At 45.9% G+C, this 144,179-nt stretch overlaps 3 protein-coding genes and 1 long non-coding RNA gene across 7 annotated transcripts in view; 1 reads left to right on the top strand and 3 right to left on the bottom strand.

The window, feature by feature from the left end:
* The window catches only part of ephb2a (eph receptor B2a), a 91,403-nt gene extending 22,952 nt beyond the window's left edge, over positions 1 to 68,451 (bottom strand). For 2 of the 4 annotated variants that reach the window (XM_049017775.1, XM_049017776.1), the window contains exons 1-5: positions 68,312 to 68,451; positions 32,732 to 32,796; positions 27,426 to 28,110; positions 6,433 to 6,588; positions 4,022 to 4,357 (exon numbers count right to left, since the gene is read on the bottom strand). In XM_049017775.1, coding sequence (XP_048873732.1) covers positions 4,022 to 4,357; positions 6,433 to 6,588; positions 27,426 to 28,110; positions 32,732 to 32,796; positions 68,312 to 68,405 — 1,336 coding nt within the window. In that variant the 5' untranslated portion in view covers positions 68,406 to 68,451. Of the gene's footprint in view, positions 1 to 4,021; positions 4,358 to 6,432; positions 6,589 to 27,425; positions 28,111 to 32,731; positions 32,797 to 47,130; positions 47,280 to 48,141; positions 48,225 to 68,311 lie in introns of those variants that run through there. The other 2 variants (XM_049017777.1, XM_049017778.1) reach the window with 2 other exon arrangements.
* LOC125745192 (uncharacterized) lies at positions 48,583 to 49,131 on the bottom strand. The gene is made up of 3 exons (XR_007398592.1): positions 49,058 to 49,131; positions 48,882 to 48,961; positions 48,583 to 48,680 (listed from the first exon to the last, which is right to left on the bottom strand). It is a non-coding gene; the product is annotated as an uncharacterized LOC125745192 (long non-coding RNA).
* A 17,369-nt stretch (positions 68,452 to 85,820) lies between the features above and the next one.
* Positions 85,821 to 101,816, bottom strand: LOC125745512 (alkaline phosphatase-like). Its single transcript, XM_049018457.1, has 12 exons — positions 101,597 to 101,816; positions 98,915 to 99,051; positions 95,799 to 95,918; positions 94,868 to 94,983; positions 94,260 to 94,434; positions 93,247 to 93,422; positions 92,922 to 93,062; positions 91,305 to 91,374; positions 90,922 to 91,056; positions 87,676 to 87,867; positions 87,376 to 87,495; positions 85,821 to 86,692 (listed from the first exon to the last, which is right to left on the bottom strand). The coding sequence occupies exons 2-12, from the start codon at positions 98,976 to 98,978 to the stop codon at positions 86,424 to 86,426; spliced, it is 1,578 nt and encodes a 525-aa protein (XP_048874414.1). The 5' UTR covers positions 98,979 to 99,051; positions 101,597 to 101,816; the 3' UTR covers positions 85,821 to 86,423.
* A 4,286-nt stretch (positions 101,817 to 106,102) lies between these two features.
* Positions 106,103 to 142,361, top strand: eif4g3b (eukaryotic translation initiation factor 4 gamma, 3b). The gene is given in 38 exon segments (XM_049018455.1): positions 106,103 to 106,825; positions 117,254 to 117,327; positions 118,214 to 118,322; positions 118,927 to 119,019; positions 119,292 to 119,324; positions 120,345 to 120,365; positions 121,880 to 122,059; positions 122,160 to 122,271; positions 122,588 to 122,691; positions 123,293 to 123,418; positions 128,932 to 129,019; positions 129,200 to 129,859; positions 130,120 to 130,214; positions 130,311 to 130,569; positions 130,950 to 131,074; positions 131,168 to 131,287; positions 131,835 to 131,951; positions 131,953 to 131,991; positions 132,332 to 132,496; positions 132,498 to 132,530; positions 132,919 to 133,065; positions 133,329 to 133,541; positions 133,543 to 133,566; positions 134,525 to 134,629; positions 134,850 to 134,988; positions 135,085 to 135,173; positions 135,782 to 135,878; positions 136,037 to 136,154; positions 137,002 to 137,222; positions 138,046 to 138,149; positions 138,277 to 138,449; positions 138,565 to 138,690; positions 139,000 to 139,081; positions 139,194 to 139,292; positions 139,386 to 139,532; positions 140,404 to 140,485; positions 141,092 to 141,238; positions 141,379 to 142,361. Coding segments are annotated over 35 exon segments (4,599 nt in total). The 5' UTR covers positions 106,103 to 106,825; positions 117,254 to 117,327; positions 118,214 to 118,322; positions 118,927 to 118,992; the 3' UTR covers positions 141,561 to 142,361.
* Positions 142,362 to 144,179: the final 1,818 nt, after the last annotated feature.

Genomic DNA, 144,179 nt, shown 5'->3' with positions numbered 1-144,179 from the left:
GTGCAAAGTATTTGCCAGTTAACAGAAAGTCGGTTTAAGGGCCTGTGTTAGCACAAGGATGTTTGGATTTTGACGTTACCATAAGGGTGAATCCTGCCAAGGTCAACAGGCCTGTCAGGGGATCTAAGAGGAAAAAATAAACTATCGATGCCCATATGTCTGGGATACCAAACCATTTCAAAGGATTTGCAAGTCCACCATTCGACTGTGCAAAAGACACTTTAGAAATGGAGAAAAATGTCTGGCTGCAGTCAAAATCAACGTGCAAGAACAAACAGACAGAGGCTGAAAAAGCCGAAGGAGATCAGGGAGGCTCGACTCGCAAAGGAAAACATGGAAGCACGTTTTCCAGCAACGAAGGACTTAATGCATGACTCCTGCGCTCAGAAATGTTGAGTCAAAGGTAGAATTATTTGGTTGCAAAGCCAGGCACCTTGTCTGCTGCTGATCAACAACTGACTTTGAAGAGAAGAACCTCAAGTCGGCTACAGATAAGCCGGAATGGAAGCGTGTCGGCTTGTGGCTTGGAGTCTGGGCGACGCCAAGCACAGTCTCTTTGTCCTTTTGACAATTATTGAGAAGAGCTTTCAGATGATTGCTGAGATTCTTATTCGGGCAACTGACTTTCTGGCACATCTGTTTTGCTGTATTTGCTGTATCTGAAAATGACAGTTCATTTACGTTCATATTTGCTTGTGTAGACTATTTATCAAACTGTACATTACAGTAGCAGGCGTACTAAACAACAGTGAAACGCTCAACACAAACACCCAATTAGTATTTGCAGTAAATGTTGCATATGGGACGCACAATACAAATTAAGCGATTTAATTGCGCGAATTCAAACGCAAGCAGAGCAGCTGCAACGGTGACTAAGCCAGATTAACAGGTTGTCACACTGCGGCCTTCAGACACGCTCCATTCAATCTGCCTTTTCTCTTACACAGTTCCTGTCTTTTGCTGGCTGCACTCATAGAGAAGCCCATCTATAGGGTCATTCACGGAGGACAGCTTCACCGACAGGCATCCGGAGTAGCAGGTGGTGTCAAGGTGCCCAGCTGACAGCCTCTAACAGCCCTGCCCTGTCCTCACAACAGGAACAAAGGAAACGCTCATGTGTTTCGAAATTCTACAATGCCCATGTGTTTTAGATCAAGATATGTGGGGCCGTGAAATATAACAGAGTTTAAACATCTATATCTGCATGCACACAATTAACTTGCATTACATCATATCCATATATTACTTAGTAATGGGGTTTATTATTCAGCTGGATATACAGGACAGCAAGCCTGCTTTTTGGGGTCTTATCAACTGGTCGCCGAACTGCTGATCACTGCAGACCACTGCAGACTCACTGCAGACTCACTGCTTCACATCACGACATGATAGAGAAGTGAGTTGTCGGGCTGCTCTGCATCTGTCCTGATGCCCTGAAGCCTAGTTCAGTGAGACTAAAACCACGAAATTCCTGTATGATAAAATCTCGTTCCACTGTGGACCATCCAGACACCCCCATGAATGAATAACGAAGCGGGGGGGGGGGGGGGGGAGAGAGAAACACATAAAAATGACCAGAGTCATTTTACCAACAGAAACTTCAAATTCAACATTTCCAACTAAAAGGCTGTTTAAAACTATTTATGTTTGTTTGATCTGACGAGGTGGGGGAGGGCTGGGGGGGACAAAGTAAAATGAGACAAAATGTCTCGTAGCATAAAGCAGAGCCAGCCAGGGGGAGGACAGCTGTTTAAGGAAATCACTTTCTGGCCAATAATTCATTTATTTATTTTCCACTGAATTCTATACCCAGTCGACCGCACAGCTTCTGCATATATACATTCACACGCAGAGGGTACTTAAGAGGGCCTGTGTTAATTCAGAGCGACAACATGTTTATACAACCTATGGGCCTTCAGAGCCAGACTTAATTGTGGGCCACTCTGCCGACCCTTCAGCCTGCTTTTTACACCCCCCCTGCAAAGTCAGTTGGGGAGTAAGGCCACAGTCCCGGGGGATGACAACGTGACCCAAAGCTTGGCCTTTCACAGCTCCCCGTGATGCTAGGCCTCGGCCCGTAATACAAGTTGACAGGCCTGGCGGTAGAGACCGACCCGCCCCCCCCATGGCAGCAAAAGGGAGGGGGGTTCAGCCGGCGAGCCATGCCAAAGTAGGGGGACCAGGGTCCAAGAATCTCATTAGAAAACTTTATTAGGCTGCATGGCCTTTGTTACCATGGCGAATGGGGGGCGGGAGGGGGAGTCCCACAACTAATACAGTGCAGAGAAAAGAGCTGGATTGTGTGGACACCCCCACTTTCACACTGGACAATGTCGCTCCAAGGCAATCTAGTGTTAGTAATGATGTAATAAAATTAAAGCTACATATTAAGCTGCTGGAATCCCGGCCCTTTAAGGCAGCTTCAGACTCATGTTGTCTTAAAGGTTTCTAATGGGATTTTTATATTACTGCTTTTAAAAAAGATTACTTCAGTGCTTTGGGGGGGAAAATCCGTTTAAAACTGGCTCAGTACAATTGTGTTACTCTGAGGGGACTCTGTTGCTTTTTCTCTCCTTGAATCCACCAAAAAGCTGTAATTTTTTTTTACTGTGAAAACAATGTAGCACGTAGCTCAATTCAAATTATACTGTCCAATGAATCTGTGCCGGGAATTCTGGGTAAATACGGGGCGGCCCTGGGACTGAAGGACAAAGCGGCAGCTTTTCACCCGCGTGCCTGTCAGCGGCCGTCTGCTCGCCGCGCACCGCGCGTCTCAGAGATACCGCCAGCAAAATGGGGTTTTCGTCACAGCCACCCTGACAAATAACGACCAGAGGGGGCCTGTGTGAAATGAGAGCGATGGGGATGGGAGATAAGATGGAGGGCGGGGGGGGGGATCAGGGACAGACATGGTAAATGGAGCCGGTATGCTGACAGGCGTAGTGGGAGTGGCTGCGGCTTGCATGCTGTCCTGAGGGAACAGAGGCAGCCGACGACGGCCGAGGACGTGACAGCTGTGTTCATTTCATTTGGCCCGAAAGACTTTAATAGATAGACTCGGACTCTTATCTCGCGTCCTCTGTCAAAACCTCGGCGGTCAATCACACACAAGACCCCCCTCCTACGAACAACGCTCCGTTTGGAAAGCAAAAAAATGTAAAAAAAAAAAAAAGTAACAAAGGGTTTTACTGGGACGACCGTCCTGTCAGTTCCTTGTGTTTCCGAAGGCCAGCTTCTTCACAGAAGGGCCCGCGGGGGCTACAAAGGTGTGCGTTTGCGTCGCTGTGTGTCAGTGAATGCGGCGCATTGAATGCGCGCGATAGAGGACTTCATCAAGGCCGGTGAGCCGGGACTGACGCGGGATAGCGAAATCACTGCGGGCGCATAAAGGACAGCTGATGCTAATGAGCGAGAAACAGACTCTGCCGTTAAAAAGCGTCGTCAGTACTGAGGTGAAGGGATACAACATCTATACAGAATAAATAGGCTTATAAAAGATTTACTTTTAAACGTAATTGATAGAATAGACATTCATTAGACATACAAAAGAAAATAACACACACACACACACTTTGTTAATTCCAAGGACAGAATTTGCCCTGAAGTGCTCAATGTAGCGTTAACAAACCTGGTTTTAACGCATAACCCGCATCCTTATAATTACTACTTCAAGTCAAGCCTCGGCATTTCAAGGTCAAACTCCAGAATAACAGGCCTGGAAGAAAGAGCAGGGAAGGTTCTGCTGCCTTTTGGGTGCTCAGCTCATTATTCTGGAAAAAAAACGTCATTATCACCAACCGTAAGTCTGCTTTGCTCTGCTGGTCAAATACTTTGATGTGGGAGCGGAAGCTGATGCTGCTGTTTAACGCAGCAGGTGTGACATTTACAGCGGGGGAGCTGGTGCTTGAAAAGGAGGTCTGTCACACACTGACCGCCGGGTCGTTAGCACAGGCCTCACAGGTCTCAGTCGCCACAGAGCTAGACTGAGGTGCTCGGTCGCCACGGTAACCATGGGACTCACCGGCCTGGTTGGTGGTGATGTTGACGGCGGCGTACTGCGGTGAGAAGGGGCTCTGGTCGGAGACGCCGTTGACGGCCTGCACCTCGAAGGTGTAGCGGGTGTGGGCCAGCAGCTCGCGGATGTGCACGCGCGGCTCCGTCAGGCCCAGCTGCCGCGGGGAGAAGCGCACGTTGTCCCCACACCGAGCGCAGCCCCCCCGCCCCGCGCTGCAGCTCTTGCAGATGATGTTGTAGACCAGGTCCTCGCGGCCCCCCAAGTCACGCGGCGGCATCCACTCCAGCGTCAGTGACGTCTTGTTGACGCTGGAGATGACGTTCCGCGGGGCGGATGGGACAGCTGTAAGAGGGGATGATACCGTCACTAGGGGGTGTTACGCGGCTCAGCGGGTTATGACTCATGGCCATGATCAGAATGTTGCTGGTTTAAACCCCAGGGCCAGCAGAATGTTGCTGCCATTGGGCCCCTGGACAACGCCCTTAACCCCCAGCCCCACGGGCGCTGCACGCTGTCTGACTCTGCACTATGACCTTCCTCTCACCCATAAATAGGTCTGTGGGTCTCATGGAGTCCAAGATGGGGTATCAAGCACCATCCATGACAGTTTAAAATGTTACAGGGTGACTGGGGGCTACGAAACGCAGGGTGGGAGGCAGGGGGCGCCCTGGAGGGGATGGCAGTCACCTTAGCACAAACTGCTTCGTTAAAACACTAACCTGTGCAAATGGACAAAAAATGTAAATCAATTCAGGTAAAAATTCCAGATACGCAACAGCATGTAGATTCAGCCGGGGGGGTATAGCTCCGCCCTCCCAGGCAGGGGTCTCCCACGCAGAAAGAGCAGGCCGCTGCCTCAACGGGAACGAGAGGCAGAATTAATGCGCTCGACGCACTTGGAGCAGAGCTAATTTAATAATTTAATCAGGCGAGGCAGCCATGCACCGAATCGAGGTTGCGGGTTCACACTTTGAAGGGTGGATCTCCCAGGGTCCCAGGACGGCCCTGTCTCCCCACGGCGAGAAGTCAACGGGGTCCATGTCACCCCAGCAGGTCCCTGCACGTTTACCCTCACCTCCCCCTTCAGAGAGTCCCACACTCTCCAGACAGAAAGACGTCCCAACAGGAGGAGAGCAGACCGCTGCCTTAGAAATGACTCAAAGTGCTTCTCAACAGTAGATCACGACCCAAAAGTGGGTCGCGCATAGCATACCTACCGTTGAGGACACCGAGGTCAAGTCCTCAGTATTTTTTTCTGCAACTCCAATAACCCAGATCCATTATGGGGCAAACCAAGGAAGGGCTAACACTTTAGACCTTGGTATTTTTAAAACTGCTGTCTACAGCCCTGGTGTTGCGGGACAATTTTCATAGGTTTATGGTGTAGTTAATTAATTGTAATGTGTGTTACCATTTTTAATAGTACGCAAAGGCATTGTACTTCTGCTACGGCACTATTCACTATTACTGCACTATTTTTTGTGGATTAAAAATGGTTCAAATTTTGGGCCGTGTCTCGACGCCCAAAGGGGTGCTGAGGTTTACCCAGCTGAGAACCACTGGATTAAAACAAACTGCCCCATCATCCGACATTTGTAGCCCAGAAAAATCCCACATCCAAAACCCGGAGCCTATGTCCAAGGGGAGCACAAGCATGCAAATGTGCAAGACGGGAACCAGCATGCGTTCGAAATACCTCACATGGAGGAGAAGTTAACAAGCCCAGAGAGTCATCCGGAAAGGGGACAGACGCTGGACCGGGCGAACGGCCAATGAGGCTCTCCTACCAGACCCCCCCCCCCTCACTGTTCACGTCTGCTACGGACACGCCGCATACGCGTCGTTAACGGTGAACCTGGCCCCCACCCTACCCGCACCCTCAGCATCAGCCCGACATGAGTAACAACCATTCTGGAGGGGGGTGGGGTGGAGTCATTTAGGTTATCCAACATTCTGCTGTTTATAAACAGCTCCTTTTTCTGGGGGGGGGGCATGTTGTGGCCCAGCACTGGGGAGGGGAGGCAGGAAGAGAGGCGAAATGTGTCCATTCTCCCACTTTAATCACAGCGAGCCGCGGAGACCCGCACTGCCACAGTAACCCAGCTTTCTTATTCAAAGCGGCTGCTCTTCTCAGGAGGCCGGGCTTATGCTAATTCCTTTGTGGGGGGGCCGTCGAAATGAGGCCTGCCCAGGCCTCCCTTTCAGCGGCCCACAATGCCGCGGGCCACTCTCTTCCCTAAGTGTGGCCTGCTAATTCGGAGACTCGCTGAGACGGGTCCGTGGGCGTGGTGCCGGAATGGACGAGCCATCGGCTGTACTTCCCTCCCAACCTCTTTGAGCTCGACTGAAAGTCTCAATATGGTGAGGCGCGCCCTGGTGGTGGTGTGTGGGAGTGCAGGTGAGGTGCAGTTACGTACTGGTGCAGGGCATCTGGAAGGGGTCGGCGTCGGTGCGGTAGTAGCTGCTGCGACACACGCAGCTGGCGGCGCCCTCGCTGGTGGTGCGGCTGTTCATGGGGCATGGCTGACACGGGCCATCACCCTGCACGGGCTTGAAGAAACCCAAGGGGCATGCTGGAACCACAAGGGGCGGGGTTAGTTAATTAAACAAACAGCCAACCAGGGCTTAGCATGAAATTAAAATAAACAAATAAATAACAACTTCAATTACTGACAAATTACATTCTAGCCCAGGGATCTGCAGTCCTGCTCGCAGTGGGGGGTATGAGCATTTCACTCTATTTTTGTCTTCTAATTATTCAGCTCATTTAAACCAGTAATAACCCCAATACTGGGAGAGAGAGAGGGCTAAATTAGCAATGAAGTTAGGGATGAAACTGCGTAACTCGTAAAATGAAATCCTGCATATATACCGACCCACATGAATTAATATAATACTCCAGTGTAACAAGCGTACAGCAAACATGAGCGCTCAGTTCAAAAATGTAGAAATCCTGCTACATCCTTTATTGTGCTTATATTGCTGCATATTAAAATTAAAACAAACGAGATTTTACACAGAGCTCTGCCTTAAACTGGCTTAGCCCCGGAAACCATAAGAAATTAAAAATCGTCCACAATGCTGCTCTATAAAAGAAAGAAAATGGAATTTCATATGAATCTAATTATCACTAACAGGCCAGCATTGGCATAGTGTCTGGCGAAGACGTCTGTTTAGCCGAGAGGAAACGGTCGGCTGATGATATCATTCGGTTGGTTCTCCGTCACCTGATTTTGGAAAGCGGGCTTGACACAGGAAGGCGTCCACCTGCACATTTCCCTGCTTGCTGACCCCGAGAAACACAGCAAATTGACTCGTTGAGACGCCTTTAAGCCACGCCAGAGCCTGTCATGTAAGCGAAAGCTTGCGGCTTAGGGGTGGGGCCAGTGCAGCCACCTTCAGACCCAGAAAGCGGAGCTGGAGATCAGGGCACGTCTGGGGAAGGGCGGCTTCCGGCCGGCCGGGACTCTGGCACATGTTGTCGCTCAGATTCGTTGTACAGTGAACCCAGGGGGTCCGGCAGCCGTTCTGGGTGGCTGCCCCGTCTGTGTGGCATTCAGCTGTCAGGCAGGACGTTTCCCTCCTCTGGTCTAATCGGAGCTGATGTCGGGGGGGGGGGGGGGTCTGTGCTTTGCCTGTAAATCAGCGCCGGACTTCCTCACACAAATAGCTCCATAATGCACAACTGCCTCTCTATTGAGGGACCTTCAGGTTCTGGAATTAATTCAATTGAAAAATTAATTTCCCCAGACAGACACAGTGAGACTTACGAAGGCCTTTCACTCTGGCTGGGGTCAGGAGAGTGTAACGGAGCTGTGATTTGATTACTGCCCCCCCCCCCCCCCCTCATCCTCGTCCCCCTGCCACCCCTCACCCCTCACGCCAGTCCCCTTGTCCTCCACAAACACCCCTATTGTCCACATGCTCTCACACGCGACCTCTTCACCTCTGGGGCCAAAGACATAAAGGCGAGGGTCACACCGGAAAACGCAGCAGCCAGTGTAGCGACCGCTGCAGCAAATTGGACACATTCAGCGGTGAAGACCATGAATGAGTACAAGGAAGTACATCTGAGGGTAACAAAACGGAATCAGCAAAGAAAAAAATACATTTCAGATGAATACTTTTTTTTTTGGCAGGGCCAGTGTTTGGAAGGCAATTCTTAACAGCGGTAACGGTGTTGTGTGTTAGGTTAGCTTTACACAATCTCCTCTCAGAGTAAAACAAACAGGTCATCAGCTGACATATCGGTCTACATTTGCTGAAACAGACAGCAGTCTCTGGGGAAAACAAGAGGAAGGACATTCTGATTGGATGTTTTCTCAGTGCTGGGACATAACACTCAGGCCTATTGATTATTGTAACTGCTCAAGCCACAGTTTACAATGAAACGCTCCATGTCATTAACTTTCTCATATGACTATGTATCTGTCATCGTATGTTTACATCGTGAAGAGCTTCGACCATGATTGGTGATGTTTCTGCTTATGTATGCTCTGGGTGTCTCATGTAATGATCCATAAATTTCAAATTTTCATCTGTTCATCCCTTGCATGCGCAAGCAGTACAGGAGATAAAATAGAAGCCGAAATGGGCGACTCTAGCGGGAGGAGAGAAACAGCCACAAAGGAAGCGTATCTGTTACACAATTATTAATGAATGTTTCAGATTGAATTTATGCATGGAGGTTATAAATAATGGGCTGAAGAATATGAGGAATATAAGGAATATGAGGAATATAAGGAATATGAGGAATATAAGGAATATGAGGAATATAAGGAATATAAGGAATATGAGGAATATGAGGAATATAAGGAATATGAGGAATATAAGGAATATGAGTAATATAAGGAATATGATGAATATAAGGAATATGAGTAATATGAGGAATATGAGAAATATCTTCCCACATGTGAAGATTCAAAGGTCATGGAAACGTGACGCTGGCTCAATTTAACGCTGGACCACACAGGACCGACCCCGTCACTGAGGGGTATTCGTAAGCTTTACATGTGTGCAGCCTCCAGGTAACATTCCCAGATGCGGGCTGTAGGGGGCGCTGGAGAGTTTCAGGCATTACCCCGAAAGACTGTTGAAAACATCGACAGCCAGGTGCCCATGAACGATACGCGCCTTTATTTGCATTGGGTCGCGGGAGATGTTCCTACAGCGTGAGCCGGCTGCCGTCGGTGGAGGAAGGATTAGCAGCTGCTTACCAGAGCCTGTGACTTAAAGTAATTCACCATGATCGACGTGACCATTTTGCAAGATCATAATCACGATTCCCTGGTTCCACAGGGCATCTGAAGGCCGAGCTGCCCCTGCGGTTATGGGAACGCACCTTGTGGGAACAGGAGGCACTGTGCAGGTGTTTAAACTCCCCTCTTCTGAAGAATTTTACCCACAAGTTATAAAATATAATGGAAAGTCATTATCAAGCACATCCCATCCAGGGAGACCACTGTGATAAGTATGGATAAAGCTGCAGGCTCAGTGTGACCCCGTACCGGAGAAGCAGTTACCGGTGGTGGATGGATGATATTACGTGAGACTAGAAGATAAATTAACTGTAACACGAAATAATGCTAACCAAGTATTGTTAGTATTTAGCGCGCTCATTGCTGTTTAAAACATCCAGTAAGAATGAAGCGGATCAGCTGCAAATGCAGTGCCGTGTGGTTCTTCTGCCGTTTCCTCATTTATCCCTGCTTATTGTTCTTTTTTTCCCGGACGGAGGATAGCTGAACAGGCCTCTATTTCCAAATGACTCATCAGTATTTAAAAAACAGAAGAACTGCACTCTCCAGTGAGGATGAGAAAGAAAGCAGAATCCAGTGTGTAGAATCCAGTGATCAGATTCCCGAATTCACCTACTCGGCACTGCCCGGTGTCCCGCCCCCCACCACAGAAGTTACTTTCAAATGTGGGTCACAGATGCAGTGCAATAGCAATACCAGGGTTGCCAGGTCTCACGCATCTGCCGTGACACTCACACTTTGGGACCCTCAGGCTCACGCAAGAAATATTACGCCAAATCGATATTATTCCATTATAAACATAATATTAGCTACATTAAAAGCGTTGGGGTACTTCGCAAACCCTACAGACTGTTCACAAGGTAATAAAACTGCTACATACATGGGAATGCATGCGCAGACTTTCTGAAATTGAAAATCTCACTGCAGTCATATGACCGAAGTTGGCAACCCTGTGAAACCCCCTCTCTCTCCCCACCGAAGACATAGGTCACATCTTTCAGTGTTTACAGTGGAGGTGTGTGTCTTTATGTGGGTGAATGATCCAGGCATGTTGGGGGGGGCGTTAAAAAAACCCCCCAGAAAGGACGAATAGACATGCTGGCAGTTTTGTTACCCCAACAGAAGCAGGATAATGTGAGGGCTCATTCCTGATCTCCGGACGCACACGACAGGTCCGATTGTGCCGGGAGGGAAGGCAACAGTTAACCGTAACCTGTTGCTCTTCAGCGCCCCCCCTCTGTGAACTCCCACAATGTAGAGCACTGGCTGAATAGGGCACTGTGTGGCCAATAGATGCATGTAGCTAATTAAGCGGGCAATTCAACTGTTAGCGCTCTTTGGGTGGGGGGGGGGGGGGGCTGTTGAGTGTGAACAAAGCAAAGGGGGGGGGCAGCTGGGAGGAGAGGGAGGCATCTGCAACTCTATACTTCTCTGAGGCTCCTGTTGAGATTGGCCATTAAAGCAGAGGGCTCCTGTTATTGCCGCCACCCCCATACACACAGTGCGCATGGTACATCCCCCCCCCCCCCAGACATGCAATAGTACATCCCAGTAGCACAGATAATGCATTGCCCCAGAGACCCTTTGGTCCTACTGTGCGCCTGTCCGAAGGCCACCTCCCACTCACACAGAGGTATTCTGACAGCCCATAATGTCCAGAGTGCTTCATAAATAACCAGATACATCAGTAATACAGCGATGCTAAAACCCCACTGGAACGCTATGAGTGGCTTGAAAACTTCACTGTTCCATCTTCTTCTGAAGAATTCTAGGGAACTCATAAATTGTGGTCATTCTTAGATTGTCTGCTTAAGACAGCCGGAGGGCAGGGGAAAGCATTTGTGACTGGTCCTGTCGGCCGAAAAGGGAATTTCCGAAACCCACACAGTCAATATTTTGTTGTTTTGAAGACGAGATCGCCGGTGACCTAATGTCAGGCTTCCTCATCATATGTCACAGTACAGGGAACCAAAACTCAGTCAGTGCTCATGTAATCCAACAACAAACGTCTGTTAAATTTCCAAAAATCCCTCAGTCCATAAAAATTGTCTCGAAAATGTTTCCCATGGACTGAGCAAATTTTGGAAATGTTCTCTTCCATTTGAAAATGATTACATGAGATTATTTTATACTCAAGAGGGCGTCTCTACGTCACACAGCCAAGCATGAGGAACACAAGCGTGCACATACACATACGTGAAATATAGCGAGATCCTAAAGTCCCAAGCACTGCACACGCGCCGGAGCACTGCACACGCACCGGAGCACTGCACACACGCTGGAGCACTGCACACACGCCGGAGCACTGCACTGTGACACGCCAGCAGTCAGACTGCAGACCTGCGTGTTAAAAATGTGACACTGAGCCTCTTAAGGCTGCATGCCAGAGGAATGAGCACAGAGAATGTTGAGAAAAGTGGAGCCGCACATTCAGGAGTTAAATTGACAGATATAATAAAATGTACAATGTTTGACTTTTTTTTGAAAGTGTATTATTACAGGCTTTTAATTTTTTTTTCCCAAATCTAGTACGAAGTGAGCAGCTACATCAAAACAGGATGATGAGGTCCTGCAGATGCAGAGGATGGTGTCCTTCAGGACGCCCGCTGAGGTGGGATGCTTCCCAGGGGCCTTTGAGTCTCCGCACAGCAGGCCACGCCTCTTGTAGTCACGGAGACGGCGTTGACCTCCACATTCAGCCCTTCGCCATTCCACCGGTCCTGACGAAGCCCCCAGATGCCAAAGAGCCCCCCCCCCATGCGGACAGGTGGCACTGACGGGAGGAAGGTTGGATCGCACCATCACATTCTTTATATTTCTACCTTATCTCATACACCTTCAACTTTTATCGTCTGTGTTTAATATATAAACACTTTCCTTTTCACAAAAAAGTGCACCTTATAAATAAACCTACCTTGTTATCCTCCTACAACGCTTTAAATGTATTGGCATACTTCACTGGCATGACGCACAAGGTGCATTACTGTACAGTGGTTTCCTGGCATGGGGTGGGGAATCACCCAGAAACAAAAAAGCAGTCAGACAAGCACCACCCCATATTTACCCAAAAACAGACAGACCTGCCCCCTGACATGTGCCTGGAGACCAATCACATACCCCATGACTTCCGATCTGATTCTCCAGCTCAAGCCAATCAATCTCCCGCTGTGATTCCAGGGGGGGGGTCCTGTTGCTATCACGGCGGATGCTTGCTTTCCGGGGGCTCGATGTGAGGACTGTGCCCCCACCACTGCCTCCATTTCCGCCCTTAATAAACTGCAACAAAGTTTACCGCATTTACCCAAGCTAGGGAAAGGCCTGCATGTACCAGACGTGTGAAGCAAATCAGGTCAGAGCGGCCATGGAGATCTTTGTCCATCACACACTGAAACAGAGAGATGGGACCTGTGTGTGTGTGTGTGTGTGTGTGTATGGGGTGGGGGGGCTCATACGACTAAAGCCAGGAGCCCAGACCTTCTTTAACCCTGTCCCACATTCCACCTCTCCCTTCCTGGTGTGAATTTATTACAGATTAAATCGAGTGTAATCTGTGGAATCCGGCCCTGCCACTGGGATTGCAGGTATAAAATCTTTCCTCTTTCTTTTCAAAACAGGCAAAAAAAACACCATATTCGACGCGTGGTACCAAGCACGATCCAGCACACACAATGAACATGCAGAAAACACAGACTAGCAAGCAGGTAAAGACATGTTTTCATGTGCAAAAAAAAAATCTTTTCATATTAGCAGCGTAAGGATACATTTCTACCGTTTGTTTTAGCTGATCTGTATTTTACCCAAAGGGGACCATTCAAAATGTGATATTCACACATAATAGATCATCTTCCAGTTAAAATCCTAGTAAAAGAATTGATGTTGGTCCCATGGGCACAGTATCTGGCCCAAATTGCTTTGGCAGAAATCCTTCTTTGATTTTAATTACTGATGAATATTGTTTTTGCTGCTTTGTAGTCAGATTAATGCATCAAAGACTAAAACACTGTTTCATTTGCTAATGAAGGCAATAGTTTGCTTTATTTTCATTTCCATCCCGTAACGATATATAATGATCCGGCAACATGACTAACCCTTCATCACTTCCCGAGCGAAGGGGAACGCATGTATGGATGACCTTTCCACGTCGGGCGGTCTCCTTGTGAAATATGCAAATGAGCAGAAGGTCGACTCCCATTGCCAGTTAGGAGTGGGGGGGGGGGGGGGGGACGGAACCTCCTTTGATTCCCTGTAATCAATGCAAATTGAATAGCATAGGCTGTTAGCACCAAGCCCTGGGGACCAGTGAAATGTAGTACTCTGTCAGGTTGTGGGGGGGGTGGCAAGAGGGATGAGCAGATCTCCATGGCAACAGTCCTCAAAGTTTGAACAGCTAGCTGTTAACTCCCCTCCGGCCCAGCATTCTCCACGGAGGCCCAGTACAGCCTTTCCCACGAATGTTGGCCAAGGATGGAACGTCGGGCCGGCCGCCGGCGTCCTCCGCGAGCAGTACGCTACGCGTGCAAACGGACAAAGCGTGGGCTCCGGGCACAAATCACGAGCAGGCCGGTTCGCGTGCCGGCCTGTGATGCTAATCCGCAGCGCTGCACACCGGAACGCTGGAGGACTGACAGGCTCTGAATAGACCCTGACAGGCCCCAGGCTTGCCACCTCCCCACTGGCCTGTCCAAAATGTTCCTGATACACACAGCAGTAGCTGTCTAAGCACTGCCTGAATCCTCAACAGATCAGAGCCCCGGGTTCCTCAGCTTTGTGTGGAGCCAGCGGCCCGCGAGCTCGCGCCGGACAGATGGGGCTCACTGGCACTACTTTCATGGGCACTGGTCCTGAGGTGGGGACTGGGATGGGGGCAGCAGGGAGGGGCTTGCAGGGGAGGATATTTGCAACCAACAAGTGATAGTCGACTGGGTGCAGAGGGCAGAGGTGGAACTTTCAAGTCCAGAAAGTAAAAATCCAGACCAAGATTTTGTTTCAACCGGTCATTTGAGTTCTCTGTGACTCCGACCCTTTATACCCAACTGGTTGGTTGAAACAGAACCAGGGTCTGGATTTTTACTTCTTGGACCTGAAATTTCTGGCAGTGGGTCCCTGCTGTCAATCCCAGGGAGATGAGGACGAGCCAGGTGTGGTGCATCTGAGCGAGGTTGGCCTTCACAGGAAATGTGCGATACTAGCGGATAACCAACCAGAAAGGCTGGGATGGTTTAACCCTCCGGGGTCGATGGCATCGTCGGCGATGCCGCGTATCTTTCTCGTGTATTTCAGTTCATAACTCGCTCACTGAATCCATAATCTGTCTTCTTTTCAAAACGCCATGATCGGAAGTATTAATGTTTTTGAAATTAGGTTATATCGGAAAAAATGAGTTAGGATTTTCTTATTTATTTGTCCAAGTGAATGTTGTAACTACACCATTTAGTCGTCTTCATTTAGCCAAGACTTTGGTGATCAGCTATCAGGGATCAAATAAAACTTCCACCATTGCTTACTATGTACTTTTATGTTTCTGCAAGTGTTCCAAACTGCATTTTGCAATGTATATACTTTGGTGTCAAATAACAAACATAAATTTGACATATTTACAAAGTACATTAAAATAAAGATGAATGTAATGCCAAAACACATATATAAGAAATAATTAATTTGCCATGAATTAAATTTATGATATTGAATGAAATGTGTGACCATGCCCCAGTCAGTGAAAGTGTGTTCCCTACCCTTAGACCCCAGAGGGTTAAAGACAGGGGATGGTCAAGCCTGGTGGTCTGTTTGCATGTGGGAGGAGTATGTCTCTTATGCAGGCTGGGGAGGGAGAGAGCAAGAGTGAGAGAGAGAGAGAGAGAGAGAGAGAGAGAGAGAGAGAGAGAGAGAGAGAGAGAGAGAGAGAGGGCCATTCATGGAAAGACAATGGAGCAGGTCTCCTCGTCATGGATTGACACGTTATATACGTTCTGCATTTAAATACATGAACCTTTGGCAGGCGGTTTGTTAACACAAGGGTAATGGGCCATTCTGTGTGCGGCAGTCAAACGCTTGCTTAGTTTTCGACAAGCGGCAGTTTTTCAACAGAAAGTCTTTAATACAATACTTAATTTATCACAATGCTCTCCGGTGAATGCCTTCGCTCGCAAAACGATTTCCATAACAATGCCATTCGCGGTCTTACGGCGTCGACTGTTTCATACTCAAGAAGAACTTCAGAGCCCTGCTTTTTTTTGGCCTTAATTTGTCACAAACGGCCGTGTAGAAGCGGGCCGTACAGAAGGCCTAATTACGAGGAGGACCTGCCGGCCGTGTAATGCGGGGGCTAATTAGCCAGCAGGTTCTGAGGCGTGTGGGCCGGGCCTTTCAACACAGGACTGACCCGCACGCGAGCATCCGGGGTCCCAACAGCTGGGGGGGGACACAATGGACCACATTGCGTCCCAGCCAGAAAAAGTACGGAACACTGCACGCTCCTCTCCCCTCCCTCTTTCATGCTCGTCGCAGTGGAGGTGACCGGGGGCTCATTCACAAGCAGTGCAGGACATTACACTGCAAATGTCACAGCGTAGTACGAGTCCCTGACTTCCTGGGTACTGGAACCACACCGACCACATGCCAGATAGGCCTGCTCCGCGACTGTCATTGACAAATGCCAACAAACATAACAGAAGGAGCAACACGCAGGAACACCAGCTCTCTGGCGTGACAAAGGCGCTTTCAGGCTCCCACACTCACACAAGAAATCTTACGGAAAACCTGTATTATTCCATTATAAACCTAAAATTAGATACATCAAATGCGGTGGGACGGTTTGCGAACCCTACATACTATTTACGAGGTAATAAAACCGATAAATACTTGGAAATGTGCGTGCATGTGTATACAGACTTGTCTCAATTGAAAGCCAGCTGAAGTTGGCAACCCTGAATATGACGATGATAATAATTATTAAAGTGTTATAGACTCTAGACCATCAAGGACCGCATTACAAGGTACGCCAACAGCTTTTAGCCCAGAGCTGTGGCCCTCATTAACAGTAATGGACACTCTGCACTTTAAATAACCACATTGAACTCTTTCACATGATGTTTTGTTGCTCTGTTGTGTAACTCTACATGAGCGTTTAACTGGGATGTACATTGTACCTGGCGGCATGGTGACTCAGTGATACTGGAACCTCAAACCTCCAGGGTTTCCTACTGACTGGGACCCCTGGTTCTGTGTGTGTGGAGTCCGCATGTCTGGTCGACTCTAGTTCCCGCACATGGAAATAAGGTTTGATGTTTCTAAACTGTAGATTGGATGTGTGTGTCTGTGATCCTCCGGCGTGGGGTGTTTCCTGCCCTGTTCCCAGTGCATCCTGGGATAGGCGCCAAACTCCCCATGACCCTTACTGTATAAGTGCTATGGAAGATGGATAAGCCCTGAATGCCTCCCTAAGGCCTACGAAGAGTCATACTTACATTTTGTGTAGGCAGTTCTTCTGCTGGATCCTTTGTAAAAGATACATTTTTGTTTTGCTATAAAGAAAAACCTGTAAGCTGGTGTGTCTATTAAAGAGTATGAATGGAATCCAGGGAAACGTTTTGGTGCACACACACACACACACACACGTTCACTGGGTGCATGTGCTCTGACGGTCGATATGAGAGTAAACGGGGAACTGGCTCATTATCCACGGTGGAGTTGAAAGGCTGCCAGAATCAATACACACTGGACGCTAGTGAGTAGCATCGTCACAATGAGGGAGCCGTCAGAGCGATTCCGGGCCGGAACGCCGCTGTGTGCCCCTCCCCCCCTGCACGGCAGCCGCACTCTTCAGCCTTTTATAATCTCCCCCTGTGGTAACTAAGCACTGCTCCCCAGTGCCAAAATTAGCTGCATCACGTTCAGTTCAGAACCCAGTAAGACATGGCCACCTTTGAGAACTCGGATCCACCTGACTGCCAACTGTCTGAAATTTAAGGATGAAACCCTGTTCTGTCATTTGCATGATTACAGTGGTATACTTCTGTTTTACATATCCCACCATGCTCTGTTCTGAAACACACCGTTTAGAATAAAGCTTTGGGTGTGGACACAAGGTCAGGCCGTTTTTCCAGCAGCCTTGGAGGATTAAGGTTAAGGGCCTAATGAAAATGTGATAGTTCTGTAGAGGATGGGATTCAAACCAGCAACCTTCTGATCACAGTCTAATCTGCTGAGCCTCACACTGCCCTCAACTCAAGCTCTCCCGCCGAGGGGTAGAAACCCGGCCAAAGTGGACTGTGTTACCTCACAGCCATGGCCAGTAATGCTAATGCCCCCTCCTGGGGCGGCAAGGCACATTAATCGGGGAGAGTCACTGACCCAGGGCAGCAGGACGGAGATAGAACCAGTTCAAGCTGCAGAGTCACAGCTGTCTTACTCACCGCTCAGTGGTAGATCGGCGCTAAGCAGCACTAAGCTGCATTCCGTAGGGAGGAAAAACCAAAACAAAAAATTAATAATAAATAGCAAGGACTTTGGGAAACATGGGAAGGATGATGGAAAACAAATGCGCTCTGACCACAAGCGAATGTGGTGCAGCGTCTGGGGTATTACCCTAAGAACACAGATAAATCTGCTGCCAAGAGAATGAATCATCTTCAGCTGAAGGGGCTTTGAAACTTATCTGGGAAAATGCACACAGCTATGGGCTAAGAGGGGCCGCACAGGTCTGCCGTCCACTCCGTCTCAGTCGCTCTCCGAGAGGCACACTGCAGGTCAGCAGGGCTGCCAGAAACCTAAACCAGAGACCCAAGAAATTGCCAATGCCCCGCCCTTTCCTACAAAATGTACAATGCCATTTTCGTACATTGCTGAGGACCTAACAGCAACATCAGGGTCAGTCTGTGGCCCTGTCCCTATTTGGCCAGGAGGTGTCGCTGGTCATCCTGTTCCCTCCTCTGTCGCGTAGCCCGTAGTCCCTAGTATGTGCGCTTGCTCCCTGGGCTACCATGCCGCTTAACAGACTAAGTGGTTGGCCACCATTCCCCACACCTCACTGGCGGTTGTGGGTTTGAGACTGGCCTCTGACCAGCCTCACCGGTTGATTACTGATAATTGTTTTATCTCTAGAGTTTGATATTGTTTATCACTGTTTAATTTGTCTTGCTTATGGCTCTCCGCCCCTGTCTTGGTCATGTTCTGTTTTAGTTGTGCTGATTTCTCCTAATGTTGTTTTCCCTTAGAGTTTGTTATGATTCCCTTTTTCTGTGTTCGTTAGTGTTGCTGATTCTGCTTGTTTCCTGTTAACCTGTGTCCCTTTTGATTGGTTGATTCTGTTACAGTTTGCCTGCCTTGCGTTAACCCGTCATCTGAGCGTATTTAAGTGCTTGCCTGTCTTCTATTCCTGAGTGGGTCACTGTGTTAATGTTACTGTGTGTTGTTACTTGATCTGTTTCTGAGGTTCTGTTCCCTGTGTTGCCCGGTTCCCTTTGTAGATTTATCAGTGGTTCTGCTTATAATACTTACCCCTGTTTAGTTATGACCCCTCCTGGTGTTATTTTGTGACTTTTCCAGTGTGCTTTTGTTTCAATTATAGTTCCTCCAATAAAGAAAGTTGCTCTTCGCCTGCCTTCATGATCACATACTAACTTCATTGCTCAACACCTGTGTGGAATCACTGCAATTAACTTAAAAGCAGCTGTTTACTGTGGTCCTTCAGATTGCAAGTGCAGTCATGCATAAAGACAGCAGTATGGGTTCCACAGATCCTCTAAAACAAGTCTGCGGTAAAGCTGCGGGAAGGTACATGTCAGGTGAAGGATGTAGCACAATTCCCAAGGCTTTGAAGACACTTAGAAAGTTTATCCTTAAAAAGTAGGAAGTGCAAACACGCACCACCTGCAGACTGCAGAACTAGGGTGCCCATTATACCCGAGAGATTGTAGGAGAAAAAAATTGGTCAGAGAGGCCACCGGGAATCCTACAGTGCCTTAGGACCAAAGGACGACAAGATGTGCATCATACAACAATATCAAAACATACTGCTTATATCACGCCTGTACAGGCAGATGGCGTGAGAGCCATTTCCCAGAAAGGTCCATCAGGAGTTTGCCAAGAAACACCTGCAACAAAGTTTCAGAAGGTTTTATGAACAAATAAATGCGTAACACTGCATGTGGAGACAATACAACACAGGCCATCGCCAAAACGGCTGTGAGGCAGGGTGGTGGGAGTATCAAGCTATGGGGATGTTTCGTATCCGCAGGGACAGGGAAGGATGGGCGGAGCCAAATAGAGGGAGACTCCATGGAGGACTCTGATGACATCTTCAGAAAGACTGAAAATGGGTTAGAAATTCAAACTTCAACTGGACAATAAGCATAATGCCTGGGCTACCAGACAGAAGAGTGGATCTTCAGGAGTGACTCAAAGTCAAAAAGTCAAAATCTTTCATCAGTGAAAACCAGCCCCACCCAGATACAGGGGGGGTCCCAGAATGCAGGGGTGTCAGCCTTGTACAAAGCTACCCCCGAATTTGGTACATCCCTTTCTCCCTGGCCCCCCCCTGTTTCTGCTGCTTCTGGATGCCTGTGAGTCTCCACACCCGCTCAGTCTGGGGGGGGGGGGCAAAACATATTTTTTGAATGGGACAAATGAAGTCGCATAAAATTTTGGGGGGTACATGTCCCATCTGCCCCTCCCCCCAGGTGCCCACACGCCTTGGTTCCTCTGATAAAGATCGTGAGAAGACCATCTCCGGGCTTTGAGAAGGGCTCCCAGATAAGCTTCAAAGCCCCATCTCCAGGCGTCACTTGCAGCTGTGCACTTGCTCATTGCCTCATGCTTTAACAGTAACTGCAGTTTATAACCTGAGCAGCAAGGGGGGGTGCATGATAGGCGACCTAGCAGACTCCGGTAGGAGGACACAGATCCGGCTCGGCGCCTGCCTGCCGCAGACTGACGGCCGTGGAGGAAAGTCCCACCCAGACTTTGATCAGCCCCCCCACGCCATTGATGACAACAGGACACCTGCATCCCATCAAGTGGGGGGGGGGAGATGGGGATCCAGCCGGAGATACACTGCATCCCTTTTCATTCCTCAGCAAAGGTGCAGGCCAATCCGGATACGTGGCACGGTGGCGTGGCCCACGGGACGTCCTCGCGGAATCACACCCCGCATTTTCACATCACGCTTCATGCCAGCCACAGTCTGCAAACACCAGGCAGCTTTTCACACCCTGTAGGGTCACTGGTGCCGTCAAAGCATTTGCAGGGATTTACTTCATACTGTGATCCTTACAGCTAGAATTCAATCATTAATAAAGAATGCAGTATAATTACTTTGACTGAAAACAAGCCCTGATGATAGATGTATTAAAGGCTACATGACAAATCAAGGGCGTTGGTTTGGTTTTAACACTAATAGGGACCAAATCACTGTCATTACCGTCATTCTCCAGTCAGTCCTTTAAATGTTGTCATGTGACCACCGGAGAGTACCGAACATGTCAGAATAAAAGACATCAGATTAACTTAATTAGGGTTAATATGTCAAAGAATGGACGTGTAATATCCGAAAGGCAGCCTAATTAATGCTTCAACTGTGTAACATACAGTAAGGCCATCGTTGGCTCATCTAAAGTGATGTCTGAAGAGTGGCAGCTGGAGTTCAGGGAGGACGCCACTGCCGAACATCTCCGCAAGAAACGGAAGATAAACGCAATGGATTAAATCACTTGGTGCCTTTGGTATAAGCACCAACCAAGCATTTCAATGCAGCATAATCGAGCATCCATGTTCCACTCACTCATCCAGTAGAGAGATTGGGGGGGGGGGCGTCAGGGGCCGATCCCAGGCAGCACAGAGCACAGAACTGGGGTGTGATAAGGCTCACGCGGAACTCGGCACTGTGTATGCTGTACATGCCTGTTTTTTTAGGGTGAGATTAAACAATAATTTTACTGCAGTGGCTTATCAGCTGAGTCCCCGAGGCTTGAGGGGACACAAAGCCTATTAAAGAAATCATCAGCATGCATTAGAGAGAGAGAGGGAGAGAGAGAGAGAGAGAGAGAGAGAGAGAGAGAGAGAGAAAGAGGGACTGTGTGCTTTCTCTCTGGAAAAGAAAGGAAGGGATGACAGGGACAAATGTAAAAGAAATTAGTATTTTTGTGGCATTGAGCTTAAAACCCCAAGCAGAGGTGGGTAATTTAGATCCAGAGAGTAAAAGTCAAAAAATATTTTGGTACCATTTTACAATAAGGCTCCCTTTGTGGACTAGATATCATGAAGCATGTTTCTAAGTTTGCTTTGAGACTGGGGGGGGGGGCTGGGCAGGAGTATAGCTAGTAAATGTGCCCCCCCCCCCACCACCCTGTAAAGTGCAGGGCCCCCTGAATCTGCCAGGGCACCATGCCCCTCCAACGTCCCCATTCCTGACTTTATTATCCATGAATAACATTATTATGTACAATCACCAAATTGCCCTCGTATTGAATGAACTGGACGCTGCGTAGAATGTGCATAATACCCGAGACAACAACATGGACAGGAACAGAAGCGAAGCATTTGTCATGTAGGGGCTCCATCTTAAGAAGCTGATCGCTGGGAATAATTTCCCCACCAGCCACATGTCTGTTCTGATGGATGCCAGGACTTTGCCTCAACTGGAATGAGATGAACAGCCTCACAACCCTCCCTTCCTGGGGCTGAGCACCTTAACAGGACATAAATCAGAGGACGTGCATGAATGCAGCTGGGGGGGGGGGGGGGGGGCGCTGTGGTGTGAGGGATGATGTGAAGACAGGCTGATCGCCGGGGCCCTCCCAGCTCACCCCGCAGGAAACGTCATCTGCCTGATCCCTCTGTGCCGTCACCCCCCCCACACACACACACACCCAGCCCAAACCTATGTACTTTTCAAGCAGAGGTGCTTCTGAACAAGCTTCAGATAAGGTAAAGGTCAGAGCCCCCTGGTGGCCAGGGGCACAGGAGCGGGCAGAGTGACTATTGGGAGCCCATTGGGCTTTTAGCCAAAGAGGCAAGCGCTAGGTTAACACCTCCCGACAGCCAACCTCAAAACCATGCAGAGATTACGGCCCCCCCTGTAAGTTTTATCATATGATGCAGGAACCAAACGCACAAAGGGGGGGCATGGTCAGTCATTTTAACAGTGGGCATTATAAGGTGACCATGTGACTGACTTGGTTGCCATGACAGCCGAGGCACACGCTGGATAAGACCTACAGCTACATTCACGGCTCCTGTGTCGTGCACAATGAGTCTGTTTATGGGTAGCAGTATCACTCATCTGTCATTAGCAAACATCAACAGAAGCCATTCTGACTGCATTTCATTAGGATGCATGCTGGTGTCTCGCTGCCCATTAACCTGCTTTCCCAGTTTGAGCAGCTTGCCGGCTCCGCGCACTAGAGGGCCGTCCGTCTCGCCGTCCGTCTCGCCGTCTGCAGCGTCTCTCATCTCTGGTGCCTTTTCCTATTCTTATCATCTTCCGTTTGAAGCAGAGCGGACGGGGGCATGTGGTTCGAGAGTCACGCATAATCCATCCGTTTATCAGGCGACCCCTTTTCCCAAAAATGAACGGGACCGTCGGCATCTCGACGAGGCTGACCTCGATTCTGAAACCGACTGAAGATGTGGTTCGGGTGCCGCGTTCTTATGGGCATCCAGAGACAGCAGACACGGCCGTCTCAGACAGGGCCGACGTCAACCAGGGAACAAGGGAAGAACCCAAGTCTGATGCATAAAATGCTGCGAATAATTCAGCAGACTGTCACAGCCATCGTTGATTCTTTCAGTTTTGTTACACTGCTGGCTCAGAGCGCAGCACGCTTGCTCACACCTCCAAAGTCCACATAATCCTGGAGACTGTGCATGTTTCCTCCAGCAACCCAACTACAGGCTCTTAGGTGAACTGTTGAATTTTGCCTTTCCGTGTGACTGATGGTGTCTGTTTGCGATGGACCGGCATCCCACCCCCTACGAGCCCGGCTCCTCTTGGGATAGGCTCCGCACTCACTGCCACTCTGGATGAGCAGTTCAGAATACGGATGTCACATCGAAACAATATCCAACCGCCGACCACTTGCGCTCCCATAACTCACACATCCAAGCCTGTAATTTTCACAGCTAACTGCACCCAACCATTTCTGCGCTACGCTGGAGGGTTTATTCGTTTCATTCAAATATGAAGGGCTGGATCTAGGCAAAGGCAAACTGGGCAGCTGCCTAGGGTACGGATCGGCACAAGGGGGCCCAGACAAAGTCCCTGGTTGGTGAAATGTGCTAAGGATGAACCCCACCCCACAATCAGTGAAATCTGAAGCCTATGTCAGGAAACCCACCTCTGGAAGCCCATGTCAGCAAGCCTATCTGAGGAAGCCCATTTCAGGAAGCCCATCTGAGGAAGCCCATTTCAGGAAGCCTATTTCATGAAGCCCATTTCATGAAGCCCATTTCAGGAAGCCTATTTCATGAAGCCCATTTCAGGAAGCCTATTTCATGAAGCCCATTTCAGGAAGCCTATTTCATGAAGCCCATTTCAGGAAGCCTATTTCATGAAGCCCATTTCAAGAAGCCCATTTCAGGAAGCCTATTTCATGAAACCCATATATGGAAGCTTATCTCAGCAAGCCCATCTTAGCAAGTCCATCTCTGGATATCGATCTCTGGAAGCCCATCTGAGGAAGCTCATCTCAGGACGCACAGGCCTAAAGGCAGAGGGTGCCCCGGACCTCTTTCCTGTCCATCACAGGAAGGACACTCACTCACACACACACACCCACACACACCATGGGCAATTTAGACACAAGCATTTGTCTAACCATATATTTTGGGACTTCCAGAGGAAGCTGAAATACCCTGGAGAAACCCATGAAGACACAGGAGAGGACGGGACAAATTCAGAAAGTCAAAACCAAAGGTACATTACCGCCCACTGACCTGCGATTGCACTTTCTGTACAGTGTCCGTAGTATAATTGTAACGATGTTAGATTGAATTGGTTTTGAAGTCATACCACAGACAGCTTTCCGTGTCTAGCAACGTGAACAGATATGACAATATAATGGATAAAGCACGACTGGGATGTAAAATATATAAGTGAATGAAATCATTAGGAAGGAGGTAATGCTCATTTCCGCGGAAGTACTGTCACTCTTCGCAGGCCTGTTATTTTTCAGCACATGGCTGAGAGAGACTGTCTAAATATCATCATCTCCATTTTGTTGCGTTCATGAGCAACAACAACAAATCCATTCAATACAGATTTAACCTGACATGTAAAATCTGATCCGTAAATCCATCATCATTGGGATTCTGTTACTGCTGTGATTCTCACTGCTGTCTGCACTGGAGCAGAGTAATATTCGCATGCAAGTCACATGTGGCCGATGAGTTAAACCAAAAGTACATGACCAAACGGGATAAAATAGGACCATTCTTATTGATTCCATCCATCCATCCACCCAGCTTCAAACCACTCGTGTAGGGTCATGCTCACTATTTTTCAGTCTTAAAAATGTTACATATGCAAATCAATGAATAATCATTAAGAAAACGTTAATTGGTTATATGCTGGCTGAGTTTACACTGACTGAGCTCAAACATCTGACAGTGCACTGAAATCCTGGCACCCGGAAGAGCATTTGGTCATGTTTTTATGCTTATGTTGAATAACTTTACTGCACAACTTAGTATATGTGTCCTCTGCGTTTAACCCATATGTGACATCGTGACATACTGTAGCAGGGGGGAGCAGTGCTTGCTCAGGGTACCTCAGTGGTGCCTTGCTGGTGGGGGATTGGAAACCAGCAATCTTTCAATCTACAAGTGAGCTTCCCCAACCCTTAAGACACCACTGCCCCAAATCGTGTCCTTTTGGCAGACATACTCATATATGGGTCCCACCAAACTCTTTAAAAAATCACTTCAAGGATGTTCTGCTACTTAATTTAGTTAGAAATACATTAGTGCTGACCGGGATTGATCTCCATCAATGCTTTGATTTACATGCAGGGATAATCTGATCAGACTCTTTTGCGAGACTCATTTTTTTCATTTGGCCAGAGCTGGGTTTCATAAGGCTGGAGGAACAAGCCTGGCTTTAACACTTTCAGTGCCAAGTTTACAAGACATGAAAACATATGAAAGTGTTTTGAAATCCTGTAATAATCCACCCATCCATCTCTCCAACATCCATAATCATTAGACCTGGAAAAGGATCTCAAATAAAACTCGCTCCAAGAGTCTCCCAAACTTTTGAGATTACCAAAGGTAATCAGTAACTTCTATTCATATTCACTTATTATCTCCAAACAGGAAGCCTTTACATAATACATTCTAAACTGTTTATTGACTGAATTTTACACAAAAAAAACTAAAGAAAAAAACAAAAACAAGTATAAATTAATTTATCTAAGAATTAAGCGTTTAGAGACATATATTCACCTATCTGCATGTCTTGGACTGCAGAAGTAAACTGGAATCCCATTCAAATCTTCAAATTTGGATTGTGTAAATTAGGACTTTGCCATCTCGTTCATTTGACTTCCTTTCGGCCCCTGAAGGATGGGCTCTCCCTTTGAGTCTGGTTCCTCCCAAGGTTTATTCCTTCTAGGGAGTTTTTCCTTGCCACCTCTCGCTTGCTCACTGGGGGCTTTGGTCAGGAACAGTGTAAAGCACTTTGAGACACTTTAATGTTGTGAAGATGCGCTAAGCATATAAAATTTAATTGAACTGGATTTAATGTGAAAACCCATGTGACACGATGAACATACAAATTCCCCATAGACAGAGCAGGCCAGGAATCCGAGCCCCTCCCCGGGGGGGGCGTGGGGGGGCAGCACAGTCTACACTGCATGTGAACAAAATAAGTCAAGGCTTCACTTTTCAGGGTTTACAGAATGGAAAAGAAAATGAAAGCATGTTTCTCAGGTAATTTCAAAAGTTTTAGTTAAGATTTAGTAGAATATTGAATATGGTTTCCTATTGAGCTACTTATTACCAAGGAAATCGACTGGAAAAAACAGAAAACCTTTGCATATTTTGTGGTTCCACAGTGACTATGTACCTTATAATGCTGCCTTTGGTGTTCCTATAAGCACATGGAAGTCGTTTGGGTTTGGGTTATTATTATATCATTAGATAATAATAAAATTATATTGCTTCTTGTGGTAGTATTTCCAGACCCAAGACACGAAGCAGCGCGGAGCCTGTAAGGCAAGGAAGGCAACTGGCACTGAAAATCTGCAAGCCAAAAATAAAATCTCCAGTTTAATATGAGCCTTTCTGCAGTATTAAATTGAAAACATACAAAAAAAATCTAAATATCTCAGCTGAGCCCACAGGCAATTTACCAATTAATACTCAACTTGTAGTCCCATAATCTGTTCAGTTCAAGTGAGATCAACCGAGATATTGAAAACAGGGACCTTCTGATAAGTGTGCATTCTATGTAATATTGAATAATATCTGCAACAAACCCTAATGAATTTGTGATCCTTTTAAAATTACAGTTTGATTAATTAATTGACACTTGTGCTCACATAAACACACTGAAATTGAACATGCAGCACCCCGGGGATTTAACCTCCAAAAAAGGGAGGGTCATTTTTAATAACAGTGAATTTATGTTTTAAAAGGCACACGGGTCCTGACAGACGAGGGGGGGTTTGCTGTCCTCGGAAGTGATTATAATTAGACGAGAAGCAATCTTCCTTTTGCAACTTGAAACGGAATGAAAACTCAGACGTCACCACGGAGGACAGCGACAGCGCTGTAATTATAACGTTAATTGTACAATGTACTGCATCAGTCACTGTGAAATTGGTTTTGTGGGGAGGGTGGCATTGCTGCTGAGACACCAACGCCAGTGTCTCACATGATCCCTCATAGCCTGGAGAATTACACCCGGAAAGTTCCGCTCCATCCAGCTGTGCCCGTCTTCAGCACCTGTCAAGCGGACCGGCTTCAGGAGCAACAGCGCTTACCTGGGGCGGCCGGATCATCCCACATCCCATACATACGGTTTCTCAAAGCATCGCCATGACAATCAAGCACGCAGCCAACACTGCCCTCCAAAGGCCCTTACAGAGCTTCTGACGTTTCTCAAAGCGTCGCCCTTACAGGAAGAGTGGACAAACAGGCACGCACTCGGCCGGTCTTACCTCTGCACACCGTGCCGTTTTCCACCGGTTCGTGGCCGGCTTTGCACATGCAGCGTCCAATGGGAACCATCCACTCGCCATCGGCGTTGCAGTACAGCTTGATGGGCACGTCCACCTCCTCGCTGTTGGCTATGCAGACGCCGCGGGCCACCTCCAGTGAGGTACTCTCTGCCCCGGACAGGGTCTCCTGGAACACTGCCCCGTTCTGGATGACGCGGGGACACTTGCGGTAGAAGACGCGCACGGCGATGAGCGACATGCAGCCGCCGTAGTCCTGGAAGGCCAGATAGAAGCCTTGGCGGGACATGGGCCCGAAACTGCGCACCTCTGTGTTGATCTTCATCACCCGGCCGCCCAGATCCACCTGCGAGAAGCTCTCGTCGGCCGCGATGGTGTCCACCTTAACCCAGGGGTTCTCCATCCAGGCCGGGAAGGTCTTGGTGGCCGAGTCTGTGTCCGACTCGTAGTAGTAGAGGTTGAAGGTCTCCTTGCAGGAGCCCGGCATGTTAGGGATGCTGCCGCAGTCACGCACCGAGAACTTCATCTCCACGTGGACGCGCAGTGCGCCGTGCCGACGGATGTACTTAGTGCGCACCCAGTTGTTCTGGCTGCCGTCGCGGACGTTGCACACCTGGTAGGTACGGATGGTGTTCATGTTGACATCGTAGCCGCTGACTTCCTCCCACTGTGGGCCAGACAAACGTGGGTGAGAGCTCCGCTAAGCGCACACCTGGCCTGCTTCCACAGAATGCACGGCGCTAAGATCTGACGGGGCTTTTCAAACATGCTCCTTACAAATGGACATTTACATACTGTAAAAGGAGGTATTTAAGTGTCATATATACCTGCTGAGATGAAAACACAACAGCATTTTAGTATAACAGGGAAATCATCTTGAATGACACACGAAACGACGGCACACAGCACAGTCTTCGGTATCTACATCCAAATAGCTGGAACCTGGCATAAGGGAAAAACGACGCTGTTGGCAAAGCAACACCATCCGTTTGTGACAGAGGCGCTCGCTGGCTCGTCTGGCTGTAGGAAAGCTCCAGCTTAGGCAGAATGTGATGAACATGGAGGATATGGCTTCCCAAACAACTGCTGTGACTGTATGTGAATTAAAAAGCCATTAAATGCTCTGGAAAGTAGTTACAGCACTCGTAATTAGTGGTAAGATTAAACAAAAAATTGCATGTATAAATTGTGTGTGTGTGTGTGTCTGTGTGTGCCTGTGTGTGTCTGTGTGTGTATTTTTTTTCCACCAGGCCTGGCAAATGACAAAAGCTTTTTGTAAAAAGAATATGGCTATAGGCCTAAATACAGCAACGAAAATGGGTCTTTCCAACTGGCAATATTTATACTTATCTTCTGCAGCCAATCATGAGTAAAAGCATGGTTTCTGGGCAAATCTGTCCAGTTAAATCAACTAAAGGTCAGCGATTATCTGTCGCAAAAAAAAATACAAGTAAGCCTTATAAAGGATAGACCGTATGCGATTTTATCAGTGAAACACGAATTTGTGAATGAAGACTAGATTAACAAATTAAACCTGCATCGACTGCTTATACATTCTACATTATGCTTACTAGCCAAATTATAAATAATGAATGCATCTAAATAGTCATATTAAACAAATAACAATCGTAATAAATTATTGACGATGTCATACACTGCTGCTTGATGTAATGCGAAGCTGAGGACTAGACTGTCACCAATAGATGTAGTTTACGGGGGCGGGGGGGGTGGGGGGGGGCATCGTGCTGCTTAATAGAGACTATGAATGAACAAGTTGGGGTCACTGCCAGCGTGTGTCACACATCTGCTCCTGCAGAACGGTGCTCTTTTCAGAAAGCCTGCCGCAATGGGACGCCAGGGACAAGAGGTGCAGCATCCTCTTCCTGGGGGGCAAACGCATTTGACAGATTAAATTAAAACACAGTGCAAAGGGGGGCAGGCCTGATTGAAGGGAGTAGGGGGAACACGAAGGGCAGCGAAGCCATACACGTCGATGGAAGACGCCTTTCAATGTGCTGCTGCTTTGACAGAAAGCAGCCAGGGGAACCCAGATGGAACGCGACATGAGCAAGAGGCAGGCACACAGACCGCCCCGTCATCGTCAGCGCGCGGCTCCTCGAGTGGCCATTAGAGGGCGGCCTTGGGGTTCCGGGTGCAAGGACGAGCTGATTGGTAGCGGAGCCATTAGAGGCTTCAGATGCTGTGGAGGGAACGACCTGTCTCTCAACATCACACCGAACACTTACGCTCATTCTGCTGACTGAAGAAGAGAGTAGCTTGCAATTTTTTTGGGATTATTCTATCATTACCTCTAACTCGGAATTTCTCACGGACTGCCCAGACCACTATTTTAAGCTATACTTAGAATTTATTTGCCCTCATCGAGAGCCCTTCAAAATACAAAGGCAGAAAAAGATTGACACCCTTCTGTAAGAGAGGGGCGGGGCTTAAGCCAGGTGTTAACCTATCAGGTGCCAGGAATTACAATAAGCAAGACGGGCGTTTCTCCTCCACTCCGAGCGTAGCTCTCCCACACAGAACCACAATGAAAAACAAACAGCAGGCTGCAGTGTCGCAAATGGAAGGAACACACATCGCTGCGATGAAAGCTTTTCATGAGTCAAAGGGACTAAGTAGCAGGCTTTATGCCCCCCAGCAGAAGGCCACTCTTGTGTTGTCTCCGCAAATATTTCAGCCAGAAAATCCTCATGGCACCGAACAATTAGACAAAAAAAAACTAACTTGTAATTACAAATCTCTCTCGCCGATTGTTAGTCATAATAATAATAATGACTACACCCCTGTGCTTGTTGATTTTCAGCATTATTAAAAATGTAAATATTTCCTTTTTTGTTTGAAAGCTTCGGAGCTGGGCCTGCTCCCCTCTGCTCGATACAGCGTCCGCGCTCCTTCCCTGGAAGGGGCTCCTAAACGGTTTTTGATTCTACTTTGACCAAATGAACAAGAAAAGGAAAAGGGAATAACAAAGTAAGCCTGCTGCAGCTACGCTGCCCCCGCTGCGAGTCGTGGGAACTCGTCGGGGCTCGGCGGTTCTCCTGCGGGGGTGACGGCGGGACTGGGCAACGGAGCAGCTGCTGAATTCCCAGCCTCGGGGAGCCGGGGGAGATCCGAAGCAGGCCTCCGTCCTCGGGCTACGGGGACCTGTCGTGCTCTTTGTGGTCGCCCTCAGAGAGCTTTCTCCGCTCTCATAGCGCAGCAGGGGCATATAAATAAAACACACTCTGCCCTCTCTTCAGCATCACACCATTCAAATACGATTTTATACAGCGCTCTTCCCAATATAGCTGTCCCAGACTGCATAACAAAAAAAAAAAAAAAAAAAGATGAGAAAATTAGAGATGGATCAGAAGCGAATAAATGAAGCGCGTGAGGAAGAACAGGAGACGCGAGCAGATACGAGCGTCGCAAAGCCACTCTGTCAGCAGCACCTGGTATTTCACTTTGTGCAAAATTTCGAAGGCTTCTACGACTCTTCGGAGTGTAATTACATATTTTGGCTCACGCAGAGCACGTTCAGTGCGAAAGCGATCACCAGGTGCCGGGAACCCAACTACGCAGAGCTCCTGGACAAAAGCGACCCCAAGCCCTGACCATTTTTACTGACCCTGTTTCTGTCTTCCGTTATTTTGTACCAGCCAGAAGTATTCGAACATCCATGAACATAAAAATATTTGAAATACAGTAAAAGGATCTGGGAGACCAGTAACCAACGCCAGAGCAGGAAGAGGTTTCTGGACAGCCTAATAGTCAGAATTTATTAATAGCAGAGAAGAGTAACTAGTGCATCGTTTGCAGTATGATTGGTGTTCCCGTCAATGAACATGGGCCTTACGAGGGCGAACGCTCAGCTTCCTTTTAAAAACACGCCTCTGCTTCTCTCTAATCTGTCAAAACAGCAGAGGGCCAACAATGAGGAGATCATTATACTGAAAGGACATTTCCTGTTTATGAGCAACCAACCCAGAAAGGGTGCTCTAAAGCTTTAAGGAGTGTGATAAATCTAGTCAGAGGGGGCAAAAGGTGGGTGTGTGTGTGTGTGTGGATTTGGTTTATATTACATTGTGGGGACCAAATGTCCCCCACAATGTAATAAAAACCTGATATTCTGATGTTGTGATCATTTTTCAGGTCCCCACAAAGATCTGAATGCAAAAAGCTGCCAAAATTCTCGTATTTTGTCTGGTTACTTATGGTTAAGGTTATGGCTGTTTGGGGGTTTGGGCTGTCATGTTGGGATTAGAGTTTTCCCCATAGAAATGAATGGAGAGTTCCCACAAAGATACAATTATAAACTTGTGTGTGTGTGTGTCTGTGTGTGTGTTTTTGCATGTTCATGACTCCAGTTATTGTATCCTGCATTAATTATATATAATGATCTTTCCAGTTTCCTGATGTTACACCAGCAGGTAAAGAGAATGTAAATCCGTATGATATAGAATGACTGCAAGGCCATCTGCCCAGAGAGTCTCTGCAATATCATGTTCATGTGTCTTTGCAAGCACCATTTGAAAAACAATCACCTTCTTTCGATATAACATAAACCCACATTCTCACTCTGTCTCTGCAAAGAAAAGTGACATTTCAGTAAGGAGTACAGGCTTTTTGCCAAATGCTTGGATGATTAACGTTTTTAATACTCCAAGATTCTCATGCTGTAAACTGGATCAACAGTTTTATCTTCCAATTAAATCTATGCATGCATTTTACTCCCACTGACACCAACTACAAAACTGGCCACAATTTTAATAGTTAAAAAAAAAAGAAAAACGAACACAAATATCCTAGGCAAATGGGAACTCTTACTGGGGGGATATTTTAAGTAACAAATAACATGAAACTGGTTATAATACTGGATAGTTGTACAAATAAAAAATGATAGGCAGAACACTAATAAATGAGATTGTAGATGTTTTTCACTTATTAATAACCGAAGGTTAATTTGCAGTCAATACTTTCTGGAGCTGATAAACGAAATCAGAGAATCACCGAAATTGATCTAGTCTGACAAAGGTGTTACAACATATAGTAGCTTCTTCCTGTACAGACTTTGATCTATGGATACATTTACTTAAGCATTACACCACTAAATTTAAATAAAGAATATGGATACATACATTAGTTCTAAGAGCTTAACAGATTTATTAACCCTGACACAAAGCAGGGCTCTGCTTTCCTTACACTTCTGTTGGGAATGCGTTACTACATCCAATTAAAAACTACATGTAGTGCTTTAGACTGACCGCCACCTACTCGTGAACCTTACTCACCCCTGATGTAGGGTACACCGTCCACCCGAGCTCGGCCGTAGCTGTTGTGGAGTCCATTAACGTCTCTGCAAGAGCAGGGAGGAGAAGGTTTGCTCAGTCCGAACATGAATTCACACACAAGATAAGTCATGTCACTTACGGGCGAACACAATGCGAATGATTGCACAAATACAGCCGTGTGACAACCTGTTATTTCATATAACTCACTCAATGTGCTTTGTTATAAATACATGAGCATTCATTAACTACTCTTCCTAATCCCCACTATCCCAGTCTGACCATTTACAATCTGTCAGTGCTTGGAAAAGTAGACCATTATTTTCACATCAAACTATAAAGTGTATGTACACTTATAAACAATGTGGATTTAATATCGGTGTCCTACCATAACAGCTACAGAGGCAGTATGGAAGGGGCTTAATTTTACAAATAGTTTTACGTTACTGTTTATGAACAGCTACCCCTGAAACTGTTCTCTGAAATGTGATCAATTTAGTGAGCGGTAGGAAAAAGTCCAGAAAAATCTATGAAGATTTACTGCTAGCGCTCAGGAAACCTGTCTTCATGTTTGCAAGCAGATTTTTCAGTCACGGTGTGGCCACATATTCACAATATGCGTCAGAAATGTTTTGCTTAAAACTTCCCTTTTTGATAGTAACTAACACTTCCAAAACTTCCAGTTTGCTATCAAAGTGTGATAATATGCATACAGTATCATTACAACTGGAAAAAAGCTTCAGAGGAAACGATTCGGTTAGCAGGTTTATCTCTGCAAACATTTATACATCGTTTCCTAATAAGCAGTACGCCTGCTAGCCTTCAGTCTAATTCCAGGAGGGGGGAGAGTGAGGTGGGGATTATTTTGTTATTTTATTTGATATTTTTTGCACAACCTGGCCTTGTGTCTGCAACAAACCGGTTTAATGGAAGAGTGACTGACCACCAACCTCTAAAATCTTGCAGCTATTAAGGTTAAAGATGGACCTCTTTGAGGTGGGGGGGGGGGAGTCCCTCATCGTGACCCACCGTGTCTGATCCCGACACTCAGGGACCCGCAGACAGTCCACATTTTTGCTCCCTCCCAGCTCCTAGTGTACTTGAACCGATCGAGCAATCGAGGACACTGAGTGCTGGGTACAAGTGTGTTGGGAGCTGGGAGGGAGCGAAAATGTGGGCTGTCTGCGGGTCCCGGAGGACCAGGCTAAGAAACGCTGCCCTGGACAACTCCCCAGTTTACAGAAAACTCACTAGTACTGACAGACTGATGGAGAAGATTACTTAAGATATTTGTTTTGCTGAAAGCAAATGTACTATAGTCACAAAAGGATTTGGAGAGATTTTCCCAGACACTGATATAAATCTTTGGATCTACAGTAACGGACGACCATCCACATTCTGTATAACTGGAAAAAAATCCAAAAATATTTTGGTGCCATTTTACAATAAGGCTCCCTTTTGCCACTTATAAATGGTAATAGCTCATTAATTAAAAAAAAACTGTTATAAGCAGAGGTGGATAGTTCAGGTACAGAAAGTAGAAGTCAATTAGCTGGTATAGCAATTAGCAATAACTTCATAACTTCATTCTTATTATAAAGCAGTACCAATGTTTGATCTTTAACTTTATCGAAGGCGTTGAAGTCCAGCGGTTCACTGGATGAAAAGTTGTGTTTCACAAGACAAAGCTACTTACGGCTGCTGCTGATGATGATGATGACCTAATGAGGAAGTCACAGGCATTATTTACTCATTTTCTGGAGGTCACACTGCTAGCAAAACATAAACACTAATTAGCACTACTGGGGATGCGTGTATCTCTGAGCAGCACGGCTGTAACCTTCCTACAATGACATTTTGATAATAATTCATCTTGCTGTCATTCATCGGTAGGGATAAACATGCCCCCTTATAAGTCTGTGAGCTGAAAAGGGGTACAGCAAGAGGTAAAAAGCAGGGAAAAGTGTAATAAGGCTTTCATTAATTCCACTAAATAGTTGTTGTTAATTAACGTTGCTTTCAAGGAGAGTTTTTTTCTTTTGAGGAACAACCCGAATCTGTTCAGTGTCTCTGAAAGACCATTACATTCAAACATAATAGGAAGCTTCATAACAGCCTCATTTGTATAATTAGGCAGCTAAATTTCATTTGTATATAGCTGTCGATAATATCACATAATGCAAATTGATGAGGCCCCTTTGGGTGTCACTCTGTGAAACGCAAATGAAGCCCATCAGCATAATGAGAATTAGGACGTGTAAAATAAGAGTTATAACCCACTTATAGGCAGTTTGCAGAGAACACCGTGGAGTATAGGGGGACGAGCACCCTGCTGGGATTGTAAAAACACACCAAGCCCCCCCCGCCCCGCCCCGCCCCCGCTTCCGCCCACACAGCCACCAGAAACCCCTCCCCACTGCCTGCCCCAAAACCCGAAAGCACTGGGATGAATTCTGTCGATGCACCTGGGCTGCTGCACGACTGTCAATCATTCCGGGATTTACACTCGTGTGGCGATGAATTACTAGGACAGGGATAAAATTCCAGGCCAGATTCCAGGAAGCGAGAGTTTTAATCAGAATCCGGATCACTTCACATCATCACGGGCATTAACCATGTCCGACACATTTGTTCTGAGGCGTGGTCTGACGCTTCACTCTCCACATATAAAAATAGACGTTTCATAAAAATGAAAAACATGATACTTACAAGAAAACACACATAAATAACAGGCCATTAACAGAAAAGACAATCATGTTATACTGTGCAAATTGTGCAAAACATGCATACATAATATTACCAAATTGGTAACAGCTTCTGTTCAATACGGGTCACTACACATGCGAAGGAACTGTTCAAGTGATGAGCTTTCGTCTTTTATGGCCTGTTATGTTATAGACATAGGCACAGGGTTATTATATCAGCAGGTGATGCAGTCCATCCTATGTTACGGAACAGAGCTGAACCTGAAGTAAGCGAAGGCCGACATCGCCGTAGCGTGCAGGTCAACAAGGACCCAAACCCGAGCCTCAAAGAAACACCCCCATGTTCTTTCTCAAAGGGGCAGACACCGTACTGTATTTTTAGACACGTTCCCTAACGCTCTCGATTTCAGAAGGTCAGAGCCAAAGTATGTGCCCCCCCACCAAGCAAGCCCATAAACGGCGACCACCCAGTAAACAAAGCACGTCACGATCGAAATTAGCAGACGTGCAGCTTAATGAGGGATTAATCCTTCGAAGGATCGCCTGGATGCCAGGTCTCAGTCAGATGATAACGAGGTGGCACCTGTTTAAATTGCCGCTCGTTAAAAGCCTACGAAGGTGCCTGGGAGGACAGCGAGGTGTGAAATTGGCGCTGTGCGAGTCGGCGATGTTCGTTTGGGTTGATGAGAGGCACGCTGAGGCCAGGGCCACCCGCTGTTTGCCGCTGCCAGCTGCGGGTCCTGCCCGCGTCGCAAGGTCTTCTCCAGCCAGACAGCCCTCAGTCACCCCTATGCCCCCCCAAACCAAACGCACGATTTGGCGATTTGATGATTTGCCCATCAGGCTCCCCCACCTACCCCCACCCCCCACAAACACACATGTTGGCACGATCCAGGCTCAGGGAGAGATGCTCAGAGACACAGAGCACCTGGTTACTGTATCCAGAGGGTGGGGCTCCGCTGGAAGCATTATGCTGAATGGGGGAGTATGTAGGAGGGCAGGGGGGTGTAAGCTGGCCAGGGGAGACAGATGGTAGCGCGGCCCGGAGCTGCCTGGAACCCCAAGCCCCAGCCAGGTGGACTCTGTGGGGTCAGAAGGTCCATCTCTGGATAGTCTTTCACTTTCTTCCCTTTCCTTCTCGCACGGCGGCTAAAACGCGAGTCGCACTCAGAACATCCTCCGCCGTTATTTGCTCAAATCTATCATTTCCCCCATTTTCTGTCCCTGACGCTTACAGCTAACAGCATGACCGCTTCCCACCGTATGCAATTATATTTGATGAATGTGCCGCTGCGCGTGGCCGTGTGTGTGTGTGTGTGTGTGTGTACGCTGTTTGTTTAGTTAGGTGTCATCCCCGATGCTGGCGATGATATACAAAACAAAAGTGTTTGTTTGTTTTCTTTTAGCTAAACTGGTTTGTTTCGTGTCGCTGCGTCTGTTTTGCGCGGCTGCTTCAACCTTACAAGCCGCAGCTGACAGATTAATGTCCACTTTAATAAAATGAGACGGCAGGTGGCGTAGTGGTTAAAGTACTGAACTGGAGGCCATTAGACTGTTGCTGTTCGTTTGTGGAAAATGCATAAATATTTACGCTCTGTGTTCACAGGAAGTGTGACACTGAGAACCACTTGCATTTTTTTTTATTTTGTAGATTGTATTACCCAAAACGATGTACATTATTTTGGGAAAGCTGGGTTAAGCGAATGAGGGTTAGGGGGCTTTGCTCAAAGATTCAGCGGTGATGTGATCTCACCCCGGGCTTCAAACCCACAAGCTTCCGATCACAGTCACAGTGTCCTGACCCACAGAGCTACAGAGTACCCCCGCAGTACCACCCCTCATCACAGTAATCATACTGTCTGGTACCTCCACCTGGTGAGATCATTCTAACATGACCCATTCCCATAAAGGGTACAGCAGGGAATGACAGAGTTAATCTTTAAATTTGTGCAATTTAAATTTTTTATTTTAAAATTCCTAACCGCTTACATAAGACAGCTTGAAAACTTATTAATGCACAGACAGAGCCGGGCACAAAAATGTCACCCGTCCAATTACACTGACATAAAGTCATTTCATAGATCAGTAAGTGCGTGTCTGAAAAAAGTCAGATGGTATGAAGGTATTAATATATGCGTGTTTCATACATTTTAGGGTCGATTTATAGAGGCGCTGGAACCATGAAATGAAGATATAAAATGTAAGGGGCTCCAACCTTCATGGCTCATTCTACACGGTGCCGTGGTACCAGTGAGGAGCTGCCATTTGTGGACCTTACAGCTCCTGACTGTACAACCTGCTTCCCGGCTTCAGGCATTAGGGAGGCAGTCGATGTTTTTCCAGACCTGTATTCAGTGCGTAAAATTTTACTTCTCATGAATTTATTTTTTATACAAAATTCTGTAAAGGCATTTTGTCACCCCATAGAAGTGGCATTCAGTTTTGGATTAAAGTCAAATTTCCCGTGCTACAAAAATTTTTTACAAAACTGTGTGTGTATGAGTTCATGTGTATATTTCTGGGGGAGAGGGGAGAGTTTGCAGTGGCACCTGGGATTCGAAGAAACCACTTATTTACTGAGCGCATGAGACAGGCAAAGTCAGTTATTCAAAGGTATAACGGAATGTCATTAAACAATATCTGAAATGGCGCTGCTAGTTTTTTGGTGGCACACTGTCCGACGTCGTGCAGGTGACACAAAATCTCCCTGATGAGCTGATGTTTGCTGAGATACGCATTTGACAGAACGCACGAGAACCTCAAAACGACGCGGAGGGCTCACGCATGTGACTGTGCCGATCACTGATAGGACAGCGCTCTGCACAACAGCCGCAACACCCAATGACAGATGAAGGAACTTGCACGAAGCATCACAGACATCTTCTAGGGTGACTGCAGCTGATTGGATGACAGATTACGGCTGGAATCCTCTTCAGAATGCTGCATCAGTGGACAGCGTGGCCTTGTCTCAGACCCCGAAGGCATTACGTAATGACTTTTATGGAAATCGATCTCATGCTGGACTTCTTTTCAGTATTTCGCCCCCTGAATTAGTCTTCGGGGAGCCATTATCCTTTTGAGAGGAGCTAGAGAGATGAGAATTATTTTAAACTGTGGCAGAGAAAGGAAGATGGGGAGAGCCAGGCCGCGATACGATAGTTTGGAAAGTGGAGCGGCAGAGCGCAAAGAGGTGCCAACCATCGGCAGTGGCCTGTGCAGGAAGAGTGGCCTGTTGGTTCAGGAAGGATGAGGTTCTCCTGAAGTTTCCCGATGCCCAGAATACCATGTAAAGTGGCTCCTTAATGACTTTGGGTTAAGCTAGCTCACTGGTGATACATAATAGGCAAAGAGATCACTGTGACTCTGAGGATGGATGAAATGCAAGACGTCAACTTGAATGGCACGCTGTCCCATGATTCTGAGGAGGATCGATTAAGCGTTGGCCTGGTGGGCCACCGTCGGACGCTCTCCATATTCCCAGCCCTATACGCTTTCCAACACGCCGTCATCTCTTCAACAAAAGTCCACTGAGAGTTAAACGAATCACCCATAATGCAAACTGCAGCAATATTTCAAATTGTTTTGTGTGCAACATTGTGCTTTTTTAATCAGCTGTCATCAGTCTTTAATCAAATCTATGCACTGCTATTTTTCTGGAAGTTATTTGCTAATGGGTGCAGCTCAAAGTTCCAAAGTAGACTGTTTCGTTCATAGTTTCAGCTTCCCTTTGATTTCAGTTTACGCAAGGTCGCGCTAGGTCTGCACTCTGAGATACACTGAACTGGCAGGAACAGAAAACCCTACAATGGAAAGGAAGAAATGTCAGTTGTATCTCAAAAAACCGCGTTTAACAACAAAATCACATGCTGCTCAAAATCCACAGCTTACTAAATTGTAACTTTAGAGTTACCGAACTTTCTTCCTTCTTATAATAACCAGGAACCAAAGGACAAAATTCACATGTAGCTTGTAATTAACTGAAAGATTACATTACACTATGTTTTTAGCCCAAGTTAGTCATTAATCATTTGTTTTGGAGTTTTCTGATGCATTTGACGGTACCGACGAAGCGAGACCAAGTGATTGAAGCCTCCTGATTTGTGCTCAAAGTCTCGAGGTCTGCATCATATGTTCAAATAAGTCATAACAGAGGCATGTGACGCAACTTGCTATCTAACAGCAAGATCGAGATTCGATGTCGGCACTCTGGGTTCACCCTTCATGATCTGAGCCCCCACCCTCGGCTGAGTGGGGTCAGCTTCCTGCCAGGTATATGAAGCAGGACACCCCTGTTAACCAGATCAAGCTGTGTTCTCCCAGCGGAACCGTGCCTATTTTCCTGCTTGGGGTTGTGTTGACACATTTATGTTGAACACTGTGGCAGAGTTTCAGCCAGCTGTTCCAGATGTTTTTCAAAGACCAAGGTCCCCTGAAATGCAGAGAGAAAAGCCACCAGACACCCACAGAACTTTATGCGCAACTTCCTAACACGACTGGCAGGCAGGCAGGCAGGCAGGTCGCGGTCTTTGTGAGGTACTGATTATACGCCGTTAACACTCACTTTGAAACATCTTAAAGACGTGATTCATTAAGAGACAGGGTCTAGAAATCTGAACCATCTTAGCTGTCAGTGCAAAACTGAGTCATGACAAAATGTGTGCAAAACGTTACCATTGCTACAAAGTGGCCCAGCAAATTCCAAGTGGGCAGCTCGAAGATGCACAAAAAGCTGTTAAATGATGGGACATGAGCACCGCGAAAGCTCTCAACCCCAAAAGAAGAATGCAGACCTGCACCCTGCTTCTCCCCGTCCTACCTACCACACACCTGCCTACTGTACACACATGCCTAATGCACACCTGCCTAATGCACACTTGCCTACCTCACACACCTGCCTAATGCACACCTGCCTAATGCACACATGCCTACCTCACACACCTGCCTACTACACACACGTTTACCACACATCTGCCTAATGCACATCTGCCTACCACACCTTCCTACTGCACACATGCCTACTTCACACACCTGCCTACTACACACACGTTTACCGCACATCTGCCTAATGCACACCTTCCTACTGCACACATGCCTACCTCACACACCTGCCTACTACATACACATGTTTACCGCACACCTACCTACCACACCTTCCTACTGCACACTTGCCTACCTCACACACTTGCCTACCTCACACACCTGCCTACCTCACACACTTGCCTACCTCACACACCTGCCTACCTCACACACCTGCCTACCTCACACACCTGCCTACCTCACACACACATACATACTGGTGTCACCATGTCGCATATTATGTGACTCGGATGTTAAAAATTATCACTGAAAAAAGTGCATATTTGAGTCAGCTTAGGTAACTGCGTATTGTTCTCAACTCACATTTATATCGAGACAGCACTTCCTTAGCCACCTCGACAAACATTTCTGAGCCAATGACATACTTCGTCTCTGATGGCAGCTCCAGTGGCCTTGTGGGATAGCGTATCGTCCATCAGTTGCACACTTTGGAATTTCGCAGAATGTAGTATGTCATCTGGGCACCGGGTACTGCTCACTTCGCATACTACATTTTGCCTACTACACAGCAAACAAGTATGTAATTTTAGATGCCTCCTTAGGGCTGACAAAGTTGACGGGTGACAGTTATTCCTGGGACTGGCACCTGCGGCTGGTTTTGATTGTGTTGCTGGATGAGACCATCATCACAGAGTCTGTCTTGGTACACATCAACACTCAGGCCTTCCTGTACAGCAGGGACCCCCAAAAGAAAAGCTGACCAGAAACAGGGACCCCCTACCACTCATGTAACAGAACTAGATTTCCTATTTCTTGTACACTCCTGTTGTAGGACACTCCTTAAAACACAACAAATGCCAATGAAAGCAAATAAGCTGTCGAATGGCTTGAAGCATTTCCTCACAGGCAGGTGATAGTGGCGATAAAATCGGCTTGTCGGAGACATTTAGAAATTACTCTTAGCTGGGGGAAGGGGGGGGGGGGGCAGCAAGGCTGAGTCACAGCTCTCCTACCTTTGGCAGACAAGCATTTAACTTCGTTAATATGTTCAGTCACATCCTGCTCCTGGGTCACAGGGCATAACGCACTAGGATAAATTTTGGGTTCCTGAAGATTTATAACTCGTGAGGTAGAGCCTGGCCTGGAGAACAAGGCCCCCTTTGCTGTATGTGATCTACACAAGCAAACAATGGTGTATTCATCTCGCCCTAACAAGAGCCATCATCCTGGAAAGAGCTACGGTCCCAGTTACCTACACAGTCACGCTTACTCAGAGGTACATTAATAGGTGCACTGTGTGCTGCTTTGCAGCAAAGCTACTCAAAGCACCCCTTCAAAACACACGGCAAAAAAATTATACCTTATGTTCAGTCATTGCCCTGTGATGGGCTGGCCCCCCGTCCTGGGTTGTTCCCTGCCTCGTGCCCATAGCTTCCGGGATAGGCTCCGGACCCCCAATGACCCAGAAGGATAAGGGGTTTGGAAAATGGATGGATGGATGGATGGATGTTCAGTCATATCTTAAAGGTTCACCACAACCATATAAAGACTCATGCTGTGAGCAATAAGACAGACAGGGTGTTTCAGAAAACAGAATAAATAGCTATGGATTGTGAATATTATAATTTTTTGGTTGACCAACTGCCCATCTAACCCTGGGATAAGTTCCGTTGTTAACACATCAAAGCTGAGAATCTCAGCACCAACGCGCCTGTCCCCGTCTTCCTGGCCTAACAGTGGTACGGCTTGGTCCTCCGGCACATCGCGGCGGAGCCGAGATCCACACCTCTCGGGCGAGCTACGTGTCCGCTGCCTGTGACATTTGGGCCACGTTTTCGCGGCTGAGCCGAGAATGTCACACGGCTTCCCTGAGATGTGGTGCAGCATTGTGCGACACGCAGCTCAAGAAGAGCTAAGTGCCGGACTCATCTACAAAAACATAAAGAAGAAGCAGGAAGAAAAGGCTTTATATAAGGAAGTGTCAGCTGAACGAGGTTCCAACAGGGATACTGGCAAGTAGAAATTTTAAGTAAACGTTTTAAGATCTTACTGCTATATTGTGAAGGAAACCAGGCCTAATCTTCCAGTCTCCCACTATGGAGAAAAGGATTTGTTGGGCATATTATCAAGCTTTTATTATTGCATAAGGGTGTAGTGTGAAAATACTGCAATATTAATATTAGGGCATAGTATTTCATAGACAGTTATATAATTTGTGTAATCATTACTGGCTTTGTAAATTCCATTCTATAATCAAGAACACTTGATATTCCTTATCTACTTTAATTCTCATTACTTTAATGAGACTTCTTATAGTCATTGTTTGATTCTAATTAATTCCATTTGCGTTCCGTGAAATATGAGCTTGTGGTTTAAGCTATTTCTGATAATTGAAATGGAGGCTTTATGTATCTCCAAAGTAGAGTATACATTCTCATTACACTTTGATCTAATATTGTTATTTGTTCTTTAAGGTCACAAGGTGGTCATAAATATTACATGAAGAGCTTGGAATTATGGGAGAACACTACTCGGTCTATCCACAAGTTAGTACTTGTGGCAGGCAAAGGTAATTTGCATGAGAGAACACTCCATTAGGATGAAAATGACACACTAAGCTATCTGAATTCAGCCCAAAAAGCCTGCGATTCTGGCCAGCCTCTGGATCTCGGCAGAGTTCTCCATCAGGCAGTGGCGTCAGCCGGCCGTAAGAGCCACTGCCACTGGAATTACTGGCAGGAAAGGAGAGGAGGCTCATTGGCCCCGAATCCGCGCCAAGGGACCGGAATGCTCCTGTTTCTCACACCCGTGTGGCAGAAGCCACCATGGAGGTCAGCAGCCAGGCCCACGATGTCAGCGGTGCCATCTGCCTGGGCCTGAAGCCGTAGGCAGAGAAGAAGCCCGGCGCTCAGATAACATCATCACTCCCCCACATACCCCAGGCAAGATACCACCAATGGTCCGCTTGCTAATAATGAAGGGGGGGCGACGTTTACAGAGAGCCATTTAACGAACCAATCAATTTCACCACTGAACCCCGAACTACCTAAAAAGCTTTGGTGATACGTGAACCCTGTATTTAATAACACAGTAATCCATTCCTATAAAGAATAAACCGATTGCATAGATATTATTACCTAATTGATTATTCACTAATCGAAATAAGAAGAACGGTATGTTATATATTATAGGGGTAAGTGGAAGAATTTACCTTTATACGTGTGTGTGTATATACATATATATATCAGAATTATATATATATGACTATGAAGATAGTCCCATCATTTAACTTCTGCCCACAATTACATTCTTGAAAATGCGGCAGAATTTATTTCCCTTGGGAAATGCTGCAGTGAATAACTGTTACAGGTATCACTTTAATATTGCGATAAATGCGGCACTGCAATTGTTAGATCACTGGTGTATTCAGTCCTCTGACGATTTCGGCTTCTAATTGGGAAGGATTGCACCACGTTTACATACATGTATACATTTTCCGGCTACTTACGCTGCACAGAGTTCCGGAGGAGCCTGGGGTCTATTCTGGGCAGCATGGAGCATAAGGCAGGGGCTGCAGGTCCATCACTGTCTACATACACCCACAACAGGTAGTATAAAGGCACCGGCTAGCCAGGTGGTATGTTTATGGACAGAGGAAGGAAGTCAGGGCACCCGGCAGCAACCTGGAAGCGTGAGGACACAGCGCTACCCGCAGTAATGTGATGTGATCGCTGTAACGAAGATACGTCACAAAAACAGCTACATTATTACAAAAAGGTTGCGTTATGGTTCTGTAGAATTTGTCGCACTGTGAAAAAAATATTTCCTTTTGAACGGTGAGAACAAAAACATCTGATGAAGGATGCGTACAACGAACCTGTTACTCTGTTTTGCTGTGACGACGAATGTATAGGTTACATTAACTTGCCCTGACGCCACACATATCAAGGATTCCATTCTTAAATTTGCATGTGGACCATTCAGTAGTCATAGTCGGTCGTGACAGTATTTAAGCCATCCTAGTCACCAATATGACACTAATATCAAAAACGAATGCATGTATTTAACAGTAGAGGACAGTCGTATGGATACATTTCATTCCGGTGCTGTTCTGGTGGCTGTCAACAGTTTGTCCACTATCATCCTCCGGCAAGCAGAGGTAGACAAGGCTCCAATTATCCATCAGTCAATCTTCTGGCCTGTTTTCCTCACAGCCAAAAAAATGAGAGACACAAACCAAGTGGCCCTCACATTATAAGTCAGGGAGGGGTTTGCAGAGTTGGACAGAAATGCGTAGACTTCATGGGTGCGTAAAAATCGCACTCCAGTACAAGACGTTCTTTACGATAATAACGAGTGATGCCATTTTAAAGAAGTTGGTAACAAGCTCTTCTTCTTCATAACATCCCAATAAATCTGCATTAAAGTTAAATCACATGTGTGAACGGAATTTATCGCATACAGGAGAGGTAAAATCACTTAACTCGACTCGGCGTTCATTTGTGGATATTGCTGCAAAAGTTTTAGTTGGTCATTCTGCATACATTCATATATAAATTCATTCATATTATGGAAAACTGAACGGTTCCGTAAATAGTTGCGGCTGACTGTTCTGGCAACGTCAGGAGATCTTTCCGGAAGGGCGGCCGCATCTGTTTCCTAAGACGCAGACGCTGCGTGAGTGATAATTGCTCATCAGAGGGAGGCTTGTTCTGCCAAGAGAGTCTCCTGACACTCCGGTAGGAACAGCCTGCCAGACGCTCCCAGTTTAAGGGACAGCTACAGCCGTGCTCAACATTTAATAAATGCCCTACTGCATGGGTGACACTTTTACATGCTGTGGATATGGTCAGGGCAGAAAGGGCATTTAAACGTGCTAATAACACAACAATAACAGTAATACTACACAAACACAATCTGCTTCCTTTATAGTGCGAAAGGCATGTCAAAAATTGAAGAAGCATATTAAGAACGTGTCATTAAACTGTTATGCAGGTCTAAGTCAACAACTTAGCAGGTACACAGACTGATCGACAGAGACGGAGAGAAGGAATAAAATACTTAATCCCGTGTAACAGAGCACACTGGCGGTGCACTGAGACAGTCAATCAGTCGTCTATGAGCAAACACTCAGGCCTGTGTGTTGATGCAAAGGAAATCTGCGGCTCTAAAGGCCAGTGTTTCAGGCAGTGCTCTGCCCTGATTAAAATCCAAGGCAAGTAATGAGGAGGTGGGGGTGGGGGAGGGGGGGGGCAGTGGGCCAGGTGTTTGGATGGACCTCTGAATGGAGATAAAGGGAGCGTGGCCAGTGAGCCGAGAGGAATTCCAACAGAGCAGTGTGCTGCTAAGGGAGGGGGCACATGGAGTGCTGGGGGGGGGATGCTGTTCAAACCCCAGGCTGAAAAGGCGGTTTTTGACAGGCCTCGATGTCACTGTTCTTCACTTGCGTTGGGGCCAGCAGGAGATCATAATGGCGGACTCTGCACTGGGACTCGGGTCTGGCGCGTATGAAATAAGAATCTCTCAAATAACTGCTTCATAATGGGCCCTGAGCAGACAGCCAGCATGCTGCTGCAAATCGTTAGAGATATGAAGGCGTGTAGATCAGCACACTAAACGCATGCTACTGCATTCAGGTTGGCGCAGATACTTGACCTGAAACTGTACTTTGGGATAATGGGGGCGTGTGTTTCCATAGATCCTAGGCCACTTCTCACTTCAACCTCAAATACTGCTGTACCTCCTCGCTCTGCCCTGTGTTCGCCTGTCCTGCGGAGGAGCGCTTTCCAGTCAGGGAACTAGCGGTTAAGGGACTGGAACGAAAGCCTGCTTAACCACTAAAGGTGGCCTGCACTCAAAAATAATCCTGTTTACTTAGTTCATCAGTGCATAATTTCCCACGTATCGGAAGAATTTCATGTTACTTTTCTCCTTGATATTTACATGTATATGAATAATGAGGGTCACTGCTGAGCTATTATCTGCTTGTGTCTCATTTTCCCACAAAAACTTGGTTGCTTAAACACTTATACTAGGAAAGGAATTTTTACATATATGGTGCTGGTCTGTAAAACACCAAATGGAACGATGGGCGTATCGTACTTCATCTTGTACTGTATGTGTTTCTAAATTGCGAAGTGAAACAAATCGTCGTGGAGACCAGCATATCTCGAGAAATTAAATGTTCGGTATGATTCGGGTTAATTGCTGACTTTATTATATCTGATTATGCCTCTTTTTTCTGTGTCCAGGTTCATTCTGAGCGTGTGTACCAGCCCACGCAGAATTTGCCAGGCTGACCAGAAGGATCTAGCGCGTACATCTGCCGAATACACAAGCGTGACAGCACATTCCACCTTATAGCTGGCAGTGAGCAAGGGTAAAACGTGGATTTTCTTTGCGTGACAATTAGAGACAATTAGAGAATTTTACAATGTGTTTAAGTTGGTGTTTAAGGCCGGTACTGGGCAGCTGAAGGTAAATATGCATTGCCGTTTCTCAAAGTGACTTTTAAACAGTCGATTCCTGCTTGCAAAATAGGCTGCATTTCCGGCTGTTAAAATACGCAAAATCCGGATTCCAGTTACATTAATAAAAATAAAAACCAACAATAACGAAAGCAAAAGAATGGCGGATCAAGATCAAGTGAGATTCACTCACTGGATGAAGAAACTGCTGAAATATGTCAGTGAAACGTTTGCGCTGGGAACCCGGGGCGCTTCAGGAGCGAGAAGAAAGTCCGATACTTGTGGCCGACGTGCTGCTGCCGTCTCTCTCCCTGGATGTTTGCTGGAGCCCCATCTGTTCGGGTCTCACCACACGGGAGAAAGGGGGGGGGGACGAATTGTTTTATAAAGAGGCAAATGGGCTACGTTTCTGCAGCTAGTAGGGCGGGGCTGCAAAACCCGCTAATCCGTGTAAATATTTACTCAAGGCCCGAATTCTGTTTAAAATGCCACAAACGATCTCTGAAATGAATATTTCCACAATAAAGGCAATCTGCACTGGATTATGCGGTATATTGGGAATAACCAAAATGGGGGGAAACTAGTACCGTTGTTTGTGATTAGGCCTGAAGCTTTTTCGCTTGTGTGTCATTAGTGGAGGCTGCAGATTGCCCCAGATAATCATCCTATAACTAATTATGTCAGCAGAGACTTTTGGTGCTGTGACTGTGTGTACTGACACTCCAGGGACCGACGAACGGGAAATGAGGGTTAATTATACATAAACAACTATAAACACGCGGAGAAAATGACTGACTGTATTAATTATGGCGGAAATCAAAGGAAAATGCATTGGAAATTAGACTAAATAGCTTTGTTTAACAATAAATTCTGATTAAAAATAGATGTTTTTAAAGCAACGTGACATTCATTTAAAATTTAAATTGTCTCTTTTTCTAGTTCGTTTCTTCCCATTGTTTATAATTTCTTCTAATTCTAAAAAAATAAATCCAAATTTGTAAATATTCATAAAAAGTTTTTTATCAGTTCCGATTACCAGTGATGCCAGTGTTAGCAAACGATGCAGGCAGACAGTAATCCTGACACGCCTTTCTTTCCCTTTTATCATTTGGAAGCTGAACTGCTCTCGACCCATGTGTTATGTCACCACAACTGTCCATCCCTGTAGCAGCTCGTTTCCTAACCAATCTTAACCTTAACTTACCTCGTAATACGAAAAGCGACCAAGATCGAAAAGGCTCCACCATCTCCTAAGAGCTGAATCCCAGCAAACCGCAGCTGCTCTTTCCGTCTGTGAAGCCCACCTCCCACACCCACAATCTAACCAGCACTGCAGCCTACGCTTCCTCAGGCTGCGGGAGTCACTGCGGTTCCGGCGGTGATATTTATCAGTCTTTATTCCTGCCGTTAAGTGTCACATCGCACTGAGGCTGCCTTCAATGCCGCCTTTTCACTAGGCCTGTACAGGCCTGTCAGTATAGTGACGCTGCAACACATTCATATTTATATACTTTATTTTGACTTATTTAACTTCCTGTGTGCGGAGATTTACCTCTCGCAGGCCCACGTGTGAAAATTAAATCATTCCAATGCACCAATCTTCACAAATGCAAAGCTGACAGGGCACGGTGGTGTCAAACTGGGGGGTTTTATTCAGTCGTCTGCCCAGACTTCCACGTCATTTAGCCGACAGAGGTGATGCGATTTCCCAAAGGCGGGACAGGCTGCGTCTGGGTCCGGGACCTGGACCGAATTCAGCGCGCGAACAGCTCTGGGTCGGGAGCGCGCAGCGAGCATGCCGCTAACACGCTGTCACCGTTTGGCCGCCAAAGACAACGGCGCCCCGTGAATGCAGGTGCGCATGCCAAGTACAGTTCCAGTCTAAATCAAAATTAACATTTGGCGTGTAGCATTTTTTACAGCCTAAATGAAGTCCTCCTTTACCTTTCAGTTTGCCATTGCAGACGACAGGAAGGTCAGAGAAGCACGTGGCAGAACTGGCTCGAAATCCGTAGGCTAGTTGTCTAAAACATAATGCACTAGTGCTAAAAACAATGGCATGCATAAAATATTACAGCCTGGCTACAAATCACAGACAGTAACTTTTAAATCAAACTTACTGCAGCAGTCATACGAAGCAATTGAACCACAGCGCAGTTTGTGCTGCCCCCTCGCCACAATTTCTTTACATGTGACACCGCAATCGCACAACTGCATGGAAATGCTCTCGTCTTGCATCCAATCAATTCCGCTCGCACGAATGAATAGGATGAATCTCTCCACCCGTCTCACAAGTGGTGCCGATGGGCCGAGGAACGCTGTTGCTTTCCAGAGATGGTTGGGGGGGGGGGGGGGGCATTACAGATGGAAGGAGTTAGAACGATGGAAACAAGATGATGGATGAATTCTGGCAGGTTTTTCTGGTCTGTTTCACAGCTCAGAGTTTCGAGTCTGTCAAATGTGATTGTCGGGGATTAAAACGGGACCCGTAAAAAGTCTAATCTACCGTTCCAAGGAAAATGAAACCGAGGTGAATGGGAGCCCCTGCCGTGCAAAGCAAGGTACTTTTGATAATTACTTTTAAATGGAGGACAGATCAGTTACAATATAACATCCATCCATCCATTGTCCAAACCGCTTATCCTACTGGGTCGCGGGTACAATATAACATGAATAATACAGATTAGTATGCATTTAAAACCTATTAAATTTCAGTTTCTAACACAAATTGTATTGTTTTGCTCCATATTAGGATGTGTGCACTGTATATATGCAAATATTCCCATACTTTAATATATATATATATATATATATATATATATATATATATATATATATATATATATATATATACATACACACTTTATCATCTTTTTCATTCGATAAATATAATAATGCATTAAAATGTATGGGCGTTGTCACGGAAATGGTCAAATCCAAAACAGAGACAAACTGTGATTCTGTTGGGACCCACGCTGGTACCAAGAGCAAACTTGTTTGCAGTCAAAACATTCCCCATGACAGGCAGGCCGAAAGCAGGTCAATCCACTCCAACTCGGGGGGGGGGGCTTTTCATGCCCTGCCAATTCAGGCATAAATCAATAGGCAGAGAATAACATGCACCTTGTTCACGGCTCATAAAGGTGTACCTTGTAAAATAAATAAATAACGATGCATGTAATGACGCTTTGAAACAATCAACATATGGGCACGACAGCATGTTGATGACAGTCTACAGCTAAGGACGTCCTCCGCTCTCCTACTGCATGTGAAAATGACCGCCACGGGGGGGCTCCTGGGTCACGATCGAGTCAAGAGCGGCACCAGAGAAACGTGCGCGCATCAGTGCTGTCTCGTGCATGCATGGAATCTTGCAGTGCGCTGAGAGTATGACAAAGTCAATGCGATGCATCATCGCAGTGAAATGAGGGCGACCGCCGTTCCCGTCATTGGGCAGCGGCCGCATGACCGCATCACACACAGTAATGCAAGGAAGATGCACAAAGCATGGAAATCTCCTGCTCCTCATATAATGAAATCTTCAGAAATTCAATGCTGGATCTACAAATTCCTAATGCATTTGGGTGCTGTCATGCCCGGCTCGTCCGCTCCTCGTGTGTGCCACGCCCCCTGCCTTCCCACGTGTATTTCCCTGATTGTACCCCGCTGTATCTGATTACTTTGATTAGTCTTGTCTGGTTTTAAGTCCTGGTCTTACCTGTTAGCGGTGTCCGTCATTGATGTCCGTCAGCGTGTGATGTCTCCCGAGTCCTTGTGGTCCTAATAAATCCCCGTTTGCCCTAAGTCTGCCTGCTTGCTTGCCTCTCCGCTCATCACCTTACCCGTGCGCCTCTACCGCCGACGTATCGCGTCACAGGTGCGTTAGCTGGGAACTACAAAGTTCGCTATTATGAAACGAAAGTGAAAGTTTGTGTGCAGTAAACAGGATGTAAAGATGGTTCTAAAATGTTAATTTTTAGCCTTGATATTATCAGTTGTGTTAAACCAATCAATAATCACTGAACAATTATAGTAAATAATGGGGGAAAAAAAACACTCTTTTTGAGCACCAACAGCCTTCTACGGCACCTGCAGTCTAGATGGACCGGTGGCCCTTAAGCATTTACTGATGTAGCATCACAGCAAGCCAGACTAAGCAAAGGTTGCTCAGCGCAAAGAAAAGGGGCAGCGAACAAACTGGCCTGCAGCCAGAGAGCCTCACCCCTCTGCCCAAAGCTGGCTGATTGACTGCATCTAGACGCCGGCCATTAGCTAGGATATAACAGGAAGGGCGCGAATGAGTGTCACCCCCTGCACAGAGTCACATGTGGGGCAGCTAAATGCTCCATCTCAGGATTATAGGCCAAAACAGTTTTTAATTCCTCTTCTGTGCTGTTTGCATTTCAGTGACCCAACCAGAGGGACAGGGGGCAGGCCAGCAGGTGGCTTGGGCCCCCACACATCACCCGCTTCATCTTCACCTCGACCCCCCCATTGGCACGACGCTGTCACCCTGCCGACAGGACACCCGGGCAGCCGCAGGTTTACAGGGGGGTGTAACAGTCAGTTGGCATGCAGTGGTAAATGCGAGCAACTGGAACACCTACAACTGAATAAGTCAAAAGAGTTGTGTGTCTTGAATCTGCCTAGTATGTCTGCATGTAGTACTTACCCAGTAAACTGTCTGGCAGTGTGTGTGCATATACTACTAACCCAGTAAACTGTCTGGCAGTGTGTGTGCATATACTACTAACCCAGTAAACTGTATGGCAGTGTGTGTGCATATACTACTAACCCAGTAAACTGTATGGCAGTTTGTGTGCATATACTACTGACCCAGTAAACTGTCTGGCAGTGTGTGTGCATATACTACTGACCCAGTAAACTGTCTGGCAGTGTGTGTGCATATACTACTGACCCAGTAAACTGTCTGGCAGTGTGTGTGCATATACTACTAACCCAGTAAACTGTCTGGCAGTGTGTGTGCATATACTACTTACCCAGTAAACTGTCTGGCAGTGTGTGTGCATATACTACTAACCCAGTAAACTGTCTGGCAGTGTGTGTGCATATACTACTAACCCAGTAAACTGTCTGGCAGTGTGTGTGCATATACTACTTACCCAGTAAACTGTCTGGCAGTGTGTGTGCATATGCACACACACACACACACATATATATATATAGGCACATGTGTGCATATATAGTACATAAAATGTAAATAATGTGAAAAAGTATGCCTTCAGGATAAAATTGTAGTCAGATTAAATTTTTTAAAACTATTATCCCCAGATTCATTCCGGAGTGAGCTGTCTCTCTCTGCTACTCCATCTCTCTCCGTCTCTCTCTCTCCCTCTCCGTCTCTCTTCCTCACCATCTCTTTCGCTCCCTCCCTCTCTGCATTGCAAGGATATTTGGCCCCACGTAATCCTTGCTGTCTGCAGTGCGCTCTCTGTGCCACACTGCATTAATCCCCGGGGGAAACACTGCCAGTCCCTGCTGGATTTTAGGTCACAGTGTCGAGACACCAGAATTCAGGCCGTTTCCTTCTGAGGTCATGGAGCAGGTACTGGCCTCTTCGTCTGCCAAGACGGCCGCGGGGCAGGAAGGGGAGAGGCGCCCCAGGACGAGGCCCGGCACAGCAGTACGTAGCTAAATGCTAAGTGATAAAACAGCTGCCTAAAGCTGACGGCCCCCATATAAAACCCCTACGATGGATGACAGGTCCAACAATTCCGGGAAGTGGAATCGCTTTTCTTCTCCCCATGGTGCACTAGCATCTAACATATATATCAAAGGGACATATATGGTCTCAGAGGGACATTACTGCTGACAACTGTGATAAAAAAGTCCCCTCAAACAACAGATGACAAGTGTGACAATTACCCAAAGGGCTTCACTGCTTTCTGTCCAAAATGCCTATGTGTGTGTGTGTGTGTGGGGGGGGGGGGTTATGTTTATATTACATTCTCCAAATGTCCTCACAGTGAGATAAAAACCTGTTTTTTGATGTTGTGGGCACCATTATTTCAGCCCCATAAGGAGAAACTGTAATAAAAAAACTATACATGCCAGAAGTCTTTTATTTCTTTGGTTACTCATGGTTAAATTTAGGACTGAGTGGCGGTTAAGACTATCATTGTAGGGATTAGTGTTTTTCACCATAGAAATGAATGGAGAGTCCCCACAAAGATAAGAATACAAACGGGTGTCTGTGTCTGTCTGTGTGTGTGTGTGTGTGTGTGTGTGTGTGTGTGTGTGTGTGTGTGTGTGTGTGTGTGTGTGTGGGGGGGGGGGGGTAAGCACACTGGGCGCTCGAAGGCGCGGCTGCAGTTTCCATCCACCGAATCGATGCGTAACACACACGCGTCGCGCCCCCTGTTCGCCGTTTGGCTGTTTGTGGGCTGCTTGAGCTGCGGCAAGCCGGCGAAAGCATTAATATTGGGAACATGAAAGGCCTGCTGACAGCGGGAAAACTGTTATGTTTAAGTCAGCTTTTGGTTTTTGGGGGGGAAAAAAAACATTGGATCGCTGCTCACATAATCGCTTTGTGGCTTCAGGGTCACGCCACGGGAATCGGCTCACCGGGACCGAAATGGACTCACCGCCTTTCGAAATCCAGCCCGGAAGGAGCGGTGTGGTGGTCCAGCACCAAAATGCAGGGGGCGGGTTCATTTTAGGGCAGCGGTACTGGCTCACAGGCACGGGCTTTCCTGAGCGGGCGCTCCCACAACACCCAGACGGACATCCTGGGCACCGGAACTCCCCGCGGTTTTACCTGCCGTCTTGCTTTACCCTAAATGCTCTATTAAATTGGCATGTTCTTAATGCTCCTCTCCTGTTGATTTGAATTATTATCTTATTTATTAAGTTCTTGCCTTTGCGCTGTAGCTCCTACTCCAATACTCCAATTGATACTCCAAAACAGCAAACACGGCATTCATCAGAAGCTCAGCCTAGCTGCTCTTACTGTAACCCTAGACGTGTGTCTATCACAGGCCATTTTCCTCAGTGGCATGTTGGTTTGGACAGAAGCGTCGAGCACATAAAAACAAAGGTAGAATTTAAATGTGAATTAGCAGGGTGCCGTCTTTGTAGAGGAAAAACGTCCAATCGTACAGCAGCATCAGCTAAAGCCTTTCACATTCCTGGTGGCTGGTTTCGGGGAACATATTCCGCCTTTATTCCTCAGCGAGAGTTACTGCAGGCTGGTCAATGACCCAAGATATTTTCACATTCTTTACATTCGAAAGAAAGGGCCAGTGGTTAGAATGGTTGAATAATGAATGGCACGGACCCGTGACCCAAAATTTGCCTTTTCGAGTCTCAGGAGAAGCTCCTGTGCTGTGCTCTGGAGAAAAGTATTTAAGCCGAATGTGTCCTGTAAAATGTTCAGCTGCACAAATGGGTGCAAACTGCCACCTGCAGTTGGATAGTAATCAAATTTAAAAGGGCGAGATACGAGGCCAAGCAGAGACGGCCTTCAATTCTGCTTCCCCGCAGTGGCATGCAGTTAACAGCCGATGAGACCTTCCTGCGAGCCAGTGCGGCGAGAGTTAGGGTGTCCTACAGGTGACACTGGCCCGTCGCTATGGCGACCCTCTCCACAAAGCTCATCTGGATGTAATTAGGCTGAAAACCAAACTGGCATTTACGGGAGGGGTGGGAGCGATGGCAGAGAATCGGATTTGCAGCCAAGCCCCAGTGACACCCGGCGAGGTGGGGAGGGGGGCTGGGGTCCATTTGCGGAGACCTAGCAGCAGGGGGCGCTACATCTCTGCGAGCTGGAGACCCCTAGTGCGACAGGTACGCTAGAGGGGTGACATTTCACCACAAACAAGGCCACCTTCCCGGGTTCCTGCTGACCGGGATTAACCCCAAAGGAACGCAGATGACAATACAAGCTCATAGGAATGTCCTCCAAACTCAGCCCCGTTAATTAAAGGCCATGATCTAAGCTTAGGGGTCTGACATCACTTTTATTCTCTTATGAAGGGCCATAGTTTGAAATTCCAGGACCTCTAAGGTAATGTCACCTCGGCCACACCATCACCACCTCCCTCATGTTATATAACTTCATAATTTCACACATTTCAGCCCCCACCCCCGACTCGGTCAGGGTATTCAAGCCCCTACTTCAGCTCTGCAACGGTGATTAGTCCTTTATTTGCCATTTGCAGAAATAGAAGTATATACCCCATCTTGTGCTCCACAGCTTGGAGTAGGGGGTCATAGCATAGAGTCAGCCAATGTGCAGCCCCCATGGAGCTGGGGGCTAAGGGCCTTGCTGAAAGGCTGTTCTGCCAAGAGCAGGGTTCAAACCAGCAACCTTCCGATCATGAGCACAGAGACTTAACCTACTGGGCCAGTAAGTGTGTTACATTATCTTATTTTAGCTGATTTATACCTGCATGTTACATTTACAGCCTGCCCCATTCAGATCCATGTTACGGTATATCAAAGGGGGTCAGGTGCAAGAGCCCCGTTCAGTTTGCCCTTGGGGTCAGTTTCCCAAGCAGGGGGAGGGGTAGGTTTGAGCCACTGCGATGATCGTTGGGTTCCACTGGGCCTTGGAGAAAAGCGCGGTGTGGATCGGTACATCAGCACAGCATGCAGAGCGAACCAATCAATGACTCTCATCAAAAGTGATTGTGTGAACACTCCCCACTGGGCTTTGGAAAAAATAACGAGGGGGGGGGAAACAAATTCTACAGCGGATCCTGCTTTCTGTAGTCTAAAAAAACAACAAAACAAAGCAAGAAAAAAGAGCCCCTTTTTGACATCCATGACAGAGAAACCAGAAAAGAATCTGTCACTAGCCCTCAGGATAATACCCTCTGTCAGTGGCTGCCTTCACCGAACACCCTGCACATCAGATTGGGACAAATAAACATCAGTAAAAGACCCCATCTGAACAGCTGGGAGTTGGTAGATTTCTGCAGCTATAGTAAAAATACTGTATTATAATAATTGCCCATCAATCTATACACCCATCTTACAAATGCTTAGCCAGTAGAGGACTATCGGCGAGACTGGGGGTCTATCCCAGGCAGAAAGAGCAGGAGGATCATTCTGGAGAAGATGCTCATCCATCACTAGGCACCCAAACACTGTGGGCAATTTAGAGACACCAATTCATCTACCTGTAAAACGATCAACCAGAAGATGTCCCACTTTTTTGGTACCCTGATCAAAATCAATAGATTGGATATTTATGTCTACCATTTACAATTCCTGATCTGATGTTTTAAAATACACACACACACACACACACACACACACACACACACGTTTGTAATTATATCTTTGTGGGGACTCTACATTCATTTCTATGGGGAAAACTCTAATCCCAAAACGACCTTAACCATAAGTAACCAAACTTATATATCGGTTCAGGACATCACTGAACAAAATTATTTTTTTATTTTTTGTATATACTTCTCTTTTAACAAACAGGTATATATACCATTTTTATATATACACATACATACATACAGTATGTAGATATATATGCTTCACCAGAAACTGCAAGGGCGGGACAATGAGAATATCTGCTAAATATTTACAAAAGCTTAGCATTTTTCGCAGTGTTTCAGTGCTGCGGGCGAGATGGCCATCTGCAGTTTGCAGGGACGGCAGGCCGGCAGGACGGCAGGCTGGCAGGCCGGCCCTCGGCGCTCGCCGCCTTTCCTGCACGCCCCACGGTGCACGCATAAAGCGCCCCTCATTTTCGCTCGGGTCCGCGTCTAAACCGAGGGCAGACAAAAAGAGGGGGAGAGAAAGACTGGTGTGAATGGCTTCTTTTCTGGGGGGAGGAGGCAGGGGAGCGGGGGGGGGGGCACGGCGAGGCAGGAGATGGAGACAAAGCCGGACCATGCCATCCTCGCAGCAGGCCGCACGGGGACTGGACGTGCCAAGCTCAGAGGTGGTCGGGTGCGGTGCCAGAGCTTGCAGACGCACTGCCCCGAGTGACGCGTTTGCTATGGAGGCACGCTGGATCATCTGTCATCTGCGCAGCAGGACGCCAGAAAGATCGGCAGCCAATAAAGAAAATAATAATAATAACAATAATAATAATGTCGGCATTGTCTAGCGGCTTCCACTGCCGGGACGGGAAGCGGTATGCAGGCCCGGCGGGATAGCGCCGCGCTCTGACAGGTCATCCCGCTGAATTCCCCTGGCGAGGGGACAAACGCTGGCCGGATCTGGGGCAAAGATGCACCGCCAGCCCAGATGCCACTGCTGCTTCACCTGGGGGACATCGTCTGAGACGGAGAGAGAGGCCGGCATCCTGCTGGGCACCGTTCTCCCCCGCTAAAGCAAACCAGCAGACCTCACTGACAGCTTCAAGCTCTTATACAGCTGGGTACTGACAGCAGGGACTCTCATGGGACTTGAACCTGTGACATTTGGGACATAATTTGTGGAACTGGGCGGGGGGGGGTGGCTGGGGGAGGTGCAAGTCCTTAGTCCTTGCAGGGACAACCAGTCCCTTCGTTTTCTGAATTATTATCAGCAAGAACAAGGGGAGGAATGGGATCCGAAATGGGGAGGGGATGAGATCCACGCCGTGCACCGTGGCCCAGGAACAGGAGCTTCTGTTACACCCCTGTTACTTCATAGCGGGTAGCTAGACGACATGAATGCACTCTGAAGTGTAACAAACGTGTCCTCAGATCCCTTGTGCAATCAGGGCATGTACATGTACATGAGCACATAAATACGGGAGGTCCGGGTTAGTGGCGGATGGGGGGGGGGGAACATAGAAGTTTTGGAGACCTTGGTCTGTGCCACATGGCCGCGAAACATTATATCCCTGCACGTGGAAATTCTCGCCTTTATGTTTTCCCAAGGAATAAAGCGTGAAAGAGGCCTATTCAGATTGCTCACTCGCAGGGATCGAGGGCGCTGGTGTTTTTCAAGACCAGGACTGGGCACCGTAATGATGAATGCGTCCCCCTACTCAAGCTGACTCCCCTTCCTGTCATAATGGCAAAACATACTTTCCACATTGGGTGGGAATTCACTAAAACGAAAATCCTAACTGACCTTCGGACAACATTCTGAGGATATTGCCCGCCGGAGCGACTGGCGACATTAAAGCATCCTTCAGAAGGCCGCTAGGTTCCAAAACAGAAAAGCAAGCACAGCAGGCTATTTCTGGCAAAGTGAGATTGAAAAAAAAAATCATATGAATAGTTCATTTGCAAATATAATAATTGTCTCGACTGCTGATTCGCCATGCCTCTTTAACTCATATATGCATTTAATTTGTGAATAATTCTGCTTTATTTAGGGGGTAAAATTACATATATAATACCTAAAGAGAATTATTTAACTAAACAATTAGTTATGGGCACAATGTTTTATAACTGGAATTTACATAATTCTAAATTCTCCAGGCAACAGTTTAATTATTTCAAATGGTTCTTCACTGACAGCAAGCAAATAAAATCTTTCCCATTGTATGCAGTGAAATAAATTATGTGTATATTGTTCATTAAATTAACCTACGCGAAATGTGGAATGTAACTAAAAACAACAGCTTGTGTTCACAATAATCTTGCTTATGAATAATGGGGAAATTAGCTGCTGACAGCTGGTTAAAGGTCTTTCATTTAGTCGTCCCAGAAGGAGTACAGTTTTACTCTATGAATAAATAAGGTATGTAAAAATGTGCAAGAGCAGGCGAATAAGCAAAATGTATGGAAACGAGAAATAAATACTGAACTGATCCAGCCATCATTTGCACACGAATCCATCTGTCACCAGAATGTCCTCTGGGCATCTTTTATAGAGGCCTTAATGACTCAAAGACATATATATATATACATATATGCACGCGCACACACACGTCCCCACAATGTGGAAAAAAAACCTGTTATTTTGACTTTGTGGGGACCGTTTTTGATAAAAATCTGAAAAATCTCTTAGGGCTGGGTGGGTATGAGTTAAGCTTGTCATTTTTGGAATTAGGGTTTTGCCTCTAGAAATGAATGGACTATCCCCGCAAAGATATGTGTGTGTGTGTGTGTGTGTGTGTGTGTGTGTGTGTGTGTGTGTGTGTGTGTGTGTGTGTGTGTGTGTGTGTGAAATTAAAAGCAGGCCATCCCTCACAGTATTATTCGATGAACACTGGACACAGATCTACAGAAATGTTACACTTCCCACAAAGCACTGCTGGCTTCCTGCCTCAGTCAGGAAAAAATACAGGAACTGTTAAATAAAAAATACGAACAGAATGAGAAGAGGGATTTGCCACTGGGGAGTATTCAGTATTATACCTGGAGTTTAGAGGCTGACAGAAGTTAAATTAAAAGCAACTCTGTTGATTTATTTGGATATTACAGCAGGACACAATGCTACTGACTGTATAAATAAAGTTCCATTATTTGGTGCTTATTTTAAAATATTATTATTCCCCCCTACTGTTTGCGTTATGTTTTTAATATTCTCTAACCTGCACCTGTGTTTCAAGCAGGAATGTTGGCTATCTAACAGGCATGCTGGCTAAATAGCACGATAGCTAATGGCCAAATTAGCTAAATAGCATTATAGATAATGGGCAAACTAGCTAAATAGTACGATAGCTAATGGGCAAACTGGCTAAATAGCATTACAGATAATGGGCAAACTGGCTAAATAGCACGATAGCTAATGGGCAAACTAGCTAAATAGCACGATAGCTAATGGGCAAACTGGCTAAATAGCATTATAGATAATGGGCAAACTGGCTAAATAGCACGATAGCTAATGGGCAAACTGGCTAAATAGCACGATAGCTAATGGGCAAACTGGCTAAATAGCACGATAGCTAATGGGCAAACTGGCTAAATAGCACGATAGCTAATGGGCAAACTGGCTAAATAGCACGATAGCTAATGGGCAAACTGGCTAAATAGCACGATAGCTAATGGGCAAACTGGCTAAATAGCACGATAGCTAATGGGCAAACTGGCTAAATAGCACGCTATCTAACAAGTGCATGCTACCTAAAAGGCTCACGGTTAAATAGGGAATGCTAGCTAAACAGCAAGCTAGCTAAGGAGTACCGGGCTAAACAGCGAATGATAGTTCACAGGCGCGTCGACTAAACAGCATGCTAGCTAAGATAGGGTGACCAGATAATCCATATCATCCCAGTCACCTTGGGTCAGAGCTAGGACGGAATTTGTAACCTACCATTTCAATTACAAGGACCTGAATTTCACTTAAGCACCGAGTTCTTGCTGATTGGTCAGTGTCCTATAATCATGCACGTGTCACTAATGTTAATGAGAAACAGCTGGATGAGTCATTCAGTCAAGGAAACAAAACCAGTCAAAGCACAAGAAGAACTGAACAACTTAGCCAAGCGCAGGAGCCTTTCGGTTTTAAGATAGTTTGTAAAACCTGAAGTAGCTCAAGTTGTCCGGGATGCCCTGGATTATCCGGTAGCTAAGAGGCACATGCCGGTGTGTGATTCCTACATAAGACCAACATCTCAGCCGATCTTCGCCACTGGGATCACAAGAACCTCTGTGTTTCCAAACAGGTGAAAACAATTGGCAGCCTGAGGGCTCCTTGTGAACCTTAAGCAATGGGCAGCCCCTCTCAGAGGGACACATCATTATCCGAGCTCTGGCAGGGTAACCTTCTACTCCAGCATGATGATCTCTGCTTTTTTTCCCGGCAAGATCAGCCGAGGATGACTGTAGACACAGGACAAATGGATAAGTAACTGCTTAAAATCACATAAATTCCTACAGAAAATCCCACGTGAATTCCGCCGCGGGTCACCGGCTGCGATTATCAGAAACCCTGATACAGTACTTACGGGTGTAATTAATCCCTTTTGGGTAATTAGACCACAGCCTGTAATCGACCATGAAAAAAAGTGGTCTGTCTGACCTCTGTTTTGGGATGTGAGACATCTAAGATCTGCTTTGGCATATAAATATTTACCGTACCCGCCAAATGTATGCATGTGCTCCTGACCTCTGTCCGCCGCATAATGCACTTACTGCACTACTTATCTGCATGGACTTGGGCTGGAAGTAACTGTCTCAGTATATAAATTTAAATGTTTCTCTTTCATTGCTTTCTTTTTGTCTGCTAAGTGCAATCAGTGTGGCAACTGAAGGTCTTCCTGCTTACATTTGGGTAATTCGATACTTCATACTGATTAAGTGGCAGCTCTCATGAAAATGAATCGCTCCGCTTCAGGAGAACGACGGTCAAAGACACTCAGGGGCCCTTGGACTCCCCAGCGCTTTCTAGGACTGCTGTTCCAGCAGCTACGCCATGCCGAGGTCTAATAGCTATCACCATGCTAAGCTAGAAAATGTACAACACCGAGGTCTGACACCTGCCTCACCAAGTTAAGGTGGAACCTCCACGCCACAATGCTGAAGGGTCACATCGGAGTGCCCAAGTTAAAAAGATCAGCCCTTACTGAGGTCAGAAATCTTCCTGGAGAAGGCTGAGGGTCATCGTAACGGAGACCTGCGACTGTCACAAATGTGATCACGCGACCCTCCCATCAGCTGTCCACATGGACATGAATACTAAATGCATTACCCTATACTGTCATTTCATTCATTTATTCATTCATTCATTCATTTTCTGCAACCGCTTGGGAGGATGGGTGGGCGGAGCCTATCCCGGAGGCTATAGGCATAATACAGCATAAATATATATTCCAATACAGTACAAATATAAATAGAATATATAGTCCATACACTGCATATGCCAGTGGTGCCTACATTTCTCCTTTATTCATATCAAAGGGTCTATTCTCACCGTGACAATGCCTTGGGTAATCGGTTAAAGAAGACAGAAGGAAGGATGGATGGACAGACCTTGGAGAATGCCAAAGGGACATGAAATGCCTGGGGGACCAGATCGGCCTTCCCGATGGAAGCAGTGTGGCTGTACTACAGGTGCTCGTACTGCATTTAAAATTGCCAGCTAAGTCATGTAACAGTACATCATCTGAAAACGTGGGACAGTATTCCCAGGGCCCCAGAGTCTGAGCACAACAGAAGCAGGAGGTCAGGTTGCAGTCCTCTGTATTCCAGGTAGCTCCCACCGCTGTCTCCAGCATATTTATCCTGCTGTAAGGAGACAGTAGGGTGATTTGCTCACATGGCCTCAAATGCCCCCCCCCCCTCCCCCCCACCGCTACAATCCATCCCCCCCAAGTTTAATATTACGCCACAGCACAAACACGCACTGAGCACTCAAGAAAACTAGATCAAATGGACTCGGCTCCTGACTAGAAACCAAATCCAATCGTGTCAGACCTGCCTTAAATAAACTGAATGGCGCTCTGGGGTGGGGTGGGCAAGGGGAGACGCCGCTGACGGGGAGAAGAGAGAAAGCGCGGGACAGCGGGATTCCTCAGAGGTCACGTGATGCCAGGCCTGCCAGCGAGAGAGCGCTCAGCCGAGGCTCAGGTGACAGGCTCGTCTTGTAATGCAAATTTAGGTGTAATGGGCTCCCCTCACTGTAGCCGACAGGCTTGGAGGGCGGATTCCGGACACTAAGGGTGCCCCTAGAATAGCACTTTGTGACATTTTCTCAGGACCCTGAGCTACCTCCCTGAACTGGGACTATCATTCCTTCGGCCCCGTGTGAATGGACAAGACGTACAAACCAGTCACATTACTCTGATCATCTGGTTTAACTCCAACAAAAAAATAAACATTCAACTCTTGTTTCCACACACGAGGATTACAGGTCCATCTGCAGCAGAATCTCAGAGCTCCCCGCGTGACGTGAGGTGGGCTCTACCCGGACGGCACAGTCACGTCCAGCTAACACGCGGTCGCACTGAGCTCTTACATAATCCAACTGCTGTGAAAGAGATTCTGTCCCACCGGCATCTACAATTCTGCTGGGTACGCAAAGGACAGAATGATCGATGTTATCGAACGAGCGGCACACATATTTGGTTTCGCCAAAATCTGACAGGTGGGCCTTGGGCTCCTGGTCGTTACCCACAGGGCCGAGCTTGTGAGTTCGACTCATTTTCTGAAAGAAGCTATAAAATATCCAGTCGTGTGGCCTGTTTTGCTCATTCTGAGTCATCAAAAAGATTCCCATCTTCTCCATTAACCTCTGAACGCTTGTCCTTCCAGAACCTCCATGTGACATTATACAGGAATAATTAACCACGCTGCCAATGCAGATACAAAATGCGATGCCACTTTTTCCTGTAAATTGTCATCTGTGAATTATACACAGAAAAAAAAACACTATCTGTAATAATAACTGTGAATACAGTCATTTTTATTTAATAGATAGCTATGCTGACAAAAACTCCACACAATTCATTTAGCTTAATTCCATGTTTAGTATTTTGTCGATGTAACAGCAAAATCCATTCTTGTACCAAACTTCAGCACTGAAATAGGCCAACGCTTTTATTAATTGTACACAATATGGCCTACGTACAGCATGATGTCATACTGTTGGGCCTGAAATGACAAGCAGCACAGCTTCTGAAGTCATCTTGAATAAATGCTCTCTGCATGGCATCCAGGAGCCTACCGACTGGGGCTGCATTACTGCCAATCCTCTTACATCAATATAGTGTGAAGAGCCCCTACAAATTTAGTGAAAATTCCAGGTCCATGTATCTATCAATTTTTACAACCATTAATCTAGTACTAAGTAGCCTGGATCCAAAGGCACTAGGTACCAAAGGACTGCAGGGGCCCAACACTGTATAGGGGCCCCAAAATCAAACATCAGAGGCCCAATGAAATTTACCAAGTAAGACCCCTCCCCCTACCCCACCCCAAGGTGATTTTTTGCCAGAATTCCTAGCTATGCCCCTACGCATGGGATACATTGAATGGGACCCCAGTCTATCACAAGGCACTTGCTAATACAGAGAATCACGTATTAAAAGGAAATTTAGAGCATTGACGTTCCACCTAACCTGCATTGTCTGACTTTTATGAAACCCAGGCAAATATGGGAAGAAAACATAAACTCTGCAGTCCGGGAGAAAAGAGCAAAGGGGTACATACATGCCCAAGGGATGCGGTAACATGCAGGAAAGACTCGCGTTTCTTTAGGGACTGTCTCTACTGTACGGTGTTACCACAGACACGAACCAGCAATCAAAGGCAGAGGCCTGAGATGCTGGAAAGCGAGGATCACGGCACTCTGCCTCTGAGGGCTCGGCCTCCCAGGGCTGCACTTCCACAAAGGCCTGACTCAAAGGCTCCCCCCGAAGGCCAGAGGCAGAAGTCACTGAAACCTGACACCCACCACGCTGCCACTGGCACAGACTGGCGATCCGCGTGGCACCGCCGACTGGAGCCGCTAAGGGCCCCAGGCTGAAGCAGGCGGCAGCCGGCAGCCAGAGGGCCCGGAGCTGCTCCTCCGTCCAGCAAAGAAACTTGAGAAAGAGTCTGATTTTTGAGGCCTCGTGTTCGCCACTCCTCTGGCCCATTTCTTAATCCTTTTGCCATAAACCTCTGAAAACGTGCATGGTAGGTGTGTTCACCTACGCTGCCTTTGAGGATAAATATGTCAGTAAAACACATTTCCCACCTAAGCAGTAAAACAGCAGGCGCAGACCCATACAGAGCGATTCAAAGAAGCACAGCACAGCAGACACTTTAACACGTTTATGTTATGTAATATATAGTCTCAAAAGGACATGTTTTCATTAGCGATTACTTACACTCATATTTATATTAAAATATATCATTTTAAGGAAACTACATATATATTAAAATTTATTCAAACAAATTTGGTCACATTAATGCAAAAAAACATACAAATTAACCAGAATAAGTGCTAAAACTCCATACTAATACAGGAATTACAATCTTTTAGCTGACGTTAATTACAGGTTTGCTTAATTGTCTCACTTTAAAAAAACAATGCCGCAGTCACACCCCTGTAATTTCCGTTATTCCATGACGCATCACATTAAACATCGTAGTCATTCGTCAAACTAAAAAAATGATTTATACCACAAAATATTAACAAATCTGAAAGCATTTTATACGAGCAATGAGCAAACTAGTTTTTTTCAGCTCTAGTGACAGACAGCCCAGTTCTTCTTAAACAAGAATTCAACTTATTCACTGGCATGAGGACCACCAGCACAGTCTGCCAAAACCGACAGACGACAAAAGCGAAACAGCCGCCTGTACTCAAATATACATCGGTGAAATAGCCAATACCATTAAAATGGCAGTAACCTGGCATCGTAAGAAAATCACAAAACATTACAGGCACTTCCATGATTAAATATCTTACATATGTCTGCGCTCTGAATTGATGTCTTCATGCACATATACACTGAGATTCCATTTTATTGTGGCCCAAGAATATAGAATTATTCCATTGACTGATGCTACGGTAATAAAAGCCATTGTTCTTCGCCGTACTCTTCTGAAACCACGCAGACGTCAGTTTCCAAATAATAAATGAAATGGGTTTTCGGCGTTTTTTTTATGATTCATAATTTACAGACCTCAGTCTGTTACTCATTACTTCCACCATCTTTATATTAGCTATTTATTCTTAAATTACCGTTTCAAATTCAGAGAAAAAATGTAAAAAAAAAAAAAAGAAAGAAAGAAAAAGAAAAAAGAAAAAGAAAGAAATAAAAAGCGGCATTATTATTTTTGCAAAATAAATGCTGTGGATGAAAAGTGAAAGGGTATGCCTGCTCTGCAAAGACTTTAAAACATGATGTTTTGAGGACCTGCACATTTGTGAAGACCGAGCTTACGGACACGCTTCGTTAAGTTCCGAGGCTTCGTGCCAGGGTCATCTGTGCTGCTCTCGCTTTTGCCGTCGCCTTCGCTCTGCCGCTCTCTGTTACTCGTCTCGGACCTTTATTATCGTTGTAGTGGCAGTGATCTCTTTCCAGGACACAGATATCACTCCTGTCACCACAAACTTCCTTAGGCGTCTGCCAGTAGCTACAAAAATAAGGTGGCAAAATGAAGGGAGATATGAAGGTGCTGAGAGTAAAGCTGGCGCCTGTCGTTTTTCTGCCCCCAGACGTGGCCTGTATCCCACCCCACGGTGTGACTAGGCCACCGTCACAGTGCCAAGGTAAAGCCCCTTTGGTTCAGTGCTGAGGGCCGCCCCTCACACCAGGGAGGGTTTTGGGAACAGGCCACGTGCTGCTTTATCTCTCGGTACCTGCTCTCCGTGTCTTACCTATGCCCCCATACGCACTGTTCCTCCAGAACCATCACAAACCCAACACGACGTCGCTCTGGACCAATGAAACTGAGGTTCTGATGATGACAATGTCATTTCCCCCTGATCTTTATTTTAGGACTGCAACCCTGGTTACAGCCACAGAAAAAACACACACACACACACACACTGTGAAACTGTGAAATTCAGCTGTGCCCTCTCACTTTCGAGAGCTAAAAGTGATCAGGATGGTCACTATCCATGTGGGCCAATGAATCATGTTAAATTAAACCACTAGAAATTACGATGCTCTTAAACCAAACCATTTCTGACACTCTATACAGTTTGTCTGCTATCAAATTTAAAATACGCGATATTCTCTTGTACTACACAATTTATTATGTTTACCCATAATTGTGTTTTCCTTAAGTGCATTATGACCTTTTTAATGCAACTGGTGTACAATTATTTTCAGTTCAAATGTAGATAATTAAATAGTAATACAAACGCCATTGGATCTGCTTTACCGACGTATTTGGGCAGCTTCTATTAAAGCTCTGAAAATCCTTTAAATGAATCTGACGGTTCTTGTATCTGCAGCTACAAAAGTTAAACGTTGAATAATTGATGCTGGAATCACACGCCGATGCGCAGCAGTTCGCATGTTTCCTGCGTTTATCCCCGAGCGGCGACGCTGCAAAGCGCTGATCTGAGAAGCTGCGGAAGCCCGGAGGTGCCGATGGCCGCCTAAGGAAGAGGCAGAAACCAGAACGGATTGGATGCCATTTTCACACTCAGTGTATCCAAAGCGAAATAACCCTAAATGTGATTATCCGCTGGAAGAAGCGCACTTCCAGCCAAACCCAAGCTGCGTGTCTACGGTATTCGACGAGACACACGGCTGGTTACGGATATTATTTCATAGGTGGGCGAGCCACCAAACACCTGCCTGTGATGAAGACATTTTACTAATCACGTCTCACTCATTAAGACACTTAAGACCCGGAGATTGAAGCGGACGGCGGTACATAGGCGGACACAAAACTTTGCACAAGTGCGGAAAAAAGGCATAGAGACAATCCGGTGGGGGCTCATTCGAAAAAGGTCTGGGCGCCTCGCACAAAACACAATTAGACATAAGCAGTCCTTGTTTAATTTTGGGTTTAGCCACCTCATCTGGCTCCTCTCGATGCGGAGGAGCAGCGGCTCTACTCTGAGTCCCTCCCGAATGACTGAGCTCCTCACCCTATCTCTAAGGGAGAGCCCAGCCACCCTGCGGAGGAAACTCATTTCGGCCGCTTGTACCCGCGATCTCGTTCTTTCGGTCACTACCCAAAGCTCATGACCATAGGTGAGGGTAGGACTTCAATCTAGCGGCCTGTCTTACGAGCACGGGGGGGGGGGGGTCGAGACCCGGCGTTACAGCAGCCAAGGTTACTCCGAAACAATCTGCAATTGCAATAAAAAGCGCTTGCAAAGCACACGGGGAGCATCAAACACCCCCTGCATTTTCGCTTACAAACAATGCGCCTGCAGTCCGACTGGCTTTTCAGTATAAACACGCTGTAAAAGTCCCGACTGCACATACAGCTCTGCTTCTATACATGTTGATTCGTTTTGTGATAATCAGACAAGAGAATTATTAATCATCACCCAGCCTGATAAGAAAAACGATCATAAAACATTTCTTAAGTATACATAATAGACCGACAACATCGTTAACATTATCCACAACCTCCAAACGGCGCAAATGCACATTTTAAAATCTTAAAAATGAATTAAATAGCACAACCGGTAGTCTACTGCAGCTACTTAAACTAACTTTTCGTGGAAAATTGAACCGAATCACGTTTTATCATCTAATTTAATATAATAGCCTGTTGCGATTCGCACAAGTTCAGCGATTCCCGTTACGTTATCTTTCCTATACATGTAAATTATCACAATACGTCGAGGTTTTTTTTACCAGTGTAACGAACTACCTTTATTATATATTTTATCTAGTTAGGCGCACGGCACAATTTAATTACCTATATATTGATGATACAGACAAGTGGTTTGTAAAATGATCCAGGCAACGTGGTTCAAGTGATTTGTGCCCTGGCAGCGATCTCCCTACACCTTGTCCCAAATTGTCGCTGAAACGTTTCATCTTACAAGCTACGATCGGCACTTGTTCTCCGAAAAAAAAATACTGAACACGTATGCCTTACCTTCAACAGCCCATACAGTAGGTAGTATCCATAAAAAAGACACGATATCCATAATTGCGCGTTTCTGATGCAGTAGAATGAGAAGCCCAGGCATTCAGATGAAATAGGTCCTGCGAGCCATTGACAGCGCCTGAATCCCGACTGCCAGCTAAACGGAGCCCGAGCCGGCGCAGCGAGAAAAGCCGAGCCGACTTGGGCGAGACCAAAGGCGCAGACACGGGGGGCGACGCCTCGCGGGCAGCCCCTCGCCGCGCTCGCACGCTTCTCCAAATCAACTTTTACGTGACATGCGGCCAGTAAGAAACGCGCCGCGTTCCCTTCGGTCATCATCCGCACGTTTTTCTTCTTTGTTCCGAAAAATTTCTAGGCTGTGCCCACCTGATTCAAAACCACAGTTTCCCCCATTTTAATCAAGCTGATTAAATCGTATAACTCGTTTGTGCCGAATATTTATGAAAGTAAAGCAATTTTGACCCGTCTACATTACCGCCTTTTGTATTTTACATTTTCCTTCTGAATCGTTCTTTGTAGACTGCTAAATGCACGTTGTACGATGTAAATGAATGAATGCTTGAAAGAGAAACGATGAATGAGTGAAGTTACAGAATCACTGACTGATATTTTATCGGCTGTCTTTCGTTTCACAGTTGTGATCAGTACATTTTATTCATATATCATGCATTAGGAATTATGAGGCCTACACCGTGTACCTATTTCTGATGTTTGAGCAGGGCAACTCATAATCCAGGGTTAACCACATAAAGTTTCATATTTGTCATGTATATTAAATGCATTTAAATGTATTAGTAATTACTTTCTACAAACTTCCATCAGCTCATGTAACATTAACAATTGAAATTCGCTAAATAAGTTTGTGTGTGTGTGTGTGAGAGAGAGAGAGAGTAATAACACATTATCACAATTCTCAAGTTTCATCACCAATCTTTTAAAGGAACCATCTTACGGTGCTACAAATTCCATACACTCTTGGAGTATTCATACTATTCGGATCTGCCATTTGACGTATTCCTGCCGAAACAGACAGAGGCCACTGACACTATAAACCATGCCCCCGCCAGCACTCCGTCTACAGGATATTACCAGAGCTTCAGCCTGTGTGTTACAAGCGTTTGAGATAATGAGGTATTTTCCGTACTATTGCAGAATACTAGCTTGTTCTGCAGAGCCGGATAGAGAGGCTTATTAAACTGCAAGCGATTATACTGTGGTCTGCCGCGTTGTAATATTGATCTGGAAAGCCGCCTTAGTTTTAAGTGAATATAATGAAATAATGCATTGCTTGTAATAGCGATTAATTTTATATTATGTGTTTGCAAATACACGGTCCAGTCTGTTTAATGTTAATTGCCAATAATTTGAAGCATGGTGAAAATATATGAGGTCAAAATGATATTGCGTGTTAAGCATATGTTTATAGAGCATTTTGTACACCATGAAATTACAGAATCTTTACAAGTGTAATGCTGTCATGTTGTGAAGAATTTACCCTGTCCCAAACTTTGTCCTTTATAGTTTGTATTTTACTCTGATTTATATACAGTCCGCGATGCTCAACGGGAATAAGAACAAACTCCTAAAACTATACATTGATTAACAAATAATTTGTTTGGAAAACTCTAAAAACACTTCAACGAGTAAAACATTAAATAATCCGTTAAAGTAATCTGTCTTTGATTGACTATAAAAGTCCCTGTGTGGAGGTTGTAAACGTGAAGTGTTATATGTGGAGTAATATAGCCCTATTCAGAATAAGAAATATTACTTATATTACTTACGAAAAGATAGCTTGAAGAAATGTGATCACTATTTAGATCGCACTGTTTATTTACAATGTATACAATGTATATAAACAGTATCTCTGAAGATCATTTAAAAGCCACAGCCGTATTAGGTTACTTTGACATAACACTGGCTGCTACAGTAACTGTCGCAACCGTTTTAACTCGTTTTTATCCAGATGTAACTGGATGTAAGAGTTCGGCATCGCAGTTTTAATGGCGGAACTTGGTAGAGGGGTCTGTTTTTTAATATGCTCCAACGTCGTATTAAAGATATTCGCATTAACGATTTTAATAACTGCTATGGCAACAATAGCGAGACTTGGCTTTCTTCACCTCCTTCAGTACCTGCTTTTCTGCTGTCCCGAGTGCTTTGCCTGCTACTTCCACATCCTTAAGGTGGTGCACTGCTGGCGTCTTCCAGGTCCACTGGGTAGATTAAGCGTCTCTGCACCTTTGTAGACTGCGAGTGCGAGGCTTGCTACCATGGGACAGTCATTTACAGTCTTGGTTTCCAAAAATTGCTATCACCTCGGGACCCAACATGCTGCTAGTCTCCTCTGGGACTTGTATCAGCCCTTCAGTGTCCCCTGACACTCCATTCCTGCTCTAGGGGGTTGACATTACCCTCTCTTGCCTCCTGGCATTGTCTGTGAAACATTGCCTGTTGGAATGATGATTTTCTATGTTCGGCTCCTGCCTTCCAGGCCTTCCAGTACCTCTGCTAGCTGCATTAGACTGTGCCCCCCACCCCACCCCGCCACCGCCTGTGTCAGGGCTGAGACCAGAGCCATGTGTTCTCAGGCTTTGCGATCCACCACTTTCCTGTGGCGTGCCAGGCGGCTGAGACATGCTTGCAGGACTTTCCGTATTTTAATGCGCCTTATTATTATGATGATTTATAATAGCTTCCCCCCATCTTTTGTTTCTTCTCCTTTACTTTGGACCACAGGCAGAGTGGTTGCCCCTAATCCCAAACCTGTTTGATCACCTCAATGTATTGCAACATGCTAACAGCCTTGTCTGCCAAGACATCATATGGCTTGTTCTGCAATCAGGGTCTGCTCTCTCCATATGCTCTCTCATCCGCATAGCTTTGTATAACATAGGAAAGTTCTGTTTTCTCCAGTCCCTTTGCAAATGGAAGCGTTCGTCCAACGTAGAACGCTGCTCCTGTGAATGAACAGTAGTAATGCTGCCATCTAGAGGACAACCAATGTATCCATCCGCCCAAAGCAGTAAGACCGCAGGCTGGATCCCACGACTAAATGAGGAACCTGCACACTACAGAGAGAACTTGCAAACTCCACACTAGCACAAACTGGGGCCAATCCCCAAAACGAGAAGTGTGCAGCAACAGCGCCATCCACTGTTCTTACCCAGTCAACGTATCCTAATCGTAAAATGTCCGAATGTACAAGATAAATAAATGTAATGAAGACTCTTAAATAAAGGTCAGAATGAACATAAACATACTAGAACAAAGTAAAACACAAAAAAATTATATGTGTAAAAGCATTGATCACCATAAATACGTTGCATTTATTAGCCTTTAATGTTATTGTCACTAATACATTCAGTCCATTAATATAAGTAATACTGTTATTCAGTACTACCTGTATGATTTACATAAATCTTTACTTTAGACCAAACTGGCATAGCTAGAAACTGTCCTTCATCTCTGAAATGTGCCTGATTCAAGCTAAGGTATCATAATCTGCAGAGATCCTTAATCCATAATCCCCACTGGATTCTGGGCAGTGATGCTGTTAACTTTACATTATGACCAGCCTAACAGCCTTTACAGCTTTAGGTCCTCGGATCAAAGAAGTTGCGGTAAAAGTGGATAAGAAATTTGACTGGTGACACTGGAGACCTGCTGCGTTCACACTGCGCCGGACCCCTGGGCCTCTGGTTCAACCTAACGACAGTTTAAACCTCACACAGGAACCCTGGGAACTTTGTTTCCCTTTATTGAAAAATCCGTGAACTCGCCCTTGTTTAATATGCTTTCTTCATGTACTTTGTTTGTTAAAAATCGGCTTTACGTACAAAGATTGGCGTGAAGACAGATAAAATGAAGCAATAGTGAAGGTTTAGGTCTAAATAGCGGGAAGCCGTCTATCTAAAGAGGCTCCAATAAACGTCACTGCTGTTTAATAAAACATCATGCATAAGTGTTACTATTTACAAAGCAAAAGCTACTCATTGAATTTCTTGACCTGTTAAGGTTTATATAGTACTGGGTCATGACTTTTAAAGACCCATAAGAGCTACAGTGGTCTTGGCAGCTGCCCAGCACTCAAGCAGAAATAAAGTCCCTGCAATGAGTGGTTCAGAAAGCCAGACGAAAGCCAGACGAAAGCCACAAAACAAAGATGAATGACCATGGTACTGAAATAAAAGCAACTGCTAAAGAAATACGTTCTGTAAATGGGAGAAATTTAAGAAATTAGCCCAAACTGGACCTTTAACACAACAGTGAGTGTCTGTAATGCAATTCCAAAGGTAACCAGAAAGGTTTTCTGATGAAAATGGGCCAGGAGAGACCTCTCCTTACCCAGGACACCTGTTAGCTCTTTACATACAAGGCACATTTACAGGGGCGTAGCATTTGAGGACTAATGACCCTCACTGAAGACTGAAGAAAGATGAACGCTGAACTTGTAGATTCTCAGTAGGTTTAAGATCAGGGCTTTGACTCAAATACCAGAGGTGGCAAAGCTTTTTCAGCCGCTGGTCCTAAATTATGGAACGTTCTGCCTTTTCATATCAGAGCTGCTCAGACCCGCCTCCACTCCAGTTGCAGCCAAAGAGCACTGCAGACTGCAGTGATGCGTAGAGGGACGGCCTGTTCTGGTAAGAGCCTGGATGGACCTTCCTTCTTATCATGGATCCAGCAGTGTACACGGGGACGTTGAAGCAGTTCGATATGTTTCCTGCCTTGTGTGTTTCTTTCTCATATCAGCAGAATGCTGCTTTGTCTTCATCTTTACAGTGTCTGTCCATCAAAGACAATGACCCTTCAAAAGAGTATTTTTTATATCCAGAGAAAAACATGAAGACTAAGTAGTACCTAATTATGTTGAATTATGGTCTAATAATTGTCACCTTAGTGTCATTTGTGATTAATTTGTCGTTTGTGTAAACATGGAGCTTCGAAAGCAAGGGATTTGAATACTTATGCGAACAGCAGGTATCCCGCTTTTATGGTTTATCCCCTTAATGTTAGTACACAACTGATCTATTTTGGCGTTTGAAAATATAATGGACCAAAAGAGATCTCAACATAAATGCTGTCTGAGAAAATTCTATGTATATATTTAATACTCCAGACAATCGTGATGATTTTCAAGGCGGTTGAATAGTTTTGCAAGCGCAGTATAATAATAATAATCCATCCATCTATCCATTTTCCAAACCGCTTATCCTACTGGGTTGCGGGGGGTCCGGAGCCTATCCCGGAAACAACGGGCTTGAGGCAGGGAACAACCCAGGATGGGGGGCCAGCCCATCGCAGGGCACACTCACACATCATTCACTCACGCATGCATTCCTACGGGCAATTTAGCAACTCCAATTAGCCTCAGCATGTTCTTGGACTGTGGGGGGAAACCGGAGTACCCGGAGGAAACCCCACGACGACATGGGGAGAACATGCAAACTCCACACACATGTAACCCAGGTGGAGACTCGAATCCGGGTCCCCGAGGTGTGAGGCAACAGTGCTAACCACTGCACCACCATGCCGCCCCTAATAATAATAATAATGATAATAATAAGGTTAATAATATTATTATTATTATTATTATTATTATTATTACTCCATGCTTGCTCAGAGGGTAGTTCTGTTGCCTCACACAGGATTCAATCCTACCCCTGCATATTTTGTGTGTGTATTGCCCCATCCTGGTTTGTTCCCTGCTTGGCACCTGTAGTTTCTGCAATAGGCTCCAGACCCCCTGAATAGTAAGAGCAGTTAAAAAAAATGGGGGGGGGATGTGGATAGCAGGACTCCTCATTTTTGGATGGCAAACCAATGCTTCTTCAAATAGAACTCCTAAACTTTTGAATTTTCTTTTTAAATTTAAAAACTTGTTTTTGCATGCTGTTCCCTGCCTCGTGCCCATTGCTTCCAGGATAGGCTCCGGACCCCCCGTGACCCAGTAGAATAAGCGGTTTGGAAAATGGATGGATGGATATTTTTGGATGCTTATTACGTAGCACTAAATTATACGCAAATATATTCCCTTTCTCATTCATTTTTATCGTATTTTACTTTATGCCAAAAAAAAGATTAATAAATAAATATAGCACACCAGTCATTTAATGCTCATATAGTGAATGTAAGTTTAATAAAGAAACAAATAACATGTAAGCGAGCGAAAAAAAAAATTGTTAAAAGTAGAAAAAAACGGCAAATTAGGGTGAAGAAAAATTGATAGTAAAACAGGAAAAAGTTCAGGGAAGGCGAGGGGGGGGGCTTGTGTAAGGGGGGGCTGGGAGAAGGGGAACAGAAAAAGCAGAATAATATGGAGCCGACATGAAGGAATCCATGACAATGTAGCCCCAAGATAACGGAGGTCCACAACACAGCAGTGGGTCCAGGGGTTGTTCCCATGGCAACCTTTGTGCACGAGGACTGAAGACCCCCCCTGCAAACCTATGCAAGTAGAGCACACACTGCAGGTTACATACGGCACCAGAAATTCAGTAGATTGTAATCTATCGTGATTTGTGGGTCATAGGCTGCAAGGCAAAACTATTTCTTTTGCCGGAACTTAACACACCAACAAGAATTAGTTTCAGGAAATGTGGGGCTCACTGCATAAAACCTGCAGCTATTGACTGGCATTAGAGGTAGTATGGCTGCAGCAGAATCAGGGTCCCAGTGCAGCTCATTGCTGATTCCTCATCTACTGAGTCATTTTTCATAGTAGCATGAACAACATACCATCTCACGGTTATATTATTATTTTTCTATTATTCTGTCGCAAAAAAAAAAAACATTCTGTAGGCTTCATGTGATGTATAATTTATGATATTACTAATGGCAGCAGATGTGGTAAAAGAAAATTGTGGACATTCGCAATAGGTTCCTTAGATAGTTTAAGAAAATTCTAGGAAAGTGGAGGTTTAGACGAACTCCAGGTATTTCAGATGTTACTTATTATTGTTGTTGCCGTTGTTATAATTCTTATTGAAAACAGAACATTGACAGATGGAGCAGCGCCGGCTCTGATTGTTTGCATTCTGGAGTCTGAGGCAGAGATTTATTAGCAGAACATTCTGGCAGTGGAATTCACATTTGACGGTTGCTTTTTTTTTCATTTGACAAGACTGAAAATCTAATTATGGGTGATACGAAAAGGATACAATGTCAAGGGTAGTGAACGATCAAAAAAAAAGTTCCGCCCATGAAAAGGATTCATTAGCCGACCCACGGTGGATTAAGCCATGATTAGGTACACACCCAGACAGAGGCATACTGACAGATCACATCCCACGCAGGACAGGGTGTAGCATCCAGAGCTCTTCAGAAGGGCTTGTCCAGTCTGACTTTAGACGGCTGAAGAAAATGATGTGAACACAAAAAGTGCGAAAAGAGATCTGAGCGCTCAAACCCTGGGGAACATGGCGAAGGTGTCAGCACCACCCACGGAGACACCCGTAAATGTGAGACCTGTTATTCATGCTCCAGGAACTGCAAGACCCTCCCTCGGCAGTGGCAGCCCTAACGAGAGGTTTTATAAATAAAGTCTGAGCTGAGACCAAAATACAGAAAGTGTGAACAGCAGATGTCACGTGTAATGTGACGTGAAGTGGCATTAAAAAGGCATAGAAAAATATTGCATGTAGATACATTCTGCGCTGTAAGTCAAATTAAAAATCGATATCACACAACTCAAACAATGGACCCTTCCTCTAAAAAATAAACGTAAAAATAACATCCTTGTACAAATAATGCGTTATCCCACAGTCCGTTCCTAGAGGTTCTGAGTTTTTTGGATATATCTCCAAGCTAGTTTGAGCAATCAAGCCACAGGAGACCTTCACGTCAAAATTAATCCGCAAATCGCTGTTGATGTAAGCACACATTTCTAGGGGAAAGATGCTAATGTGTACTAGCATTGTCATGTTTACCGAGATATCCACCATTAAGCACTTTTACTGTTTTTGTTGTAATCAATTTATACGCATCACACTTCATTATCAAATGATATATGCACTGCAAAGTATGTGATAATATGTTCTGATATTTAACGTTTACAGACCGCATGCTACAGCTGGAATGAGGCCTGTAATTCTGGCTGCCATATGCTTCCCCCAGACGTACGGGTCCATAGAGTAGTGAGATTCAGAAACATCACTGACTAAACCGGAGTGGGACGCTGCAGAGCGATCGCCATGGATACCCCTGCCCTTGTTCCCGTTCCATCGCAGGTGACCGATACACCCTGCCCCAGTATGCACAATAATCCAAGGGCCAAGTTCAAAATCTCACATTTGCCTTGTGCTGCAGTGTCAAGTGTAGGTTCTACAGAAAAATTCCCAGAATGCAACTACTCTGACTAAAGTTTTTTGAGGCCCCGAAGTATGAATAATGGATTAGAAACAGGCGCAGATGATTAATTAAATGGAAAATCAGCAGCTGACCCTGACTAACTTCTCTGTGAGCCCTAAGCTGGCATTCGAGGTTTTCCTGGAGCTGAAAGAGAAGCGAAGGGGAGGTGAAATCAATGTAATATCAGTAATATGGTAACCAAAGCGGAGGGTGCCAGCGGTAAAACCTGGGGGAGTGCGGATTAATCCGTGAAATTTAAGATATTTAATTATAGATTAGAATATTTAAACCAAAATGATTACATAAATGGTTTGAAGTGGACACTTGATCTATGTGTTTTGTCGTTAAAAGAAATACAGTGTAGATCAGCAGGGGGCCCCCTAGAGTGCGGGTCCCGGAGTCGTTCACCCCTCCAACCCCCCAAATTCCACCCACGAGCTTAGTCATACCTCGGTTGAAATATGTGAAGTTTAAGTACATATTCAGCGTCTTCGTGAGTTTTACATTAAGGAAATCAGACCGTAAAAATTGGGCAGAGATTCTGCCACCTCTTGAGTTTCTGTACCGGAAAAATAGCGGATAGATACGGCTACGTGAAATCGGCAAACTGCAGCAGCCGCACGGCGCGAGGCTAACGACGACGCACTGCCGGCCTTCCAGCTGCTGCCCCCAAAAGTTCCAAACCAAATATGAAGCGGTCACCTTCCGATTACAGGTCAGAGCCACAAACTGGTCCCACACCAGTGCATGACCAGAAGTGCAACTGACCAGAATAACCAGTGGTACTAAAGTGCAAGTGAGTTCTGGCACAAAGCAGTTTTCTGTTTAATGCAAAGCAACGACATTCTTCCTGGTGAACACTAGGTGGCACTAAAGAATAAAACCTAAAACATACAGCTACCCGTTGTGAAGCCAAGCAGTGATGCTGGCGATTCTCATCACGGATACATGAGACACCAGATGAGGCAGCTTGCTGTCCAGCTTGTTACAAAAACACCGGCAAGCATATCTTTCCATAGATTTATCAATCCGTCCATTTAAGCAGATTATTTTGTGTAAAATGTAGGACGCACAAAGTAGCATAATGATATATTAACCACCCCAACGGAGCTGGCATGGTGGGGCACTGGTAAGCTCCGTTCCCTGTAATCTCTGGGACAGGCGTTGAAGTCTCTCTCCAGGTTCCACGTATGTGGAATTTGCATAATCTCCCTGGATCGTCGTAGGGTTTCCTCTGGGTACTCTGGCACCCCGCAGTCCAAGAACCTACTGAGGCTGACTGGAGTTAGATGGCTAAATTACTCATAGCTCTGCATATGATGTTTAGATACTGCTGTGTAGGGGTTAAGGTTGGGGTTAGAGTTTTCCCCTATAGAAGTGAATGGAGAGGAATTATATAATTACAAATATGTGCGCGTGTGTCTGTGTTTGGTACCATCGGAGGTACCACAGGTTTTCCCAAATTGCCTTTAGCGCAATGCCCCAGACAAGAATATGCAAGTTTCCCCACAAAGAAACAGGTGATTCTTAATTTGACCGCTAGAGGGAAGCATGCGCCTTTTAACAAATCTTACGATACCATTCAGGGCAGGAACACGAAGAACGGTCAAGACAAACATCCCATTTCCTATCTTGTTACGGTGTTTAGTCAGGACTCGTGACACTCTGGGGTTCCGTGGAGCAATTTGAGAGATGATAAGAATGATTAAGAAATTGTACAGTTTTTCGCAACGCTAGAAAATTACGCAAGCCCCCCCGCCCACACACATACACACACACACAAAAGAAATACCACTCCTTAGTTATTTAAGTGATGACGCATTATTTGGTTATCGGTTTTTATCTAGAGGTTCCTGTTAAAAACTGCTGTCCATTGACTTTGATGGACTGTGACGCGTGTACTGATGCCGTCCCCGACCTATTTTAAGACGGACTCCAAGGAGCTGTTGACTGTAAAATAGTCTTATGGTCTGCAGTAGCATCGCGAAGCTGCTCATGGAGATTTTCCGTTTGCTAAATGAACGATAAACCGTGTACAGGATTATTTCAGATAAAAGGGTCTGACAATCAAGCTTATGAGAATAAATGATGAAGTGTTCAGAACGGAAGGCTTTGTTGGCCGTGTCAGTTTGCAGTTACAAGGAGCTTGTCTTGAGATGGGGCTTGCAGTGACATGAAACATCCAGAGAACACAGCAGAGATAAGGGACGGGAACATGAAAACATCTCAACAGTCAACTTACAGCCAACATAAACAAGTAAATAATTAAAATTAATGTGCAGTGCTGGACACCAATGGTAGCAATTATTATTATCACTGTTTATACAACTCAATTTGTTTTTTTAATATAGTGCATTTTCACAACATTACATTGTCGCTGCCCAAAGTCCCCAGTAAGGAATCCAGAGCCGACAGTAGAAGGAAGAAACCTTGAGAGGAACCAGACTCAAAGGGGGAGCCCGTCCTCAGCAGAGAAAATCCAAAACACAGAAGATATTTCCTTCTTATAAAATAATCTGACAGCTGGAGGCCTCCAGTCCTGCGCTTTTTAGTCAAACCTCTGTTCTCTCCATGTGGAGTTTACATGTTCTCACTGCGACACAGTTTCCTCTGCAATCCAAAGACATGCAGTTCGGCTACAGGGCGTCCCTGAATTCCACAGTGTATCACTGCATGTGTACATGATGGTCTGGCATCCCGCCCTGGATGTATCCCAGCCTAGTGCTCTGTGTTCCCTTGGACAGACTTTATGTACCCCTCCCCCCCCCCACAACAATGACCAGGGTAACTATTTAGAATATGGAAGGAAGGTTATACATTAATTATTTTCTAATAGTATATTATAATTTTATCATAGCATATTCCAAGCAAAAACTCTGAATGAGTGAACATGAAGATGTTAGAGGTGAATTTGGAAAGAAAATGTTCTGACCATTTCTTCATTCATCCATTCATTTTCAATGCCCTATGTCCTATGTAGGGTTGAGGGGGGCATGAGGGGGTCCAGAACCTATCCCAGAAACAATGGGATCAAGGCAGGGAATCTCCCAGGTGAATTGACAACCCATGACAGGACACGTCACTATCTGCCCGATGGAAGATCAGTGGTTATGAATGTGAGTTAACTGCCAATGGATGCATTTCCGTCTGTCACCACTTATGGAGCATGGAAAGCGTTGGATGGGACCCCCTCTATGACAGGGCACACGCACAGACAGTATGGGCGAGACGCAGATTTCCTTAACTGCATATTCATGGACTATGGAGGAAAAATCAAGCAAAAACAGGAAGAACCCTACACACAGAGGTCTGCACGCTTAGGTTAATAACACTGATTTACTTAATCATTCAGCACTCAGCAAGCCAATGCACTGTCCCTAAAGCCAAAACTCTGAACTATAAATCATTTAGCAATCACTTAATTATTCAATGTTGCAAGAATTTTACAACAAATAGTCATGCTGTTCTATTTTTGACCCGCAGTATAAAATCTGTCCAGCAAAGGATCTTCAGCTGTCCAGTGCATCGCTACATGGATATATGATCCCAGGATCATTTCCAGCCAACATATTTCAGAAGGTTCTCCTCATTGAAGAAATGAGAAACGTCTTAAAACGCACAATGGGTGGGACTGCCGGCGTAAAGTCACTGGAGAGCGATAAATTAGACAACGGGAAACAAGTTAAACTTGTATTTCTGTGAGCAGCTCCCATTGTGAGTCACTTCTGGTGTTCCCTTCCAAAATATCTCCTTCTGCTCCTGGGTTATGCAGAAGCAGGGCTCTGAATTGCCGGATTGCTGTACTAGATGTTATGTCATTCCATGGTGTCATATTTAGGTGATACTAACAGAGTCAGCGTTGCTGTCTGCCTGTGATCTGCCATTTTGTTGCTGTGCTACAGCATATAACTGAGTCTCATTATTCATAAGCAGTACCAATATTATTACGAACAGATGTCAGTGCTGGAGTGTGTTTGGATGGCACAGTATTTTTACCAGGCTGGAGAACTTATAACTTTACCCAGATACACGATGAGTGGAAGGCCGCGTTCGTAATCACGCCGGGCCACTACAAATACCCCATCATGCCCTGCAGACTCTTTAACGCCCCACTTTGAAGGAGTTGCGGCGGTTTCTTGGCTTCGCCAATTTTAACGAAAGGTTTACTCGAAATTCCAGCTTAGTGGCTGCCCCCTCACTGCAGTCATGCAAGCCCTGCTTCTGCTGAAACCCTCGCTTATGTTCCTGACTTGTTATCTATCTGTTTAGCTTTTTCTTTGCTTTGCATTTGGGTCCCCCACCTCTGAGTTATTGACAGGATATCAATTAATATTGCATTCTAGGCACCGCATGCAATGCATTATTGTAATTATTTAAGCATTATGGGCAGAATATGGTGAAATGTGGCAAGATATTTATGGTAACAATGAGGGGGTACGAATACTTAGGAGTAACTCAGTTACTACAGAAGTACAAGTCATGAACAAAGTAAACATTTTAGATTAAAAAAATGCATTATAATTCATTAATGATGAACAAGCATGAGATCAGTATTTCACTTGTGTAATTCATGACTTGTTCCTTCAGTCGTTCATAAAGGTTTACAAAATTAACAGATACAGTAACAAATATAGTAACTGATAGGGATAAAAGACGCATCAGGAATCATTAACGATGAACAAACATGCGATCTGTATGCAAGTAACACTTAGCTTGTGGTTAATTAACACAGAAGTGACAGTATAATATTACGTCATTTGTGCCCCCTCAAGTGAAGCGTTTCTGATATTTCAGTGTGTATGTGATGCCCATGTTCTGTGTTACACAGGGAAGTAAAGCTACTGTGTCCTTTTGTAGTCTTCAGCAGGCAGCTCGGAGGTCTGCTTATCCTACTGGGTCGTGGGGGGTCCGGAGCCTATCCCGGAAGCAATGGGCACGAGGCTGGGAACAACCCTGGATGGGGGGCCAGCCCACCGCAGGGCACATTCACACACCAGTCACTCACACATGCACACCTATGGGCAATTTAGCAACTCCAATTAGCCTCAGCATGTTTTTGGACTGTGGGGGGAAACCGGAGTACCCGGAGGAAACCCCACAACGACATGGGGAGAACATGCAAACTCCGCACACATGTGACCCAGGTGGCAACAGTGCCTAACCACTGCACCACCATGCCGCCTCCTCACTCTAACCACTGCACCACCATGCCGCCCACCTAAAGTAAATATAACTGCAAAATATTTGATCTAGTATACAAGTAAAAAGGTTAGGTCACTTTAGAACAGGAGTGGGGAACCTGATCCATGGAGAGCCGATGTGGGATGGTCTCTCAATCAGCCAATAACAGTGGGTCCCCCGGACTGGAGGTGAGAACCACTGTTTAGTTATTGGCTGATTGAGAGGTCATCCCAAAAACCTGCAATCCTTGAAACAGGTTCCCAAATCCTGCTTTAGAGTGCACTGCTAGCACAGCAATTAAAATATTCTATTTGTGCAATTTCGTTTAACAGGGACTGTAGCCTTTGGTAGACCAATTAAATGTTTTTCATGCACAATGTCCATTGCGGTCATTGCAGTTAATATAGCAGAATGCATGTAAATTAAAAGCAGTGTGGGTTCCAGAACACATTTGATGGCAGTGCCTATGATTTTCACGGGTGGGAAACTGTTGGGGGGGGGGGGTGTGATGAGTGCAAAACATGTGACTTCGTCCGTCCTCCAGACATACAAAACTGGCCAGGCAGGGGATCCAGGGGCCCAGATAAGAAAATGGAAACATGAGGGCCGGAATGCAGGGGAAAAGGATGGGGTCGAACACCAGACGAACAGGCTCTCGGGATGACGGACCTGGGGAGACGAAACAGACGTGGCAACCGGAAGGAGACCCGGCAAAAAGAGCAGCGACGTCAGATTCAACCAAGGCAGACAAGACCAACGATGAGGAGAATGAGGGTGTGATTCAGGGAGACTTAGGGTGGCACAGACACAGGCAGGGCCAGACACGACCTTGGACCTTGGGGTCTATATGTGTGTCTGTGGAAAAGCACCATAAGATGGGGAAGGGGGCCTGGCGATGATAAGAAGATAACAAGGACAGACCACCTTCACGTTCCCAGAGCTCTGCTGGGAAAAGGTTTTACGCAATGATGAAACTACAAAATGAACAAACATGCTTTATTTGCAGTTGGCAGAAGTACATTTAGATTGGAACGCTTTTTCTCCTTGACCCCATCTCGCTCTCCATAGCTGGGGGGGGGTCACAGCGCAGGGTCAGCTAACCCTCTAGCTGGGGCCTCTGTTCAAGGGCCCATGGACATGTAACTGTTCTGTTGAGGTCAGGTGCTCAAACCGGTGATCTCATGATCACAGGGACGGAGACGGAGCCACTCACTGCCCCTCTAAAGGGTGATTTGTTTGAAAAGAACACGCAGCACTACTTACTGAATTAATAGGGCAGCATATGCTAACATGAAACCATCATTACAGTGCGGGAAGCAGCGCACCTTGACGATGCTTTGCTGCCTCGGGGTCTGGCCTGCTTGTTATCATCGAGGGGAAAATGAATTCCTGGGATTAACAAGGTTTCCTGCAGGATAATGTCAGGGTGGCCGTCTGCCAGCTGAAGCTCAGGAGAAGCTGGGTGATACGGCAGGACAATGGCCCTAAACAGCGAAGTAAATCCACTACAGAATGGCTACATTTTTTTTTTTAAATTGCCTTTGGCAGGGGCTCATTCAGACCCCAGACCTCAACCTAACAGATTCTGTGGTATGACAACAAGAGAGCTATTCACACCAGACGTCCTATGCGTGCGGCTGATCCGCAGCTACCGGAAGCACTTGTTTGAGGTTATTGCTACCAACAATACCAGGCTCAGGCATGACGTGTTTTTAAATCCACAGGTTCACTTCATTTTCCAGAGCACTGTGAATGTTTAATGGGCGTGAACAATTTGCATTTGTCTTTACGTGTGATTTACATGAAGATCACATTTTATGGGACTCATTAGCATAGCAGAAAACCATATTTTTCTTGCCATATTAGTATAGTGTTGATACCGTTCTCAGAAAAAAAAAGCCTGGCTTCCTAAATCTGCCGTTAGATGAACTGGTGTCTCTAAATCGCCCACAGTGTGTTATTGTGTGAGTGTGTGTGTGTGTGTGTGTGTGTGTGTCTTCTCATGGATGGGAGGCATCCTGTCCCGTGTGTCTCCTCTCCCAGTGCTTGTTCTTCCTGGAATACACTCCAGACTTGCCTACAGTTGCTACTCCTGTGGGGGAGCTCAGCGGTTCCAGTTAAAGGGGATTGTGATTTGGGGGGGGTATCCTTTGAGTATCCTTTGTAAGAGTTGCTCTCAATTAATTTGGCCTCAGGATCCGCATTTTTCCTTGGTCGTTAAGTCACAACACAAATGTTTTCAATTTAGAACTATATACGTATAATACATAAAACTTGATGAAAGTTTTTCCCGGACAGGGGAGGGTGGGAGGTGAGTTGACAATAAACTTGCCAACCGGGGAGGTGGGGAGGGCTGGCGGTTAAAAAAAAAACAACAAAAGAAAAACTCACATACCATCAGACACACACTTCGCGAGCCACTTGCGGGTCATCAGCCAAAGGCGCTAACAATGCTGTAAAGGACAAGCAAATTTATTGGGGAACTTCATGTATTCGGCGCGCAGATAAAACAGATTTCTTTCCATAGCTCATTTATTTGCATTCTAAGCAAAATGTTTTCTTGTGCACTTACGATTCAAAAAGGATAATGACCAAGTTACACTTCACTAGGACATAACAGTAGGCATCCGGGTGCTAATGAGCTTCCTCTCACAGCTTCAACATGGGGTGCTGAAGTTAATTCCAGCACAGCGTTCAGATTTTATACTGAGCCAACGTGTTTCAAAAGGCCACATATTCTGTGAGTCCTGTACCTTTTGCTTAATTACATAATCACCAGGTATACTTTATAGCAATCTGCCAGTCGTGCTTGACGGAATGGTATGAAATAGGTAACAGTAATGTCAATGGTATGAAATAGGTAACAGTAATGTCACTGCAGCATGGTGGTTCTGACACAGCAAAGTGAAACGGCTCTTAGAAAACAGTGAGGTTTATAATCAGTTGTTAGGATTGTGGTACAGAATTCAGTGGGGTATCTATGGAGTCGAATTTGTTTACAAGTGCCTGCTGTTTAGTTGAGGTTTGCTAGTGAGGGGTGGGGACAGGCAAAGTGTCATTGTCAAGCCTATTGTTCAATGCAGCTATTCTCAGAGCTCAAGACCTGCTCTCCAAGCTCCAGTATAACTTCAGGAAGAGTCACTGCAACAAGATCACCACCACGGTGAATATCTCCGTGGTACATCATCACCAATAACATCAAGACCACTCTGGAAACAATCCTCACTGCCTCCTGTCACAGTGATAACTTGCCCTCTGTAATATCTTCCAGATCCGCCCTCACAACTCCTTCAAAAGAGCTATTTTAAATTTCTCACACTACACTATAAGTCGCTCTTGGCTGGGCCTCTAAAATGCTCCATGAAAATTGCACCAGCATGTACAGAATACTGCAGTAGCACCAGTTATTCTCTCTCTCAGGTCTCACTGCATTAAAACTGGCATACGAAGCTGCTAATGGAGTAGCACATGCTCATCACATCCCCCACAGCCCACAGGCCCTTCACCACTTACTGCTAACTGTGGTCCACATCAGGTCATCTGACAATTCCAGGGATGAAACACTGCAAGTCAAAACCTGTTCTGCTTATGTGCCTCGACAGGGAAGTGGGTTATTTTTGTGTAACATGTATAATGTCCCCCAAGTCTGGTGGTGTGATGGTAACAGTGTTACCTACTAATGCACAATGCCATCCAAGTAACACTTCCTCCATTCATCCTCCAACCACTTATCCTAGACAGGGGGCCTGGCACCTATCCCAGATAGCATAGGGCAGAAAGTAAGGCTACATCCTGGATTAGATGCCAGTCCATTGGAGGCCACACACATACAATGGGCAGTTTAGCCTAACTGTGCTTTTTGATCCGCAAGAGGAATGTGGAGGATATAAATGAAACCCAATCGACACAGAGAGAACATGGAAAAAAAAGTTTCAGAATCTAGCCAGACACTGCAGTCCTCATATGTATCTCAATGTGTTTATTTTCCTGAAATGTTACATGTGATATTATGCATAATTAATTAATCACCTAGAGGCTCACAGCACCCCCCCCTCCCCCCGGGGCCTTGGATGAGTTTCCACCAATGGAATGTCATTTCACTCTTAGCAGATGAACAGGAATATCAGGAATTTCATGGATTTTGGCCATTCTATCGTGAAAGGACAATAACTGCAAAATACTTCAAAGAATGATTTGAACAATTTGTGTGACAGCAGTATTAAAAGACACTCAAATGTTCCACAATGTCCTACCACAAGGATAGATCTCCAGCCTTCACACAGACATGTCCTTTTATCTTAGTCTAATGCAGAAATCTTATGGACACAATAGTATCTTTCAATTAACACCCAAACGCTAAGCCATGATTCTGCCCTGTACCTCAGGATGGCCGCATAGCTTGTCCTAAGAATCCCAAAGGACATATTCCTGTATGTAATGTTTTATGTCCCATAAAGCCGCCTGGATTCCTAAGGATTTCTTCTTTCCTTCTTTTAAACTGAGACCTGGTGAGGTGCTTGCTGGGAGTTCATAGATGCTCGCCCGATCCCTTAAAGTGACAGGGACGTCACCACAGTAGGCGGGCGAGTACCAGGACTGCCAGCCAGCCCAGCAGAGCCGCGGGAAGCTGGGGGGCCTGGTTCCTGGCCGAGACGCAGTGCTGCTTGTTCTGGCCGATGCAGGCGGCGTAGGCCATGACATGTGGGATGTAGTTCTGCTCCTTGACACCGTGCAGGAGGTGGGCCATGGGACCCTTGGAGAAGACCGCTACATCCTCTCCTCCGTGGGTCTCCATGCGCAGGGGCACCGCAGCCTGAGCCTGGTAGTTGTTCTGATCTGGAAGAGAGGGCGGAGGAAAGGGATTTGACAAGAGCACATGGACTTTGCCCTGTGAAGCTACACCTACAGTTCTGACACCAGTATTAGGGTATGACTAGCAGCTGTATCAAAGCTGTGGGGGGCCAGACCACCGCTGAATATGAATGGGCCCCCTCAGGGACCTGATTTTCACAAACACTCATATGTGAAATGAATATTATTTTCATGGTTCCCAAAATTGCATGAATATGCACAAATTGCAGCTGTAATTTAACAGTGTAAAATAACAGTGTAACAGTGTAGTTTAATTTAAGAAAATTTGGTGTTTTTTATTTTGTGCACTTAACAGAGAGGAGGCAGTGACAGCCTTCATTTATCCCACACAGATGTTAGATAGGGATCAGGAAGAGTAATATATAATATATATTATAAGCCGACTTTCTAATTTATTCTTTAATTTCACCGAGTCCTGCACAGGCCGAGGATTTTCCTTCTTAAAGTGCAGCTGACCAAAGTCGACCAGCTGAAGTTGGAATCAGCGGATTAGCACAGCCACATCATCAGTGGCATTCCAAGAAACGTGGACAGATGTGGAATGTTGGTTTCGTTTAACCGAACATAAGGTGGAAACCGCACAGCATCGTGACAGATGACACTCGCCCAGCAGCGAAGCCAGTTTGGACCAGGAAATGTTCACTTACTGTAGTCAATGGTGGAGAGGTTCTCTCTCCCACCGTTCACTAACTTGTATCCCGGGCCGTTTCCGTAGAGAATTGAGGTGAATGGCTTCTGGTCCACATCACTCAGCATGGGAGCCAGGCCTATGTGATGTGGACGGTTTAGTGACATACATGTTATACCTATTATAATGGTATTATAATGAAACGGTAGGCAGGGATGAAGTGGAAGATGTCATCCTAATATAGCACTCATCTGCCAGACCTTTTATAGTTTTCCCAGATATTCCATCTACATTGAAAGACTTGTCAGACTCCACACACCGAAGATGGGGTTCCCCCGTGCCGTGTAACCCCCGAAGTTGAAGACGTGCGAGTGGTCGGCCGTGACCACGGTCAGCGTGTCGTGCCGGCTGGTCAGGAGTCCGGCCCGCTGAATGGCCCGGTCCATCTCGACGGCCTCGTGAAGGGCCTGCTTGGCTTTCCCCTCATGATGCCCGTGGTCAATGCGCCCGCCTGCCGGGAGCCAAGTGTTAGGGAGACCTGAGCCTTGTACTCCATACTGCCAAGATAATAACAAGATAAGATAAGATGCACTTTATCCATCCCAGAGGGAGATTCTTGTGCACACAGTGGCATGTACATAAAGTGCACAGATACATGGGGTGCAAAGCAGAGACAGAATGCAAAGACCGCAGCACACAAGCAGAATGCAGTGCAGTGCATGGAATAAATGTGATTAAATTAACATGTGGTGAATACAGTCCGCACCGATCCCATTGTAGTTCCTCAGAAGCGGTCCCAGAACCATTTTTTCGTACCTACTCCAGACTAGGTACTTTTTGTTCAGACGTGAAGTGCTGGGGAGGCACTTACAGTGATAAACTTGGTGATTGGTTGACCAAAAGTACTGGCAACTACATCTTTGTGAAAAAAGATATAACCAGCAGAGCAAAAATGGAGCAGATATAATTATTATTTTTACCTCAATTACATTTAATGAATACATTTTTGTGTGTGTTTTTCTGCATTGGAAATTTCAATGGATAACCAATATACTTCTGTCTAATATCGCCTGTGTCAGCAATGAAACTTGCCAGCCCTTATTCGCAGGATGACGACACATCGATTTTTATTCTGTGGAAACCAAAAGATCTTTCTGCTGGCCAGATTTAATAGCGAGCTATAAACATGTCGCAGGTCTTATAAATAAAACAGAAATAAAAGATTGATCATGATTGATCCCCCTATAACTAACGAATAACAACTTGTTCATTCTCCATTGTTTTGGCGTTTCTGCGTCTCAAATGCTTATTTAGCAAAAAAGTCCCGGTTTTGTTGCTCGGTGTGAAAGTAATCAGGAGCTTCGAAGGTTCCTGGTCGAGACTCAGGAATCTGTAACCAGGTTTTGGAAGTTTGGTGTGAAAACTCCTAAGAACATGTTCCAACCTTTCTCCTCTATGCCATCCAACAAAGCCTCCAACTTAGCCTACTTTGTCATCTTCCACACCCTCCCGTTGGGGTCTGGCAGCTGTTGAAATACTGGTTAGTGGGTGGGGGGTGAAAGGCACACATGGTGGCCAGATCTGATAAGAGTGATAAAACTCACAGAACGATCACACACTGCTCAAATTATTGTGACATTAGTTGGCGCATTTTTGAAAATGTCAGTAGATGACAATCCGACTTTCTCCAGCTGCAGGTTGTAATTTCTTACTGTTGATCTACTCATAATTGTCGTCAACTTCATCGTGAACCGAACAGAAACATTAGGTGTCACACTGTTAAAACATCATAGCACTTTTCATCCAGTGACAGATGGATTTGTTTGTTTCGTAACACTCCACTGTACATCATCAAAAATAGCTCCAATTCTTCTTGGCATAGCTTGGTGCCATTATGGCAAGCAAACGGTTGTTATAAATATAACTTTATACTTCTGTGGCTCTTCAGCTGTGATTCCAACTGATCTCAGGATTCTGGATTTATTTTTCTTTCACGTGCATTGGATAGTAGGTGGCACTGTGGTTCAGTGAGTAGCACTGCTGATTCGTATCTTGTAGTTGGGGGGTTTGAATCCCAGGTCCGCTGGCTGTATTATCTCCCACTGACGTATGGGTTTCCTTGTAGCGAGGTGAATTGGTGCTTCTCTCTAAGTTGTGTGTGTGAAATCTGTGAAGTTCTGCCATTCTGTCTTGTTGCCTGGGCGGGTGGAATGTACACCAATCAGCCATAACATTAAAACTGCCTGTTTAGTATTGTGTAAGTCTCCCTGGTCTAACCTGTCATGGTATGGGTTTCCACAAGAACTCCAAGGTGTCCTAGGGTATCTGGCACCAAGACTTCAGCAGCAGATCCTTTAAGCTGCGGCCAGCTTGCTCTCACCTACAGAGGTGTAAAGAGAATTTCCCCGCTGGGATCAATAACGTATCAATTATCATTATTATTTAAATCCTGTAAGTTGCGAGGTGGGGCCTCAATGGATCAAACTTGTTTGTCTAGCACATCCCACAGATTCTCAATCGGATTGTGATCTGGGGAATTTGGAGGCCAAGTCAACACCTTGAACTCTTTTTCATGTTCCTCAAATCATTCCTGAACAATTTTTGCAGTGTGGCAGGGCACATTATCCTGCTGAAAGAGGCCACTGCCATTGGGAAGTACCACTGTCATAAAGGGGTGCATTTGGTCTGCTACAGTTTGGTAGGTGGTATGTGTCAAATGAATGCCAGGACCCAAGGTTTCCCAGCAGGTCATTGCCCAGAGCATCACACTGCCTCCGCCGGCTTTCCTTCAGCCCATAGTGCATCCTTGTGCCATTTCTTCCCTAAGTAAACGACGCACAAGCACAGAAAATGTGACTCATCAGATAAGGCAATCTTCTATGGTGTCAGACCAGACGGACTAGCCTTCATTCCCCACACACATCAATAAGCCTTGGGCACCCATAACCCCATCTCTGGTTCACTAGTCGGCCTTCCTTGGACAACTTTTGGTAGGTACTGACCACTGAATACTGGAAACACCCCAGAAGACCTTCCGCTTTGGAGATGCTCTGAACTAGTCACCTAGCATCACAATTTGGTCATTGTCAAAGTTAAATTCAAGAACTGACTGTTCATGTCATGCCTGGCTCGTCCGCTCCTCGTGTGTGCCACGCCCCCTGATTACCCACGTGTGCTTCCCTGATTGTCTCCAGCTTTGTCCGCTTCCTTTGATTAGTCTTTGTGTATTTAAGTCCTGGTCTGACCTGTTCCCCTTGTCCGTCATTGTGGTTAGGTGATGGTTTCTTGGCGTTTCATGTTCCCTAATTAAACCCGTAGTTTGCCCGATTTTGCCTGTCTCGCCTAGTCTTTGCACGCCTGCCCGCACGATCGCTGCTCTGCTCGCTAGTGATCGTGACAGTTCACCTGCCTAATATATAACAGCATTTTTGACAGGTGCCATTGAAGCGAAATAATCAATGTTATTCACTTTACCTGCCAGTGAATTTAATGTTATGGCTGATCGATGGGTATGATTCTGCAAATAAGCACCACAGCATTTTATCACTGGCCGTGCCACACCTACCTTCAACCAGAAGATAGAAACCTTGAGGATTTTTCCTCAGGACTTTAATGGCAAAATCCACCATTTCAGTTAGAGAGGGATCTTTCTCTGTGTTTCTCTCCAAGTCATAGGGCAAGTCTCCCGGTTCAAAGAGACCTATAGAGGGGAACAGAGAACTTAAAAGCATGGGGGGTACAGGACAAGGTGTATGTTTAAGTTTCTGAGTAAATACTTGCATCCAAAGTCAACTTTTTACACTTCACTGTTTTGCAGTGAATATTTATCAAAAAATTCAGTGTCTGGGATAAGAACAGTTCTGCTACTAGGGTAGGAAATGGCAGAAATCCTGTTAGCTAACCACTGCACCCAACTCCTCTCCAGAAATTTCTATAAGCGATGCTTACCCAAGATATAGTCCACATTGTTTGGATTCAGGGCCAAGAAGTCTTTTCGGTTCCATACATAATGGCCTCTCTTGAAAGTCAAGAAAATCAAGAAGTCATACACGGACCTTTTTAGCCAAGATTCCTGTCTTGTTACATTAATTGCGTCAGAAAATGAGCTAATATTACTTGGTGCTTTATTTGTAGTTTGGTAGATGAATGTGGCTGTTCTAACATCAGGTTTCCCCTTTGTGGATTTAGGGATGGGTGACATGGGCCGTTGCCATAGGTAGCATCTTGCTGGGGGGTGGCATGGGGCACCCGCACAAATTTCAAAAAAGAAATCGGAATGGGGACATATTCGTTTTTCTATCGCTCAGTGGCATGTCACATCAATGATGTCATGCCACCATGTAGGTCAGTTACCCTTGTTGGAGAGGGCACCTTGCTTCTAGTTTGCGAGCCAGGCAGGTTACCACTCAGAAGTACGAGATGGGGAGGGACGCGGGGCTGGACTGACCTCAGGTCACCCCACTGAAAGCCCAAGGTGGGGGGGACTGGGGGGGATTCTATAACTTAGCGCATGTCTGACTTTGTACAGTACTAATGCAGTTAGTAATGTCAATCACACTACGACATGCTACCAAAAATACCACAATCCATTCATAATACTGTGAATACATAGACATATACATAGTTTCATAGACATACATTTGCATTTTTTTTCTTGTTTGTGTGTAATTGTGAAGAATAATATAACGCCAGTCTGCACACCTCCAAGGTGAATTGGGTTAGTCTTGACTCCTGGATGACACTGTTCGGTGATGGATGATGTATTGATGCTCGAGGGCCAATTAAACACAAATAAGTAAGAAAAAGTCTCAGACAGCAGGTGCCCAGATTAGAAAAAAAAGAGGAAAGAGGAGGAGAAAAGCATAAAAGATAAAGGTATGCTGCTATTTCATCTCTTCACGAGTATAATATTATGCATGCTATGAAATTGTAGTATGTTTGTTAGCCTAGTGGGTAATAGTGTAATAATTTGAGTCTGTATTTTAATGAATCTTTACTATACGAATGAATCTTATTTTGCGTATATTTTAATATTTTATATAGTTGAAAATTTTATCATCATTTATTTGCATTGTTCCAAATGTCTTAATAAAAATTACAGTTAGTGTTGTGTCATGACCCGGCTCGTCGGCTCCTCGTGTGTGCCACACCCCCTGATTACCCACGTGTGCTTCCCTGATCGTCTCCAGCTTTGTCCACTTACTTTGATTAGTCCTGTCTTATTTAAGTCCTGGTCTTACCTGTTTCCCTTGTCTGTCATTGATGTTAGTCAGTGTCTGATGTGTCCTGTCCTGCGTCCTGCAATTAAACCCAGTTTCCTGTACTTTGCCTGCTTGCCTGTTCCTGCTCGCTCGCCTACCTAAACGCTCACCCAGCGATCGCGAGCGTTCTGTGACAGTGTTCAATACTGCTTTTTCAGGGGGTGGGAAATGGACACACAGTTTCTTGTTTGCGGGAGGCAGGGGGTGGGAGATTCTGTAGTTTCTGTAGGTGAGAGGACATGGGGGGGGGGGGGGGGGGTTTGCCCAGAGCACCATACGAGCCAGTGGCACCACTGAGACCTACCGTGTTTTTAACCCTGCTCTTCCACTCCTCCACCAAGTTCCGGCCATCTCGTCGTGTTCCCACGTGCCTCCGCTCTCTGGGATACTCTGCGTCTGAGGTGTTCTTGGGCAACATGTATTTTCGTCCACCACCCATTACAACCTAAACATGAGTACAGGTCAAGCACTTCAGACAAATTTCACAAGTACAATGCGAATGTCCTCTCGACTGCTTGATAAGAAAATGAGTCTGTGATGAGTTAGATTTGCCCTGTTCCTGTCCTGTTCTTCAGTCCCCGCAGAGAGGAAATTCTACAGTCCTCTGCTCACGTTCCTTATTCACTCACATCAATATTGGGGATGTTCTCAAACAGCTGCAGTGCGATGTCCTTACAGCCTGCCTGAATGGCTTCCAGGGGCATGTCGCTGTCCGAGAGCCATTCGCGGTCCACACAGTGTGCATAGGCTGCGCTTGGCGTGGCATGGTTCACGCGTGTCGTTGTCACGATCCCCACTGACTTGCCTTCCAGACACACACAAGAAAAAACAGTACAGGAGTATTTCAGTCTTTGCTTGTGACTGACCTGCATTCTTAGCGGCTCCACAAAAGTGTGTCTGCAGGGAAGTAGGCAGATTTATTATGTACCTATGAATGGGGCTGGGCGATATAAACTATATATAGACGCTACTCTACATACGAATTTTCAACTTACGAACTTTCAGACATACGAATGAATCCAAATTGCGTTCATTCGGCTCCCGTTTCCTGTCCGCAACATCAATTTTTTTTACCGAGGTTTACCGAGTTAGCGGAGCGCGGCACATGCACCTGTTCTGGTGATAACACAGGAGAGATAAGCGCGGTCTGAGCGGAAGCTGCGAGTGTCGGTGAGGGAAGAGGACACTTGGCAGCCAAAACATCTTCTTAAAAAGGAGATATTGTGGATAAACATGGAAAAAGGAGTAATATGGCGGTGCTTTTGGGCATATGAGGTTCGTCACGCGGCAGACTAGTGCTGTGGACTGTAATCTCTGACGAAAACTTGTCCCAACCGAAACTGAAAATGCCACAATCCTGCTTCTCCACTTGAAGCACCGAGAAATGAGTCGGTTTTTCGGAGTGTCGACTCACTTGTTCGCACATCTTATAAATACAGCCCTTGCTAGTGCCATTGTTTTAAATTATATAACTTTTTATGCCGAGTAGACAAAAAGACACAGTAACACTTGACATTTTTATTGCCAAAACAAAAACCTTGAAACTTGCTCGTTTTTAATGAGTAAACGGAAATCAGCGGTGAAGCAGCTAAGAAATCCCGTTGCCGTGGACACAAGGCGAGGCGGGCCTCCCGCGGGGTACCTGCATCTTTGGCCCACTTGAGGATGGACGTGACCTCGTTCCCAGCGGTCGTGTTGCACTGGCCGCGCACGGCTGCCGCGCTCACGCCGACTGTGCCCTCGTTCGCCTTCACGCCGCACAGGAAGGCCGTGGCAGTGCCAGCGCTGTCCGCCACCTGGGCGTTGGTGTTGTACGTCTGGAGAACAAAGAACACCAAGATCGTTTCTGGAGACCACATGCAACCAGGCTGTAAACCTGGTATTACACACATTTGTTTTTGCATCATCTGCTGGTATAGTGCTACGGTGGTGGATATTTAAATAAATCTTTCATTTTTCATAACATTCATATACAAATGGAGAGCTCAGCGGAGAGCAGTCCCATGCTGGATAAAGGGCATGAACGCATGGATAAGGCAAAGTGAAGATTCACAAGGTTTCCTGCACTATCACATGATCGAGTAGAGCCTGGAAACCAGCAGAAGCCATGTGACTGACTGACCCCAAGATACTGTCATTACTGCCAGGTGATAATGAGCATACAGTGGACACTATACCACTATACCTACTCTATAATGACTGTCATTCATGCTGCGCTCAGTGATGTCACAGCGCAAAGTGATGCAATACCTTGGCAAGTGCTACATAGGGGAACTTGTCCATCTCCAGTTGCGTCTCCTCCCCACTTTGACCACCAAGCTGACCCTTCAGGATACGGGCCGCTGTTACCGTGGGGATGCCCATTCCTTTTCATCACAGGCAGAAAGAAAAAGAGAACACTGTCATACCCAGTACCCCTGTAGTCCGACTAAGAAGCCCTAATCTACTGGCATACTTCCCTAACTCACCCCTACTACCACTTTCTATAGGCACAAACAGCACCGTCTGCAGGGTCTGAGAAGGAGCCAGGGGAGTCGACATAGGCCTCCCCCTCTCTGATCTTTCATGGTCATGGACAGAGGTGGGTAGTTCAGGTCCAGAATGTAAAAGTCCAGCCCAACATTTTGCCACCCAACCAGCTGAGTCCTCTGTGACTGCGGCTCTTTTTACACAACAGGTTGGTTGACACAAAATCTTGGTCTGGACTTTTACTCTGTGGAACTGAATTACCCACTTTTGGTCATGGAAGCAAACTTCTCACATCGACAGGCAGTACGATGGGCGATGAGACGTTACTGATCTCAGCAGGAATCCACAGCAACCGTCCATGAAGATTTAGAAAAGTCATCACCATTCACTCATGGGTACCTAAGCCCTGAAGTCACCACAGGGAATCTTCACAATGAACATCAAAGTTACTGTTAGAGAACCTTGGCAGTTATGCAGCTTATACAAAGGCACCATGTCATGGTGCATACCGGTGCCAGTGTTCTTATATAACCGCACCAATGCATCAAATAACCCATCCCCTATAAAAATGGCATTTAACTAGAAGCGGCCTTGGCTAGTATCACACAGCGTGAAAGTTGATCCCATCTGTGGTATCTTACTGCATCTCCCATGCATCTACTCCAAAAAGTATAAATGCTGCTCAAGGCGGGCAGAGTGTAACTGTACGCACCATCTCCGAGAAACAGGATGAGGTTCTTGGCGACGTTCTTGTTGAGTTCCTCTGTGGTCAGGGCATGTTGCAGCCTGCGCTGAGCCTCCGCATTCCAGTACGAGGGATTTCGCTCGTGTTCTGAAACGACAGGCCATGCAAAAGATCCAACGGGGATCGATTTTTAACGCTATGGTTTTGAGATCTGTGAAGGTGGCGTTCTGATTTTACCAAGAGGGATATTTGAGAACCGGCGACTCGATGTACAGCGCTATTGCCTCACGCTGCCATTCTGTGTGTGTGCGTGTTCTCAAATCGAATCGCTACGTGTCACCTCACTTGGGAAGCACAAGTGCATAAAAGACTTGTGTGCCAAGTCCCAGAGCCATGAAGTAGTGCAGTTAAAAAATAAAAGAAATTGAGACGATAGTACAATGGAAAGTAGATCAGTAAAGATAAAAATACAACGAGCAGCCATGTGAATCAGAATAAGGACGGTGGGTTGTAGATAGCAGAACGGCTCATTGACAGGGGTTCCGCAGCCTGAACTGCTTTGGATGGGCAGGTTTCCTCCGAGTACATTCTGTGTTCTAGCTCAAAGGCGTACAGTTCATCAGCATCACCAAATATCCCAAATACCCCACCAAACACCCTCCATGACCCTGCAGCTGGAAGACGGATGGATGGATGGATGGAATGATGGACGCCTCCTATACATGAAAAGCTGATATTATGGTAAACATATCAAAGCGTTTTGCTTGTTGCGGATTTCATTTTTTTTAATATTGTATGTAAAGTTTGTATTGCACTGAAAAGACAAGTACACACTGAACAAAGTGACGGCCAGCTGAAAAAAAGAATTCTCACTCAGAACATATACATACATTTTATCTCAGTAGTGCACTCACTGGCGGATTTAGATATGGATGACTTGTGCAGCTACCCAGGGCAGTATCTTGCCAGGGACAGCAGGGGGCGCTCACACAGGACTAAGTAAGCAAGCAAGTGAATGAATGAATGAATGAATGAATGAATGAATGAATGAATGACAACCAGAGTGGTGACATTTGCACAGTCGGGGTATTATTGCTCATTTCACCATGTGGGTCAATTAACCCTGTTTGAGTGGGTGAGAAATGGTGCTGTTATGTTGACAGGGGAGGTGGGGGATGGGAGATGGACACACAATTTTTGTTGGGTTCACCCGGGGTGCCATACAAGCTAGAACCGCCTTTGCATCCAAGTTTAGGTTTTAGTCATTGTACAATATAATTTTCACTGTCTTCACAGAGAAAGACTGCAGACGCTTCTACTCAAATATCAACTGGTCAGCAAACCTCTAACCATCTAGAAGTAACGGTACATTTTATAACATTTACTATTCGTTTATCATAAAAGATCTAAAGACAGATACTCTTCCGAGGAGATGCCCACCTAAATACTGCTTCCGCAAATATCGAGAGTGTAAATTTTCAAATGGGCTAAATTTGCAATCTCTGTATGCAGAGCAAACTCAATGCCAAGTAAGTAATGGAACGAGACATGACTCCCCTGAAACCATTCTGAACGGTTCCATTCTTTGACGGCACAAAGCATCCGAAAACACACACTACCGCTCTATAGATAAAATCATTACACTCTAAATGCCTCTATCTGTGTTCTGGAATTATATGCAAATTACACAAACGCAGTTCATTCAAAAGGCTTTTGGGGGCTCAGTAATTACTACCCCTGTCAACTCAAATAGACTAATCAGTCTGTGCAGACTATTGTGTTTTTTAAATCACTAGCAGCAATGGAGCTCAAAAATAAAAGAGAATGACAAATGAAGTGAATCTGAAGTTTATTTGAAGTTTGAATCAGAAATCAAAAGCAATAATAGGCAGTTCTGGAAAGGGCCCTGATATCCCATTCACACAAGTATTTTCTTCCATTAATCTTGCATTAATTTAGATCAATGGTATGTGTTACAAATGACCTGCAGAGATGTTCTCGACTTTTAAAAGAAAACGCAAGTAAATCTCGCTGTTGGTAAATTTAATATCAAATTCGTTGATTGTTAGCCGGATGAGAGTACACGTGCCCCCACAGGGCCCACCCCTGCTACTGCCGATGCCAAAATACCCAAAAAAAAGAAAATGTATGATATATGAAATATATCCACCATCTAACTGCTTATGCCAGTCAAGGAGAGCCTTGGTCCCAATCAGCACAGAACACAAGGCTGGGGTACATACTGGATGGCATGCATGTGGCATATACACAACAATACTATAGGTAAGTGAGAGACACACGTTAGCAGAACGTTCTGGATTATGGCGGGAAACCAGCATGACACAGGGAGAACATGCAAGCTGCACACGGTGATGTCCACCCAGTCACCCTGCCAGCCACACATGAGCTACATGAAAAACAAAATGCCAATCGATGCTTCTGACTTTCCTTTTCAAAAATCACATTTTTTATCCGATATTTTATTAATCAATATGTTACATCATGGGGGCGGCATGGTGGTGCAGTGGTTAGCACTGTTGCCTCACACCTCTGGGACCCGGGTTTGAGTCTCCGCCTGGGTCACATGTGTGTGGAGTTTGCATGTTCTCCCCATGTTGTCGTGGGGTTTCCTCCGGGTACTCCGGTTTCCCCCCACAGTCCAAAAACATGCTGAGGATAATTGGAGTTGCTAAATTGCCCGTAGGTGTGCATGTGTGAGTGAATGGTGTGTGAGTGTGCCCTGCGATGGGCTGGCCCCCCCATCCTGGGTTGTTCCCTGCCTCATGCCCATTGCTTCTGGGATAGGCTCCGGACCCCCCGCGACCCAGTAGGATAAGCGATTTGGAAAGTGGATTGATGGATGTTATATCATGCCATTTTAATACATGTCCGTAAATCTTTTAATCATCGGTAAACAAAGATTTCAAATGTGTTATGCAATGTGTTTAGTAAATCAGTAGACATTCGTCACTCACATGGGAATTATGGTTATCCAGTTTCCCCCAAGTGAACAGCTTTGAACATGATGATCTCCCAGACTTAAGGTACATCCCACGTCACATCCCAAATTCTGAATGATCTTTAAGCTGCACAGTACATTAAGTACGGATGATCCTGGAGAAAGATCCAGAAGAACGACTTACCAGGAAACTGAGGTCTCCCTTGGCAGATCCAGGTCAGGCATGCCCAGACGGTCAGTGTTATCATCGCTGAGCTGTCCTCTGATGTCTCAATGCAACTGTCAAGGAAAATGCTTCTGCATCTACAGATGCAAACCAAACTGAGAGAATAAATAAATATGGTCAACATACAGTTTTCAGTGCATTATGTGCAATTTGTGCACATTGCTGATCGTCTACTGAAGTTTCACTTGCATGTGAGATGTTTTCTAACTCATCTACTCCAGATCCAGGATCCAGCACAGATTTTCAGTGCAACTGGTTACCGTACCTGATCTGCCTCACATCTGTGACACATTTCCTGTGTAATTATTTATCAAATGCTCTTTCTTCTCAACAGCTCACATATTATGAATGTGTCTCCTTGATAAGCATTCTTACCGCCATTTCATCTGCATGTTCTGTCTGTGTTAATTGATCCTGTGGGTTACTGATGATTTACCCAATTAATGACCAAGGGTTTTTATAACTTATTTTGGCTTCTGGTAAAGTAAAAAACTTCAGCTCATTCTGCACACTTGGTCAGAGCTTGATTATTCACAAGAATCACAGTGGAAACCATAACTCATCGTGTGTCTTTAAAAATATACAGTTGGTGGTTGAATCACTAACATTTCTTTTTTACAAATAATGTTTACCGACCAAGGACATATTTATATGAAAATTCACCTTAACAGGTAAATGCAAAGAACACAAGAGCTCTTTACAAAAACTGTTGATAAGACATGACAGTAAACACACCACAAAGGGCTTTGGACCGGCATAGAATCTATAGAACCATGTACCACTAAGCACACCGATGGACTAGTACACTGCCCCCGGTTGATACTGCCATTCCATTTTAAGTTGCCCCTGCTATTGTAGGGTAACATGCGACTTTGAGCTCATAAATTGTTTTATTTTTCTATATAAATGATTATACATCTCTAGGAGTAGGTACGAGCTGAGTGTGTCAACCACAGCGCCATTCCAGAAAGTTCTACGTGATCTGCAGACTGAACGGGAAGCTGAGGTGCTGAAAGGGACTCGGTGCTCTGTTCATTAGACGGATGTCTTTGTTTTGGCCTAGTTAATTCATCTAATTTGTAGTCAACTTTCATCTTATGCAGTGAAACATGGCGCCTGGTCTCTATGGAAAATTGTTAACTGGGAAATGACTTTGGGCCTCCTTGCAAGGGTCGATGAAAAGGTCACACTGCTTGAGTAGTGAGTTGTTTTAGCTAAAATGGTGCCCTAATGTAATATGTCATTTCGATGCGATGAGGAGGGACACTGCGCTGACACTGAGGTGCCGGTCGGGTTCATCTGAGGAAAAATCCATTCAGAAGAGAAAATCCTCTCAGAAAAATGCAGAGATCACTCCCTGTAACTCTGCAGGAACTGAGAAGACATGGATGAGAAAACAGTCCGCTTAAGTGGACATTAAAGGCTGGAGTCCATCCCAGGCACTGAGGGGAGGGCTGGGATATTCCAAGGACAGCATTCCAGGGCAGGACAGGGCACTGATAGGCACGTTCATACAATCACAAAAGAGGAAAGCAAAGAGCAAACCACGTCCAGTTGTTTAACGAACATATGCTAGTGCCTCATTTTCCTTTCAACCATTAAAGGGTCTTGTGGCGCTGGTACAATCATTTGAGAGATTTGCATTGACAGTAGTGTTTAGTAGTGATTATCTGAGCAGCACTGAGCTCTTTGTCAGAGATCACCACCACCTAAGTTGTTGAGTCTGAAATCAGTCAAACACGCTTAAAATTCCGTCCGCTGAGAAACCATAAAGCGGGATCGCCCTCTTCTACAAACCAGCTCTCCGGAGGGAAAGGGAAAAGGTCTCCTCATCTAGGATGCCGCCAGATCGTCATGTTAATGTTCGCTCATTAAAGGCTATTCAACTAAGGGCGCATATTCGATTGTCAATAGCTTTTTTTAATGGTCAGTCATTCGGAAAGTTCAGATTTTCTCAAATATTTAACCAGTACTCGCCGTGCACAAGTAATATTTATTTTAATAAGTAACTAGTGTCATTTTAAATGGTGATAAGAAATAAAACATATGTACAAATTTTAGCTTAAATTTCAGTTATTTCATGACATCAGTTATAAAATTAAAACACTAAACCACAAAGACGTAAAAAAAACAAAAAATGTATAACGAAGTACAAATATATAAGAAATTAAAACCTATTAACTATAGCCTATAGGCCTACATATGAATAGACTTCATTCCCTATACTCAAACGTAGTTTTAATCGTCTGTTAAACGTTAACGTCCTTTCTATCCTGCTTTATTTAGCTATCCATTACTTTTGTTGGAGTTAAGACTTTTTGTATTTGGGTTCATTTTATTTTAAAAGCTGTAATAATGATAAAAGAACGTCTAAAGATTGATACTATAATTAGCTTGATAGTTATTACCTCCGCGAAAAATCAAAGGCAACGATACCAGTAAAGATTTATCGAGTGGCTCCAGTAAACGTGACTTCAACTTTCAGCTACAATAAAACAGCATAAATTAGAATAAATCACGGCAGACTACCTTTGAAAATATTACTATACGACAAAAAATATACATTTTATCTACTCGATATCATCACAACCGGCATAAAAGTCCATACTTGAAACAAATCGCAAAAACGTAAAAACTGACCTTGTCTTCCTTCCTCGACAGTGAGGACAGTTAAGGAGCCGCTAGGGGTCCCGATCCGTGGTCGTCCATGCGGATCTGAACGCCAGTCCCTCCTCTGGCTATTTATGAGGTCCGAACCTAGCAGTATTGATCCAGTCCCGTTCCGTGCAACCAAGAGCAAGAGACGCTCCGCCTGCAAATGCAGATCAAAGCCCCCAAAGGGCGACGCCGTCAGCCTGCGAGATCCTCACCCTCCTTTGCGCCACCGCATTCGCTTAACCCTCATATTACGTATGTATAAGATAGTGTTACATTATGTTCATGCCCAAAATCGCCTCTTTAATCGAATCAACGGCGCACCGAACATGTATGACTACAAAGACCCGTTAAGAAATGTTATCATTATTCGTGATTATGTATTTAATTTATTCATATATAATAATGTTACTTATTATATTATTTGTCGCATTATTATATACTTTTAGACAACCAGCAAGACCCCGGCACGTTTCATTCGTATTACGTACAAAAATATAATTTAAATAGCTGTCGATTATACGAACATAACCGTACATTGATCGAACTTTTATTTACTTTCACAGTTCCGGTTGCGCCTGTAGTCATACTTGGAAAGAGACACAGACCCGCTATACTGATAGGCATTCTAGAAGATACCAGCATCCAGATTTACATTCCAGGGAAGCTGTACCTAACAACATCTCTAGGAGTAGCCTTGACCGTGTCCTAGTTTATAAGAACTCAAAATGTAAGACCCCATAGAGAATAAGAATTGCATTGCTTGCAGTTACTCAGGGATATAATTCCTGTTAGTAAAAAATATCAATGTTAGTACCTGAAAATAATAATTATGTCAATGATAATCAGCAACAGCATGCTAATGTGTGTTATTTATAGCAGTTATAAGGTACTGACTAGAACCAATGTAGACGCTGGTTCAGTGCAGGGCCCACTCAGGATCTTAAGTGCGGCACTTGCAAGTTACAAATTACTCTTTTTCCACAGTGTGTAATTCCCTCTCATTTGGTTGTCCATGGACATGCATGAGATATCCAGACGTTGAGTCATCAACCAGTGCAACGTCATGAACTCGTTCCTATGGGGACCCCAACCAGGGATTCAGAGATCCATTCTTCTCCACTCGTCTCTCACAAGTCTCCTGCTTCCAGCTGCATTGCCGTAAAACATCTCAGGCTCCTCAGGCAACGTATCTACTCTTCTTCCCAGACCCTGATTTTATCTCTTCACAAGCAGGTTAAGTCACTGGGCTGCCAACTCCGTTCATCTGGCTGGAGTGAGATTTTTAATTCGAGACAAGTCTGCACACGCATGCACACGCATTTACATGCATTAAACAGTTTTTATCACCTTGTAAATAATCTATAGGGTTTTGCAAACTGCCTCAGTGTTTTTGACGTAGATAATTTTAGATTTATGATGGAATAATATCGATTTGCTTTAAGATTTCCTACATGAGCAGGAGACCCTGAAAGCGTGAGTGTCGCAGACTGACCTGTGCCCTCCTGGGTCACATTGTGAAAGACATGATCTAACCTCCCACCCTTGTATCCAGCACCCGGTCTGTGTGGTAGCTTGTCCCAGGCAGGACCGAGCATAAGAAACAGAACAGCAGGTACTAGTCTGTGTTTAATGGGTACAATCTGGATTCTGCCCTTCATTGGTACATTCCACTTGTATAGGTTAGTTTTGAACCTGCTTACAGCTTCATATACAGTCCTGTGCAAAAGTCTTAGGCAGTCATAGAAAATGTGTAAAGCTATTTATCTGTGAAGTAAGTGTATACTTGCTCAGAAACGTAGTTTGGTATTAGAAGATATACAAATTAACAGCAACACAATAAAAACTGACAAGAATTTCTTCTGTTCCTCAAAAAGTTACTGATATCTATATAGAAGGCTAGATTATCACCACTTCAGTTACCACACATATACGTAGGGACACCTCAGCCATTCCATGTATTCATCAAAATTCAACACCAGCTCAATGAATCAATTAACGTAATTAGTTAAAAGACTCAATGAGGTATTGATTGGCCAAACATGTTGCACTAGTGGTCAAGTAAAAAAATATCACGGGTGTTTTACATGGTTACTGCAAAGGCTGGGGTCACATTAGGAGAAGTTTACAACACCTACGATGACACACTTTGACAGGAATTATCTCATAGTTTCACACAAATAAGAAGACCATTTAAAAGTCATTTTCTTTGGCTGTCTAAGACATTTCCACACCACCGTATATGTATATTTATATTACATGTACATTTTAAAATATTTATCCAGCCTTTTACAAAATGTATTTTTTTTGCATTTTACTTGACAGAAAGACAATGTATATTTGTACAGGTCCACATTTTTTAGGTTTTAAAAATGTTACAGGATTGTTGTTCATTCAGGCGCCAAACTCAGAAATAAAAACTAAAGCATAAGGATCAAGTAATCCCTCACAGTAAGTATTTCAGGCAGTTTCACAGCTGTTACCCATTGCTGCAACATGTTGTAAAGAGTATTTTGGATCATTAAGGAATCAGGAGTCAAGTATTTAATGACTAACGAGAGGCTGCAAATGCAGGAAGGCAGTGAGTGCGGGTAGATAATTAGTTTTAATTCAAGATTGAGGCACTTTATCATTGCGTAACACAGCAAAATTACATTTATGACAACGCCACAGGTGCATTAATAAATACAAAATGAATACAAAATAGAACTTAAAAATAATATATTGATGGCAAAAGCTGGCGATGAACCAATTCCTATTTGTATCTTTTATATCAGACTCAACAGAGGAAACGTATATGAAACAATGAGAGGAAGAAAATTCCAATTCTGAACTAAAGTATTACATTATATCAAGTAACTACAGAGGTAAAAGACGCTGTACGTTTTTCGCATTGTGGCTCAATGGTGCCCCCTGGCGTTAGAATCTTGCTGCTATCCTGAAACTTACAAATTATCTTGTCCACTTTTATACCGTAAAATAAGGGCAATTGCAGTACAAATCAGGCATTATACTGTGAAATCTGTGACACTACAGCCTCGGTGCAACCAAACATAACTTAACAGTGATTCATAATACTGTTTCTCATTTGGTGTTAAGGCTGCCCAAGTAGATCACTGCGTCTTTATGCACGCATCACATCAGAGCCTCCGATGCTGGCCGGACATTAGAATTCAAAGGGCCTGCCTGAAGCTGCTGCTTAAATTTGGTTCTAAGAGAAGCAGTTTTATCAAACTGCAAAGTGATGTTAAGAAAAAAAATAACAGCACTTGGAGCTATAAACATAGTTTGGCTATGTCAGCCTTCAAAACAATACTTAACAAAGAAGCTCAATTGATTATTCACCAATTGCTAAAATGAAAATGTTTTCAGCTCAAATGATGAGTTTGTTGCAGGAGTTTAGGTGTTTATATAAACAGCTGAAGGGTTGAGGGTTTCAATCTTGCATCCACTCTGTCTGTTTGTGGACTTTTCAGTTTCCTACTGCATTGAAAAGACTTGCATTTGGAGTGATTATCACATCCAAAATGGCTATAGTGAGTATGGCTGTAGGTGCCCTTTGGTAAACTGGCATCCCATCTATTATGTACCCCTGCCATCTGCCCTCTGTTAGCTAGGATATGCTGCAGGTATACAGCAGCCATATCCAGGATAAACATCTAGAAGATGGATGGATATAAAAATGTGATCTTTGACTATATACTCTTCCTTTAAATGCCGTGTATAATTGTATGCTATGCATATAAATGCAATATGCAATTTACATATGTAACTAAAACTCTTTCACTAATAAGATACTTTCAATGTTATCCCCCTGCATTGACTATATTATTCATTGTGCAATTTTCAAAAGTATGTGTCTAATAGCAAAGATGTTCATTATGTTTATAACACTCTCAGTGTAAATAACATTTTACACATCCGTATTTTAAAAATGAAGGCAACATTTCCGGATGCAATGCGGTCGAAACGGTCTGAGCTGTATTCCTTAAAAAAACGAAACAGGAGCGCTGTCTCTGCCGGGGAAAAGGCATCCCTGGAAAAGTGATGTGGCCGGGACAGTGTACCACAACTATTATTAGGCGCTGTCAAGTCGACTCCTGACGACCTTATCGACGTCACTCCCTCACAATATCCCTTGTTCTGTCTCGGTCTTCAGCCATCCCAAAGGCACAGGACAGTGTACGCTAATCATATTCAGCACTATATATAAACAAACTGAGAAACTAAATCAGAAACTCCAGAAAACTTTTAAGGCAGCTTGTTTAAAGCGAAATTGCCTGCTATATTTCCTGATAACTTTAAGTGGACTAGCTGATGCCGCTCCTCCTTGCGTTTTAAACAGCATCTGTTCAAAAAACAATCCATATGAAGAACAAAGAAACAGCTGCGTGTGCGCCTGCGCACTGGTGCACACGTACCCACAGGTTCCGGCGTCAGTTACCCGTAGGGGGAGTATTGCAGAAATGTGGCACGCGAAACCAGAGATTCCCGAATGTAAAATCAGTGTCTTCGGCATCTGCGAGTGTTTCCGGAATCAGCCGATGTTCTCCGAACCGTCCGTCCTGCCGGACTGCTGGAGGCGGCCGCAACGCCATGTTGAGCGAAATCTCTCTTCACACTGAAAGGGAACTTTTGAAATAACACTTTATTGAAATTTAAAATTACAAAATCGAAGTAGGGAGGGGGACGCTGGTGATATTCCTTCGGACAGCAAAGCCGAACCCGGATCCGTGGAAGCCCCCATCGGGGAGGGGGAGAGACAACCCCCCGCCGTCCTCATGAAGACTGAACCCCAATAAACGTAGCTAGCTAGCTAGCTAACTAGCTAGCTTGTGTTGCATTAAAAGGGCATTTTATTCGCATCCCGGCTTGCCACCGGGAGCCGATAAGGCCTAGTCCGGGAAGATTCTTGTTCGCTGTATATTAGCTCACTCGCTAGCTAGTTAGCTAGCTAATGTATTTGTTATTTTTAGGCGTCTGTGGTAAAAGTTAGCTTATTATCATTATTGTATATACTTAGCTGAAGATCACGTTTAATTTTTTTGCAATGAGTTTGCCGCCGAAAGCGGTACCGAAGTCAGCCGCCCCCGCCGTAGGAAGTGGACCGGGAACCGGCCCGTCTCCACCGAGCTTGCTGCGGGGCACCCTGAACCCCGTGCCGCTGCCAGGACCCCCAGTAGCCCAGCAGCCGCCCTCGGTGCCGCCGCCGCAGTATCCTTCAGATAATATGACGGGAAATGAAATACCCAGTGCTCTGCTTTTCTGATTCCCGTTGATGATGCGAGGTAAAAACAAGCCTTTATGCCGCCGCCTAGACCCACCTGCCTGCACTAGCATGCTAAGTGTGTAGCTTGTGATTAGCGAGACCATGTAGTGTTGAAGAGCTTCGCTTTCGGCGACATTTGCGTTTTAAATGGACGCCTTGTTTTCTTAAGATAAATTACCCAGTGACACAACTTAATTTTGGTGCTCGGGAAACTTATTAAGGTATTTTGCGGGGATAGTCGCGTACCAAATTAGCCGGTGAGCTAACTGGCTACGTTTGCCAGTTGCTGGTTATGTTTAGCCGGCTGAACTTGACCGTTTTTCAGAGGGTTGGTGATCGGCTTGTGCCACATGGGTTGCAGCGTGAAATCTCCGTCCGAGATATTTGTGTAAGTAGAGCTGTCGGGCGTTTAAACATCTCGCACGGTGTCTTTCTAGCTGGCTAAGGTTAGTTAGCATCGCTAGCCGTCTGTTTGGTTTGGGTATGTGTGAGCCGTGCCACGGTGTCAGGCGCCCCCCCTCCCCAAGCATCGTCTTGTTTTTTGGCTACACTAATCTTATACACTAGAAAAAGGTTTGGCCCCGTGTTTCTTAGGGATCATGACCAAGGTCTTTTTTTGGGTTGCTAGCAGTGTAATGCACTAATTTCAGGCTCGGAGAGCAAGGAAACATGATGTGTTTCACAAATTAAAAGTAATTTAGTTATGCATAGTTTGTCCCACATACAAAATGCTTGCATCTACATTCAGCGTTGTGAATCTCCCGAATAACTAGGCATTACTGTGCAGTCAGTAATTGTTATGAAGTATGTTGATTAGTATAATTAAGACACGTTTAAGTTTAATGGACATTCCTAAATAAGAATCTTAGGTGCCAGTTATGCTACCGGGTGAGATGCATGCAAATAAGTTGAGCGAATTTTGCTATGTGCGATTTTTGTCCTAATGCCAGCACAAAATGCAGAAGTTTTATTAATAGTTTAGAATTATGGACACAATTATTGATATTATCTTAGAGTAAGCTTAACGGTTTCCACTAGATGCCCTTTGGAGAGAATCTTGAGGCATTATGCTGTAGTTCATCAGCAGTTTGATGAATCCGTCAGCTTTTTGATAAAATGCTGCTATTTGGGCAGGTTTTGCAGGTGTCGCTTTAAAGTATGAGTTGAAAGCAGTGCTTATGTCAGTATTGTATACGAGTGAAAATAAATATTTTTTTAAATGGTTTATGCAGTTATCTAGGAAGGTAATGTACCTGTAAGAAGATGATACCAGTTCACAGGGTGTCAGTGATGAGTGACATTCTGGGTGTTTTTCTGGACTGGGAAAATTTTAAAAAGAGAGTGCTTTCAGGTTTGAACCACTGCAGTGACATTAATCTGTTGGCATCTACCAAAAACAGTATTGGAAATGCATCATACACCTGGCAGTGATGTGCTCAGCTGAAGTGCTTAATAAATAATCAGTTATAGGATATGTGTTGGCTCAGTCTGTTGATTGTATGTAGAGCTTTGCTTTCTTGAAGCTGTCCTTTCTGCTCCAGCTCTCTTGAGTCGAGCTTATACAGTGCGAAGGATATTTTTATTTTTTAGTTATCTTCTTGTATTGAATTTTGATTAACCATGCTTTTCCGTCTGGTTAATTTTATACTTTGCCGGACTTTTTTTGTTGTTGTTTAATTCTAACTTAACACTTGAGCTGGAGTCAAAAGGGTGACACACTGAAGGCAATTCCAAGGTTAAATGATGCGTCACCCTGTCATTTAGGTTTGTTTTATTTTTTTTTGCTGCTCATGGTTGTGATTCATAAGGCGTCAGTCGCAGTAAGAACTGAAGATGTGATTTTCTGCATAGAGTGCAGTATCAGCAGATTGCCTGACTGAGAATGGCAGATGGGGAATTTAGCTGTGAGTTTGGGCTGGCAGCCGGTTGCCGTATCCCTGCATATGTGCAGGAGCCTGCTCCACAGGTACACACTAAAAACAAATTCGGATCCCGAGGCAGAAACACATGCAGTCAGATAATAAATGATTACTGTGTAGTACAGCTTGGGAACAAATTTCATTACAGTATTATTTATGTATTCATTTTACTCGTGTCCTCCCCTTAGTCAGGAAAATCCAAAACTTTCTTGCATTCCAGTCTTTTAGCAGTTGGTTTCACTTTCAAAGGGGATGAGAAGTTTGTCAACTCCCTCTCTGGCAGTGCTGTTCCTGTTCTGGGAATCCGTCGTGCTCCTATCAGACAGTGACATGGCCCTCTGTCCCCTCTGTCAGCCTATCGCCAACTCATGTAATTGGAATAGAGTGGGAATTTCCCCAGTGTGCTTACAGTCACTGTTTGCTCTTCTTAGTCCTGCTTCCATTTCCCAGTGAAAGAGAAACTAAAAATCAGCATCTGGTGGCCTGGTTTTTTTTTTTTTTTTAATAGTTTTTGAATAAATCTGGGACTGTTTTGAGTGGTCTTTGCAGTTTTTGTGACAAATGAACACAGGGTAACATGTTTAAGAACTATATCGGTTAAAATATTTATATTTGCAGTGGAATTTTTCCCCTTGAAAAGTGAGCCAGGGGTTTACTGCCTGTATTTTGTTTCAATGGGCGTTTTGTCCACTAGAGTAATGAGAGCTGAGCTGCCAATGGTGGAAGAGATTTCAGCTGAAGATCTCACTGTGGTGCTGTCTTAGCTCAGGCTGCTCTTTGATAAATTGCACAATATAAAGTGAGACTTTTCTGATTCTTGTTTTACATCAGCCAGTGTGTTTTATTTGCTTTCACCATTTTGCTTTAGTACGTTTACTTTTATTAATATTTCTGTTCATTCTTCCCCTGCTAAATCAGAAACATTTTAGCCATGTAGGCTTATGCTCTCCTAGTATAGTAATAAGCTGTGTCTGTTGGACAATACATAACAATGTGATTAGAAATGCGTATAAAGGAGAGCTCTGGACTAACCGGATTGGCCATTTCTGCCAGTCTTCTGATCAGGGACATGGGGAAAAAAGACTGCTTGTGACGACAAACTACATCGCTGTCTTAATGATCTCATTGCTTGTTACACTGTTGAATGCAGAGATGACTTGAGCCCCCCCCCCCCCCCCGCCCCTTTGCATCTCCCTCACTTAATTCTATATTAACCATTTATTAGCTAATTTAAGCAAACCAGAATTTTAAGTGAGCTCAAACTGTAACGATGCAGGAAACAGATGTTGTTCTGTGATGCATCTGAGGGGCAACCAGCGAAAGCCTCATTGAGCTTCCATACTTTCCACCCACTAGTTATTAAAATGTATCCTAAGATCTGCAAATAACATTTCTTGCAGGGACCGTTTCTGTCTATCATTGTTTTAAATAACCACACTGCTGAGGAATCGTCTCTAGCCATTTGCCTGGCATGCTTAAAAAAAGTCAATTTAAACTTGCAGTTCGCTAATCTTTATATAGAACTTCACAATTTACATATTGGTAGGTTTTTTGAAATTTAGTTTTTCTGATAGTGTTTCATACATAGAATTTATGCATCTAGTGCTGTTAGATGTAATTTGTTGCTGTACCTTCGCGATAGTGTTTATTGTAGTGTGAAATGGTTTTTGTTTTCATGTCATAATTATGGTCTGCAGTGTCTGACTTAATTGAATTTAAGGAAAATCACTGTATGGAAAATGGGGGGGGGGGGGGGGGGGGGAGGACTTTCTAGGTTTCTTAAACCTCTGTGTATACAGGAAAAGGCCATTTATTTAGCAGTTTTTGTGTCTGTAGTTAGCTTCCAGCTGTTGAAAGTTACAATACTGCTGATTGGAAACTAATTTGAATCGACACCTCATTCACACCTAAAAAAAAAACAGGTGAGGTTGGTTAGTATTCAGGTAATTACTAAAAGAAGCTGATATGGAGTGAACACACACGCGCACACACACGCGCACACACGCGCACACACACGCGCACACACGCGCACACACACGCACACACACACACACACACACACACACACACACACACACAAACAACTAGCTCCAGAAGACTCAGGACTCCCATATCATTGTCTTTACTTTTCCCTGGAATATGGGGTTCCTCTTGTTTCATGCACCTCCTGGCCTTCTGCGTTTTTATCGGTTCGTTCTAACAGTGATGCTAAGTCACATGACAGGCATTCCTCACTTTAAGACCCTCGCATAATATGCTTATTGGCACATTTACTGCTCAGCATCACAATTCAGATGAAAGCTTAGTATTCCGTTTTTTTTGGGGTGGGGTGTGTTTATGGAAGGTTCTTCACAGGGCAGTGGACAATGAATGGTTTTCACATTTACAGTAGGTCTTATCTGGAGACCCTCTCTATGCCTGAGTTTAGGCTAGCAGCCTTAGGCTAGGCTGATGGAGCTCCCAGCTGTACTGGGTCCTCCTGCTAGCACTGATTCTTTGTACCAGTGCTTCCCTCTCTGAGCCGGAGCTTGCAGTGTTAGGCTGATGGAGCTCCCAGCTGTACTGGGTCCTCCTGCTAGCACTGATTCTTTGTACCAGTGCTCCCCTCTCTGAGCCGGAGCTTGCAGTGTTAGGCTGATGGAGCTCCCAGCTGTACTGGGTCCTCCTGCTAGCACTGATTCTTTGTACCAGTGCTTCCCTCTCTGAGCCAGAGCTTGCAGTGTTAGGCTGATGGAGCTCCCAGCTGTACTGGGTCCTCCTGCTAGCACTGATTCTTTGTACCTGCGCCCCCCTCTTTGAGCCGGAGCTTGCAGTGTTAGGCTGATGAGACTCCCAGCTGGGGTTTGTTCCCGCCACTGGAGGAGGGGGCAGGGCTGCTGGTGGTTGCCAGGGAAACGTGCTGCACATATGGCTTCCGCGGTGTTCTGCAGACAATGGCTGTGCTGCTTAGCATGCAGGGTGGGAGGCTGAGGGGGGGGGGGGGGTCCTTCCCACAGACAGCTAACAATGGCTGGGAAGGCTAATTCTCGTGCCTACCGGTTGAAGTTGGGACATGGGGGACCCCTTTCAAGTACTCACATCTGTGTTCACGCATGCATCATGTAGTTTTTCTGGCCAGGTTTAATGCTGGCCTTTGTGTTCAGTTTGAGTATTCAGTATTTTATTTTCCTGTGGAGCAGTATAAAAGCCAGCAATCATGGGCTGTGTCTTGTAGTCTGCAGAGTAATTAAATTGACATCAGGCCCTTGAGCAAGGCCCTTAACTTCAGCTCCTTCATGGGCGCTGGCTGAGACTTCGCTCTGACCCCAAAACTTGCTCTCACCTTGGTGAATACCAAGATCTCTCAGTGAAGTAAAAATGGGATTTGTGGGGAAAAATGCCCCCTGGGAATGAATATGGTGCTATTAGTCTATTCATTTAACTAAAAGTGATTAGAATAAACAGATGTATTCATACCTTTTTGAAGTGAGCACTAAATTTTATGTAATGTGAATGTTGTAAAAAAATATTTCGATATTTCTATGTAATGTGTTCCTGTTGAGGTGGCCCTTGCCTTCAGCGTCATTAGTCATAGCTGTGCGTCGCCGCCCTTTCAGCTGAGCTGCAGCGCCTTTCGGTACCTGTGGAGCATGTTTAGTGCTTCGGATACGTCTGGCTCATAGCTCGTCACAGCGGCATGTGAAATAAGGTATTTTTTACTGTAGAGCCCTATGCTGTATCGCTATAGAAACAGCTCTGAGTGCAGCAGTCGGGCAGATTGGTGGAGAGTCAAACTTCCAGCGGTGAGGGAAACAATAGGACTGTTGGTGAGACGATAGTGGGAGGTGGACCTACAAGCTCAGGCACTGAGCCCCGAGCGTGGCAAGGCCTACTGTACAGGTTTGAAAAAGACAATGTTATAGTGACCTCATTTTGAGGGTAACTTATACTTGCATGGAGCTTCTGTTTCTAATTATCTCTAAGTGATAATGTTGTTACATGTGTCACAGACCTTTTTTTTCCCGAAAAAGAAAAAATCTTACACAGTCTGCCATTGTCTGTTGATGAAGCCGGTTTCTGGCCTCAGAGGTTAGGTTTTAAGCAAATATCTTTCAATTCAGTTATTTGCTGGCTGGTTTTTGTCCAAGCATAGTTTTTCCAGTTTGCCTGCACTGATTGCAGAAATGGGACAGCTGGTATTGGTGTGGGGGTTTATCACAAGTTAACCTGTTTGCCTTTTGGGGTAATATTGGTAATAGTTATGAAACTGAACAACCTGCTTCTCATGGTAATTTTATTGATGACTGGCTGTTGTTTTGCTCAATTCCAAATCACTTGACAATTTGCTTATCATTGAATGCAGATTGTACTGTTTTCTGGACAGTGCAGAAGGAAGAACTGCTTACAGGTTGGTGACTCAGACAGGCTGTGATTATTTCAGTTCTCGATGAGGCTAGTCCGGAAGCACTCTGTTCTTTGATCCCTTACCTGAGTCGGTACATGTCCAGTCTCCACCTGCCCCACTTTTTTGCCCTGACCTTCCCCCCAAACCCCCACCCACCTGCCCCACTTTGCCGTGCACTGACCTTCCCCCACACCCCCACCTCAACGCAAAAGCCAGATCTCTGGCAGCCAAGCGATGGTTCTTCTGTTAGCGGTCCGGATGGAGACCGGCACTCGCACCGTAGAACAAGGGCCCGATTGTCAGGGGGGCGGGGGACAGGGGAGGGAGACTATTCCGCTCTGGCCTCGGAGATGGGAGCCGCGTCTCCACTGGGCCTTCTGTGAACCTCACTCTCTCCAACCGAGGAGCCCCCCCCCACCTCTGGGAGTGGAGACACATTTGTGAGATGAAGAGTTAGAAGTACCATGACAACATTCCTTGGAGGAGGGGTTTGGTTTCATTTTACCAGAAAGGAAAGCTTCCTCTTTCTTTGAATGTGAAACAACGCCTTTTAGGTCATAGGAGATGGTGTGGTTTTGAAAGAATGTATTTATGATCCAGCTGTATGAGCGTGATTCAGAACATGCCTGCATGGGAGATGATGAATAATAGGCTTGAGACACCGCAAGCGCTGTAGACTGTAGTCCTGGTTGAAGCATGCCGGGTGATGGTTAGAGACAAGCAGTTATTTTGTTTTATTTTCATTAGCATTACATTTATCCCCGTGTCGCTTGTATCTCATCAGATGGGAAACATCAGTGTGGTTGTCTAGAGCAGGGGTCTCCAACTCCGGTCCCGGAGAGCTACTATCCAGTAGGTTTTCTATCCTACCTGGCTTCTGATGAGCCACACCTGCTCTCAGGTAAATTCCAGGAACAGCTGTGGCTCATCAGAAGCCGGGTAGGATAGAAAACCTGCTGGATAGTAGCTCTCCAGGACCGGAGTTGGAGACCCCTGGTCTTGAGTTTGGTCTCTGAAGGATTTTGGTTGCCGGTGACTTGCGGTCACTGAGTGCATACTGGTCCAGGTGTGTCTGCTCCTTGAGGGTATCTGTGTTCCTTTTTCGACGTGGTACCTCGTCTGATATCACCGGGTCACACTTTTGCCAACCAGAGCCCCTTATCTGGGTTTGTACTGTTTTATTAGGACCAGCATTTACCCCTTTTCTTGTTTTTTGGCTTTGTTTTGGCTCTCCAGTGCCAGTAAGCATAGCGTAAACTCTCATGACAACTTTTCATTCGTCCCATATGTCCCTGAGTGCTGGGTCTGCCACAAGCAGCCGCCTTAATCTAAACCGCATCGGAACATCAGGTTGTGCTTTTGTTCATTTAGTTTTCCTGCCCTCCGTGTCCCTAAGTTAAATATGTTCTAGGTGTGTGAGCAATTCCTCAGATGATTTGGCATGTGGATTAATCTGAACTGTCCTGGGATGTGCCGTGGGCATTGTGGTCCTCTGGTTCCGTGCTGTCCGGCCCATTAAGACTTTCGCTGTAATGGGCCAGGGGGTGGGAATGAGTAGGCGGAACCACATGGGCACTCGGAACACTGTGCTCGTTCAGATGCCCTGTGCCCTGTCATAGGCTGTCTTGGATCATTCAGTGAGTTTCTGCCTGTAGAACTGAAATGTTGCCCTAAAACAATTTCACATTTCATTTTCTTATGATGTTAAGATACAATTGTAATTGCACTGATATTTGTATTATCCAGCCCTGAGTTGTAGTTGGCACCTGACTGCTGACTGATTTAACCGTCACACATTGGTGAGCCGAATTTTTTTTATCACAGAAACAAAGGCTAAAATGCCTCCCTGAAACATTTTTGTAACTGAAAATCATGAAAACTTCCTAACTGCCATGGCTGTGGGACAATAGCGATTGTGATCTGCCCCTAAAGTTTTAATGGCATGTGTTTAAGCAGCCCAGTTTAAGTTGAGTGATGATTGTTGCCCTAATCTTATCTTTGATTTGTCTCTGACATTTGGCCATGTTCTCATGCATGGCAAGTGTGAGATGTACATAGGCAAATATATGTGGCCTAAATAGGCTCTACATTGTCAGTGGGATTTGTTTGTGAGATTTGCATCTGATTGGTCGAATTGAAGCTGGTCTGAACTTCTGGAACGAGCACCTGGTATCTGCCCCTGTAGATAATGGCTGTAGTGCCATGGCCAGCAAAGGTGGCCTGTTGTGGTTTTGGTGTATAACTCGTGGCACCAGTGCATCATTTCTGTGCATGCAGCGGGTCCTGTAGGCAGCAGGGCGTGACTGGGTTTCAGGACCTGGTTTGAGGAGCCACTGACTGTGGGCCGTGTATGGGCACTGATTCCTGCCCACCTCGTGATGGGATGGAGAAGCTCGACAAAACTGCACGAGTAAGAAATTGAAACCTTTCTCGATTCCTTGAAAGCCTGTGATGTGAATGTAATGGGCCCTCGGCCAAGATAACGGAGTTCAGCAACCTGTTAGTGTGCTTTGGCAGGTTTAGTGACCTGCTGGCATTTTGCCCTTCCTTTGAGCAGAGCCTCATACTGGAACTTGCAGTCGCACTGGGTTCCACGTCAACGGCTTTCTTCTGCTGTCCTCTCATGCCGAAGCGCTAATGGGTCGATGATTTATGTATCACATCAAAGGCGTTAAGTGAAGATTTTTCCCCACCAAGAAAATGGAAGATTAGTAGTTAAGATGCCTGACCCTTTTGGTCGACTCGGAATACCACAGGGATAAGTGTGGAGCAGAGCTGAAGGTGATGTTTAGTCCTTCCCATTTTGTATAGCACATTTCTCTTGTATCACTACACTTTTCTGCAAGTTTATTGCAGTCTTGTTTTATTCTGGGCTGTTAAGTGTTTGGACTCGTGCATGTAGAAGTAAGACAGTCGTGGTCGGAATATGAAAATCAAAGAATTATTGAACTCGTACAGAAACCTGATTTAAAAGGCTACCAAATGCAACTTCTGGTTTACCAGATGCTTAATTTTTAATAACCCTTATTTGATGTGTTGTTTGCGGTTGGCAAAATTATTAACAATTAAGCAAAAAAAAAAAATGTGTGAAGACCTATAGTGTGGTAACTTGGGCTCAGTGAATCCGCCTTTTGACTGCAGGAAAACTTGATCCCTTGTCAGACGTGTGCATCCTTTGCGTAATGAACATTTATCTTTTCAAGGAATGTGGTCAGTCCTGCTTCAACGTGACTAATGCGCTCCTGAAAAACCTCACATTCACTAAAATCGTGTACTAAAATGCACACATCCAATAGGAAGAATTAGGGTTAGGGGAATATGACTAAAATTTAGTAACTTACACCAAACCGCATAGATTAGATAATAAAAATAGTGATACCACTGGCCAAAGGGGAATGTGTTAATTTTAAATAAGAAATAATAATGATACATTAATAAATATCAAAAACATCTCATATGGATCTTATGAGTCTCTTGATAATTAGCAAATTAATTTAAAAAGGTTATTTGTGTTTTATGATTTGTGAAATATTTTTAGAATCTAAGACTTTGATGTGTGGATGTACAAATAGTTTCCTTTTAGATTTGAAAACTGCTGAAGAAAAAAGGCTCAAAAGAATGATTCATTCATGACTCGGACATCACCATCATTCACTAACTGTTTTCGTGGGCAAGTAATGTTTTTCGCTAAGAGTGTATCGCATTGTAGTTCTCATGGCGCTTTTCTCTCTGTCTGAAAATCAAGCAAATTCAAATGCGATTCCACATTGTATTGGACTTTGGTACTAATATATCCGTTAGAACATATTCATGGTGTGATATCGTGTGTTGCAGTCGGACTGACAATATATTCAAAAAAAAAATTGAGATACAGGTGAAATTAGTACTTTAAAAGTTTTGTTACTAGCAAGTTTCCCTGATTTGCATATGTTTAGAATGACTAGTCATCTCATGGTGTCTGGAACTTTGTTCTTTAACTTGTAGCCTGTTCTGCGTAGTGTCTAACCTCACCCTCTTCCCTTCGGCTTTGACACCATGCCCCGGTTTTCCTTAACGCCCTCGCTCCCCAGGATCCCCCGACTGCAACCTCCGCTAGAGGAGCGACTGTACTCACGCACAGCCAGGCGTGACTGCTGTCTACAACGTGAGCAGCCGTCTCCAAAGAGTGGTGGCTAGTGCATTGAACAAGGGTGCAGACTCGTAAACCAAGCACTGCTGGTTCAAGTGCCGGCAAGGGCCTGTGTAGTGATCTGAAGGACAGTACTTAACTTTAATTACTCAAGTGAAATATCCAGCTAAGTGGCTTTGGGATGCTTCAGAACTAAAAACAGAACTTTTATGTTTTTCTCTGCCCATTTTCATCAGCATGTTAAAAAATAATATAAGCTTCTGGGGCTGATCCGGTTTTAAATTTTTTTTTAAATAGTACTATAAAGTTAATTTTTTTCATTTTTGTATGTATAATCATGCATCAAGGGTGGAATAATGATTTTAGGAACCATTCAGGAATCCCTGGGTCTGATTGAGAAAAACAGCATGTACTTGGAAAGGATAATATCGTATAGATCAGGGGTGGCCAACCTTATCCGCAAAAGGGTGGTGTGTATGCGGGTTTTCGCTGCAACTCCCTAATTAGATTACTAATTAGAGGACTGATTGGCTGAAGAGTCCTCACACTGGGGTTCGAACAGGTGACCTAAAGGTTATCCCACAAACCTGCACACACACTGGCCCTCTGCGGGTCAGACTGGACACCAGCCCAATCTACCCCAGTGTAGATGCATAAAGATTGTGGTTGGGCCTGTGGGACGTTGCAGGGCTGTCGGATCTCGGTGGTCAGCCGGGGAATAAAGATCCTCATTGTTTCATTCATCTCTCTTGCTGAGCTGCATTGTCTCTGTGCCACTCGGAGAGCAGGAAGCAGCTTCCCCCCCCCCCCCACGCTCGTTAGGCATGTACCCGCCCGCCACACGTGCTCTAAAAGGATGTCGTCCCGTCTCACCCCATCTCACGCTTGGTCTCTGGATCAGGTGTCGCGAGCCGCCGGCCCCCCCGTACACCGCACACGACCTCACCAAAGGGCACCCTAACCTGGCAGCCACCCCCCCTGGCCACGCGGCTTCCCCAGGACTCTCTCAGGTACCTGTATGTATGGCTGTCTCTGTCCGCCTCTCTGTGCCTGCCCCCTTATCCCCATGTCCGCCCTGGGAGGGTTGAGGCGCCCGGCCTGCACGCTCTCCCACCTCTCACCCCTGTTCTGTGCCGCCGCTTTTCTGCACCTCGCCGTCGTCGTTTGGCGGCGCCCCTTCTGGATTGCAGCGGCGCTATCGCCGCCAGTGGCGTCTGTCTGGCTGTGCCCCTCTGTGTCTGTGTTTCCTGTGGCTCCTGTCACCGTTCTGCTGCCTCCTGCCGCGGCCCAGGGCCCGTGCCCAGATAGAGGAGGTGCCAGAATGACTCAGCTATTTCAGTGGCGTGTTTCCCCAGTATGATGAGAGGCCGCACTTCCACAACCTGTCTGGGGAGGGACATACTCCCACCTCTCTGCCTATTAATAGTGAACCCCCCCCCCCCCCCCCCCACACACACACACACACACACACACACACACACACAAACACATTGGCCACACCCACACCTTACCTTGGATCTTGGGATTTCCTAACCTCTTACCAAAAGTACGTTCTTGGTTTCGCCGTGTTGCTGTGTGGGTACGTTCTAACCCTGTCCCTCCCCCACCCTGTAGCCTCCCTACCCCTCTGGACAGAATGCTGGGCCTGCTCCGCTGGTATATTCTCCCCCAACGCAGCCAATGAACGCACAGCCGCCCAATCGCTCGGTAAGTGCCCCCCTGCCCGACTGATGAGTAGATTGTTGCTCCTTTAAGGGCACTGGGGCAAAGAGTAGGTTTTCCACACACATCCTGATTTGATGCATCAATTATTTTACACCCTTTTTCACACAGCTGTCCTTAGGGATTTGCTGTGCTCCACACTCCAAGGTAGCTCCTTAACCCTTTAGTGCTGCAGTCATGCCAGACGAGTATGATTGCAGCTGTCCTTCTGATCCGTGTGCCTCCCTCTCGTTTTCCTCCTTGTCCCCTGCATTTAGTTTCCAGCTGGCCCTCGTCCTACGCACCACCAGGTAATACAGCTTTTTAATGCACCGCCTGCCACCCGTCCTTTTCTGTGTGTTTGCTTGAGATGATTACAAATAAAAAAAATCTGCCGTGCATGGTTAAGCTCTGCTCATCCATCCAGTTGTATTTGTGCAGGTTTGTTATGCCTGAGATGTGAGCGTGTTAACTTAGCGGCGCTTGTTTCAGACATGGTTTTTATAAAGATCGCCGGCGCTCATCATGTTATGCTGGACGCGCCGCCGCAGAGAGGTGTCTGCAGGCGCTCTCAGGACCTGAGACTGCCTCTGCATCCTTATTTTTTCGGAGGAGTGTTTTGTTCTTCCTGTCTTCTGTCTTCCCTGACGAACTTGCTCCGCCGTGTCCTCTAGGCTATCAGTCATCTGAGCTTAATGTGGCGAGGAGAAGAGGCTGCATGCTTCTCTCCCACAAAAACACAGGGGGATTGGTGGCACAGCCACCCGCTGCCAGTCATGTGTCATTCTGCTGAAGTTGGGTGGCACCTGCTCTTGCCAGTGGGGAGTGGGAAGGGGGTCATGATCTCCATAGTGAGGTTGAGAGACGATGGAGTTTAAGGTGGCGGATTGGGTAGAGGGCTCATTTGTGCTGATGAAGATGAGGGTCTGCAGCGAAGAGGCACAACTGAAGTCATGAAGAGGAAAGGCCCCCATTTGTGGTGGCGAAGAGGAGCAGAGCCCCCCCCGTGGTGGCAATAGGAGACCTGAGAGAGAACAATGATGGAGAGGGTAGAGGAGAAGCCAAAGCCAAACTCTCTCGGCAGGATAGCATTTGGTTAGGATTGGGCTGGTGCGGGTGCGGGTGCGGGTGCGGGTGCTGGTGCGGGTGCTGGTGCGGGTGCGGGTGCTGGTGCTGGTGCGGGTGCGGGTGCGGGTGCGGGTGCTGGTGCTGGTGCTGGTGCTGGTGCTGGTGCGGGTGCTGGTGCGGGTGCTGGTGCTGTCTGTACATCCTCCATGCTCATCACTGTGTTTCCCAATGGCTTCTTTCTCTTTCCTGCTTCAATATTCAAGGGAGGATTCAGACCCATACAGGTAATTGGAAGTTTCTGGAAATGCATGGTTTAAGGGTCGCGACCCACCCCCCCACCCCCCCCACCCCACCTACCGCATTGCTCATGCTGCAGACTAATTTGGGCAGCAGCCTTCCCTGCCCCCCCCCCCTCCCATTTTTAGTGTTTTGTTGATTTGTCCGGCTCTGAGTCTGGGTACGCCTTGTGGAAAGTTTATCATGACTTGTTTATATATAGATTTTGTCGGCATATTAGACAGTGTTCCCTCACAGTGCACGTGTGAGGTTTCTTGTGCTATTTAGTTGAATGAGGGTCACCATTAAGCAAGGTGGCCTTTTTAAAAAAATAATAATAATAATAATAATAATTTTTTGCTTTAGCGTTGATATTCTACTTAAAAAAAAAATAATAAAAAAAAAGAATAAATAAAAACACAGATTTGTCCAGACCTTCGTGCGGTGAAGTTAGTCTGGTCAGAGAGCTTTGAAGGCCTTGTTTTCATTAAAATTCTTTTCGTGTTACTTTCTTGTGTCCGTGAACAATGAGGCGTTTGAAGTTGTGCTAGTGCAAGGCGCTCTTCCTGCTGCCTGTCGGACCGCACATGGAAAACACTGCAGCGTTACCGCACGTGCCTTCCTGTCATCCCTCAGCTACTGGGGGGTGGGGGTCTCATTTACGGCTCCTTTCTGTGATTTTTTTGTTCCGTGTTAAACATGCATGTAGCATGCCGAATCAGAATTTTGTTAATCGTGGTCAAAAGGGTACGCATTTTCGGGAGACGAGAAAGTAGCAGGTCTCGGGATCAGCCCGCTTTCAGGTTTGTGGTGGAGTGCCAGGTTTAACGGAAGCTTGTATCTGTTAGTCATCTTTAATGTTGCCTCGTTTACCTGCCCACCTCATCTACTCACCAAAGCTGGCACAACGAGCTCACCTTTACCTCCAGATGTGTGCGGCCCACTGATACCACGGCCGTGATTTTCTCATTATTCTGGTCAAACATTTTCTAGTTACGCTTATGTTTGAAGAAGATCGTCCATTTAGCATGGAATAGTTTGCATATGAATGGGCGTGATCAGGGAGCCCCTGGTACGTAGCCTTTTACACTGTGACGGTCACAGTTCCCGCTCCCCTGTGTACTTTCCTGGTTAATTATTTGTACGGCACTGGGCCGATACCCTGCTCTGCTCTGACCTTCAGCAGTGCTTGGCCTGACTGCTGCTTCACCGCAGAGGGTTTTATCCCATTATGCCCCCCCCCCCCCCCCCCCATCCCTACTGGTAAGGATGTGGAGCATGTTGGACATGAGGAGGGTCGCGTTCCTTCACCCTTCTTCTGAGCTCGCAACAAGTCCCAGAACACGAGAGCTTCCGTTGAGCCTTTGCAGAGTTCCTGGTCTGTAGCCGTGTGTGATGCAGATGGACTGAGTGGGCTTTTGTTTGGTTGCGTTTGGCTCTGAGACAGGAGGGGTGCTGTGCTTACAGGTGAGCTCTGCGTCCGTGCCTCCCCGAACTCCACTTTCCTTCTCCCCTTATGCAGTTCTTTCAGAGGGCACAGATGCAGCCGGCCAGACCCACCCTCCCCAGTAGCAACCCTGCCCTCCGGCCCGGATCACAGCCTCCAGGGCCGGCTGTGTATCCCAGCAACCAGCCCATCATGATGACCATGACACCCATGCCCTTTCCTTCGCCACAGACTACGCAGTACTACATCTCCCAGGTGGGGGTTGGGCGGGGCCTGTCGGCCTGCTGGGGGGGGGACTTAGATGCATGGAGATCATCTGTCTTAATGCTGTTGCTCTTTACTCTCCCTTCCACAGTATCGCCCTCCCACCCCCTATGTAGGGCCCCACCAGCAGTATTCCGTGCCGCCCCAGTCGCCAAGCACGTTCTACCACAGCCCCGGGCCTGGGGATTTTTCTGGGCCATACTGTGAGTGGCCCCCCCTTCCGGCACACCTGCGCCCGTACAGTAACACAAAGGCCGCCTGCGGTTTTTAGATGAGGTTCTCTGTATCTGTAACCCCTCCACTTTTATGGGAAGTTATTAATGCTGACATTCCCCCATTTTGGAAAAGCAGGCATTTTGAATAATCTCTAGATACTCTGTGGTCATTGCTGGATTATTTAATTGAATCAACTTACTCCATGTTAATTATACACAGTGCAGTATGGAGATGTGAAACAAATCAGCTTTCTTTCTGTGATTTCTCTGGTTATAACTCACTGTCGCCACCCCTCCTGTTCAGCGGGGCCTTCTTACTACCCTAGCCAGACTGTCTACACCCCCTCCCCCCAAATCATAGTGCCTACACCACAGCAACCTCCACCCACCAAGAGAGAGAAGAAGCCGGTGAGTCTGGGTCCATGGTGAGGGGTCCACTGTACTGTGAGGTTCACATCTCCTTCTCATTGGTTACTCTTCATTGGTTTCTGTTAAGTGAGCTGGTGATTGGCCATAGTGTAGCCCCACCCACTGCGGGTGACAGAATCGAACCCCTCTCCTCCCCTATCACTAGTTTTGATGCCTTGGTTTGTGTTGCTGGATGTGAATCTATCACCCCACCAAACCTGAGAAACGTTGCTTCCCTGCAGCAGGATTAGATTCAGATTTGGTTAAAATTTCAGTGTCTTATATCTTGAATGTCATCAGGTTTCAAGGAATTTTTCCTTTGAAAATGTGTTCCAAATGATATACAGTAGGTTAGTTCTGTCTCATTATGATGTTAAATAGTAATAATAGATGTAATTTCATATAAGAAGATATTTAAAAATACTTCAGCTGAGACTGCAATTGTTTACTTAAACCTGCCTGCATGTTGTTTGGCCCCTTGAGCCTTGATGGATGGTGCTGTATGGGACCCCCCAGTGGTCAGCGCTGACAGTCTGCCTTGCGTCTCCGCCCCAAGTCATTTTGTCGTTTCCTTCTGTTTTTTTTTTTATTTTCAACTTAGATACGTATCCGCGACCCCAACCGGGGCGGTAAAGACATCACAGAGGAGATCATGTCGGGAGGGTCCGGGAGCCGAAACTCAACCCCTCCAGCTGGGAGACCCTCCTCCACCCCAACGCCGCCGCAGGTAAGGAGGCTGACGGCACAGGCAGCAGGGGGTGTAGCGGGGAGGCTGCGGTGTAACCCGTTATGGTAGTGCTGGTGGCGGCCGTGTGCCCACTGAAAACCTTTACACTTTGCTATTGACTCGCTGAAGTAGGTTCCCCCAGCAAACTAAGGTCACTGCTCTCTCCTCAGGCCGTAGTGAGGTCCACTCTTGGTTTACGTAAACATGTTTATCCCAATGAAAGAGGGTGATTTCCCATTACAGAAGAGCAGGAGGTCACAGGCATTGCGTAACCGCTGTGCTGGCCAGGACTGAGCGTGACGCCTGCAGCCGTGATCCTGTTACACCTCGCCCTGGTTTCCGGTTGCCTGGGCAGGCGCTTGGCTTCCTTCAAGCACTACCTGTGCCATTTATGCAGAGCTCCATGCTACCATGGGAGGGTCTCCTGGCCGCACTGTCTCCACCATCCTCGGTTTCCACTGTTTGCTCGTCCATCCAAATGTGTTTAGAGAGCTTGCTAGTGATTCCCATTTAATGAGGCAACAGCTTAAGCTACCGCATCCTATCTGGTCGCCCTACAGATTTTTATAAACAAGACAACATGTTGATCTGTCATCAGTGTTCATTATTTTGAAAACATCTTCATACCAAACACCCAGCAGCATCTAAGAATTCACATTTTTGGCATCGTGATCTTGGCTGGTATGATGTTTAATCCCTCTAGTTGCTATATTGAGGTTTCTGTGTATCTGACTTCACCCTCAGACAGGAGTCGTCACTGGCCAGTCAGACACGATGGGAATGTCTGGCTATCCGAAGTTTTTTGTGTAGCTCAGTGGGTAGGGGCTCTGAGCTCGTGATCAGGTGGATACTAGTTCGAATCCCACGGTTGGCAGAATAGTGTCACTGTTGGGCCCCTCAGCAAGGCCCTTAGCCTCAGTTACTCAATGGACTGCCATTCTCAATTCTCAATGAATTAAAGTATCTGAGTAAATACAAGTGTGTGTGTGTGTGTGTGTGATGTCTGTGCATAGAGGGCACACACAGCGCTCACTTTAACGGTGGATGTAAAATTACTTTTAATAAGGGGTTCAGCATAGCATATTTTTAATTGTTTAGTATCGGTGACATTAAGTCTGATTATTCTGGTCTGTTTTTTTTTGTTTAATGTTAAACAGTGAGAACCTGAGGAAATTATCATGTCATATACATGTGATGTAAATGGACATTATCGCACCAGTGAGGCTTTAATATCTACAGATGCATTTGGAAGTTGGCACTTAACCTGAATTATGCTGAACGCCTTCAGTGTAGAAATATGTTAGAAATGGGAACAGCTCACAGATGCCTGTGATGTTCGCAGTGCAGTGTTTTGAAGGCAGCACCGCTAATTTGATAGAGCACCTGAAAGGACAGCACGCTCACTGAGCCGCCAGGCTGAAACCTTAAAGGCGGGTTCATAGGCGTACACACGGACGTGTCCATGTGGAGTTTTTATGATGTGCGTTATGTCATCATGCTCTTCTGGGGACAGCTTGGCACCTGAAATTGGAGTCCTCGCGGACAGTGTGCTCGCAGCTCTGGACGCACTGCGCACATGCAAGCATTTCTCCTCTATCCGTGTTGGAATGATGTAGCGTGCGCAACATGCGCATGCACACAATGGATTTCCTTTATGACAGTGTGTGCAGCTTGACCAGAGAAATATTAATGTCTCTTTGTCCGTATACGCAGTGTGGATGTGCAAGTGTTGTGCGTGTGTGGAGAAGCACGAACCAGCCTCAAAAGGAAAACGCTGGACTGTGTGGTCTAGGGCTGCACGATTCTTAAAAAAAAAAATGTGAATCCCGAATTTTTTATTTTTTTTTGCTTAGAATTGAGATCACGATTCTCTTTTTTTTCCGTCAAATGTAAAAGTTTATTACACTTATTAAACTGCAGAAGGAAACACGACAGAACACAATTGTGCCCAAGCATGTGATTGATCCAGGACCGGCATATCAACTTCTGACCATAGAAAGGCAGCACTCAATTGGCCATGGAAGTATGGTAGCCAAGACAGCCGTACCAAAAGTCCCAGTGACTGTCTTTGGTGCTTGGGTACTTTGTTGATGTGGTTTTGGAAATAGCCTGCTGCTGAAACACAACACAATCGCCGAGTAATGACCTCAGAAAACAACAACTAACAAGGTAATAAATAATAATAATGAATGCATGAACAAACCCATAATCTGGTTTGAAGAAGCAGAGAACAGGATAGCAAAGAAATAATGTATTTTGTATAATATACTAGGACAGCACGGTATTCTCTCAAATCCGTCTAGGAGTGATTTAAACGGCAAGGATGGAACTGATTATGACTGTCTTGGAGAATGCATGCAGCACATGCAAAAGCAGTGGAGGTAACTGATTTTTAAACAGATACTAGATAATCTAGAAAGGGAATTATTAAAATTGCTAAACCTAATACGTTTCTTTTTTCCCATGACAAGAGTAAAAATGTTTTTGCAAAACATAAACTCCCTTCACTGTAATGTCCGTACCAAATTGAAGGAAGAAAAAGCCTGGTCTTAATCTAGCTGACTGGTGAAGTAAGAATTGGATGTGCACAGCATGCGATGTTGGTTTTAATAATGCGCATCGTGCTGCCATTTCTCAAATTCAGTACAAAATATCCCGTGATGTCATTCAGCACCGGTTCCAGTTTTTACACTAGTAGAAAACCACTTTGAAAGTACCATACTTTTGGTATGAATAGTACAATACCTGGTGCGGTGGAAAAGCGTCCTTTAAAGAGAGTGCAGAATTATGTTTTTTGCAGCAGATGTAATGCAGTGCAGAAGAACTGTTGTAATTTAGAAGTTAGATCGCATACAGGTGTGACTCGAGAGTGTATTTTTTTTTCTTCTTTCGATTAATTGTGCCGCGCTAGTGTGATCACGAGGCGGGCAAACTTCCTTAAGACAATTACACGGCAAAAAGCAGAAGATAATTGGATTCACTGGAGTTATCAGCGTTGGAGAATGCAGTGATTTGCTGACATCTGGGCAGTTATTTGATTTTCTTAATTTCTGCTTACATCACTTCTAAATGGAAAAAAACTAAAGTGGATTTAACTGAAATTCTTGGAAGAGTTCACATTATTGTTTTTATTTGTAAGATTTATTGAAGAGTAGCTTGTGTACTATGTTCAAATAGATCATTAAAGGAAAGGTTATTTTCTTAATGCAGGAATGCTTAAGCACATCTTAAAGAATGTTGTAATGTCCCTTAAAGGCTCTTCTGGTAGTTCTATAAAAAATATCGGAATTGTACTCTGTATTTGCAGATATTCTGTCTTAAATGACTGTGAATGGGAGCGCAAAATCTTGCCCAGGGCACTGCATTATGTAATATTTGTACAATCCAGTGGGTGGTTCCTTCTCAATATTGACTCAGAACTGACTTAATATCCAGTAACTGGTGATCAGACAGCATTGAATTCTCTTACCTAACTAGTAGTGATGGGCATTTTGCAAAAAAATTACTGACTGAATTTCACCAATCATTGGGCCTTTGTAAAATCCTTAATCTCTCTGTCTGCCTGTCACACAATCGTAACAAAAGTTCTCTGGCTTATAGACTACCCCATTTATCTCCATACAAAATAATGTCACTCGTTGCTGCAGAAGGATCACTTAAAATATTAACAGTACCCATGAAACTAGGGCGGAATGATATGGGGGGGGGGGGGGGGGAACACATTGTGATATTTGCTCTTTTTGATATAAATACTGCAATATTTATAAAACGAAGTTGAAATGTTCCGCGAAATTAGTTCCATTTGACTGTAATATAATCTGGTAGTAGTGTAATGGTAGTTTTACTACAGTTCGGTATGTGTCATGGTTTTTGGACCATGGTTATGGTATGAATTTGGTATCTTTAAGAAGAAAGTAAAAACACATTACCCTTTAATTAAATTATGCACCCTATTTTTCATATAAGAACTCTCAATTAAGGAAAATAAATTGCATCATGACTGACTAGGCTGTTTGTCTACTGCATAAAGTCAAGGAGAGGAAAACATTAACATTGAAAGTGCTTCCTAACTTTGATAACCTGTGCATGCCTTGTTTTTTCTTTGACGAGAATATATACAAAGTGAAACATATCACTGTTAAAAAGCAACCACAGCCGATCGCAGTGCAGATAGATAATCAATATTACAAACTCCACAACCCAAGAAAACACAGGATGTTTTTGGTGCTGCAGACCTGCATAAAGAGGGCAAAAAATATGCATTGTGGCGTGTGGTTGAGTCATTCTACTGTAGGAGATATCGGCTGTCTAAAGTACTCTTAATTAACAGCGGCTATCGGTTCATACTGGCACTGTGGCACAGACAAACACACTAACACGATGTTCATGGTTACTCACACATTCCGTGGCAAACCTTAGTTACGACATTGGCAATTAACAGATACACTAACGCGCACGTTAATTTAAACCGTTGAAAGATAAGCCGCTGCCCAGCTGCACAACGTCACCCTGTCAGCCGGTTGTCGACGGTGAGTGGGATGTCATATTGCTGAAACGTCGTCGGTTACGTTTGAAGTATGTGGCCACCTGTAACCCGAAGACGGACCATTTACGCCATCTGCTGTTAATTTATCGATTTTTATAATTTATCATGACATTTAAAATCTAGCCCTCAAATAAGTTTTTTTTTTTTTTAAATGTATTTTGGGAAATAAGTCTTGTATTCGTGCCAATACCTATAGGAAAATAACAGGCGTATCATAATACCATATATCACATATACGCATTGAACCTACAGGAGTGTATCGAAGCATTTGATAATATTATGTGTATAATTACACCCCTAGTTCTTACTGGAAAAGGCAATCATTTCAGATTCTGGTTAACTTGCTAAAATTTCTCTACTGATAGACTGACAATTCAATCTTATGTAAAACGGTTCACTCTTAAACTTCAAAATGGCTCGATATTCATTTGTATGTTGTGATCTTTCTGTTAATGTGCCTGAAATGTCTGAAAACTGGTTTAAAAAAAAAAATCCCAAAAGATGCCGGTGGGTTAAACTGGGCGATCAACTGGCAACAGGTGATTTAAACGGTCAGTGTCCTGCGTAGCCCCACTGTAGCAGTATCCAGTGCTGCACATGTTTACATCGCCACAGTAACTGTTAACTTGAAAGACTGCAGCACCAGAGCAGGCAGGCTGAGTTGAACTGCAAAGCTACCCCTGATATCTAAATGATGATTGGATTTTTTGAGCAAACGCTGGTTAGTCTAATGTTCTCGTAAGTAAGTTTTCTGTTGGAGAATCTGTGCTTAGGGTGTGCTCGGTGTCTGTGATTTTCCTAGCCCCTGCTCCCTGGCTATGGCTGTCACTTTGCTCTCCTCCTGCTTATGCAGCTCCTTCCTCCTCCTGCCCTGAACACCTCTTCCTTCCAGCCACACAAGCTTGTGTGGTCCCTGTTTGGGACGTCCCAGTAGTCTGCCTGTCCTTACTACTGTCACCCCTTGCAGCTGAGCGGCCAGACGCTGGATCTGGGACACGTCCTGTACGGCACGGACCCTGGCCAGCTCGTAACTTCAGTCATCGACTTGAAGCCAGGTTAGTCTCTGCTGCACGGTTCACATCCCCGCCTCGCTGAGGCTCCCCCTAATGGCTGTAGTGAGCGCGGCGGGCGGAATTAATGTGTCAGGATATCGGTCCTGTGCTCTGTTATATTTGGTGCTTATTGGTCTGGACTTGGTGGCTGTTTCTCAACCCGGCTCTCTGCTTCGCTCTTAGTCGACGACAAGCCAAAACTGGACTGTGTCGTGCAGAAGCCCCCCTCGCCCGGAATGGGGCTGCCGGAGCCGCCCCCTGAGAAGAGGGACCCCGACGTGCCACCCACAACGAGCGTAGAGCCCATCTTCCCTAGCATGGCTGCCACTTCTGTCGGTAGCCACAGTCAGCCGGCGTCCGTGGGGGAGCCGGCCGCTCCCGTTCCCGTTCCGTCTCCTCCCGCTGCCCCCGACCTCTCAGAGCCAGTGGGGCCGCTTCCAGAGCTGGTGCCAGTCGTGCCGGCTGTCAACGGTTTGAACGATCGGGATGTTGATGTCGACCTCCGGAGCTCGGAGCTGGTGGTGTCTCCTGCCCTCCCCCAGGACCAGCCCCCACCAGAGGCCCTGTCACCCAGGGCAGACCCTGTCGAGACCCAGGTCGAGGGCATCGCCATCAGCTCGAGCTCCGCAGCACCCCCTGCCGCAGCTGTCCTGCCGGCTGCCCTGACCGCCGCTGTCGCTGCTACCTGTACCGCTGCTGCTCCCCCGCCCCCGCCCGGCCTGCTGCCCCCTGTCCAGGCCGAGCCTCCCTCCGTTGTCACGGAAACCAGCGAGGCAGACATGGTGCTCAATGACAAAACCGACCCTGTGCAACTACCCAACTCTAGGAAAAGCCCCACTACAGGTGTGTACAGAGCTGTCTTAGAGGGCTGCTTTAGGAAGCACTGCCTCCGGAATGTTCCATCGCGAAGCTGCTTATTCCGGCTGTTCCGCTCGCTGTCCCATTACATATGCAGGAATGCAGTTGAAATCTGTGGTTAATTCTAAATGTGCAAAGGCAGCACCAGAACTCTGTTTTGTGACATTTGCCTTTTATTGTGTTGTTAAACAAAAATATGGAACTATTACACGTGAAATGACGGGTTTTGTGTCGCCTGTGCTCAGCTCTACCTGCTCAGACTGTACCAAAGACCTGGGCGAGGCCGAGGGAGGCTCCCGCTGCAGGAGACGCGCCGGACGAGGATACGGAGCCCAGCGAGGTGCATGGCGTCCTGGTGCCTTATGGACAGAGGCAGACTGCTGCTGCTTCTCCATCTCTCTCCCTCATACTCATGTCTGCCTCTCCCCCTGCTTAGGCCCAGCCACCTCAGGAAGCGCCCAAGCAGGACGTGACCCATGGGCCGGCCCCGGAGGCAGAGCCCGAGCCAGAACCGGACGTGGTGCGCGCTGGCGCCCAGGACCCGGAGGTGGAGCACGTGGGCCTTCTGCCGGAGGAGAATGGGGAGCGGGACCCGGAGGCCGATCCCCTGGGGAATGGGGCAGGGCACGCTTCGGAGACTGAGAGCAGCGACAGCGGGGTCACCTCAGGGCTTCCTCCGGACGTCTCGCAGGAAGGTGAGTGGCTGCTGTATTCCCATCTTACAGGCAGCCTGCTTTAGTTATGCCCGGTGGCGGCCCTTTGCCCGCCGTGCCCGGTGGCGGCCCTTTGCCCGCCGTGCCCGGTGGCGGCCCTTTGCCCGCCGTGCCCGGTGGCGGCCCTTTGCCCGTCAAACCCATCCTCCTGACGTTCTGGGAATGTAATGATGCCACTGTCTGCCTATGGATCATTTCCACTCCCAGGATAAAGGTCACTTTCCGTGTGGTTAAAATTCCTGTTTCTCAGGGGGTGTGATGTTTACGTCCCTTTAATGCGCTGTTGGAAGCTTTCCACTTGGGGAAGTAAGATCTGTTGTTTTAACATGACTGTAACATTGAAGCTGCGCCTCCGTTTTCAGAGCCAGTGGAGGTGGACGGGAAGAGGCAGTACGGCAGGGACTTCCTTCTGGGCTTCCAGTTCATGCCAGCCTGTGTGAAGAAGCCAGAGGGGCTCCCCCCCATCTCTGACGTGGTGCTGGATAAGGTGAGTGTAGCAGGGTGTGGATTTCTTGTGCCCGTATGACAGTAGCGGCTGTGTGCAGCCTGCCGACTGACTTCTCGCTCACTGTTCTCACAGATAAACCAAAGCAAGCAGTCGTCACGGCCGGCAGATCTACGCGTCATCTCACGGGGCCCCGACTTCACCCCAGCCTTCGCCGACTTCGGCAGACAGGGTTCCGGCGGAAGGGGAACGCCGGTAAGTCAACAACCACACAGACGCACGTGTAGGATTGCAGACAACTTCCTCTATGAAAAAAGAGCAAGTTGTGGGAGGCGTAAAGACAATTTCCCTACGGGGATCAATAAAGTGTCTTATTATTATTATTATTATTATTAGATATTTTTGATACAGACACAGAAACTTCCAGGTGTGTTTGCACATCATCTCACAGTGGGTGTTTATCAATATGCGGACGTGACCATTTTTTGTGTCCTGTTTGACGCCATCTTCCCTTGCCGAAGTTCAGTTCCAATACCTAATAACAGATGCACGGAGTGTGGTAAAAATCCCTGGATATTGACACATATCAGATGCATCGGTTTCATCCTCATCAACAAGAACAATCCCATGATTCATTGTGAATTCTTGGGATGCAAGTTAGCAAAACTGCTCTTGCCAAGACCACAAGTGTGTTCTTCGTGTTCTGAGTATTGATAAACACCCAGTGCCTTTTATGGTTCCATGGCTAGTTTCTCAACCTCTTCCTTAAATACTTTTTAATGGTGCCTGTTGTGTTTCCCAGCTGATGAACGTGAATCTGAGACGGCCTCTGCCACGCAAGATTATCACCAACGTGTCTGTGAACGATGAGGTGCAGCTGAAGAAGGCGGAGAACGCATGGAGGCCTGGCATGAAGAGGGAAGGGGCCCATGGACGACCCGGAGTGCCAGAGGACGCAGGTTAGCCATCTGCACCACCTGCGAACCCAGGTCGTGCTTCAGATGATCAGCTGAAGCTGATAGCACTGCTGCTTCCTGCCCACACCACTGAAAAATTAAAAATGTCTCTCATGATGATTTTGCTTATTAGAGTTAAAACATTTAGATAGTTGAAATGAAATGAAATTCTCTTTCCATAATATCTGTTTAAATTTGTTTCCTTGCTCTGTGACAAGCCAAAGTAAATATGTTGTTTGTGGGACTTGGACAAATGTGGCCAAACCAACCGCAATCATTGAGGCGGCCATATTGGTGCCTACTGGCTGAGACTAAACGATCACCCCGCCCTGGTCTCTCCCAGGATCTCTTCCGCAAGGTGCGCAGCATTCTGAACAAGCTGACGCCCCAGATGTTTAATCAGCTGATGAAGCAGGTGACGGACCTCACCATCGACACAGAGGAGCGGCTGAAGGGTGTTATCGACCTGGTCTTCGAGAAGGCCGTTGACGAGCCCAGCTTCTCGGTCCGCTTATGGCAACATGTGCCGCTGCCTCGCCACGGTGAGCCCCGCCTCTGGTCTCTGTGATAGTTGGTAGCTTGCTGCCCTTATAAAATGCGTGCACAGGTGATGCTGAGATGGGCGCTGGTGCAGAGTGGGGACTGCTGTTGACCTCCAGTGACTCGACTGTGTGGGTTTTATAGGCCTTTTGTCACAGTAAGAACTTAGTCAAGCATTTTATGTGACCTCTGGAGAAGTCAACGGTCACCAGTGCCGACTGCAGAGCAGTTGGTGGTTAATGAACTGGACTTATAACATGAAGGTTCCTGAGTCTGGTCCCTTAAGTTCTGCGGTTTTTCTAGTGAAATCTTCAGCTGCAAAACAGGCTGGATAAATTTTAAATGTGGGGAAAAAACACGGACCCTGATGCCCATCTTCAATCTCTGCAGCTCAAAGTGCCAATGGCCGACAAGCCCAACAGCAGCGTAAATTTCCGTAAGCTCCTGCTCAACCGCTGCCAGAAGGAGTTCGAGAAGGACAAGGTGGACGACGATGTGTTCGAGCTGAAGCAGAAGGAACTTGAGGAGTCTACCTCAGTGAGTCTGCTGCCTCTGCCTGGTTTTTTGCTGTGTTGGAGGAGCAGGTCGTGCTTGATATTCTGGACACAAGGGGAATGGTTGTTTTTCCCTTTTAAAGATGCTGGCCAATAATGCTGAATCTCACATGACTCGAGCCTGGCGGAACTTCATCCAATCAGTCTGCTTCTGTTCTACCACACCCCTTTCAGAAGGCCTGGTTGTTCTTTGCTGCCCTTTCCAATACTGTACTGTCTAACAATTTCTACTTCTACATACCAAAGACCAGTGAGAGGGAGCGGCTGCAGGAGGAGCTGGAGGAGGCCAAGGACAAGGCTCGCCGGCGCTCCATCGGCAACATTAAGTTCATCGGGGAACTCTTCAAGCTGAAGATGCTGACGGAGGCCATCATGCACGACTGCGTGGTCAAGCTGCTGAAGAACCACGACGAGGAGTCGCTGGAGTGCCTCTGCCGGCTGCTCACCACCATAGGCAAGGGACCTGGACTTCGAGAAGGCCAAGGTACAGCGAGCCGCCCTCCCAGAGCTCAGCGTCCCTGCTCACACATGCACGGAATTATGCATAAAGATGGCCTGTAATTAGTGCACATAAACAAGGCAGTGGTCAGTGGTTATAAAAATAGGCACTATTCAGGCGACGTGAAATACAGGAGCCCGCGTGAGGGAGAGAGTTCAGTCAGGAGCTCTTGGCCGAACATCCTGAAGGACAAAGGTAGCCTTGATTGGGTCTCTCTCTCTGGGAAGCAGAGGCGACGTGGGGATGCTCCGTCTGTGCTGAGCGCTGGCCTGTCCAGCGGAAGGAACAGGAATGTGAGGAACTGAATGCTGAAAGGCTGCTGGCCGTGGGAGTGAGGGGAAGGGCTGGGGGGGGGGGGAGCTGGCCTGGCACAGACTCTGGCTACGGGCTTAAGGTCTCTGCAGAGTCATGCGTTATGGAGGTCTGCATCTCTCATGTGCGTCTGGCTCTGTAAGGTCGATGTTTCAATGATTTTTTATAACACCGTTGATACATAGTTACACGTGCACTTTGTTTCATCGTTTTATGCCGGATTGCCTGTGCTGTGCTATCAAGGTAATTTCCTTCTCTGCGCATCGGTGTTACTCTGAGTGATTTGCTTTATAGACTTGATGGATAGAATGCGTTTCCTGCTTGGGTTGCTGTTTCACGATGCTCTGCGTCTGCACTTGTTAGTGTTCTTTACTCGCTCTGCAGTGCTGTCAAGTGCTCAAATGGGAGTAGTTCTCCTGAACGGAATCACGGCCTACGCAGTGAAATCATGTGCCTAATCTTTTAATACGATTATTGGTCCGGTATGAGCTGTGAAGTCTAATAGTGATTTTTGTGCGTTGTCCTTCATGGGAGGTCATGTTCCGATCTTGCCGCTGTTTTGTCAGACCCTGTCGGCTTTATTGTGGTCACATCAGGACCTTCTCTCTCTCCCCCCTCCACACCCTCCCAGCCACGCATGGACCAGTACTTCAACCAGATGGAGAAAATAGTGAAGGAGAGGAAGACCTCCTCACGCATCCGCTTCATGCTGCAGGATGTCATCGATCTGAGGCTGGTCAGTGTGCGTTTGTCTGTGAATGAAGCCTGCTGGCGGGGGGGGGGGGCTGTGGGAGGTATGCCGGGGGTATGAAGGGAATCCCTGGCCCTGGGAATTCATTGAGGAAACCCCTCAGACCTGTGTGTGACTGCCCTTTAATTGCATTTTTAAGGTTTTTGCCAGTATAACTGCACAACATTTGCGAGAACTTGTGCTGTGTGCCTGTTCTTTCTCCCAGAATAACTGGGTATCGCGAAGGGCAGACCAGGGCCCAAAGACCATCGAGCAGATCCACAAAGAGGCCAAAATTGAGGAGCAGGAGGAGCAGCGCAAGGTTCACCAGCAGCTCCTGTCTAAGGACAACAAGAGGAGGCCAGGTGAGAGCGGCTGGCCAACGCTGGGCCCGGGCGCCGCGGAGAGCAGCCAGACCCCCTTGGTGTGACCCGTCCTTTGCTTGTTGATTTCCTCTCCAGTGGCTCAGAGGGACGAGACCTGGAATACTGTACCCATGACCAAGAACAGCAGGACCATAGACCCCACCAAGATCCCCAAAATCTCCAAGGTGTGCCTACCGCCCCCCCCCTTCCCCCAATCACCACTACTCAAATTTTACAGTAAAAGGTGGCCGTGATGTGTTAAGTTTGCCGCATCGGACTGTAGGCACAAACTTTTTTCCATGACGCTAAAGTGTCATCAGCACAGCGCCCTCAACTGGCAGACAGGTGGTACTGCGCAGTGCCCCGCTGTCTCAAGTCAGTCCAGAAGGGAATGTATTAGCATGCAGCAGCGGCAATGTGTAACAGATGGGGAGCAGTATTGTGTAGTGCAGGGTTCTCCAACTCCGGTCCTGGAGAGCTACCGTCCAGTAGGTCCTCTATCCTACCTGGCTTCTGATGAGCCACACCTGCTCTCAGGTAAATACCAGGAACAGGTGTGACTCATCAGAAGCCAAGTGGGACAGAAAACCTGCTGGATAGTAGCTCTGCAGGACTGGAGTTGGAGACCCCTGCTGTAGTGTAATAACACAGAAGCATGTTCTGTAGGCTTATAGGACTATTTACCTTGGGACAGGGCTGTAGGAGACAAGGAAGCAGTTTTTTTTTCCTTTGACGAGGTGGAACACAGCAGCATAATCTTTCTCTCCCTCTCTCTCTCTCTCTCCCTCCCCAGCCAACGATAGATGACAAGATCCAGTTGGGGCCGCGAGCTCCGCTCAGCTGGGTGAAGGGCAGCAGCGGAGGAGCGGGAGCCAAAGCCACAGAATCAGGTGAGCTGTGCCTGTTGGGGAGGGGGGACATCCAGGCCCCTCTAACAGCACTAATTAAGATTGGAGGAAACGGCGCCATCTGCTGTCTGCACTTAGATCTTCAAGAGTTTTGCCAAACCTGTTCAGCGTTTTAACACTGCGCCGCCCTCCCCCATCAGAGTCACGCTCCAGCGCGAGCAGCCTGAACCGGTACTCCCTGCCCCAGGCTGCCGTCCCGCCGTCCAGCACCTCACCCTCGCTCACGCCAGACCTCGACGCCCGCAGGAGCCTCAGCAGGTAACGTGACGCCCGTCCGCGGGCACTGAAGCCTGACTCTGAGCCAGCCTCGCTGGCAAGGCGAAGGCTGGTGTTTAAGGGTGCAGGTATAATCTTACTGCTGCTGCTTGTCCTGAGGGGGGGGTGGATGGATGGATGGATTTGTTTGTTTGTTCGTTCATTCCTTATTGATCCAGAAGGAAACTTAAGGGATGCAGAGCTCCTGACAAACAAAACAAAACTTTAAGAGCCGTTGGCTCCTAAACCCGAAATATTTAGGAGCATCTCAGTCACATGCCCGATGTGAAATAAATGACACGTACTTGCTTGGCACGTTTTGTCTCCGTTCTGATTCACTCTTCCTTTTCTTCCTCTTATCGGATCTGCCTGCTATTGCCTTCTGCATTCTTATACATAATGACCTAATAAACGACACAGAAATATGCAACATGTAAGCAAGACAGCCGGGCTGCTGGACGTGAAGCGCACGCCCAGACATTGTAATAGTAATTAAATTTTGCCGGTAAAGAAATCTGGGAAATGGGTGTTGCTTACATTTGTTGAAAGATGTTACAGAAGGAAACTGCATATAAAGGTGACTGTGTTCAAGTGTCATAGTTAAGGTTTAAACCCGAAGCCACTTTCGGGTTTAGCTCCCTGGTATTCTCGCTTGCTGACGTATGTGGGGGTATGCGCATCTATACCGAAATATTCCAGAAAGCGGCCTTGAGTTTCCCAAGGAACTCTAACGTTGACGTGCTGACTGCATCGTTGCATTTCTGGCCCTTGTGCACCTGGTAAAATTCCTGCATGAACCGCTACAGAGATGCGTTGGCATGACCTCAGGCGTCCTTCCCTTTCATCGCAGCCGCAGCTCTGCACGCGAACGCAGCGACAAGGTGTCGAGTCCGGCAGCAACAGCGGCTGCACGGGTCACCCCCTTCCCCCGGGGCAGTGGTGGCAAGGAGCCGGCAGAGAGCCAGGTCCCGGAGGAGCCGTGCAGGGATGCGGCGGCCGCCCCCAGGCAACCTGCTGTAACTACTGCGGGGGAGAAGGCTGAAGTGGAGAGTGGAAGACCCAGGGAAGCAGGTGAGGGAGGGAAGCCTCATGCAGGGCCTTCAAAAAGCATTTGTCCCTCTTCCTCGTCCAGGCTCTGCTTTGTTGTGGGCCAGTTTCAAAATGGGTTGGATTAATTACTATCAGCACACAATATCCCATAACAAAGTGGAAACAGGATCTTAGATGTTTTTGCAAATTTATTGTAAGCTAACATTTCCTGTTTAGTACTCGGACCCTTTTCTGTGACACTAGACACTGAGATGCATCCCCTTTCATTGGGTCAGCTTTAATAGCTTGGACAGTCCAGTTGTTCTTTATACCGCTCCGTGTTTCCCAAGGAACTTCTGAAGTCGGGTTGAGCAAAAAGGGCTTGTGTGTCTGCAGCACTGCCGGTCCCTGAGGTAGCATGGCTCAAGGGAAGCCGGTCCTCAGTGTTAGACGACAGGCTGCTCGCCTGCAGGTTCTCTCGTGGCACTTAGTGACAGGGCTGAAATTGAATTCCAAGCCTGGCGACAGTGAGCTGCAGACTGACAGTTTGCGGCTGTCCAAATCGCTCCCCAGAAACCTCGGGGGCCTACGGGTGCCACTGTGGAGACTCTAAGGGTCACAATGCTTGTCGGTAGGGAATTTTTAAAATCAATTTAGCAAAAATTTCTAAAAGTTGGTTTTCACCTCTTTCATTTTGGAGTATTATGTGTCGATATCAGTCGATGTTGAAATGTCCATTAACGAAAAAAAACAGCTAACTGTCAGATACTAGGTGTAGAGCGAATTTGTCTTTGAGCTCATAGTGTGTGTGTCTGCAGCACTGATCAGTGTGTCTGTCTCTCTCCTGTGGGCCCCGGTGCTGCAGTGAAACCTGAGAATTCTCCAGACAAGGCTCTCCTGTCAGAGGAGGAGATGGAGAGAAGATGCAGGTCGATCATTGATGAGTTTTTGCACATTAATGATTACAAGGTAACTTTGCAGTGTCCCCCCTGCTAAATGACGCATGAACCTTACTGTCTACTCATTTATTATGGTGGGACCTCCCTGCTGATGTGCGTGTGTGTGCGTGTGTGTGTGTGTGTGTGTGTGTCTGCAGGAGGCGCTGCAGTGTGTCACTGAGCTGGAGCAGGGTCCTCAGCTCCATGTCTTTGTGAGGGTGGGTGTGGAGTCCACGCTGGAGCGCAGCTACATCACCCGTGATCACATGGGCCAGCTCTTCTTCCAGCTGGTCCAGGCAGGCGCCCTCCCCAAGGTCCACTTCTTCAAAGGGTGAGCTTGACGACCCGTGTTCCTCTTAGCCGTCTGTAGAGGTGCCCGTGTCCGTGTGATGTCAGAGGAGCCATGCTGTGTGTCGCTGACCGACGTGGCCGCCTCTTACCCGCAGGTTTGCCGAAACCCTGGAGGTGGCAGACGACATGGCCATCGACATCCCCCACATTTGGCTGTACCTGGCCGAGCTGCTCAACCCCATGTTCCGAGCCGGCGCCATTTCCCTGAGGGAGGTGTTTAGGTGGGGTGTCTGCACCGCTGTCCGTCTGCATGTGCATGCATGCGTGATTCTCTCTGGCTAGCAGACTCTGACTCTCCAGGTGCTTTAAAAAGCATGGCACTGATGTGTGCCTTACATTGGAGTTTATGCAGAGCCAAACGCCTGTGTGCACATGGTCTAAACAAATGCAAGCTTGTCATTTCCTGGATGGGATAAGCACCTAGGCGCTCTGGGAGACTGTACTGTTCCTCCTGCCTTGCTCCTTCGCTACCCTGCCTCTGCTCAAATGATACTAATGATCTTTACAATTAATTGTCTGTTTACCTGCAGTGAATTTAGCAGACATTTGCTTCCTGTGGGAAGAGCTGGGATATTATTTTCTGAAATATTGCACCTTCTATGCAAACAAATGGTAAGTGCTTGATTTGTGCCTTCACTCAAGTTTGTGTTTAAGTGTAGCTTACTATTAAATACCAGTTTTTGTAAGAAAACAGACATCATGAAAAACATCTGTCCTGCCACAGAGCCATAAAAAGGTGGGATCCCTGTGGAGGGAATCTAGCCTGAGCTGGGCGGAGCTCTTGCCCGAGGGAGAGGAGGTTCACGACTTCATTGCTGACCACGTAAGCCACACTCCCCCCCCCCCCCCATCCTGCCGTCTGGCCCCTGCCCCGGAAGCTTCCGTGCTGACTTCTCTTCCTCCTCCCTCCAAACAGAAACTAGAATTCACCATCTCGGACTGTTCCAGTCCCACAGAAGCCCTGTCGAAGCGAGAGCTTTCGGCCGAGGAACTCAGTCTGCGACTTGAAAAACTGCTCATTGAGGACATGGCGGGCGACGAGCAAATCTTTGACTGGGTAGAGGTATGGCTGTTTAACTAGTATGTCTGCCTGCATACTTGTGCTGGTTCATAAGGGTTCATCGGGTAAATTGGTTATTTCCCATACTGTATGAATTTTTCATATACTGCCAAACTGAAACAGCTCTACTGCTGTTTCCTGTTAACTGTGCATACCCTTACTAACAGTCATAACTTCACATAACACAATTCTCCATATACCACAGTTCAGCATTATAGTATTCATAGCTAATGCTTCAGTCAGTGCCTGAAAATTTGGATTATATGTGATGTAATTAGGTCTGCAATTAAAATCATATCAGTGAAGCAAAACCCCCAATATCAGTTTATCAGTCATTATTAAAATTATGCCAGTTAAGCAAACATGTTGTTCCCAAGGTAAATATGCAGTAAGAATCAATAAAACCTCCCTATGGAATTAAATATACCGTCATAATCAATAAAACATATTGCAGTCTAGCTAAATGTTTTATTAGATTAATAATGTATATGTCAATTAAACAATTCTTATCAGGCCCATGTACATGGGTATAGTCAACAAAGCCTGTCACTATCAAGCCGAATAAACGTTATCAAATGAAGCATGTTGGTTATATCAAGCTAAATGTAAATGATTTTTTTACAATAATTAAAATACATTTAAAAACATTCAGAAATGTATTTTATTGATGTAAATGCTTGGTGCCAAGGTAAAGGTGAACTTGAAAGAAGAAAAAAAAAATCGTGATACATTGTGAAGCAACCAGAATCTTAAAAAATACTGTGATATAAATTCTTGGTGATGCCTTTGAGCACTGCCACGTGCCATAACTCTGTGTGCGTCTCCCTGTTGATTTTTCGACTTTATTCAGGAATGCCTCATCTTTCTATTGCAGGCAAATTTGGATGAGTCTCAGATGAGTTCGCCTGCATTCCTTCGAGCTTTAATGACAGCCGTGTGCAAGGCTGCAGTGAAAGGTAACTGCCTTAGCGTCTGCTCAGTCTGGCCGCCGGTGGGATCACGCGCTGCGAATGTGACGTCACGCTGCAGTGGTGTAGAGATGACGGGCCTCACTGAGATCCAGCTCTCCCTGGGAATCGCAGGCTTAGTCTCAGGGTGATGACCCCCCAGGTACACTCCTTCCCAGGGAGGTACAGTCTGTACCATACAGTGTAAGCCCTGGTCAGTGAGTCGAATACCCAGCGTGGATCCATGCATAGACAGGGTCAGGTTAGGGTCTAAAGACCTGAGGCTGTTATGTAGCGTCACTTACCATCAAGCCACTATAACACTCACGTTACAGGTGGGATTGTAGCGTAACCTGTCCTGTGCTTTTTGAAGCACTTTTACACCGTAAATGAAGTGCTCTGGTTTAAATATGGTTGCTGTTCCTTTACAGTGGAATGAAATTTAAATGCATTGAGAGATGAGCAGTTCCGCAGATGGTTGTACTGTGTAGTAGTTGCCTTTATCCAAAGCTACAGCACTACTTTTGTTCTTACAGTATCCTGCGCTCTCTTCGTCCTGATTGGAGGATTCTTTATTAAAAACAGTGCATGTCTGTGTGACACGATTTCTTTCAGGGGAGAGCACTTCCTGCAGAGTGGACACTACTATTATTCAGAAGAGATTGCCTGTGTTACTCAAGTACCTTAACTCGGATACCGAACGGCAACTTCAAGCACTTTATGCACTTCAAGCATTGATAGTCAAACTTGATCAGCCTCCCAGTAAGTATCCCCTCCGCCCCATCTGCTGATCAGTGCTGGGGTCTCCCCTCCTTGACATTTGAACTAAAATTCAGGTCTGGTTGTCATTATTAGTTTCCTGCTCATTTACGGTGTTATCATGTTTTCCCCTCTCTCCTCAGACTTGCTCCGGATGTTCTTTGACTGTCTTTACGATGAGGACGTGATATCGGAGGACGCTTTCTACAAATGGGAGACTAGCAAGGACCCTGCGGAGGAACTGGGAAAGGGCGTGGCCCTCAAGTCAGTCACGGCCTTTTTCACCTGGCTGCGGGAAGCGGAGGAGGAATCAGAGGACAACTGATGCAGAGAGCAAGTCTTCAGCCATGAACGCGGAAACCTGTCAACGGGAAACAAAAATATGCAGAGAACCGAGGGCTTGGTGGTCATTAATCGTATGGTACGGCTCTAAGGTGATCAGCAGCTCGCTTGACGTGGATTGGCTGGAGCATCATATACATGTATTATTTATAGAGAATATTTCATTTAAGATTTTTTTAAAACCTTTTTTGTTTACTTTTTAAGAAAGACTTTGAAAATACAATTTCTGTGCATCAAAGATAATAAAACATAGATTCTGAACTCTTTAATTTATTATTTTTTTAAAGACTGCAAATAAGGACTTGTAACTTTTTGCAGATGCTGAGAGGATGGACAGGCCTCAAAAATGATTGAAAAATAATACTGGAGATTAGAAAAACGAGAATTGTTACGGATCAGCCTCCCCAGTCACAAGCTGTTTGGTTAGGAACAAATTGAGCTGCTGTTGCAGTGAAGGCGGAGGAAGGCGAGGTTAGCAGTTAGCAGCCAAAACACCTTCCGCTTCTACTACGCTTTGCTCTTTGTGAAATGTGTATATTCCTCCAAACAGGCAGAAAAGGCGTCCTGGAAACAAAACGACTGCAAATGAACAACCCATGTTACTTACAACGGAAATGAGTGTATAGCAACTTGTAAAAAAAATAATTAATAAAAAAAATTAAAAAATGAAAACAAACACTATCAAGTAAGGTTGCTGAACCTGAAGTGTTTATCGGTCTTCAGAATTAAAGCAAATTTAAAGCTTGTAAATACATTAAAGAGAAAACCAATATTTAAAAAACAATTAGGGATGGTGGTTTTTATTCAGTGCTTAAGGGAATCAAAGCTATGGGGAGGTGTTGGGTTTTTATCTATAAATTCATTCTACAGTTAAGCAGCAAATATGCGACAGTAACAAATGTTTGTGGGAAGGACTAGTATAAATGATGAACGTTACATTTTGGCTGCGGAACGCTTCAGGACTTTGAATATAACTGGTCTTACACACCAATGCAAGCATTCATGCTTATTTATGGATGCTTAACAGGGTTTGGGTGCATCCTGTAACAAAGGTGAGCGGATCACTGATGCTTAGATGGTTTATGAATTTGGTCAGTGATGATTTTGATGGAAACCAAATGCCAAATGCTGTATGGCAAGAAATTTGTGAAGGAAATTGATTATGGCTTTTTATTAGTTTTGGGTGTCTGGTTGTCCTGCTGGAGTTTGGCACTTATCCGGTGGTAGTGACACTTTTCACCGAAAATGCCGCCATCAACATGTTTGAAAATGGGCTCGTTACATTGTGTAGCATTGTTCCGTTCTTAGCCATGTCCCCAAAGCACATTCTGATACTCTGTAGCGATTTACAAACGAGGCCTCAAAACGAAGTGGTTGGGTTGCCAGTCAGAGACTGATTTGCCCCGATTGGAATTTGAAAAAGGTTTTGCTTTGCTTGGTTAGAGATGGTCATATGTTTGACCTGTACGATCTTTGGTCTCATGGAGGTTGTTAATTCCTCAAGCCGTTCACGAAAAAACACATTCAGCACAGTAGTAATTATGAACGTGGTTAATGTGCTTCAAAGGCCGCTAATTCGGAAGCGATTTTAACAAAGTGCCATTTTTCTGAGTGTACATTTTTATCGCACGTCCTCTGGTGCCCTTGCAGATGCTTTGTGAAGCTCCCATTATACACACACAAAAGGGCACAGTGCACGTCAGCTACATTGTTACGGTGTGAAATGCTAACGGCAGGTACACAGGCCTTAACATGAAGGTTTAAATGCTTTGTGCTGCACCAGTCCAAGAAGGTGAAGAATCGCTGTACAGGAACATCGCAAGGTCAAGGAGTCTGCAATGACGCCTTCGGTAGCCATGTGTCCAGATACCGTCATGTCCTGTGTGGCAGTATTTGTACTGTATCTGCTGATCACTGGGTGTAAAGCAGCTGTTTGCCTTGCCTATTTTTTTTTTTTTGGGGGGGGGGGGGGGGATTAGTATTTGCAATATGGACAAAAGCATTGGAATATCAGGCCATGACATCACATTCAAAATCCGTACACATCCCTCCTTTGCGGCTATAACAACTGTCACTTCTGGGAAGGCTTTCCACAAGAATTTGGAGTTTGACAATTTTGTCAAGTTGAGTTTTGACAATTCATCCAGAAAAAGCATTTGTGCGATCACTGATGTTCAGCGTGAAGGTCTGGCTCGCAGTCTCCATTCCAAAAAGTGTTGGCGTGAGATCAGAGCTCTGTGTGGGCCAGTCAAGCTCTTCCACACCAAACTCGCCCATGATGCATTTGTGAACATATCCCCTTATTTCCAGCACAACTATCTTCCAACATCAAGATTAAGGTGGCTGGTGGTGTCAGATGTGAATTGAACGTTAGATTTTTTTATTTTTTTTTTAAATAACAGAATGAAGCATGTATTTTCAGTAGTACTTTAGCGAATAGTGACAATCACCAGGAATGTCCCCAAAACAAGCTAAGAAACCACAGAAATTAAACAATGATTCACATAGATTAAATAAATTTCTGATGCTAAGCAGAACAGACGGTGTAAGTAGGTAAGCGGATTATTTGAAGAAATCAGAGAAACTGACGACATGGAAACGT

Source organism: Brienomyrus brachyistius, chromosome 6 (genome assembly GCF_023856365.1).
Source record: "Brienomyrus brachyistius isolate T26 chromosome 6, BBRACH_0.4, whole genome shotgun sequence".
Taxonomy (NCBI): Eukaryota; Metazoa; Chordata; class Actinopteri; order Osteoglossiformes; family Mormyridae; genus Brienomyrus; species Brienomyrus brachyistius.
Note: the sequence above shows the minus strand (reverse complement) of the source record. Positions and strands in the feature narration are given on the sequence as shown.

What these genes read in the sequence shown, in the direction of transcription:
- LOC125745512 (XM_049018457.1), bottom strand. Translation starts at nt 98,978, where the DNA reads ATGATAACACTGACCGTCTGGGCATGCCTGACCTGGATCTGCCAAGGG. An exon ending in AGAACATCCCCAATATTGAT is followed by an intron (nt 93,063 to 93,246) that starts GTGAGTGAATAA and finishes ACTCATGTTTAG; the next exon opens with GTTGTAATGGGTGGTGGACG. An exon ending in CCTCTCCACCATTGACTACA is followed by an intron (nt 86,693 to 87,375) that starts GTAAGTGAACAT and finishes CCTCTCTTCCAG; the next exon opens with ATCAGAACAACTACCAGGCT.